This window comes from Sebastes fasciatus, chromosome 2 (assembly GCF_043250625.1).
Source record: "Sebastes fasciatus isolate fSebFas1 chromosome 2, fSebFas1.pri, whole genome shotgun sequence".
Taxonomy (NCBI): Eukaryota; Metazoa; Chordata; class Actinopteri; order Perciformes; family Sebastidae; genus Sebastes; species Sebastes fasciatus.
In genome coordinates, this window is record NC_133796.1 from 17,409,069 (window position 1) to 17,553,247 (window position 144,179).

The 144,179-nt window shown below is 38.9% G+C and overlaps 9 protein-coding genes across 17 annotated transcripts in view; 3 read left to right on the forward strand and 6 right to left on the reverse strand.

Annotated features, from left to right (window-relative positions):
* The window catches only part of LOC141753518 (uncharacterized), a 6,833-nt gene extending 5,164 nt beyond the window's left edge, over positions 1 to 1,669 (reverse strand). Inside the window, exons 1-3 of one of the 2 annotated variants that reach the window (XM_074612269.1) lie at positions 1,509 to 1,669; positions 1,352 to 1,422; positions 1,162 to 1,270 (exon numbers count right to left, since the gene is read on the reverse strand). In XM_074612269.1, coding sequence (XP_074468370.1) covers positions 1,162 to 1,270; positions 1,352 to 1,422; positions 1,509 to 1,522 — 194 coding nt within the window. In that variant the 5' untranslated portion in view covers positions 1,523 to 1,669. Of the gene's footprint in view, positions 1 to 1,161; positions 1,271 to 1,351; positions 1,423 to 1,507 lie in introns of both variants that reach the window. The other variant, XM_074612276.1, reaches the window with a different exon arrangement.
* A 5,202-nt stretch (positions 1,670 to 6,871) lies between these two features.
* On the reverse strand, positions 6,872 to 13,786 carry LOC141753502 (uncharacterized). The gene is made up of 10 exons (XM_074612254.1): positions 13,658 to 13,786; positions 13,507 to 13,571; positions 13,317 to 13,425; positions 11,242 to 11,396; positions 10,926 to 11,071; positions 10,595 to 10,757; positions 8,971 to 9,064; positions 8,787 to 8,865; positions 8,039 to 8,112; positions 6,872 to 7,957 (listed from the first exon to the last, which is right to left on the reverse strand). The coding sequence occupies exons 1-10, from the start codon at positions 13,669 to 13,671 to the stop codon at positions 6,958 to 6,960; spliced, it is 1,899 nt and encodes a 632-aa protein (XP_074468355.1). The 5' UTR covers positions 13,672 to 13,786; the 3' UTR covers positions 6,872 to 6,957.
* Positions 13,787 to 19,839: 6,053 nt separating this feature from the next.
* LOC141753510 (uncharacterized) lies at positions 19,840 to 27,530 on the reverse strand. Its single transcript, XM_074612261.1, has 10 exons — positions 27,280 to 27,530; positions 27,128 to 27,192; positions 26,938 to 27,046; positions 26,338 to 26,492; positions 26,022 to 26,167; positions 25,690 to 25,852; positions 23,362 to 23,455; positions 23,130 to 23,208; positions 21,920 to 21,993; positions 19,840 to 21,838 (listed from the first exon to the last, which is right to left on the reverse strand). Exons 1-10 carry the CDS (start codon positions 27,306 to 27,308, stop codon positions 20,839 to 20,841), a joined length of 1,914 nt encoding a protein of 637 aa, XP_074468362.1. The 5' UTR covers positions 27,309 to 27,530; the 3' UTR covers positions 19,840 to 20,838.
* A 2,206-nt stretch (positions 27,531 to 29,736) lies between these two features.
* Positions 29,737 to 36,691, forward strand: LOC141753535 (uncharacterized). The gene is made up of 9 exons (XM_074612279.1): positions 29,737 to 29,857; positions 33,309 to 33,376; positions 33,526 to 33,573; positions 33,714 to 33,778; positions 33,879 to 33,916; positions 35,069 to 35,148; positions 35,747 to 35,809; positions 36,013 to 36,063; positions 36,286 to 36,691. Exons 1-9 carry the CDS (start codon positions 29,737 to 29,739, stop codon positions 36,337 to 36,339), a joined length of 588 nt encoding a protein of 195 aa, XP_074468380.1. The 3' UTR covers positions 36,340 to 36,691.
* A 1,756-nt stretch (positions 36,692 to 38,447) lies between these two features.
* Positions 38,448 to 44,636, forward strand: ddias (DNA damage-induced apoptosis suppressor). Its single transcript, XM_074612281.1, has 5 exons — positions 38,448 to 38,671; positions 39,440 to 39,601; positions 41,060 to 41,159; positions 41,464 to 41,777; positions 42,358 to 44,636. Exons 1-5 carry the CDS (start codon positions 38,550 to 38,552, stop codon positions 44,144 to 44,146), a joined length of 2,487 nt encoding a protein of 828 aa, XP_074468382.1. The 5' UTR covers positions 38,448 to 38,549; the 3' UTR covers positions 44,147 to 44,636.
* Positions 44,637 to 50,669: 6,033 nt separating this feature from the next.
* Positions 50,670 to 55,789, forward strand: LOC141753551 (uncharacterized). The gene is made up of 3 exons (XM_074612280.1): positions 50,670 to 50,802; positions 52,268 to 52,389; positions 52,505 to 55,789. The coding sequence occupies exons 1-3, from the start codon at positions 50,797 to 50,799 to the stop codon at positions 55,266 to 55,268; spliced, it is 2,892 nt and encodes a 963-aa protein (XP_074468381.1). The 5' UTR covers positions 50,670 to 50,796; the 3' UTR covers positions 55,269 to 55,789.
* Positions 55,790 to 58,964: 3,175 nt separating this feature from the next.
* On the reverse strand, positions 58,965 to 64,162 carry LOC141753583 (uncharacterized). Of its 4 annotated transcripts, none has more exons than XM_074612283.1 (7): positions 64,039 to 64,162; positions 62,363 to 62,485; positions 62,060 to 62,173; positions 61,596 to 61,652; positions 61,100 to 61,258; positions 59,894 to 60,007; positions 58,965 to 59,731 (listed from the first exon to the last, which is right to left on the reverse strand). In XM_074612283.1, exons 2-7 carry the CDS (start codon positions 62,483 to 62,485, stop codon positions 59,684 to 59,686), a joined length of 615 nt encoding a protein of 204 aa, XP_074468384.1. In that variant the 5' UTR covers positions 64,039 to 64,162; the 3' UTR covers positions 58,965 to 59,683. The 4 variants fall into 4 exon arrangements, with proteins under 4 accessions (XP_074468384.1, XP_074468386.1, XP_074468387.1 ...); XM_074612285.1 differs by having other exon boundaries at positions 62,441 to 62,485; positions 64,039 to 64,152; XM_074612286.1 differs by lacking the exon at positions 64,039 to 64,162 and adding an exon at positions 63,270 to 63,988 and having other exon boundaries at positions 62,441 to 62,485.
* A 535-nt stretch (positions 64,163 to 64,697) lies between these two features.
* On the reverse strand, positions 64,698 to 91,314 carry lpin1a (lipin 1a). Of its 5 annotated transcripts, none has more exons than XM_074612288.1 (24): positions 91,159 to 91,314; positions 87,352 to 87,552; positions 86,709 to 86,804; positions 80,799 to 80,895; positions 80,473 to 80,695; positions 78,758 to 78,832; positions 78,420 to 78,509; positions 78,128 to 78,239; positions 77,153 to 77,375; positions 76,131 to 76,283; positions 75,925 to 76,018; positions 74,500 to 74,699; positions 74,246 to 74,339; positions 73,663 to 73,732; positions 72,001 to 72,087; positions 71,512 to 71,604; positions 71,361 to 71,425; positions 71,118 to 71,256; positions 70,552 to 70,700; positions 70,289 to 70,375; positions 68,876 to 69,028; positions 68,410 to 68,524; positions 68,089 to 68,192; positions 64,698 to 67,962 (listed from the first exon to the last, which is right to left on the reverse strand). In XM_074612288.1, the coding sequence occupies exons 2-24, from the start codon at positions 87,541 to 87,543 to the stop codon at positions 67,788 to 67,790; spliced, it is 2,886 nt and encodes a 961-aa protein (XP_074468389.1). In that variant the 5' UTR covers positions 87,544 to 87,552; positions 91,159 to 91,314; the 3' UTR covers positions 64,698 to 67,787. The 5 variants fall into 5 exon arrangements, with proteins under 5 accessions (XP_074468389.1, XP_074468388.1, XP_074468391.1 ...); XM_074612287.1 differs by having other exon boundaries at positions 77,144 to 77,375; XM_074612290.1 differs by lacking the exon at positions 78,420 to 78,509 and having other exon boundaries at positions 77,144 to 77,375.
* A 9,940-nt stretch (positions 91,315 to 101,254) lies between these two features.
* On the reverse strand, positions 101,255 to 128,346 carry greb1 (growth regulating estrogen receptor binding 1). Its single transcript, XM_074612293.1, has 34 exons — positions 128,211 to 128,346; positions 121,112 to 121,272; positions 120,845 to 120,952; positions 120,104 to 120,280; positions 119,546 to 119,728; positions 117,340 to 117,456; positions 117,092 to 117,229; positions 114,576 to 114,737; positions 114,327 to 114,452; positions 113,090 to 113,275; positions 112,713 to 112,849; positions 111,946 to 112,222; positions 111,697 to 111,825; positions 111,375 to 111,587; positions 110,897 to 111,094; positions 110,555 to 110,738; positions 110,226 to 110,409; positions 109,984 to 110,120; positions 109,521 to 109,872; positions 109,284 to 109,399; positions 108,833 to 109,038; positions 108,098 to 108,713; positions 107,563 to 107,719; positions 107,371 to 107,473; positions 106,947 to 107,102; positions 106,640 to 106,776; positions 106,368 to 106,529; positions 105,132 to 105,336; positions 104,854 to 105,016; positions 104,607 to 104,725; positions 103,822 to 104,054; positions 103,356 to 103,556; positions 103,077 to 103,215; positions 101,255 to 102,915 (listed from the first exon to the last, which is right to left on the reverse strand). The coding sequence occupies exons 2-34, from the start codon at positions 121,263 to 121,265 to the stop codon at positions 102,752 to 102,754; spliced, it is 6,039 nt and encodes a 2,012-aa protein (XP_074468394.1). The 5' UTR covers positions 121,266 to 121,272; positions 128,211 to 128,346; the 3' UTR covers positions 101,255 to 102,751.
* Positions 128,347 to 144,179: the final 15,833 nt, after the last annotated feature.

The following is a 144,179-nucleotide window of genomic DNA, read 5'->3' on the forward strand; positions in this document are numbered from 1 at the left end:
GATGCAGCCATCCCCAATTATTGAATATAATTTGTCCTTCGCTTTAATTATCTTAAATAATGCACTAGAAGACTACAACCCTATAAATAACCATTGTTTTTGCACAATCTATGCTGTCCCAAATCAAGCAAATCATCCTGTCCCACTTTTCAAAGCCATATTTCAGAGTGTGTGGGACAATGAAAAATGTAATTGAAATAATGAATATAGAGTGTACTTATACCATATTATAATCTTTTTTGATGAACAAACATATCATGAACATATCCTGATAAAAAAACGAGCAGGATTGTTTTATTTATGAGAAATTTATACTCTTAACATTAAGTTTGTCTAAACACTGTAACTGACCTTTGGGTGGTCTTCACACAGGATGCTTCCTGTTTGAAGATTGCTGCACCCTAATCTATGATTGACAAGTTATGTGATTTTGATCACATGACACTGAAGCTTGTGTTAACCAATAGTTTTATAGACTTTTATTTGTTTGAGGAAGACTACAACGGAGTATTAGTGCCACATTGAGGAAAAAATAAATGCATCTGAGATTTCGAGAATAAAGTCATAATATTATAAAGTAGTAATTTTACGTGTTATTTTAGAGGGGAAATAGAGCAGCGTGCCGCTTCACAAATAACGAAATACTTCATCTTTTGGCACATCAGCACTACATTATCATAAGTATCAGGACCTTGAAAAGATTGTGCAAGAAACTGCGTTTATCCGAAGAAAGAACCACACGGACCTGGGGGAAATAGTCTCTTTTGTGGAGGAGAAAATTACTTTTTTTCTGGTAAAGTTATGAGTTTATTTTCAGGATATTACGACTTTTTTCTCGTATAAAGTTATGACTTTATTTTCGGGATATTACGACTTTTTTCTGCAAAATAGTATGACTTTATTCTCATTAAATTATAACTTACACCCACTAGAGCTTAGGTGTCCCACATTACAGCAACTCACCCTAACATACATCATGTTCTGAATATACTAAATATTTATATTATTCACTTGATTATTAATATTACATAGCCAATGAAAAAAAACAACCTGAAATAAAACAACCTGAATCGACACTTAAATCAAACAAAACTAACTGAATAAAAGTACAATTTTAACAGTGCAGTGAAACACATGAGGTAAATAAAGACAACACCTCACCTATGCCCTTCGTTGCTCCGGAGAGTCAAATTGTATTCAGAGCAGTTTTGCGCTTCAAAGTGGCAAAACATCGAATCTTCATAGTCGTTGGTACAGTCAAGATTTAAGCCTGAAACAGACGTCACACGAAGAGATTAATTATGAGAATGAGTTACTGCATAAAAGTTGTCTACATGTCCACTATACATACCAGAGAGAGCTGTTATAGTAGGAATAGTCCACAAAATAAGCAGGACAAAAGACATCCTGTCACGAACTCTCCTGAAAACAAAAACAATATTCTTTACTTTAATGCAACACATTTGAGGATTTAAATCACACAGACATCTTCAAAGACTCCAGATTACCTCTTTAACTCCATGCTGAAGCGATTTATTCCACTTCTCCTTTGAAAACAACAATCCAATCAACTCAGTTACGACCCATTTCGTGGGAAAGTGAGCGCAGTTGGCTGCGTGCTTACTGCGTAATGCCAGAGGCTCACAGTCTTCCTGCATTATAAAGCTGTTGCTGGAAATGTTGCGCCACTAATTCAGAGGAAGTGCAACCAAAAGCAACTCCCATTTCCTCAAAGAGTAGAAAGAGGGCAGCACACTCCCTTCAGCAGACGGGCACATTTTACTAGAATAATGTAAATGGAGCAAACAAAACACCTAGGCTAAATAAAATAAGAACTAGTGAATCAGTGGATAAACCAGATATACGTGTAGGGGCCAAATGGATTAAAAGTGGTGAAAGAATCCACATTTATATGTGCATTTGCTTAACTGGAAGTTATTATTTGGCACTGTTAGCATCTAACACACTTCAATTCAATTTAAAGTGTTTTAAATTGTTTAAAGTTTCAAAAAACACACACTGGCTTTCCTCTGCAGCTTTACAATACATATGATTTTAAAAGTCCTTTACCGAATGTACTGTCGTGTCTGACTGCTATCTATCTATCTATCTATCTATCTATCTATCTATCTATCTATCCATCCATCCATCTCTCTATCCATCCATCCATCCATCCATCCATCCATCCATCCATCCATCTCTCTATCTATCTATCTATCTATCTATCTATCCATCTATCCATCTATCTATCTATCCATCCGTCCGTCCATCCATCCATCCATCCATCCATCCATCCATCCATCCATCTATCTATCTATCCAGGTCTGGCTAGTCCTTTTGGTGCCCTATAGATTGGATCAGCTTGCACATCAGACATCACAATGGTTTTAAGACAAAAATTAAGATTTTTATTCCTAAATAACTGTATTTATTATAATATAAATAATATAAATAAGCAATTTGTCCCTGATAATGTTGTATTAAAAGTGTTTCAGTCAGTTTCACTACAATTTACACTTTTATTAACAAATAAGTGCGGCCGAGTGGATGAAAAAGTGTGAGAAAGAGAGTTACAGGGGTGAAAAGTGTATTTCTTTCTTCCTTTCTTTCTTCATTTGTTAATTCAATGTATAAAATGAGGAAGGGCGCCCACCGCCATTTTCCTTTTGATCATTTATTAATTTTTTTAGAGGGAAATCTATATGTAGCCTACAATTACAATATATACTGGGGAAAAACAGTTTGGAAACTTGTGTTTGGTCAGTTATTTCTCTGTTGTAACAATGCTAATTGGCATTGTATTTTACATCGTTGGAAAGCCTGTTTATTTACCTTCACAATGATGTCCAACTTGTAAGGGTCATGCATTTGTGGGATGAGCAGCACAGCTGATTATGTGGGTAGCGCCCAAGAAAAATTTGCCAAAATGCTTTGCCAATGCAAAAACACAAAAAAAACTAGCCTGCTATCACAGAAGATAATAATAATGTAACGTTACTAACGTGAAAATCTCCCATTTGCCTCTTTTTTTAATGTGAATTACTGTTCCACGTAACAAAAAGTGTGAAATTAGTTTTTGTCCAATAATAGCCTAATAGAAATTACTCCCCGTTTGAGAATCGAACCAGGTATCCACACAAAATGCCCAACTTTGCAGCAGTGTGGTACAAAAACACGGTTTTGTTCTCAAAGTCTAATTTCCCATAAAGCTGCAGTGGGTAGAATTGGAGCAAATATGATTAAAAAAAGTTATTTTTATAAAACAGCCACTATATCCTGACAGTTGTGCATGTGACAGGTAATCTGAAAAAAATCAGGTATCCTCTGTGCTCCTAATGGCATCTGCAAGATTTCACAGACCGGAGGAAAACAACCAATCAGAGCCGAGCTGGAGCCTGCCGTCTCTGAGCAGCTGTCAATCACTCGTGAACTTCGATCCAACGGTCAAACTAGGCTGCTCTGATCAAATATGAAACCATATTCTGTTACTGTAATGCCTATTTCTCACCTCAAATGCTTTTAGAAACATCTTGTATAGCAGTAAGGAAGAACATTGTGGTAGTCTTTCACAAGTTCCTTCCAATAAAGCTGGGCTATGGTTGTATTTGTACAGCATACTCACGTTATTCATAGGCTACATTAAGTTCTTTTTACTTCTGTAAATGGTCAGGTGTAGTGAAGCTTATATCCATTAATGGTCAAAGAGGAGAGCAACAGCTGTATTTGACTGTTGAGTGTTTATCGGCTTGGCTGCAGCAACACACATCTCAGATTTAGTCATTCAAAGAGGGAATGAAAAGCCTTTTTAATCTGAATATGGGATTACTGTCAAACCGAATGATTACAGCCAATGACTCCAAGTTTGGAGCGTTATTTAACCTCCTTTCTGAAAAGCTGGTGTTGGTATCAGTGGATTCCTTAGGTTTTCTCTAGTTTCATAGGATATCAGTATCTTCACTCTAGCTTTAAAACTGAGCCCGCTACACCCTAAAAATCACAAGTTGCATTAAAGAAATGAATTGCGTTAAAATTAATTTACGATAACTTTGACAGTCCTAGTTTTTACCTTTTTTAAATTCTTAAAACTACATCTACTCCTTCTTCCTAATTAAAAAATCCAGAATTTATGAAGATGAAAATATTTTTATTTCAAAAGTTTAAAGGGACTATTTGTAACTTTCAGAAATTCTTCTTAACAGCGACACCTGTGGCCGTGAAATCAACGAAAGTCAGCGTCGGGCTCGCGCTTGCTCGCTCTAAATATACCTGAACGAGCATCGCTCAAATCAGTGAGGCGACACACGTCAGCTAAAAGCACAATATCACTCTATATTTCAGCTGCTTGGCAGTAATGTTAGCTGACCAGACGAAGGTCTCTCCATGAATATGATTGAGATCTGATCCTAGTGTTAGCTTTTCCTGCCTAAGTGCAGGCTGAAGCAGCGGGGCTCTGCAGCGTGTGTGTCTCCCTGCTCTCTCCGCCCGCAGCCGGAGAGAGCAGAGGAGACACCGGCACCCGGTCGGTAACGAGAGGGTAACGTAACTCTCTGTAGAGCTCCGTCACTTCACAAGACACGGGAAAGCTCTGTTGGTCTGGAGGAACTGCAGCATTTATTTCTGCACAAACGTCCCCTGTGCATTCATTAGATATTCTCAGAGCTAAACTAACTATTCTGCAGTGTGGAGTGAGCGCGCGTTCACGTTTAGAGGTGGAGCGAGACAGCGAGGACGCGCGCGCATTCTGAGTGAAGGAGAGCAGGCAGCGGAGACGAGGCTCCTGCCACACGCGAGCGCGCATATGCGAACGCGCATGTGTGGCGACCCGCTACATTTCATTGGCATTGAAACAGTATTCTGTACTAAATCATTCTCAAGGTAAACTACACTTGTACATGAGAATCTATAATAAAATTACATATCTCTTACAATTCTATATTAATATGAAATTAATAGATCAATTAATGATGTTATGTTATTCAAAGATTTTATAGATATTATATTAAATATATACATTTGATTATATAGTATGTGATATAATATACTCTTTATATATTTTATAGATTATAATATTATACAGTTTAATAATTATTAGGGCTGTCAAAGTTAGCGCGATAATAACGCGTCAACGCAAATTCGTTATAAAACCACTAATTTCTTTAACACATTCACACAATCAATCTTTCAAATTGATTCAGTTTTAAAGCTGGAGTTAGATAGCTTGTCGCAACGGAGATTAAATAACGCTCCAAACTTGCGCTAAATTTTAGCGAGGAAAAACTGCCATGGCCAATTTCAAAGGGATCCCTTGACATCTGACCTCAAGATATGTGAATGAAAATGGGTTCGATGGGTACCCACGAGTCTCCCCTTTACAGACATGCCCACTTTATGATAATCACATGCAGTTTGGGGCAAGTCATAGTCAAGTCAGCACACTGACACACTGACAGCTGTTGCTGCCTGTTGGGCTTGAGTTTGCCATGTTATGATTTGAGCACATTTGTTATGCTAAATGCAGTACCTGTGAGGGTTTCTGGACAATATTTGTCATTGTTTTGTGTTGTTAATTGATTTGTAATAATAAATGTATACATACATTTGCATAAAGGAAGCATATCTGCCCACTCCCATGTTGATAAGAGTATTAAATACTTGACAAATCTCCCTTTAAGGGTCATTTTGAACAGATAAAAAATGTGATTAATCACGATTAAATATTTTAATCGTTTGACAGCTATTACTCATGTTTATATTATTGGTCATGTCAATTTATCTGTACTTCCAACCGACAACTCACATACCTACCTCTAAAAAGTCCCACCTCTCTGCCCGCCTCATTAAACTTTTATTTACCATTGTTTACACTTTTGAAATATTCCTCCTCAAATTGTGTCATACCCTGATACCTAGTTTAAACAGAAAATACGTCAAATTAAGGAAGAACATTTGTGGTAGTCTTTCACAAGTTCCTTCCAATGAAGCCGGTCTATGGTTGTATCAGAATATGACTTGACATTTTTGTGTTCAAGATTGGACACAATAATGAAAAGTTAAGCTCCTACTTGGGGTGAATTTCTCCAAATCACAAAAAAAACATTTTTTATTTGAACAATTAAGAAATGTGCCTTAATAGTAACATTTGTTTAACTTATTCCCAGAATGCCAACATTTCTTTTTCATATAGTGAATTTATAGTGAAAAGAGTCATTGCTGTGACGAGTGCACCCTGAGGTGACGTGTGTTTCTGTGGAAGTGGCTCAGCAGTTCCAGAGAAGAGCTATGAGGAAGTAGTTTCACAAACCTGATTAGCAGCTCAACCAGAGAGCAGACTTGTTTCAGACGCAGAGTACAGTCAGTTCCAATGTAATTTTCCTTAAAAGGCTCACGGTTGATGTCCCAACTGGGTACATGGTGCTATTTTGAAATGACTCTTCTATTAACTCATATTTTACTGAAGTCTTACTAATACAATAGAGTGGATGGTTATACATGATTTTCAGTGTATTCTTCTGAGCTTTATACAACATTTAGGGAATACATTTCCCTTGAGCTACGTGACAAACAAATGACCTTTCATGACATGCGAGATATGGATATGTGAGCAGGTGACTGCAGCTGTTTTGTTCAAGCACACATTTAAAACTTAAAACAAGTGGATTCTGTTCATGAAAGACATTTTACATCAATGTTTTTATGTGCAAAAGTTATGTATTTTATATAAACAAAGGCAGTCACACACAGTTGCAACGTATTCACATAGTAAACAAATCAACTGTTTTTATAAGGTGCAAAGATATGTTGTCTTTGAATCGCTGCCGCAAACAAAAAATACCCATGACAGACTGAAACAGTCATGTCAAGCCCCCCCACCTGCAACCCTGGTTAGAGATAATGGATGGATGGATCGCAGTCTGTTACATCCTCCTCTCCCTCTCTCTCTTCTTCTAAATGTCTGCGCTACACACACTGATAGCCGCTGTCTGTGAATAATGGCTTTGACTGGTCAGCAGGGATCAAGGGGAGAAAAGGTCTTTGGAGCTCAGAGAGACACTGGTCACCCTGGACATTGTTAATGAAATCTGGGCTTAAGAAGCTCTGAGGCATCTCAGTGAACGATTCCCCTGGATATTTGTTCAAATGTTCCTCTTTCTCATCACTTCTCTCCTCTGAAAACAAAACATCAGGCTGCTCCACCAGGTTGTGAAATGGCTGGTAGTCGTCATCCACTGGAGGAAGGCTGCTTGAGCCTGCGGGCACAGAGTTGTAGCAGGGGTTTTCATCAGCCCCTTCAGTCTTCCCATGTGGCTTTGTCGCGCCTTGCACCGCCTCATCAGAGCTCTCACGCCCGGCCTGATCTCTGGTCACAGGATCGCATGACGCAACTGTGTTGGTGCCACTAGAGACGGAGGACAAACTGGAGTCTTCTGCATTTGGAAATCCCCCAGAATCGGCATTGCTCTGCTTATATGACATGTCTGTTGGCATAACAGATAAAACCACTGGTGGAAAATCAACAAGCGGACAAGCTGGTGCCTGTTGGTCAACAGAGGGCTCAACGTCACCCGCAATAGGATGGTATGAAGAGTCACAAAGCATTTCAGCCTGCGTCTGGACCTCAGAGCTGTCCGTCACAATCTGATGTGGGCAGCTGGGAATGAGGATGGAGTAGGTTTTATTGATGAAGCCAAATGATCCAGAACTCCATTCATCAGCTCTGACACCACAGGGGTTGTAGGGAGAGGAGAGCAAACCGCCGCCTTTGTTTAATTCTGCAAGTGGATTGGTGGTCAAAGGTGATAACGGATTGATATTGGCGTAGGCTTTACCAAGGGCATCCTGAACACCGGCTATAATGTCAGCAGGTTCTGTATTAGCATAACTGAGACAGGAAGAGCCGGTACTGAATCCACTGCTTTGCTGAAGGCACCCACTGCTAGTGCTCAGTGACCCCTTCGACCTGAGTACAGAGAAATGGGTTACTTAATAAACCGCCAATATAATCACATAGAAGGAAATGCACTAGTGCAGCCACACTGACCATGGTTTGGTGTCATCTGGAACAAGGGGCTCAACACAGACAGAGGAGATGGTGGGTTGCACAGTCTTCAAGAGCTGCATGGGAGGATAAAAACACTTAAAACTACAGATCTGAAACATGTCGGCTGAAGGGGTCAATTTAGAAATGTTCTTTTCCAAATATTATAATAATAATGATAATATAAACAGTGCAGAAATAGTATTTTCAAATTGACTTCTTCATGTTTCTGAAAGTATCTGAAGAAGTTTAAAGCTACAGTGTGTAGGATTTGGCGACATCTCATTAATTTTGCAGATTGCAACCAACTGAGTAACTCTCCGCTTACTCCTCCCTTCCCAAGACTGTCATTTGAGCCATCCACGGCTAACCCTAACCCACCCATGTGTCAAGCAAGTGCAGTTTGATGCAGTTTAAACACCTGTTGAGCAGCTACTTTTTCAGAAATACAACACAAGAACTGTGTTGTATTTGTTTACAGTGCAGCCAAACAAACTCATGTTGTTTTAATAGAAGAGTAAATCGCAACCGCAATCTGATTTAACGGCACGAGTAGCTTTCCAAAATAAAACGTTGGTACATGCTGGATTTCTTTCTGTGAATCCCTCATGCGTGTGAAGGCAATCTGAATCTACTATAAAGAAAACAGAATGATTTCGTTATATTCTTAAGGATTATAACTACACTGTTTATGTGTAATTATGTAAAATAAACAGATGCAACAATTGAAGCTGCTGTTTTTTAGACTCACCTCTTCTTTGCTTGGATGCATAATCAGAAGTTTGGGATTTGGACATTTGGCAACTATGTTCAACCACTTTGTTTTGAGCCTAAAATCAAATGGACAAATAAATCAACAAAAATCCCACATGACACATAAACACAACACAGGAGTTACAGTATTTAAGGGCAGAGCCTTTATCTGCATGACTTACTTTACATAACAGACGTATATAGCACCGGTGTAGATGACTGCAGCAACACTGAGGCTGATGATGATAGCCACGGTCAGGACAACAGGGTTTACAGCTGTGAAGAAACATGTATGAAGTAAGTTCAGGAATCACACAGGAATCGTTTGGGGCTGAAGGATTTTGAAAAAATATCTAATTGCGAATATTTTGACTGATATTGCGGTATTATAGGGAATGATCATTTTTACATCATAATTCTGATTTTCATTGAAAAACATATTAAAATGATTATGTTGTGATTTTTCCAGAGGATCTGTAACAAACAAAGATGTTTTCTTAAGTCTGTAGAATATGATGTGTAGACCAGGACCACAATATTTCATTTAAAATGGTACTTTGACACACATTTCGCCTTTAACAAATATTGCAAGTATTTTCAAATCATGTGATTTTAAAATCGCTGTATGCCATATCGCGATTCGATAAAATTTCCATTAATTGCGCATCCCTGCTTGTGTTATGTGTAATAGTATCCACTAAACAACTCAACACCTGTAAATGCTATATATAATTAATGCATCAGCAGCTGCTGGCATTATCACTTCTTTAAAGTGCCTTTGATTTGAGTGACCGTATCTTATTACAGAAGATCATTTGTTCCTAACATGTACCATTTATGTTTACGGTTTAAAGACAAATAAGATGCAAATATGGATCAGCTCTCTACACCCTGTGTTCTGCAGAAATATGTAAAATTGCAGGTGTTCTGTTCACGTGGTAGAAGAGTCAGACTTTAGAGTGACTTGCGGTGAGTAAGCTGACAAATCAAGCAGAAAGGAAAATGGTAGGGTAGAGCATCTGGCTGTAGAGAATGCGGATGTGGATAAAAGTCCCTAGGGTGCAGGAATGCGTGTGCCCATAATAGTGGAGCAACAAAGAGAGAAATATACACTATAGTAAGAACTGGTAGCATCTAGCGGTGAATTTGCAGATTGCAACCAACTGAATCTTCTCCCGTGTGCCAGACATACCTGCCAACCTTGAGACCTCAAAAAAAAGGAGGAGCTCAATTTGAGTTTCAGAGACTTTATTTCCTGCATTCTGGTGACTTTTAACGAATGAAAATATCAAAAATAATAAATACACTGCAACAGCATTTTTATGGTAAATAGGCCTACTTTTAATTTTACTTTTAATTCTCAGGAAAGAAAACTGCGCAGCTCAAACCGTGTTGTGTCAGTCGCGAGCGTATAAACCATATATCTATGGTCGCGAGCAGTTCTCTTGTTCCGGGAAACGACACTTGGTGTAGCTCTATTGCCGTCCGGGTGGAAACAACAGGGCTTATACACGCTCTACAACACCAGAAACAGGTTGAGATAAGGAAAAGGAAAAAAAGTGTGAAATTCGGGAGAAATAAGGGAGAATTGTGACCCCGGGAGAAATAAGGGAGAGGGCACATGGCGGCCGCATCTGTAAAGAGAGGTTCCACATGATATGTATATAAATGGCTCATTCTATGGTAACAAAAACACGATCATTTTCAGGTGATTATACAGTAAAGAAAACATAGATCCCCCTAAATGCTACACACTGTCCCTTTAAACATAAAAAGTGACAAAAAGACAGAAAAGATGACACTTACGGGTTGTGAATTCCTTCTCTTCACTACTGTCACTGAACTTGTCACTAATGTTTATGTAGCTTTTGACGCTGACCACATATGTTGTACTTGATTTCAAGTCTCGACCAGATATTTCATAGTTTTTCAGTCTGTCATGTGTAGTTGGCTTGATAAATTTAGATTCCTGGTATGGAGAAACAAGAATTATAACAAAGATGGTTCAGAAACTTATCGACAACATCACATAATCAAATGCCCATGACTAAGTCTACATCTCCAGTGCAAAGGATCTCAGTGTTATACAGACATATGATATGATATGATACTACAGTGCATATGAATTTGCTCCTACCTCTTGTATGCCTCCTTTTATATGGTAAGTCACTTTAGCCATCAAACTATCACTGAAAAACGTTTTTTCGTAGTTTGTCCTCCACTTGACTTCATAATTCCCATTGGATTCTTCCACTGAGATGATTGTTGGGGTTTTGGGTTTTACTGTACAAGAAGAGAGATAAGAAAAGTAAGGGGAATGTTTCATAACCTCAATGCAGTTTCACATCCATTCACTGTTATTCTGAATCTGGATCAGTGTATTTCTGGCAGCTGCAGATTAAATTTATGAGCTTTCATTTTAAAAAAATATATATAAAATAAAGTCAACCTACTGGTGGCTGCGATGTCGATGTGTTTGGACTCCATGCTATCGCCTCCTTTCCAAACTATTGCTGTATGACTCTCCCCAAGAACAATTATCATTTCATTGAAAGAGCAGCAACACTGTCCAACACTGTCACACTGTTTGATAATGCAACGCAGCTCCCTGTGGAATACAAGATAAAGTGAATTAGCCTAATGTGGTGCATTTTTGCATTTCAGAATATATTGCAATATGAAGCCAATACATTAAATCCAAACCCAGTACCACTCTGAAATTTCCAGGATGTGTGCTATTCAAACCGAAAAAGAAAATGCAGGTATCCCACTCATAAACAAAATGGTAGACATATCAGTACTCTAACGCCAAGTTGTCTCGGACAAATTTGTATTTCCTAATGTGGGACAGTCATGTCCGAAGTGTTGGACACTGAAAAGTCTGTTAAAAGGCTTAAATCACCTTAATTAATGTAGGAAACACTCAAGGCTACATGTGCAATCCCATGTTCAGTAATTTTACATCTTACAATGTTATTGCTGTTACAAAACCTAGGCTTATAGGTGTGGATATTACATGGAGAATCGAACAACATCAAACAAACAATAGTCTATAATAGTTTTAGCATTTAGGCATATTAGAAAGACATTAAATAGCCTATATTATCATATAATTAAATGCACATCTTTAAAAAAAAAATCATGAATCTGCTGTGAATTGCAAAGTTAAAGTGTTGATTGTTTTTCATTTCACTACACAGGGAACACACACAACCGTAACAGGCATAGGGCCTATTTGAAGCCAACACATAAAACCTGAACCTGCGTAAAACCATTGCTTACCACACACTGCATGATGGATAATGATTGAATAACCTGTAAGGCATAAAAACAACAACCTGCAGAAATGAGAAAAAAACCCTCCAAAAAACACCATTTTAACAGAGATGCAGCCACCCCCAATTATTGAATATAATTTGTCCTTCGCTTTAATTATCCTATATAATGCATTAGAAGACTACAACCCTATAAATAACCATTGTTTTTGCACAATCTATGCTGTCCCAAATTAAGCAAATCATCCTGTCCCACTTTTCAAAGCCATATTTCCTAGTGTGTGGGACAATGAAAAATGTAATTGAAATAATGAATATAGAGTGTACTTATACCATATTATAATCTTTTTTGATGAACAAACATATCATGAACATATCCTGATAAAAAACTAGCAGGTTTGTTTTATTTATAAGAATTTATACCCTTAACATTAAGTTTGTCTAAACACTGTAACTGACCTTTGGGTGGTCTTCACACAGGGTGCTTCCTATTTGAAGATTGCGGCACCCTAATCTATGATTTAGGAGTTATGTGATTTTGATCACATGACACTGAAGCTTGTGTTAACCAATAGTTTTATAGACTTTTATTTGTTTGAGGAAGACTACAACGGAGTATTAGTGCCACATTGAGGAAAAAATAAATGCATCTGAGATTTCGAGAATAAAGTCATAATATTATAAAGTAGTAATTTTACGTGTTATTTTAGAGGGGAAATAGAGCAGCGTGCCGCTTCACAAATAACGAAATACTTCATCTTTTGGCACATCAGCACTACATTATCATAAGTATCAGGACCTTGAAAAGATTGTGCAAGAAACTGCGTTTATCCGAAGAAAGAAGCACACGGACCTGGGGGAAATAGTCTCTTTTGTGGAGGAGAAAATTACTTTTTTTCTCGTAAAGTTATGAGTTTATTTTCAGGATATTACGATTTTTTTCTCGTATAAAGTTATGACTTTATTTTCGGAATATTACAACTTTTTTCCGCAAAATAGTATGACTTTATTCTCATTAAATTATGACTTACACCCACTAGAGCTTAGGTGTCCCACATTACAGCAACTCACCCTAACATACATCATGTTTTGAATATACTAAATATTTATATTATTCCATTGATTTTTAATATTACCTAGCCAATGAAAAAACAAACCTGAATCGACACTTAAATCAAACAAAACTAACCGAATAAAAGTACAATTTTAACAGTGCAGTGAAACACATGAGGTAAATAAAGACAACACCTCACCCATAACCTTCGTTGCTCCGGAGAGTCAAATTGTATTCAGAGCAGTTTTGCGCTTCAAAGTGGCAAAACATCGATTCATCATAGTCGTTGGTACAGTCAAGATTTAGAACTGAAACAGACGTCACACGAAGAGATTAATTATGAGAATGAGTTACTGCATAAAAGTTGTCTACATGTCCACTATACGTACCAGAGAGAGCTGTTATAGTAGGAATAGTCCACAAAATAAGCAGGACAAAAGACATCCTGTCACGCCTGAAAGCAAAAACAATATTCTTGACTTTTATGCGACACATTTTAGGATTTAAATCACACAGACATCTTCAAAGACTCCAGATTACCTCTTTAACTCCATGCTGAAGCGATTTATTCCACTTCTCCTTTGAAAACAACAATCCAATCAACTCAGTTACGACCCATTTCGTGGGAAAGTGAGCGCAGTTGGCTGCGTGCTTACTGCGTAATGCCAGAGGCTCACAGTCTTCCTGCATTATAAAGCTGTTGCTGGAAATGTTGCGCCACTAATTCAGAAGAAGTGCAACCCAAGCACTCCCATTTCATCAAAGAGTAGAAAGAGGGCAGCACACTCCCTTCAGCAGACAGCAGAATAATAGTAGAATTAGTAGAATAATGTAAATGGAGCAAACAAAACACCTAGGCTAAATAAAATAAGAACTAGTGAATCAGTGGATAAACCAGATATAGGTGTAGGGGCCAAATGGATTAAAAGTGGTGAAAGAATCCACATTTATATTTGCATTTGCTTAACTGGAAGTTATTATTTGGCACTGTTAGCATCTAACACACTTCAATTCAATTTAAAGTGTTTTAAATTGTTTAAAGTTTAAAAAAACACACACTGGCTTTCCTCTGCAGCTTTACAACACATATGATTTTAAAAGTCCTTTACCTGATGTACTGTCCTGTCTGTCTACTATCTATCTATCTATCTATCTATCTATCTATCTATCTATCTATCTATCTATCTATCTATCTATCCGTCCATCCATCCATCCATCCATCCATCCATCCATCCATCCATCCATCCATCCATCCATTCATCCATCCATCCATCCATCTATCTATCTATCTATCTATCTATCTATCTATCTATCTATCTATCTATCTATCTATCTATCTATCTATCTATCTATCTATCCGTCCATCCATCCATCCATCCATCCATCCATCCATCCATCCATCCATCTATCTATCTATCTATCTATCTATCTATCTATCTATCTATCCATCTATCCGTCCATCCATCCATCCATCCATCCATCCATCTATCTATCTATCTATCTATCTATCCATCTATCTATCTATCCGTCCATCCATCCATCTATCTATCTATCCAGGGCTGGCTAGTCCTTTTGGTGCCCTATAGGCAAAATTTGGATCAGCTTGCACATCAGACATCGCAATGGTTTTAAGACAAAAATTAAGATTTAAGATTTTTATTCATAAATAACTGTATTTATTATAATATAAATAATATAAATAAGCAATTTGTCTCTGATATTGTTGTCTTAAAAGTGTTTTAGTCAGTTTCACTACAATTTACACTTTTATCAACAAATAAGTGCGGCCGAGTGGATGAAAAAGTGTGAGAAAGAGAGTTACAGAGGTGAAAAGTGTATTTCTTTCTTCCTTTCTTTCTTCATTTGTTAATTCAATGTATAAAATGAGGAAGGGCGCCCACCGCCATTTTCCTTTTGATCATTTATTAATTTTTTTAGAGGGAAATCTATATGTAGCCTACAATTAAAATACATATTTGACATGACATCATGTTATCATCTACTGTCCCAAAGTTTAAGATGACCTCGAGCTATGAGAGGAAATATGTTGTATGTGACTGCGACAAATATAGGACTAGAATAAGTCTACAGTTATCAGCTAATCATTTGGCTATGACATTATAATTATAAAGATGAATTTACACAATATATTAATGCCATTTTTGTAAAGTGTAATAACAGTAAGTGTATGTTTCATATTGTTTGTATAACAGGAGCACTGACTATATGAAGTTACTGTAGCAGCAGATGGAAGCAGAGTTACGATGATATGTGACAGATGAGTTGCTTCACATGCTTCAAGGTTGCTTTTATTTCTGAAGTTTACATGAGGTAATTATTGGTTAACTTAATTATGCAACAGCATCTCCTGTTAACAGTGTTCACAGTAACACTTCAAAAGCAGAAGAGATGGATTTCACAGTTGGTCTCTATGTTGCAAAGGCTGTTCTAGTAACATGCAGTGAGTTATGTACAGTACAAATACTGTACACAATGATTTCCAATGCTCCGTTCTGTCCAATAACTCAACTACACTATATACAATACTAAATTTAACTGCATGCTCCTCAAAGGAAAAAGGATAGTAGCCTAGTGTAGAACATTTGTTATACACATTTTAGGAGAATGGTTGTTGTTTATTTCATATGTCAATAAACGTCTTTGTTACACTTGATTTCAGCTGCGCATATTTTCAATGATACTATGAGATTTGTCAAATGGACAGATTGTTCCACACAAACAAAAACACTTAGCCTACTACTAGTTTTTGTTGCACCTTGATGAAGATGACATTAGATGCCCAAGGGTTGTGATAAAATAACATGAAGCGTCATGGAAAACCCAAATGTGGCCAAATATATTACAACCATAACCACACAGAGAACATGTGTCTCTTTTTATGAATGTGGGCCTTCTGTTCCCCATGTGACTAAAAGTGTGAAATGTGTTTTGTTTATAATATAACAATAATTACTCCTCGTCAGGGAATCAAACCCTGACAGAGATACTGTTCACTACTAACAAGGAGAGGTCTGGAAAACTGTGTGAGCACATGGTGCCATCTACTGGGCTGTTAGTTGCAACAATAATAAACTCAATGGATTTTGTAGGCTACCTAAATATGATATGTTATCTCAGGAACGCCTAAAGGGAATTTCTTCAAATTTGGCATAAAGATCCACTTGGACTTAAGGATGAATTGATTAGAATATGGTGGTCAACGGTCAAAGGTCACTGTGACCTCACAGAACACGTTTTTGGCCATTACTCAATAATTCATATGCTAATTATGACAATTATGCACAAACTGGATACAATGATGAAGTGATGACTGGACAGACATGGATGTAAACTGCAACTCAACTGCAATTCTAGTTTCCTTGAAGCAAGATTTCAGATTTCCCTTTGGATTATTCATTAACACTTTTTATATGTCAAAGAGGATACCTTTAGGGTATGATACAAGTTAAATACTTTTTTTTGCAATTTATGGGAGGTCAAGTTACATTATTGCTGGACTAATTAGATGTATCAAAAAGTGTGATGCTGAAAACCCAAATGTGGCCAAAACTACATTACAACCACAAAATAAAATTGGCCTGCTATCACAGAAGATAATAATAATGTAACGTTACTAACGTGAAAATCTCCCATATGCCTCTTTTTTTTAATGTGAATTACTGTTCCACGTAACAAAAAGTGTGAAATTAGTTTGTGTCCAATAATAGCCGAATAGAAATTACTCCTTGTTGGAGAATCGAACCAGGTATCCACACAAAATGCCCAACTTTGCAGCAGTGTGGTACAAAAACATGGTTTTGTTCTCTATATCTAATTTCCCATAAAGCTGCAGTGGGTAGAAATGGAGCAAATATGATTAAAAAAAAGTTATCTTTATAAAAAAGTCACTATATCCTGACAGTTGTGCATGCGACAGGTAATCTGAAAAAAATCATGTGCCTCTGTGTCCTCCGGTGCTCCTAATGGCATCTGCAAGATTTCACAGACCGAAGGAAAACAACCAATCAGAGCCGAGCTGGAGCCTTCCGTCTCTGAGCAGCTGTCAATCACTCGTGAACTTCGATCCAACGGTCAAACTAGGCAGCGCTGATCAAATATTGATCTATATTCTGTTACTGTAATGCCTATTTCTCACCTCAAATGCTTTCAGAAACATCTTGTATAGCAGTAAGGAAGAACATTGTGGTAGTCTTTCACAAGTTCCTTCCAGTGAAGCTGGGCTATGTTGTATTTGAATATGACTTGACATTTTTGTGTTCAAGAATGTACAGCATACGCACGTTATTCATAGGCTACATTAAGTTATTTTTACTTCTGTAAATGGTTAGGTGTAGTGAAGCTTATTGTCCATTAATGGTCATAGAGGAGAGCAACAGCTCTATTTGACTGTTGAGTGTTTATCAGCTTGGCTGCAGCAACACACATCTCAGATTTAGTCATTCAAAGAGGGAATGAAAAGCCTTTTTAATCTGAATATGGGATTACTGTCAAACTGAATGATTACAGTCAATGCCTCCAAGTTTGGAGCGTTTAACCTACTTCCTGACAAGCTAGTGTTGATACTAATGGATTCCTTAGGTTTTCTAGTTTCATAGGATACCAGCATCTTCACTCTAGCTTTAAAACTGAGCCCGCTACACCCTAAAAATCACAAGTTGCGTTAAAGAAATTAGTGGCGTTAAAATGAATTAACGTTAACACTTAATTATCGCATTAACTTTGACAGTCCTAGTTTTTACCTTTTTAAAATTCTTAAAACTACATCTACTCCTTCTTCCTCATTAAAAAATCCAGAATTTATGAAGATGAAAATATTTTTTATTTCAAAAGTTTAAATACTGGACACAAAATGTCTCCTACTTCACGGTAAAGTTCATTCTTTGTATATGTGCAGTGGAGGTTTTAAGTTTCCACATCACACTTGTTTTTATAAGGTGCAAAGATATGTTTTCTTTGAATCGCTGCTGCAAACAAAAAATACCCATGACGGCCTGAAACAGCAACATAACTCACTATGTCTGTCAACACTACAGCCATTGTAAGACACTGTCTTCATTTTAGTGGCATTGAAACAGTATTCTGTACTAAATCATTCTCAAGGTAAACTACATTTATAACACCACTAATTTCTTTAACGCATTTACACAATTGATCTTTCGAATTGATTCAGTTTTAAAGCTAGAGTTAGCTAACTTGTCGCAACGGAGGTTAAATAACGCTCCCAACTTGCGCTAAATTGCGAGGAAAAACTGCTATGGCCATTTTTAAAGGGATCCTTTGACCTCTGACCTCAAGATATGTCAATGAAAATGGGTTCTATGGGTACCCACGAGTCTCCCCTTGACAGACATGCCCACTTTATGATAATCACAGGCAGTTTGGGGCAAGTCATAGTCAGGTCAGCACACTGACACACTGACAGCTGTTGTTGCCTGTTGGGCTTGAGTTTGCTATGTTATGATTTGAGCATATTTTTTTTATGCTAAATGCAGTACCTGTTGCATAAAGCAAGCATATTTGCCCACTCCCATGTTGATAAGAGTATTAAATACTTTAAGGTACATTTTGAACAGATAAAAAATGTGCAACTGACCTCGATTAATCATGGACAGTCATGCGATTAATCACGATTAAATATTTTAATTTCATGTCAATTTATCTGTACTTCCAACCGACAACTCACATACCTACCTCTAAAAAGTCCCACCTCTCTACCCGCCTCATTAAATGAAAGTTTTATTGACCATTGTTTACACTTTTGAAATATTCCACCTCAAATTGTGTCATACCCTGATACCTAGTTTAAACAGAAAATACGTCAAATTAAGGAAGAACATTTGTGGTAGTCTTTCACAAGTTCCTTCCAATGAAGCCGGTCTATGGTTGTATCAGAATATGACTTGACATTTTTGTGTTCAAGATTGGACACAATAATGAAAAGTTAAGCTCCTACTTGGGGTCAATTTCTCCAAATCACAAAAAAAACATCATCTCACTGTATCTAGCCATGCAGTTAGTTTTAGTGTTATTTGCAGATACATATCTTCTGTCACAACAATATAATTGAAGAAATTGCTTGTTTTACATTAAAACAACATTAAAACTCAGCAGCAATGTTTTATTTGAGCAATTAAGAAATGTGCCTTAATAGTAACATTTGCTTAACTTATTCCCAGAATGCCAACATTTTCTTTTTACACATATTGAATTTATAGTGAAAAGAGTCATTGCTGTGACGAGTGCACCCTGAGGTGACGTGTGTTTCTGTGGAAGTGGCTCAGCAGTTCCAGAGAAGAGCTATGAGGAAGTAGTTTCACAAACCTGAATAGCAGCTCACCAGACAGCAGACTTGTTTCAGACGCAGAGTACAGTCAGTAATGTAATGAAATGCAATGTAATTTTCCTTAAAAGGCTCACGGTTGATGTCCCAACTGGGTACATGGTGCTATTTTGAAATGACTCTTCTATTAACTCATATTTTACTGAAGTCTTACTAATACAATAGAGTGGATGGTTAGACATGATTTTCAGTGTATTCTTCTGAGCTTTATACAACATTTAGGGAATACATTTCCCTTGAGCTACGTGACAAACAAATGACCTTTCATGACATGCGAGATATGGATATGTGAGCAGGTGACTGCAGCTGTTTTGTTCAAGCACACATTTAAAACTTAAAACAAGTGGATTCTGTTCATGAAAGACATTTTACATCAATGTTTTTATGTGCAAAAGTTATGGATTTTATATAAACAAAGGCAGTCACACACAGTTGCAACGTATTCACATAGTAAACAAATCAACTGTTTTTATAAGGTGCAAAGATATGTTGTCTTTGAATCGCTGCCGCAAACAAAAAATACCCATGACAGACTGAAACAGTCATGTCACAGTTGAGAAAATAATATACACTTAAAGTCTATTCAACTGTTCTGGAACTTTAGTTGATATCACATGATCTTAATCAGCAATTATTTATGACAACAGGGCAAACTCCATCGGCTGCTGAAGATCATGTGGTATGAAAAGACGTTATCATCTCAACTCGTCACATACCGACACTTTGTCAGTGCCCTCGGCGTCACTTTTCGTTCGCAGTAAACACACGCTTCATGTTGTGAATTAAACAAAAACACTTGCTTAGGATTAGGCAACAAAACCACATGGTAAGGTTTAGAAAAAACAACATGGTTAGGCTTAAAATTACTACGTTTTTACAGTGCAAATTCAATTCAATTCAATTCAATATATTTTTACATAGCGTCAAATCATAACAGAAGTTATGTGTTCAAAATGTGACTTGACGTTTTGAACACAGCACAAACTAAATGGATCTTGAGAGGTGAGATTGTTTTGCTGCCGTTTCCAAGTTCAATTAACTTTTGAACTTGAGTCATGTTACAGATTTGAACATCTACATTAGCTTGGGTTTTCTCCGGGTTCTCCGGTTTCCTCCCATGGTCCAAAGACATGCAGGTTAATTGTTGACTCTAAATTGCCCATAGGTATGAATGTGAGCATGAATGGTTGTCTGTCTCTATGTGTCAGCCCTGTGACAGTCTGGCGACCTGTCCAGGGTGTACCCCTCCTTCACCAGACACAGTCTGTTACATCCTCCTCTCCCTCTTCTTCTAAATTTCTCAACAATGTTTCACAATAATTTAAAGAAGCACAAAAAATGAATGCATAAAAATTCAGCACTACACACACTGATAGCCGCTGTCTGTGAATAATGGCTTTGACTGGTCAGCAGGGATCAAGGGGAGAAAAGGTCTTTGGAGCTCAGAGAGATACCGGTCACCCTGGACATTGTTAATGAAATCTGGGCTTAAGAAGCTCTGATGCATCTCGGTGAACGATTCCCCTGGATATTTGTTCAAATGTTCCTCTTCCTCATCACTTCTCTCCTCTGAAAACAAAACATCAGGCTGCTCCACCAGGTTGTGAAATGGCTGGTAGTCGTCATCCACTGGAGGAAGGCTGCGTGAGCCTGCGGGCACAGAGCCGTAGCAGGGGTTTTCATCAGCCTCTTCAGTCTTCCCATGTGGCTTTGTCGCACCTCGCACCGCCTCATCAGAGCTCTCACGCCCGGCCTGATCTCTGGTCACAGGATCGCATGGCGCAACTGTGTTGGTGCCACTAGAGACGGAGGACAAACTGGAGTCTTCTGCATATGGAAATCCCCCAGAATCTGCATTGCTCTGCTGATATGACATATCTGTTGGCATAACAGATAAAACCACTGGTGGAAAATCAACAAGCGGACAAGCTGGTGCCTGTTGGTCAACAGAGGGCTCAACGTCGCCCGCAATAGGATGGTATGCAGAGTCACAACGCATTTCAGCCTGCGTCTGGACCTCAGAGCTGTCCGTCACAACCTGATGTGGGCAGCTGGGAATGAGGATGGAGTAGGATTTATTGTCGAAGCCAGATGATCCAGAACTCATTTCATCAGCTCTGACACCACAGGGGTTGTAGGGAGAGGAGAGCAAACCGCCGCCTTTGTTTAATTCTGCAAGTGGATTAGTGGTCAAAGGTGATACCGGGCTGATATTGGCGAAGGCTTTACCAAGGGCATCCTGAACACCGGCTATAATGTCAGCAGGTTCTGTATTAGCATAACTGAGACAAGAAGAGCCGGTACTGAATCCACTGCTTTGCTCAAGGCACCCACTGCTATTGCTCAGTGACCCCTTCGACCTGAGTACAGAGAAATGGGTTACTTAATAAACCGCCAATATAATCACATAGAAGGAAATGCACTAGTGCAGCCACACTGACCATGGTTTGCTGTCATCTGGAACAAAGGGCTCAACACAGACAGAGGAGATGGTGGGTTGCACAGTCTTCAAGAGCTGCATGGGAGGATAAAAACACTTAAAACTACAGATCTGAAACATGTCGGCTAAAGGGGTCAATTTAGAAATGTTCTTTTCCATATATAATAATAATAATAATAATACAAACAGTGTAATATTTTCAAATTGACTTCTTCATGTTTCCGAAAGTATCTGAAGAAGTTTAAAGCTACAGTGTGTAGGATTTGGCGACATCTAGCGACATCTCATTAATGTTGCAGATTGCAACCAACTGAGTAACCCTCCGCTTATTCCTCCCTTTCCAAGACTGCGGCAATGTGAGCCGCCGTGCGCACAACTGTGGTAACACCGTTCGCCTCTCTCAGAGGCCATCCTTACCATAATAACACTACTTAAGGAGCAACGGAAGTCAGATGGCTGCTGACGGTACCACGTTTTTGCAGTCTGCGGCTCGCATGTTGGAGAACTACGGTGGCCTTCAGGTAACGAAAAAACGCTCAAGGCTCTCTCTAGAGTCAGTGTTTGGTTTGTCTGTTCTGGGTTACTGTAGAAACATGGCAGAGCAACATGGCGGATTCCTTGAAGAGGACCCGCTCCCCATGTAGATATGAAGGGCTCATTCTAAGCTAACAAAAACACAACGATTCTTAGCTTCAGGTGAATATACACTAATGAAAACATAGTTATGAATATTATATTCTATTTCTGCAAATAGATCCCCCTAAATGTTACACACTGGTCCTTTAAAGTTATAATCATTAAGATGTCAGTCCTGGTTAGTTTGGTGACACCCATGTGTCAAGCAAGTGCAGTTTAATGCAGTTTAAACACCTGTTGAGCAGCTACTTTGTCACACATACAACACAAGAACTGTGTTGTGTTTGTTTACAGTGCAGCCAAACAAACTCATGTTGTTTTAATAGAAGAGTAAATCGCAACCGCAATCTGATTTAACGGCATGAGTAGCTTTCCAAAATAAAATGTTGGTAATGCTGGATTACATGCTGGATTTTTTCCTGTGAATCCCTCATGCGTGTGAAGGCAATCTGAATCTACTATAAGGAAAACAGAATGATTTTGTTATATTCTTAAGGATTATAACTACACTGTTTATGTGTAATTATGTAAAATAAACAGATGCAACAATTGAAGCTGCTGTTTTTTAGACTCACCTCTTGTTTGCTTAGATGCATAATCAGAAGTTTGGGATTTGGACATTTGGCAACTGTGTCCCACCACTTTGTTTTGAGCCTAAAATCAAATGGACAAATAAATCAACAAAAATCCCACATGACACATAAACACAACACAGGAGTTACAGTATTTAAGGGCAGAGCCTTTCATACTGTATAATTCACTGACAGAGAAACAACACAAAGACAATCTTTTATCTGCATGACTTACTTTACATAACAGACGTATATAGCAGCGGTGATGATGACTGCAGCAACACTGAGGCTGAAGATGATAACCAAGGGCAGGACAACAGGGTTTACAGCTGTGAAGTAACATGTATGAAGTAAGTTCAGGAATCACTCCATTTTTGTTCAGATTACATGCAGTAGAGAGATAAACTAGAGAGAAGTGCATGGCTGTAGACCTGCACCAGGCTTGTGTTTCGGGCTGAACGATTTTGAAAAAAATATATGTAATTGCGATTATTTTGACAGATATAGTGATATTATAGGGAATGATAATTTTTACATCAGAATTCTCATTTTCATTAAAAAAAACATATTAAAATGATTTTGTTGTGATTTTTGCGAGGATCTGTACCAAACAAAGATGTTTTCTTAAGTCTATAGAATACGATGTGTAGACCAGAACCACAATATTTAATTTAAAATGGTACTTTGACACACATTTCGCCTTTAACAAATATTGCAAGTATTTCAAATCATGTGATTTGTAAAATCGCTGTATGCCATATCGCGATTTCGATAAAATTTCAATTAATTGCGCAGCCCTTCTTGTGTTATGTGTAATAGTATCCACTAAACATCTCAACACCTGTAAATACTGTATAATTAATGCATAAATAATGTTTACAGTTTAAAGACAAATTAGATGCAAATATGGATCAGCTCTCTACACCCTGTGTTCTGCAGAAATATGTAAAATTTCAGGTCTTCTGTTCATGTGATAGAAGAGTTAGATGTGGAAAGAGGTCCCTAGGGTGCAGGAATGTGTGTGCCCGTAATAGTGGAGCAACACAGAGAGAAAGACGAGAGAGAGGAGAGTCCAATTTGGCTAATAGATCAAGAGTTATCAGACACCAAAACACTGCACACAGTTTAAAATACTATGACTGATCCGCACTGTTTGTTATGATCCTTATCTGCAATGACTTTGTACCCTTTGTCTTAACAATATGGATGACACACTTCCTCATTCATTTCAATGAGACCACTGAGTTTACGCAGCAAGGGTCCTGAAGTGAAGGCCTCCGGTGAAAGAGTTGACCCTGGTTCAATTTTTGCAGCCATACAATGTCATCTGGCAGCACAATGCCAAGTATGTACATGTAAGAGCACATTCCTGGTAGATTACGAATAGCAGGCAGATCCTGGGTCAGATCCAAGACGGGGAGGGCAAACAAGTATAGTAAACCAAAACCTGTGATATGCCTTGCTCCCTTCTAAAAAGAAATGTTTACTGATTTTGTGTTTTTCACATCAGTGTCATGCAAGAAACAAGGATTGCCCCGCAAAAACGAAATGTAACACTAATGAGCTCCGACATCAGAATACGTCACAGTCTGTGAACTCTGTGAAAGCAATGTAGCAGAAATATTTTCTTTTTGACACTGTGAGCTAATGTTAATGACGCAGATAACAGATGTAGCTGCGGTGTGGTTGCGTAGCAGTTTGGTAGGACTTCCCTTGCTGGAGTAAAGCTGTCACAGTCGTGGTGGATGCACTATAAATTATACTCTTTCAAATACTGGCTCAGACACACTATGTAGGCTAGCCTATTTCATTAAATATGTTTAAGGAATCTCATCATGTCTAAGAAATATACACTATACTTAAAAGGTGCAGTGTGTAAGGTCTGGCGGCATCTAGCGGTGAATTTGCAGATTGCAACCAACTGAAGCTTCTCCCGCGTGCCAAACATACTTGCCAACCTTGAGACCTCAAAAAAAGGAGGATTTCAATTTGAGTTTCAGAGACCTTATTTCCTGCATTCTGGTGACTTTTAACGAATGAAAATATCAAAAATAATAAGTACACTGCAACAGCTTCTTTATGGTAAATAGGCCTACTTTTAATTTTACTTTTAATTCTCAGGAAAGAAAACTGTGCAGCTCAAACCGTGTTGTGTCGGTCGCGAGAGTATATACCATATATCTATGGTCGTGAGCAGCTCTATGGTTCCGGGTAACGATACTTGGTGTAGCTCTATTGCCGTCCGGGTGGAAACAACAGGGCTTATACACGCTGTACAGCGCCAGAAACAGGTTGAGATAAGGAAAAGGAAAAAAAGTGTGAAATTCGGGAGAAATAAGGGAGAATTGTGACCCCGGGAGAAATAAGGGAGAGGGCACATGGCGGCCGCATCTGTAAAGAGAGGATCCACATGCTATGTATATAAATGGCTCATTCTATGGTAACAAAAACACGATCATTTTCAGGTGATTATACACTAACGAAAACATAGATCCCCCTAAATGTTACACACTGTCCCTTTAAACATAAAAAGTGACAAAAAGACAGAAAAGATGACACTTACGGGTTGTGAATTCCTTCTCTTCACTACGGTCACTGAACTTGTTACTAATGTTTATGTAGCTTTTGACGCTGACCACATATGTTGTACTTGACTTCAAGACTCGACCAGGTATTTCATAGTTTTTCAGTCCGTCATTTGTAGTTGGCTTGATAAATTTAGATTCCTGGTATGGAGAAACAAGAATTATAAAAAAAGATGGTTCAGAAACTTATCGACAACATCACATAATCAAATGCCCATGACTAAGTCTACATCTCCAGTGCAAAGGATCTCAGTGTTATACAGACATATGATATGATATGATACTACAGTGCATATGAATTTGCTCCTACCTCTTGAGTGTCTCCTTTTATATGGTAAGTCACATTAGCCATCAAACTATCACTGAAAAACGTTTTTTTGTGGTTTGACCTCCACTTGACTTCAAAATTCCCATTGGATTCTTCCACTGAGATGATTGTTGGGGTTTTGGGTTTTACTGTACAAGAAGAGAGATAAGAAAAGTAAGGGGAATGTTTCATAACCTCAATGCAGTTTCACATCCATTCACTGTTATTCTGAATCTGGATCAGTGTGTTTCTGGCAGCTGCAGATTAAATTTATGGGCTTTCATTTTAAAAAAAAATATATAAAATAAAGTCAACCTACTGGTGGCTGTGATGTCGATGTGTTTGGACTCCATCCTATCGCCTCCTTTCCAAACTGTTGCATTATGACTCTCCCCAAGAACAATTATCATTCCATTGAAAGAGCAGCAACACTGTCCAACACTGTCACACTGTTTGATAATGCAACGCGGCTCCCTGTGGAATACAAGATAAAGTGAATTAGCCTAATGTGGGGCATTTTTGCATTTCAGAATATATTGCAATATGAAGCCAATACATTAAATCCAAACCCAGTACCACTCTGAAATCTCCAGGATGTGTGCTAATCAAACCAAAAAGGAAAATGCAGGTATCCCACTCATAAACAAAATGGTAGACATATCAGTACTCTAACGCCAAGTTGTCTCAGACAAATTTGTATTTCCTAATGTGGGACAGTCATGTCCGAAGAGTTGGACACTGAAAAGTCTGTTATGCTTAAATCACCTTAATTAATGTAGGAAACACTGACTACATGTGCAATCCCATGTTCAGTAACTTTACATCTTACAATGTTATTGCTGTTACAAAACCTATAAAAACCTAATAAAATTTGAACAGTGGAGTGAAACACATGAGGTAAATAAAGACAACACCTCACCCATAACCTTCGTTGCTCCGGAGAGTCAAACTGTATTCAGAGCAGTTTTGAGCTTCAAAGTGGCAAAACATCGAATCTTCATAGTCGTTGGTACAGTCAAGATTTAGGCCTGAAACAGACATCACACGAAGAGATTAATTATGAGAATGAGTTACTGCATAAAAGTTGTCTACATGTCCACTATACGTACCAGAGAGAGCTGTTATAGTAGGAATAGTCCACAAAATAAGCAGGACAAAAGACATCCTGTCACGCCTGAAAGCAAAAACAATATTCTTGACTTTTATACAACACATTTGAGGATTTAAGTCACACAGACAACTTCAAAAGACTCCAGATTACCTCTTTAACTCCATGCTGAAGCGATTCATTCCACTTCTCCTTCGAAAAAACAACAATCCAACTCAGTTAGGACCCATTTGCTTACTGCGTAATGCCAGAGGCTCACAGTCTTCCTGCTGTGGAAAGCTTTTACTGGAAATGTTGCGCCACTAATTTAGAGGAAGTGCAATCTAAAGCAACTCCCATTTCCTCAAAGAGTAGAAAGAGGGCAGCACACTCCCTTCAGCAGACAGCAGGTTTCACTAGAATAATGTAAATGGAGCAAACAAAACACCCAGGCCAAATAAAATGAGTGAATCAATAGATAGACTCAAATGGATTAAAAGTGGTGAAAGAATCCACATTTATATTAGATTAGATTAGATTAGATTAGATTTCCTTTATTGTCCACATTTATATGTGCATTTGCTTACCTGGAAGTTATTATTTGGCACTGTTAGCATCTAAAAGTGGCTTTATTGGCATGAAAGTTTAAAAAAAAAAAACACACACTGGCTTTCCTCTACAGCTTTACAACACATATTATTTTGAAAGTCCTTTTACCGGATGTACTGTCGTGTCTGACCGCTATCTATTTTTATTTTTTTTATTTATTTTGCACAATTTGAGACTATACAACATAACATAAAAAAAATAAATTAAAAAAAAGAATAATGAACAGTGCAAGAAGAGGCAAAAAACCCACTGGGCTTATCTGCAGCCTCCACCCAGAGACAAGATTAATATAAAGAAATAATATGACTACATAATAGTGATAACAAACAATTAGGATAAGATATATATAATAACAACAATAACAATACAGTAAATAAAATCTATCTATCTATCTATCTATCTATCTATCTATCTATCTATCTATCTATCTATCTATCTATCCTCCTTTTGGTGCCCTATAGGGAAAATTTGGATTCACATGCACATCAGACATCACAATGGTTTTAAGACAAAAAGTCAGATTTTTATTCCTAAATAACTGTATTTATTATAATATAAATAAACAATTTGTCAAACAATATTGTTGTCTTAAAAGTATTTCAGTCAGGTTCACTACAATTTACACTTTTATTAACAAATAAGTGCGGCCGGGTGGATGAAAAGTGTGAGAAAGAGAGTTACAGGGGTGAAAAGAGTATTTATGTATTTATTTATTTTTTAATTTGTTAATTCAATGCATAAAATGAGGAAGGGTGCCCACTGCCATTTTCTTTTAATCTTTTTTTTTTTTTTAGGGGGAAATTTATATGTAGCCTACAATTAAAATATATATTTGACATGACATCATGTTATCATCTACTGTCCCAAAGTTCCCAAAGACTTTTTACTCAACGTCATAGAGAAATTAGTTACAAATCAGCAAAATCATTTGGTTATGATATTATACAATATATTCATGCCATTTATGTTGTATGTATGTAATTACAAGAAGTGTATGTTTCATATTGTGTGTATAACAGGAGCACTGACTATATAAAGTTACTGTAGCAGCAGATGGAAGCGGAGTTACGATGATATGTGACAGATAAGTTGCTTCACATGCTGCAAGGTTGCTTTTATTTCTGAAGTTCACATGGGGTAATTATTGATTAACTTAATTATGCAACAGCATCTCCTGATAACAGTGTTCACAAAAGCAGAAGAGGTGGATTTCACAGTTGGTTTCTATGTTGCAAAGGCTGTTTGTTATGTGGGCCAGACAGGCCTGCAGAGCATTTCTCCCTCCCCCTTGTCTTGCAGGTGCTGCCAGGTCTGAGTGATAATGGAGGTGATTGGAGTCCACCTGTGTAGAGTTGTTCTGCAACTGATTGGCTCACTCTCCTACCATCTAGCCAGTCAGCAGCTGAACAACTCTACACAGGTGGACTCCAAACCGAGAGGTCCCGGGTTCAGATCCCGGACGAGCCCCCACTTGTTACGTCCACCAGGTGGAACATTAACTAAACAAACAATCAATGATTAGACAAAGTCAAAGTGAAGAGCAAAATTAAAGGTGTTTATTAAAGATGACTAAAGGTTGACAAAAATGTGGTGGAGGTAGGGACAAAATGGTTGTGCCAAATAAACAAAATGAATAAATCAAAACATGGCCTAACTAAGTCTCTGCCTTCTTTAGAAACAACGCAAACAAAAGGCTGACAAAATTATCTAAAAAGCAGAGGTGTACAAAACATACAAGAGTTGGCAACCTCGATGAGGAGGTGCAGAAGTTTAGTTATCTCACATAACACTTGAATTGCAATATGCTGAAAGGTTATTATGGTTATTTTTGACCAATGATGCCAAAAACATTCTGCCTACTGCAGGTTTAATTTACCCTGTGCATTGCATTGTGGGTCAATATAACAGCACTTTTGCAAATCAAGTGTTTTTTAATATGCATAGTATACTTACTGTTAGCCTACTGAGAGTCAACATATTGGAGTAGATTTATAAACACTTATTTTGAAAGTCCCTGACCGGATGTCGCAGGTAGGCTTCTCTCTGCTGTCTCGTGCTGCAGGTCGGATCATTAAAATGTCTAACAACAAATCATCTCATGCATCAAAGGCCTGGATCGCTCTAAGACGACTTGACAAAAACGGTTAGTAGGTTTCTGTAAGTTTGTTGACTTTATGATCAGTGATTCATTATTTTATTTCTCTGCACTGGGTCTGTGCATCTGTGTCCATGGCAACCAGCCTCTTTAACCCTTTGAAGACTAATTATACTCATGTTTTTGACATGGACATGGTATAAATCCAGCATACTCACGTTATTCATAGGCTACATTAAGTTATTTTTTCTTTTTACTTCTGTAAATGATCAGGTGTAGTGAAGCTTATATCCATTTATGGTCAAAGAGGAGAGCATCAGCTGTATTTGACTGTTGAGTGTTTATCAGCTTGGCTGCAGCAACCCACATCTCAGATTTAGTCATTCAAAGAGGGAATGAAAAGCCTTTTTTAATCTGAATATGGGATTACTGTCAAACTGATTGATTACAGACAATAAAATTGTCTGTGGTTGTGTTTGACATTTTATTGTCTAATATGTTTTACTAGGGTTGTCAATCGATTAAAATATTTAATTGCGATTAATCGCATGATTGTCCATAGTTAATCACGATTAATTGCAAATGAACCGCAGATTTTTATACGTTCAAAATGTACCTTAAAAAGGGAGGTGCACTCTTTTCACTATAAATTCACTGTATACAAAAAGTTAAACAAATGTAACTATTAAGGAACATCTCTTAATTGTTCAAATAGATGATATATTATTTTCAGTTGTGTTCGCTTCAAAGGGACATTGCTGCTGAGTTTTAATGTTGTTTTAGTGTAAAACAAGCAATTTCTTCAATTGTATTGTTGTGACAGAAGATATGTATCTGCAAATAACACTAAAACTAACTGCATGGCTAGATACAGTGAGATGATGTTTTTTTTGTGATTTGGAGAAATTGACCCCAAGTAGGAGCTTAACTTTTCATTATTGTGTCCAATCTTGAACACAAAAATGTCAAGTCATATTCTAATACAACCATAGACCGGCTTCATTGGAAGGAACTTGTGAAAGACTACCACAAATGTTCTTCCTTATTTTGACATATTTTCTGTTTAAACAAGGTCTCAGGGTATGACACAATTTGAGGAGGAATATTTCAAAAGTGTAAACAATGGTAAATAAAAGTTTAATTTAATGAGGCGGGCAGAGAAGTGGGACTTTTTAGAGTATGTGAGTTGTCGGTTGGAAGTACAGATAAATTGACATGACCAATATTATAAATATGAGCAATAGCTGTTAAACATTTTAAATATTTAATCGTGATTAATCGCATGACTGGCCATGATTAACCGAGGTCAGTTTTTATCTGTTCAAAATGTACCTTAAAGTATTTAATACTCTTATCAACATGGGAGTGGGCAAATATGCTTGCTTTATGCAAATGTATGTATATATTTATTATTAGAAATCAATTAACAACACAAAACAATGACAAATATTGTCCAGAAACCCTCACAGGTACTGCATTTAGAATAAAAAAAATATGCTCAATCATAACATAACAAACTGCAGCCCAACAGGCAACAACAGCTGTCAGTGTGTCAGTGTGCTGACTTGACTATGACTTGCTGCAAACTGCATGTGATTATCATAAAGTGGGCATGTCTGTCAAGGGGAGACTCGTGGGTATCCATAGAACCCATTTACATTCACATATCTTGAGGTCAGAGGTAAAGGGACCCCTTTGAAAATGGCCACGACAGTTTTTCCTCACCAAAATTTTGCTTAAGTTGAGCGTTATTTAACGTCCTTCCTGACAAGCTAGTGTTGGTACCAATGGATTCCTTAGGTTTTCTAGCTTTAAAACCGAGCCCGCTACACCCTAAAAATCACAAGTTGCGTTAACGCGTTAAAGAAATTAAAGGCGTTAAAATTAATTTACGTTAACACTTTATCATCGCGTTAACTTTGACAGTCCTAGTCTTTACCTTTTTAAAATTCTTAAAACTACATCTACTCCTTCTTCCTCATTGAAAAATCCAGAATTTATGAAGATGAAAATATGTTTTATTTCAAAAGTTGAAATACTGGACACACCGTAAAGTTCATTCTTTGTATATGTGCAGTGAAATGGTAAAATGGACTTGCATTTATATAGCGGTGGATATACCAGTGGAGGTTTTATGTTTCCACATCACACTTGTGTAAGTTACATATTGGAACATGATTGTCTTCCAGTAGTTGTGATGTCGCAAAATCATGTCTGTTCGTTCACATCTGAAACAGAAAGATTCAAGGTGAGCACAGAGAAACTTTCCTCATCCAGCATGATGAACGGGAAATCAGCCTTCTAGTATCACATTATTTGGCACAGTGAAGGTCAAACATCCACCGTAAGGCACCATAAGTAAAACACATTTTGAGCGGAAGGGGACTTTAATAAATTGGTTGTTGTCCAGATGCCCTGCAGCCCTTTTTCAAGAGGTCAGGGGTCAAATTGTCTATTGGACATCATTCTATGGTAACCAAAACACGATCATTTTCAGGTGATTATACACTAACGAACACATAGATCCCCCTAAATGCTACACACTGTTCCTTTAAACATAAAAAGTGACAAAAAGACAGAAAAGATGACACTTACAGGTTGTGAATTCCTTCTCTTCACTACGGTCACTGAACTTGTTACTAATGTTTATGTAGCTTTTGACGCTGACCACATATGTTGTACTTGGCTTCAAGACCCGACCAGGTATTTTATAGTTATTCAGTCCGTCATGTGTAGTTAGATTGATCAATTTGGATTCCTGGTATGGAGAAACAAAAATTATAAAAAAGATGGTTCAGAAACTTATCGGCAACATCACATAATCAAATGTCCATGACTAAGTCTACATCTCCAGTGCAAAGGATCTCAGTGTTATACAGACATATGATATGATATGATATGATACTACAGTGCATATGAATTTGCTCCTACCTCTTGAGTGTCTCCTTTTATATGGTAAGTCACTTTAGCCATCAAACTATCACTGAAAAACGTTTTTTTGTGGTTTGACCTCCACTTGACTTCAAAATTCCCATTGGATTCTTCCACTGAGATGATTGTTGGGGTTTTGGGCTTCACTGTACAAGAAGAGAGATACGAAAAGTAAGGGGAATGTTTCATAACCTTAATGTAGTTTCACATCCATTCACTGTTATTCTGAATCTGGATCAGTGTATTTCTGGCAGCTGCAGATTAAATTTATGGGCTTTCATTTGCTTTAATTTTCATTTGCATCCAAAGGCACTCCCATTTTCCCCAAAGAGTAGAAAGAGGGCAGCACACTCCCTTCAGCAGACAGCACATTTTAGTAGAATAATGTAAATGGAGCAAACAAAACACCTAGGCTAAATAAAATAAGAACTAGTGAATCAGTGGATATATATCCACTGATTCACTAGTTCAGGGGTCAAATTGTCTATTGGAGTGGTCTAAAGGTTGCTCTATAAAGACTTTTTAAACGGTGACGTATTTGAAAGTAACATCTGTCTATCTGTTGCAGACGACAGAGTGGTGGCTCTTAGAGAAGTGTCCATTCCTCCAGCAGCTGAGGTCACCGTGATCATACAGGTGTGCAAGTGGTCCACCTGTTGCTATTATTATTGTACCTGCACAGATTATATAACATATAAAGATTTAGATTAAAATATAAACAAATATAATTTATAAAAAGATAAATAAAATAACTGAACTGCTTTCTGGTTGTTATATCTTTTCAGATTATCACCACTACCTTTGGGCTGAACTCTTCCGATGTCATATTCAAGGTACAATGACTCTTTTGCCCTCATGTTAGAGATGCATGACATGCGCATGTCTGCAGAATATTGTTGAAAAGAAAGAAAAATCAGTTTTTGGTTGTAGCTAAAATTGTCAAATGATCACTTGTGCTTTGGTCTGTTTGTAGATAAGGAACCAGCGTGGCTGTCTGATCCCTCTGAACAGCTCGATCCCTCCTAACAGCAAGCACATGTAAGGAGTCTTTGACTGTAGACAGTTAGTGTTTACATCTATTCAGTGCATACTCCATTTATTAAGCACTTATTGATGTCAACTGTGTTTTTCACCACAGGCCTTATGTGCTTGAGGTAGCCAAGATCTTTCAGCATGGTAAGAGCGGACTCACCTTTCTTTCTCTTTGACAGTATCTTCTACATTACGCAACACTGTTCCTAGAATAACAAGTAACAAGCACCTCTAAAGCTTGCTAATAATATGTTGTTTGTTTTATCCATTAATCATTTTTCAATTTACATTTTTGTTCTGAATAAACAAACAATATATAAAAATAGTATTTAATGAGCTTTAGAGGTGCTGGTGGGCGGATTTCATTATCTTTGAACAGAGCTAAGCTCGCTATTTCCCCCTGTATCTAGTCCTCGTGCTAAGCTAAGCTAACTGGCTGTGGGCACCCGTGTAAACAGAAATAGTAATAATAATAAATGTCAATATAATAAAACACAGTTGTAGTAATTTAAAATACATCCTCATAGGAGAAGTTATAATTGTTGCCAAATACTGTACATTAAAACATAAAAAATATCCATATTGCTGCATACAACATTATAGTGTGTTATAAATCATTTACTAATGTTGGTATACTGCTTAGAAACGCTAGCCTACTATTTCATTTAATAAAGTAGATGACATGTTTTTCTGTGCAAATAAATCACATAAATTCAGATTTCATTAAATGCAGTACCGATGTCCCGCCCACATAGCCACCTGAGCCAATTACGAGCCAAGCACAGCCGCAGCTTGCTAGTGATTAGAGAATCACGGCTGCACCCCCTTTTTATATCATCAAATAACTAATTAAAACCAAACTTATCAGAAAAATGAACACTTGAACATAAATCAGTGTGATAAGAACTACCTCAAATGACAGAAGCCATCTTTGGGAGAAATTTATTTGACGTGTACTTTGTGTTAACATGGAGGGGGAGGGATTTAGGATCTTTACTGCAGCCAGCCACTAGGGGGCGATCGAGATGTTTTAGCTTCACTTTTGGGGAGCTGTCATGTTGTCCATGTTTATATACAGTCTATGGATGATACTGTATAGCCTACTGTATTCTCCTTTGTATTCAAAACTGCTCAAGAATACATGGTAGTTGCTGCAGAAATGTAATAGTAGTTACTTACTTATGCCTGAATCAGTTATTAGCCATATCCATTTCTTACACAAGTGAAACATAAAGTCAGCCTGAAGAAAAGGCAATGTTTGGATGTCTGTAATGGTTGTGATGTTTCTGTTCTCAGTGCGTCCCAAGCCCAGAACCATTCCCATGACTGTGATCAACAAGAGCATGAAGACCAGGCTGCAGACTATTGACAGGAGGGTAAGACACAGTAACCACATAGGCCTAGCACTAATACAATAACTAGTGGTTTGGTAATGGTACAGTGTGAACTGTTCATTTGCATGTATTCAGCAGTGCTGCTCCAATACATCTTTGGAGGAGAACTTGTTCAACCACAGGTCCTTTCAAATAGCCATTCAGTATGTTTTAAAGTGCCAATGAGGAGATGATCTATAATGACACCGCTGAGAACAATACATCTTCTCTGGTAATTTGCAAGTCCCTTTCCGTCAGACAAGTGAGAAATTAACATAGTAATCACGTTAATCATTTTGTGGTAAAGCTTTTAAGATACAGCATTTCAAATTTGGAGTAGATGCAAAAACGAATACGCACTAAATACAACATCTAAAGTCTGCCCAGACTAAGAAGAGTTTTTCTTAGACATAAATATAGACGCTTCTTTCATCAAAAGATTGTTGTGACTAGCACAGGCTCATGTTTGCTTGTTTTACTGTAAATATATTCATTTCTAATTAAACAATTTACCATTTATTCATGCTATTTTAATTTTGTCCGGATTATAAAGCCTGATCACCGGCCAGAAGATGAATTTAGATTGCATGTTTTATTGCAGATTCAGAGACTGGAGGAGCTTCTGCCTCAGATCAAACTCAGGCGCAATGAAAAACTAAGCCAGGTATTTGAACTTTCCTCTAGGCCAACAGTGAACACAACGTTAACCACAGCACAACCATGCATATGGGAAATGTTATTTTATTTTATTTGTGAAAATGTGACAATATCAGTGGGATAGTGTGTGTTATGATTAAACTACTAAGAGGTGTTTTACATTCATATGCATCTCTACATCCACGTGACCATGTAACACTTTTGTCTCAGGATATTGAATGTCTCAACCAGAAGTTGAGGTTTCTTCATAAGAGAATGCAGGTGAGTTATTCTGATCAAACATAATAAAAACATAATCTGATTACCAAACCTTGCACATTGCAATTTCCCAGAACGTATAGTTGAGTATTTAGCTGAAACAGTCTCAGAAGCACTTCCAATTTTTTTAAATTTACGCTCCGGTCTCTACTGTACGGTGTTTCTGCAGTCTTTGTGTTTCTTACTGTGTATTATGTTTGCACACACCGCCCTGCTCTGTTGCAGGTGGCAGATTCTTGCAGCTGGAAGGGGGTGCTGACCAGAGCCCCTCTGTGGTAAACAAACACCCACATTTCCAGCTGTTTTAGAAGACACAAACCATCAGTGGGATTTTACACTCATCATTCACTGCAGATTTTATCATGACACTATGTGAGGATGGATGATGATCTGGATTTTTACAATTTATATAGCCTCAGAGATATCCTTTCTTACTAAGTATATTCAGTAGATTAGCTGCTATTTATGGTAATGTAAAACATATATATATATTTTCTGCCTGGAAATGTAGTGATACATTTAGTGTGTCACTTTGGTATAATTGAGGAACAACATATTTGTAACACTTTTGTGAAGGGCCATACTAGAATTAACTTTTGAAACCATAAAACCATAAAATCAATGAAATAAATGAGAAAAAGTAAGATTGCCTCGTCTTTGAATGATTGCAATATTCAGAAGTGAACCACACAGCCTCAAATATAATTGTTTTATTGTATAAAGTTCATGTTTCATCAGTTACGACTTTATTATCTTGGATCTCTACAGGATCTGACGGACCAGACACTGAATGTTTGCACAATTCTTTGCCAGACTTCACAAGAAAAAATAAAATAACTTTTGAAATGACTTTGGTTACCCAAGACACGTCAGGTCAGGGTTTTTTTGTTTTTTTAGGGAAGTGTAACGTTAAACCTGCAGTAGGCAGACAGCCAGCCTCGCCTGCTCATGGTAATCTGCTAAAACATATGAACTCAGTAACCCTTAGAACAAAAATTTAGGACCAAAAAAAAGTTTCAGACACGTTCACTAGGGCTTAAGATCTGACTGTGCATTTATAGCAACAATTCAGTGTACTTTTAGTGCTGCATATCAACTCACTTAGGAAAAGAACATTTGGAAATAGTTTGTGATAAAGCAAGAATCACAGACTATATATCTATTTGCCAGATTATGATATTTCACTTAAACAGATTTTCAACTGAGACTGTGAGCACTGTGTATAAAACATATAGTCAGATCCTTTTAACACTGAGACAATCATTGAAATGTCAAACAGGCATTAAACCTGCAGTTGGCAGAATGTTTTTAGCATCATTGGGCAAAAATTCCATAATAACATTTCATAATATTGTAATTCAAGTGATAACTAAACTTCTGCAACTCCTAATGGCTCTGTTTTCAGGCTTTATAAAATCTAGCCCATAACGGGAGACTTTGGCCAATCACAGGTAATTTCAGAGAGAGAGCGTTCCTATTGGCTGTTCATTCAGTGGAGGCAGCTGTAAATCGCTCACAAACTCCGATCAAACGGTCAAACTAGGCAGCACTGATCAAATATGAATTAGCATTCTGTTACTGTAATGTTTATTTCTCACTTCAAATTACTTTCAGAAACATCTTGTAGTGTAACTGTTTAGCTGTACAATGATAAAGTTTGCTCCGGCTGGTGGGCGGTGCTTGGCATTTCTTCAACTGATCTCCCATACAAACTTCACAAACTTTCTCATTTTACAGCTAAACAGCACACTACAAGAAGTTTCTGAAAACATTTGAGGCAAGAAATAGGCATTACAATAACAGAATATTGATTCATATTTGATCAGCGCTGCCTAGTTTGACTGATCAGAGTTTGCGAGTGATTGACAGCTGCTCAGAGACGGCAAAGCTCCAGATCAGCTCTAATTGGTGGTTTTCCTCCGGTCTGTGAAATCTTGCAGATGCCATTAGGAGCACCGGAGGACACAGAGTGGATTACCTTTCAGATTACCTGTCTCATGCACTACTGGAGGAGATCAGAGAAGATAAACAGATACCTGTCAGGATATAGTGTTTTATAAAAAAAAGGTATATATAAAAATATCCTTCTGTTACATTGGTATTTCACTGAAGCGTAATGTACATTTCAGACACAAAAAACAGTAAAATAAATAGAAATAGATCCACAAAGACATTGCCAGGTTCTTATCTTGTTTCCACATTTGTCTGTTCTTTATAAGTAAGAGGAATACTCATCAATATAAAAGTCTTTTTTTTATTTTTATTAAATTTATTTCTGTGTTAAAATTCCTCCAGATTTAGCAGAGAATTAATTGTTTTCACTGCCCATGTTGTGTTTCACATCCAGTCCAGTAGGTGGCGATAATGCACCTCCATGCTGGCTCTCCAACAGACAGTAAACCAAAACAAGAAGAAGAAGAAGAAGTTCGCTTGTTGCTAGCTGTAGCTGAGAGCCTCAGAGTAACTTACTCTCCTAACAGACTCTCTTAATGTCTGTAAGAAGAGCTCTGGTGGATTGTGTTGTGTTGTCTGTGCAAGATGCCTGTGTGTTTTATCCGTGCTGTAAAGGCTGCTTCTCAAGGATCCATGTTGAACAGCAGGACACGACGAGGTAAAAACACACAAACGACCCATGATTAGACTGATTTATTAGAGTTGTGAAGGAGAAACAGTGTTTTCAAAACTTTACTGTGACTAATTAGTCTTTAAAAGTTGTCAGAGTTAACTAAAAATAAATACTGGTACACTATTGTGTCTCACACAAGTTCATTTAGAGGTAGCTACCCTACGAAAGGCTGCATCTGAATGAGCTTAATGAGCTTAATGAGCTTAATAAATCAATATAATAAAACACAGCTGTAGTAAAACACATCCTCAAAGGAGAAGTTATAATTGTTGCAACATTATAGTGTGTTATAAACCATTTACTAATGTTTTTATACTGCTTAGAAACACTAAATAAGGGGTAAAGTAAAGTGTGATCAATTTAAATAGCCTAATATTTCATTTAATAAAGTAGATAAAATGTTTTTCTGTGCAAATAAATCACATAAATCCTGGTTTCATAAAATGCAGGTTCAACTAAAATTAATTGAAATGCATTTTGAGTCTCAAAGGATTAAAAAAAGGCAACACAAATCATAGCTCCTGGCTACTTACACATCTGTCATTAGCTAAAAATGTTTATGAACATCTGGAATTGGTGATACTATTGACTGTACAAAAGTGAAGCCAAAATATCCCGGCTACGGGAGCTTCCCTGTTGACATTTTGGAGCCAGAAAAAACATAAAATGAATTGATTGATACAATGCAAATGAACTATAAGTCACTCAAACATGGACACAGTTTCACCTGTCTTTTCTGTCCATCCACCACAGATGCAGATGCTCAAAGTGTGGTTACAGCTGTCTGAGGGACCAGGTTGAGTACAGATATCGTCTGTCACTGAGGGTGGCCCGGGACAGATGCATATTTGGAGTAACAGTATTTGGAGCCTGCTTGAACCCATTCTTTGGCATTCATGCAAATGGTTTACAGAGGTGAGCACGGCAAATTATCTTTCAAGCTACTGAAAATGTCTGCAATTATTGCTCTGTCCATCAGTATGCAACATCCACATAAAGTATGAACATCTTGTTTTGGGTAGGATTGAATTTGACTCCAAGTTGTAGCATATCAACACACATCACACACAACCAAAATGCTTTCATACTTTGCAAGCCATTTAAAGGGACCTTAAACTTACTTTGTATAGCTTCACATAATACTCTGTGTTGAACACTTAGACTGCATATTAAATATCATATATATATATATATATATATATATATATTTAAGTCTCCTCAGTTACTATCTGACATTGTTTTTTGTACAAGTCTCTGTGTGGATTTCTCACCTGACACTTCCTGGTCCACATGCAGCATTACTCCTTGGTGGTAGTATACTGTTTGTTGCAATGGTTCCACTGGAAAAGGTTAAAGGGTAACTTCGGTATTTTTCAACCTGGACCCTATTTTCCGATTCTTGTTTTTTGTTTAATTGACAAATAGGTACAACAATTTCTGAAATGCTGTAGACGGCGGCTGCTCACGGGCTGCAATAGGGTGCTATTGGTGCAAGCTGGCACCGTAATTACATTGCCGCTTTTCACTTGCCCTCGAAGCTCGTTTCGCAGCTGCCGGTTACAGCGTTATCCCTCAATACTGGACCAATTTCAAAAATTGTTGTCCCCATTTGTCACTGAAACACAAAAACAAGATTGGGAAAATAGCGGCCAGGTTGAAAAATACCAAAGTTACCCTTACAGCGGGGAAGGGCTGTCCTTGACCAAAAAATTCTTAGTTGACTTACATTCATACGATTTTGTTGACTAATCGATTTGTTGATTTAATCAACAGATCTGTAAAACTGAGTTTTTCCACAAAGAATCACACAAAAGCACCATTTTAAGTCTTGTGTTTACCAGAAATGTGCTCATAAGTGTTTTACAAATAAGTCATTCAGCATGAAAAAAGCATAAACTAATTGACTAAAGAAGTCTTAGTTGATTAAGACCAAAATGACCGATTTGTCGACTAAGAGGGGACAGCCCTAAAGCGAGGGAGGTAAGCCACTCTTGGCACATCTTGTGTCGTAGTTTGTAGACGGTGGCCTAAACGACACTATTATTAGTATTAAATATCTGGCATTTACAGTGTGAAACAGAACCTCCGTCTTTTTTACCTGAAGGTTAATGTTTTAATTTAGAAAAGGGTATTGACCTACTATGATGTTAGTGGACGTTTTTGTGTCAGGTAAGGTGACGTAACTGTGCTATAAAACACTGTGGTAAACCCTGTGTTGGTCAGAGGGAATACACAAGTTAGTTTTATTTTATCACTGTTTAGTGTGGCACATTGAAAAAGCTCATCTTGTTATGAGTGTCCTCTCTCTTTGCCAGTTAAGTGATGAGTGTGTATTTTACAGTGTGTATCTCTGTTGTGTCTGTAATATTGTAGGTTGGTGGAGAACTTGGATGGAGCATCAAACAGATCCACATTGTTGGGGAAGGCTGTCGAGGACTGTTTCATTGGCAGACATTTCATCTTTGGTATAAAGGTACAGTTGCGATTGGTATTGCTCTACTTGGCTGATATTAGTTATTAGTTACAAATCTAATAACTAATATCAGCCAAGTAGAGAAATACACACCAACATCGCCATCCCTACAGCCGTGCTGCTAGTATGGCTAAAAACAAATCTAAGGGTCTAAAATGTTGATATCAGTGGCCTCAAAAACCAAGTTTTGGTTTGGCTATAATCATACATATTTGAACAACATGTCCAAATTGTGTACTTAATTGAATTTCATTTGTCTTCAGGCTGCTTGCTCTCAACGCTGGTCTTTTCTGTGTCCTTTTAGGTAACCGAAACAGAAAGTGGGCCTTGGTTAGGAGGGTCTGGCGCGAATGGCTCCAGCAGTAAAGAAGCAGTCCACTTTATTGCCAGTCAGATGATTCTCCCCAAAGCTACAGGCCTGGGAGGCTGCACAGTGGTCAGTTATTATCGGATCCTTCTTCAGAAAGCTGCAGAATATGAGCTGGGATCCACTGATTGCAGCAAAACCTTCAGACCGCCAGCAACAACCCTGCTGCTGATTCCTCGCCACTTTCCAGCCAGCAGCTTCAATAATGCCACACTTTCTGTCTCAGGTCTTCTTTCCCAGTCACTGCAAAGGTAATGACATTAAGAAGCTACTGATAGCAGAATCTGAATCTCTGAGTTACTATTGTTGTTTACAAACTAGAGAACTGAGGGATCATTTTTGTTGAGTTTTTACTTAATATTTGAAGCAAACTGTCAACATTTATGCTGACATATAAAACTATAACACAAACAGGTTTTTGTTTGTTTTAAATGTAAGAAAAAATCAAGGCACTGAAATTGCAGAGAATAAACTTGAGGGTCTTTATTTTCTGAGTTATATTAAATATTGTCTGTACTGACACCATGTTTATATTCTGTACCACTCTTTTGAAACGTTTTTAAGTCTGCTTTTGATCTTCTGTGTGTACTGTAAAAACAAGGCTAGTTTTACATGCTTTTATCTTTATACTTCACATGTGCCTTTCATTTTTTTCTTGCATTTCAGCTAACACGTTACGGCATTTCATTTGTTTTACGGCAATTTCACTACATCATTTATTAATGCACAAGCAGAGATTTTCAGTGTAAATCTCCTGTGTCAGGTGGTGTGACCGGATGAATTGTTCACTTTTGTGACATTTCTTGACAGTTGCTTTTGTTTTCATCCTAGTTCACAAGACAGCGCCATTACTCCCACCCCACCATGGCAACAGTCACTCGGACTAATTACATCTTCAGCAGAACAGGAGGAAGGCCGAAGTATCCAGGATAGTGGAGATGAGAACAGCAGACAGACAGACGACAACAAAACACCACCACATGCACAGAGAGGCTACCTGGAGAAGCATAAAGTCACAGAGGAGAGAGCGCTGTCACCTCTTCTTTCCTTAGAGTGCAGTACTTCCAGTAGTCCATCATTTGCCAAATACCCACGCTCATCTATTGGGAAAGCTCTTGGAAACATGCCCACCATAAACACTTGGTTCAGTCCCCCCCCAGCTGGCCACAACAGCTCCAAGGCGAAGGGGTTTTCTAACACAACATTTTTGTCCAGCTCCTTGGCTTGGGAAGATTTGCCTTTCTCTGAGAGTCTTACAGAGTTTTTGTGTGAGGAAAACAACGATTTTGATATTGTTGGTGAAACAGAGCCACTACTAAATGTGCAAAATCAGAAAGAAACAGCAAGAAACAACCTGGAAATCAGTTCACAAGACAAGAACGTATCACATAAATCAACTTCTGTTTGTCAAAGTAACAGGCAGATAACAGACAGCCACTCACAGATATTACTGGATATCGCCAATACACCTGGACCGAATGGAGGTGACAGCCAGGTATATAAGAACCCTGTTGGATGTGCAAACAAGAGTCAAGCCAGAAACATTTGTTCCCATGAGTGTAATCAGGAGGACGAAAAAGCCAGTTCTCTGTCTTTTGAAAATGAAGAAGAAGAGCAGCTTGAAGGGGATACCTACAATTGTTCAGCAGACCTATTCAGTAGCTCACTCGTAATCGATATGAGCGCAAACAAGCTCAACACACATGCAGAAACTGTCAAACTGACGACCATGGGAGCTCATTCACTGCTTTCCAAACCAGACAAACCGCACCGGAGGAGTGAAATGAATACACAATCAACGCCACACAAACAGAAACTGAAAAGTAAAAGATGCGTCAACAGAGACAGTTTAATTCTAACAGGCACACAAGATATTGACTTCATCCCTCCCTCTCAGTCCACCCCCATTGTTAAAGTAGCTGTTGTGAAAGGCTCGCCTGCCTCCTCATACAGAAACTTGACATCAGCTGAATTCAGTTCACAACCTGACGGTCAAGATTCTTGTGCTTTTTACAGAAATCTGCCTGAATTGGACAGTAATAAAACAGCCAATAGTACCACCTCTTCTCTTTGTAAATTAAACCGTGTCAGTGCTAACCAGCTGTCCCAGTGTGGCAGAGAGTCTGCAAAAGAAAACTTGGGGTGGAGTACGACATCCAGGAGACACAGCCACAGATTTACCCCAGAAAGGAGGTTCTGGAAACCAGATAAGCATAAAAAGTTGAGTGTCCAGAGAGGGGCTCTAAACACAGGATCGACCGGAAGAGTCAGTGATTGTGATGTGACTGTCTGTGATTATGAGGACAATGAAGTAATGGTTCCTCCGACTCCTGCTGCTGAAACACGACTGAGAGTGAAGCTCAGAAGAAGAATGCTGACCGGAAACAGCAGCAGTACTTTGGGATATTCACGGGAAGGGCGTCAGGCAGATGGAGTTAATTGTAAAAGGCCTCTGTTGGATCAAACTCTCACATCATCACAGAGAGGTCCGGCACAAACAGGAAATTGTGACAGTGAGACGGTTGATGAGGGGAGTCTGGATGTATCCCATTGTAACCTCGTTGATGACGAGAACGAGGCATGTGATTGGTCTAGAGATCTATTCTCTGACTCGATCTGAGAGGCTCTGTTGCAGATGGCCTTTACAAATTGATCCAAGAATTAAAGTTTTCTTGTATGTATTTCAGCTGGTACTCCATTCTGTGCTGAAGGAGCTAAGAATAGAGCACATATATTAAATACTAAAAATAGGAGAGAGGCTGTTGACAGGCACTACAGGAGAAGCCTCTCTTGCCCTGCCTTTAGCTATATGCACTTTATCTTTAAAATGTAATAGTTTGTGGGTTCAGGCACACCCATTGCTAAAAAAGTGCATCAAATCAAGCATTCAGCCATGCAATTTCCATTGACAAACATTTGCTGTAGAATGGGTGATACTAAAGATCTCCGCACCCAACTTCATTGCCTGACCTTAAATGATCTTGTAGCTCAGTGGTTCCCAACCTTGTGGTCTCGACCCCCACTAGGGGTCGCCAAAGCTTCACAGGGGGTTGCGAAGCCTTCTTAATTTCAAAGGGTGTAAGACAACTATTAAATTGTTATCTTTAAAGTTTGGATTATTATTTAAGGTATAAACAGGGCCTACCCGTCTGTTAAGATGAGGACACACTAACCCGACATCAGAGAACTAGCAGCGACGAAGGCTGCCTGTTGCGTCGCCTCACTTCGCTTTTGTTTTGGCTGACAAGTTGCACCCAAACACACGTCAAAGACAACATCCGACGGCCCCTTAGCACAGACGTTCTGCGCCTGCGTGAGATGACATAACTCTCCACACCAGCAGGTACGGTAGTCTGCATTCGTCATTCAAAAAGAGAAACCGGAAGACTGAGGACTGCGGATATACAAGCCGTTGTTATGAAACGTACATGAACTAAAGCCTTCTGTGTTTTTCCTCTTGACTTTACTCGTTGGCTTGCTTTCCCCACATCCGTTTCTCTTCTTGTGTACTGATTCGATTAAGCTGAACAGCCAATCAGAGTGATTTCTCTCACCGACGGGCACCGCCGGCGATTCAACATGCTGAATCAGCCGAAAAAAACTCCAATACGAGGAGACTAGAGCCGACGATGCAGGACGTACAGAAAAAACTAGGCCGACGGACGCTCACCGGCGACCCCAAATTGTCCCGACGGCCGACTGTTGGCTTGGTGTGTCAGGGCCTTTAAACTTGTATCATTTCTAACAGCCAGCAGGGGGCGACTACTCTTGTTGCAAAAAGTAGTCTGATTCTATAGAAGTCTTTGAGAAAATGACCCTACTTTCTCACTTAATTTATTGCCTCTGTAAACATTGTAAACATGAGTCTTCTTCAATCCTGCATAATGTTAATGTAGTAAATTATGGTCCCATTAGAAAAGTACGCAGTTAAAAAAACAAGCGTCAGGGAGAAATAAGCACTGAATTTGTCAAAAAAGAAGCCTATTAAGTATGTATATTGTTAAAAATTCAAAAAATACATATATAATACAGACAAAGAATTGTATTAAAAGTTCCTAAAAATAACAAAAAAACTCATCTGTGATGCAATATTTAAAGGAAAATATTTGCTTTAATACACATACTTTTAGGGATTTATTTTGAAAGGAAGAATTTCCTGCACATGGATCACTTTTAAATAATTAAGGGTTTTATTTGAAACATCTCGGTAACATAAAGCTTCAGATCAGATGAACTTTCAGATGATTTTTCTTTACCTTGTCGGAGGTATTTGGACCACACCGTGTTCGATGTGCCCATGACGCATTGGTTTTTTTTCCACAATATTTTTATTATGCTTTTAAACACAAACACCGACAAAACCAACAATAAATCAGCACACATTGGTCACAATAACTAAACACCAGATTTAGATCCCTAACACACAGTATACATAGCACCTAATATACTCAAAGAGATGATTTTACACAATCACATATGTATTTGAAAAATCAAAGCATCTATGTATGTATATAAATAGGGATAAGGAGGCGCTCAGTCCGTTACAATTTATCGCAATCGACACTGATGCAACAAAACATTTTAAGAAAAATAAGAAAACAAAACAAAATAAATAAGTCAACAAATAAATATCTCGCCCTACGACCCAAAAATGGCCCTTTGGCAAATTTTCAATATTGCAATCTATCAGACCCTTTAGTTCAAGTTTTTCACCAACATATTTAAAAAAGGATATCCAAGTCTTAAAGAAATCACCCATTTTACATTTAAATCTGTATGTTAGATATTCCACATGACGCATTGTTAACTCTGTTCTAAAGACTTTCTGCTGCTGCATCCTCTGTGTCATTGCTGCATTTTACTCATTACCCTGTCTGTTCTTTGTTGGTTCTACAACCTTGAATGCTATTAAAGCAAAGTGACCGTAAAAGGATATTTGTTTGATTTGAACCATTGAATTTAAAATATTAAAATACTTGCCAGACATTTTTTTCTTGTGTTTCAGTATTTATCAATAGAAAGTAGAGACAGACAAGAGATACTGGTAGTGGAACATATGTCCCCAGCTGGAGTTGAACTCGAGATGTTCCACTTTCAATATACGGTATGCACTCCAAGGCCAACAAGATGCTCTGTCACTTTTGAATGCTGTCCTGCTGCTACTGTGTCTGTGTTTCTGCAGGGGTGTTAATGTAGGGATGAGTGTGCACAGTGTCATGCCAAAGAGCTCAGAATAGCAGACACCAAATATCATGACTACAATGTTCTGGATGTGTGAGTAAAAGACAGCGTGAGATGAAGATGATGTTACATGTAAAAATGGAACAAGAACTTAACAGCTGGAGCTTTATATTGTATGAGTTGCAGAAGCAGGGTTTGTATGTAGTCAGCTAGGTACGGGGTGTCTATGTGGATGTGTGCAGCATCCTATTTGGTTGATCTTTTTTATTTGAAGTGCCATGTGCACATTTTTAGCATTTGAACTCTTGAGCTTGGAGAACTCCTGAGGTACACATGAATCTTGTCATGAACATTTAACTGTGGGCTTGGAGCCTGAAAGCCAGTCGAATTCAGTCAAGTAAAGGCTTTTAGGACTTGTGCTTTAGCCATTAAAAACACTGTAGAATGCATTTCCATGAAATTTTGGTGAACGATGAAGCTTAATGATTTTGAGAATCCCCCTGACTTTTCCTCTTGTGCTACCAGCAGGTTGACATTTGTAGTTCAGAGTGAAATATCCCTTCAACGTTTGCTTGCAAAGCCATGTAATTTGGTGTAGACATTCATGGTCTTTGTGAACTTCGTTGAGCCCTGACGATTCACATAACGCCATCAGTAGGTCAAAATTTCAATTTGTCCAGTACTTTGATCTAAGAGTTTGATTTTCTTTACAATGAGCACCCAGTGGGCAACTCCAGGGCCTGAAAAGTGAAGCCAAAACTGAAGTTCATTAAACTTGAATTATTTCTAATAGCCAGCAGGGGGCGACTCCTCTGGTTGCAACAAGAAGTCTGATTGTATAGAAGTCTATGAGAAAATGACCCTACTTCTCACTTAATTTATTACCTCAGTAATCATTGTAAACATGAGTTAATGGTCTCAATCGCTAGTTTCAAGTCTTCTTCAACACAGCATGATGTTCATTTAGTAAATTATGGTCGCATTTAGAGTCAAATAAACCATAAAGCAGGGTATGCTTTCGGTGTGTTTAGTGTGTTTTCATTTCATGAACGTTGATTATAACATTTTTGGTCGCCTAAAATGTCTAATTCAGCGTTTGGTTGTACTCGGCTCCACCCTCTCGTTTCACTTTTGGTTGCAAATAACCAAGATGGCGACGGCCAAAATGCTGATCTCGAGGCTTCAAAACGGCAGTCCACAAACCAATGGGTGACGTCACGGTTTCTACGTCCACTTCTTATACTGCATACAGTCTGTGTCCAGTCTGTAGGCCAGTCCTGTTTCTCTTCACTTTGCCAAAAAACTACAAAGTTGGGCGCTTAAACAAAAATATTTCAGTATATTTGCAAGCCATTAAGTTACACCTGTCAAGAGCACCAGTTCCTAAATATGATGCAATTGTACAAAATAAGACGCTTGTCTATGTGGTGTGCTCTTGCAGTGCTTCTGCTGGCAGGGACATGTTGAATCCACCTTACACTGTATGTGTGTTAGGACAACCCTGTGCTGTATCTTGTGCAGGAAGATAGTACAGAACGATAGCTACAGAAGTACTCAACAACTTCAGGCACAGAAGTGTGTGCGCCAGAGAATTTTGGCTTCAGTTGCTTCAGTTGCTTCAGTAATAAAAATAGTAAAGATAGCCTTGAGCGGTAGTAAATATAACCCCAAATGTCAGTTTGTGTGTTTTGAAATACAAAGTGCTGCTTGTACAAAGTGCCTATTGGGATTTTATTAGATATGAATGCAATCTGGCCTAATGGTAGTGCCAAAGGGAAATTACAGACGCATCTGAAGATGTACTTTCTTGTTTGACCTATATCTCTTGGTTGTAACAAGATGAGTGGTTGCACTGTATGCTCAACCGTAGATCAACAATGTGCTGGGTGCTCTTGGAAAGCAGATAGGATAAACAGGAGGGCAATCCAGTCACTCCAAAATAAAAGAACGAGTAACAAGGAGGAAGGAAATATTAAAAACCCTATATTGTAGTGGCAAAATCATAAAAAAGACAACATGTTTCGACCACTGTAGGTCTTCGTCAGGGCTAATAACAAACAGACAACACGGGTGTAGTAGATAATAAAAGGACGACAGGTAAAACAGGAAAAATAACTTTTTATTTATACATTATACATGGAAGATAGGTATCCATATATTGGCTTTAATATAGGTTGTGAAAAAAACAGGGAACTTGTTCTTATAACTTGGGTATTTTTGCATCTATTTGAACTACCTTTGTATCTTATCACTAATTCGGGAACCTTGTCGGAACTAAATCATCACTTACTGTACTCTTACTAAGAATATAGTAATCTAAAATGGGATTGACACACAAAGTTCAAATTGTCTTTTAGCCTTTACATGATTTATAGATACAGTCCCAGAACGTGATGTGTTTCCAGAAGTTGCAGCTGTGTGTGTGCGTGCCCTAGTTAGACCCTCTGTCCTTAGCGCGCAGCGAGCACAGTACGTGAGCTATGTCACCCAGCACCCAGTGAATGGAATCACTCAAAGCCATTTGGCGAACACACATGGTACTAGTTTGTGTGTGTCATTGTTGCTTAAGTTATAGCATCATTTCTTTCATTATGTATTATTGTATTGAGTTTTGTTTTTTACTCAAGATTATTTATTTTTTTTGTATGTTTTGCCTTTATTTGACAGTCACAAAGAAGACAGAGACACAGTGGAGAGAGAGATGGGAGCAACATGCATTAAAGGTCCACCAGCTGGAATCGAACCATGGACGCTGTAATTACGTGATTTTAAACACCTTAACCACCCAGGTACACACTACACATTCAAATACTGAAAGCACTATACTGTAGTAGATACTAGTACAATGATAACACTGTAACGTGGCATCTATAGCTATGGTCAGTATAAAACAAAATACTGGTATTCAATTGTATTTCTGTATTAAACAATTGAATTTCTCTCATAAATTAATTAATTTTACAGTAAACCTATAACTCTTTCCATCTGTTGTGTCAGTGATTTTGAAAGGATAGCACACCTAAAAAAATACCGTCTTTAAGGTATCTGCTATATATTTTTATGTATACATTTCGCTAAAATTATATACATATTTGTGATATACATATTTTATACATATATTTATTTGGCACTGATATTAGTTGTGTAATATTATTAACTTGTAGTTAGTGCTCATTTCAAATGATGATCAATATGTGATAGTCTGTGCTGCAGTAGTATTTCCATTGCATAGTTGCCAGGGAAAATGTCCTACTGACCAATGGACAGCTAGACGTGTGGGGGTAACATTAGAGTGCTGCAGAGATTAAGAGCCGTGACAAGCACATGGTGTGGAAGGGTGGAGAAATGGCTCAGTATGGAGTTGTCAACATTGCGTCAGCCGGGGGGCGGCTCATAGTCCTTGCCCCTCGAGAAGCTTCACTTTGTAGAATTAAAGCACATAGATATGTTACAGATTTGTTCTTCAGTGCATCAGCGATGGCTTTTGTGTAACTCGCAGTGGCAAACTCTGGTGGAGACTCAAAGTTGACAAATTAAGCCAAATTAAAACTTTGATAACAGTTCTGACTCACTGCATACTATAGACCATTTTGTAGCTGACCTCTGACCTCCCTGAGGAGAAAGACAAAAAAGGGAGCTCCCTAAGAGAATGAATTCATTATTCTTTATAAGTATAAATGCCAGGCACTGTCCTGTACTCATTTCTTTCATAATGACAACTTTGAATTTACTGCATATTTGTGTATTTTTAAAAAAAATCTTCCCTGATACCATCTTCTTGTGATGTGAACAGAAATATTGTTTCTGTTTGCTACAGTTCTGTGGTGTTGGGTTGGTTCTCTGTGGGCTGGTCTCAGTCCCACTCCATAACAGGCCATGGAGATTGTGACGCTAGACGCCGGCACTCCTTATAAGCACCTGTTCCTCCACGTCACGCCGAGCTCCACATATGAAAAGCGTGTGATTGTTTTCCGAATGGGACAGTGTGCGTAGATAGTAGACTGGGACTATATAGCCTCCTTAGAGGTTCATTTCTCCATTCAACTGAAAGCAAGACCTGGTAGGACACTGCACACCACAGGACATAACATGGAGGTAAGAGAATATTCATTTATAGATAATGTGCATGTTCAAACAGTCTGTATTACTGTAATGACTCTGACTTTCACTGTTAGAAAATTAAAATAATCAAGTTTGCTCATCATTGGTGTCGTAGCTTTATGTTGTAATACGTTATGTAAGCTGATTGTAAACATTGCATATTGAAAGTATACATTTATTGTCTCGTTGATGTGCTTATTAAACTACATAGTAGTTATAGAAAACTAGTAAACCTTGAAAATGAATGTCTCTCAATGATTTGAACAGTTTGTAGCATAAAAGAGAGGACTTTTTGTGCTTGTACACTCCTAGATAACGGAAAGAAGATGTGGGCCAGTTATGCTCATTTGGCAGAAAGATGGACATAAGGTTTTAATCAATTGTAGCATACATTAGGGGCTTGCAAAGTCTAAACCCTTGCTTAAACTTTGAATGGCAAGCAGTGGTTAAGACAGAGACTGTAAAGCAATCAGAGAAAGCACTAATATCTGTTCTGAGCTTTTTCAGTGCCATCCTTCTGTTTAATCTTTTCATCTAAGCAGCAATCTCTTACAAAAAAGTAGTATACTTCAAGTTTATTTTATGAAGTGTACTTATGTACTAGTAGTATACTTGTAAGTGTACTAATTCAATACTTCTTGGGACTAAATTGGCCCACTTTTTAGTTTATAAAAGTATACTTTTAAGTGTACTTTAAGTATAACAGTAAACTTTGAGTACACAACTAGTTTACATCTAAGTTGTATTTTGTACTGCAACTATACTATGAACTATACTACAAGTGAAAAGGTTTAATAGTTATATACTGTACTTGTAGCCCACTTTTTAGTTTATGAAAGTACACTTTAAAGAACTCTGTTTTAATAGTTTTTATACTGCAATTATACTTATATATATTTGTAGCACATTTTTTAGTTTATGAAAGTACTCTTTGTATACTTAAACTTATACTTAGCCAATGATTTATGTATTACACAAAGAGACTTGCTTTTGCTATTTGACTTGATGTTTTGTGATGATAAAAAAATAAATAAATTTTTCTCACATGCCTCCACGGTGAACGGATAATCCGAAAACGGTGAAAATTGTTGACAAATTGAAGTAAATTCATATTTAAAAAAAAACATTTGTTTACAACTCTCACACACTTTAATAGGCTACTCTATCAAAAAGTAAGCACAAGCCAAATATACCTTTCTGTAGGCCTATAAGTCAAGAATACTTAATTATAGTTTTCTTAAGTATATCTCAATCAAAAGATTAAGTGCAAGTATAAATCAAGTATACTTAGACTTTTCTGTATGCATATAAGTATACTTAAGTATATCTCTGCTAAATACATAAATAATAAACTTAAAGTATACTCTCTTATAAGTATACTAATAGCACACTTGAATAAACTTCTGTTTGGTAAAGGATAACCACTATTGACTGAACTCTGTACTCTCTCTGTGCCCAGGAAGCTAGTAGCCATGCAGCATCACTGTTGGAAAGTCTGAACCTCCAGAGAGAGCGAGCTCAGTTCTGTGACTGTGTGGTCAGACAGAGACAGAATCCGGGTCAACTCCACCCTGCACACAAGTGAGCAGCATAAACACACCAACAAGTACATATTGGCATAATTGCATTGCATGTCTTACACGATATTCTTGGTTTCATGCAGCATTACATATCAGGTTGCTCTTTGCTCCCCCAGGTGTGTCCTGGCAGCTTCTAGTCCAGTGTTGGCGTCTATCTTGTCCTCTACTGGTGCCCTGGTGGAACTGCAGGCTCAATGCCTATCTGACGCTGTACTGGCACTTCTTTTGGATTACATTTACACAGGGGCTTTGCCATGCACTCGCAGCCAGCACCAATATTACAATCTACTCACTGCCGCCAGCTACCTGCAGATGGATGAACTGCAGGAGGCTCTGAGGGCTTGGCAACAGACTGAGGCAAAAGCTGCAGATAATACGAAGGCTTCCGTTGGAGCTGAGAATCAGCCATATGAAGACGTTAACAATACGTATAGTACAACTGTGAACAATTTTAGTAAGTATCTGCCATTATCACTGGAGAGAGAGGATCGTCAATATTCAGCCAATGTGGACCCACGTGATGACATAGATCCATGTGGAACTAACAGTAAAAATGGTACAAACCGCTGTAGCAGAAAAGGTGGGAGCACTTTAAGCAATCTGACGCCTCAGGATTTGATTCAAAATATCCCTTGCACCAGTGAAGTGCACAGGGTATCTGGAGTGGATAAAGAGGAGCAAAAGGATCAGTTTCATTCAGCTCATTCAGCTGGCACAGAGGAGGAGCCTGAGAAGACAGTTGAGGACATGAGGAGCTCATTTTTAATTTGCACTGCTGTGATGCAAGAAGAAGAGACGAGCAGCGCAAAGAAGAAGCTGTGTTTAACCGTGAAAAGTAAAGCAGAGGAGAAGCAATCTAACAGGAAAGAGAAGGACATGACTCAGATCCGTTGCTCTCCCCTTCTTCGCCTCTCGACCTCCCAGCTTAAGGACAATGTTTCGCCCTCACAGGGCTCCTCCTCATCATCTTCCTCAACACCACATCCGTGCTGTGGGGCAGTGCCTGTCATCCGCCACAGCAGTGGAGCAGCTATGCTCCAGCTGGCAGACGTGCCGCCAATGCCTCCTCCTTACCAACCAGTATCCCAGGCCTCAGTCAGCTCCAGCAGGGCCCCTGTCTCACGATCAGGAAGCACAGACAGTGACAGCATTGTTGAAAGTATTACCACTAGACACAAAAAGCATAATGGGGAACAGAATCAGGATTACGGAAACAATAAAGATCATAATGGGACACAGAGTTGGGATTCAGATCAATCCGACATCGTAAAACAGGATTACAACAGCAGCAATAAAGATCATTTGATAGGACAGAATGATGAACATATTAGCAATGGTTTATCCCACATTACAGATCATAATGATCGCCATGCTCATTGTGATTCATTTCAGAATATGAATCACACAAAACATCCTAAGGATGATTCAGTGCCAAAGAATAAGGATTGCCGCCATTTCGCCAAAGGATTGCAGAATAAAACTGATCAGAGTTTTGATGATTTCCCCTCCAAACATCAGCGACTGGACTGTTCTGATTGCCACAATGTCTGGACGGCAACTGCAGCAGAAGAGCAGTCCCTTTGCTCACAAGATCTGAGAGCTGTAGTACCACTTCCTGTACAGGACTCAGACGCAGGAAGTGACTCGCACTGTGAAGATCTGTGTTCTGAGGGAGAAGCAAAAGAGGAACACATTCACTCAAGGTGTCCAGCTGAAACCGACAGACAGGACAGTACCTATGAACCCAAGATTGATTGGTACCCAAACTTGCATAGAGCTGAGACAGGCACAAAAGATGCTGCCTCCAGCCAGCATGAACATAACTCAGACAACAGAGACACAGCTATGACAGACAAAAGACACAGTGTTGATCTTTGTCGACCTGTCTCCACCACACCAGAATCACGTTTGGATGGAGACACTGCTGATCTCTTTGGCTTTGAACGCCGCACATCTGTGGAACATGAAAAGATGTCAGAGCCACACTTAACTTTTACAATGCCTGCGGATCACAATATGTCTGACCCTACGTATAGTGTTGTGGGGCCGTCATACCGTGGACATCTTCAATATCACTGCCTACCACGGGAAGAAACACACTTATCACACGGATACTCTCGTTGCAAACACTCCCATCCTAGCCACCCAGAACATTCAGACCAGTCCAGTGATGATGAAGAGATTGGTACCTTTGCCAATTCAGGTTACAGTCCTCTGAGACAGCACTTTACAGGGACTACAGACCAGGTTGTACTGCTGGACATTAGTGCCAAACCTGCTGAGTTGCTAGTTGCTAATGCATTCGGCCAGAAGGAAACCTTTCCAAATGGGTTTGGGAATAGAGAGCAATGGAATGAAGCAACATGTGTAGCAGGGGTTGACACTAAATATTGGGTTGGAGAAACAAATGTTAAAGAAAGAAGATCTGTTGGTAAAGACCAAAGCAGGCCAGGAGCTGAGGTTATACATAAAGCCGGGGTTGTGGAGGGGGTTTCCAACCCTAAAGACGGTGAGAACCAGACCACTACCTTGACAATCTGTTCACCCCGCAGTGTGCCAGATTCTGTACAAGCCTCCTTGTCATCTACCTTGTCCGTCTGCATACCTTCTACCCTGTCAGCCAGTATGCCAACAAATATATCAGCTCACCTGTTAAACCCTGTTCACCACCCTTTCCAGTGCTCTCTGTGCGACCGCTCCTTCAGCCAGCGAGGCTCTCTGAATAGACATGTGCGGAGCCACCTTGGCGTACGGCCCTTCCCCTGCCCCCGCTGTCCTATGACCTTTTCACGTCAGTACCGTGTCACAGAGCACATGCGTGTTCACCAGCGCTGTGTCCTCGGGAGTGACTTTCCAAGGTACCCTGCTTCTTCAATTTGAGACGAGGAGAGGCCTCAAAAGTTGAAATTGCTTGTCCTGTCATTGAATGATGGTATTATTCAAATGTTTTGTTTGGTTTTCATTAGTTCAGAATTATGAGAATTTTCTTTCATATTTTGCAAATACATGGAACACAATTAGATAGACAAATGAGATGAAGTTCTGAGATTAATTTCAGACTTCATGGATATCTTTGCCCTCCAGAGGCTAAAGCTGGGGACACACCAAGCCGACATCAAAGAACTAGCGAGGCCTCACGTCGCCTTTGTCTTGGCCAAAAAGTTGCACTCGAACACACCACAAAGACTACAGCCGACGGCCAGTTACCAAGTACGTTCTACGCCTGCGTGAGAATAAAATAACTCTCCCTACCAGCAGGTCACGATAGTCTGTATTCATCATTCAAAAAGGGAAACCGGAAGACCAAGGACAGCGGATATACAAGCCGTTGTTATGATATATACATAAAAATAAAACAGTGTATGCCGACCTTTTTCACACCGCTCGCACTCACCACTTAGCTTTATTTCAGATGGCCTTGTCATTGTGAAAATATCTGTGTATTGGAATGATCAGATGAGATGAAGATGAAAAATGAGAAGAGCCTTCTGTGTTTTTCCTCTTGATTTTTCTCGTTGGCTTGATTTCCTAACGTCCGTTTCTCTTCTCGTGCACTGATTCGATTAAGCTGAACAGCCAATCAGAGTGATTTCTGTTACTGACGGGCACCGCCGCCGATTCAACATGATGAATCAGCCGAAAAACCTCAGACAAGGGCCATCACAGGCCGACTAGAGCTGACGGTGCGAGACAGACTGAAAAAAAATAGGCCAACGGACGCTCACCGACGGCCCCAAACTGTCCAACGGCCGACCGTCAGTTTGGTGTGTCGGGGCCTTAACAATGGGATTTAACACTATCAGTGTTAAATCCCATTGTGCTATGAAAATTGGCCACTACAAATAATGACTAAAAGGGGAAAGAGACAAAAATAAATAAATGATTTAAAGCACTTATAATCAGTATTTTGCCGTTAACCACATGAAATCACAGATGATTATCACCCGATGCTTCTCTCAGATCTAAAGAGATTTGAATTGTCTTTTCAGCTCTAAAAGTATGCTACCTGCCCAGCACTAATCAACAGACAAAGTTAGCTGCTAGCTTATGACCATAGTGGATCATTTAGCAGCTACAGAGTCATTTCCCTCTGAGAATGAATGAATGGCTTGAGTTTAAATTTTTACAATAACAATGTATCAAATGACAATGTGAAAACAATGGGACAATGTGAAAGGGGTCTCTCGTAGTGATGAACCTACAGAAAAATATCACTTGAATCTGCAGCTGCCCTTGACTTTACGGAGCCTTATAGTGAGTTTCACCTTATTTTTTAGCTGTCCGGCAACTTTACTGTTTTGGTTCACTATTCCCGCTCTCATACTGTTGCTTTTGGTTACAGCTGGCAGCTGTTTTGAATGAAAAAGCTCCATAACCCCACTGCACATCACCAGCCCCAAACAGCAGACAAAGTTAGAAAATAGTTGGTGAACATAGTGGAGCATTTAGCAGCTGAAGAGCCAGATATTTCCCATGAGTTGGTACAGACCAAAAACAGAGCTCAAAGAGCGTGAATATTGGACTCACAATTGCCTGCTGATGACACGTCAATTTTGTGTTCCGTTGGTTTAAGTTGCTCCTTATCTGCTGGATGTGTAAATAGGCAAATGTTTGCTAACAAGTTCAATTAAATTTGTTTTTATATAGCATCACATTATAACAGAAGTTATCTCAAGACGCTTTTTATATAGAGCAGGTCTAGATTGTACTCTCTGTACTATACTGTAAGTTAGCCATACAGTATAGAAAAATAAAAGGTGATGATATATGAACGTTGTATTCGTATACGTTGTATATGCTTTTTTTTTTTGCGGCCCTCGAGTGACCAAAAAAACTGTTAAAAATGATGCATTTCTGATTGTTGATTATCCTCTCCTCTTTTACTATAGACTGCAGCAGAAGAGGTAATAATGCTGTTTTTTTTCTACCTTTGCATGTTTTCTCAATGCTATCTTTTTTTAAATCTCCATTCCATTCAGATCTGAAGAGTGTGTGTATTCAATCGGCACCACATTGTAATTAATCATGAGGTTTTCTTTGGCAGACAGTCTATAGACGATTCATTATTACTTACTCCTGTATTGCATGTAAAACAATTGTCTCATGTGTCATTAATGTGACTCAAGTTCAAACTCTCTCTTAATTTTCATTACTTTATTTATGCATGTCATTTTTTCCTTTGTTCATGGGATGCTATTTAGTGTGTAATCTATCAGATATTCAAATTAAAGATTAATTACAATTGCTCATCATATTGTCTGATTTGTGTATATGATTTGAATATGTTTGGTTTTGCAAAAAAGAAGCTACGAACCCGATTTGAATCCACTGCAACACAATGAACTTTATATGTGTTTGCATGTATGTTTGATATGTTATTCATCTTCTTACTCAAAGTGTAAATGTTAAATATTGAACTTTCTGATGTTATGACTGTTAAATAACTGTTCCTATACTCCCAACCCTTGTGTGCACACTTTTAAGACAGACCTATTCTAAGCTGAAGCTAACCTAAATGCTTTTTGCAAATGTATGGTGACAGTTACACAGAAAGGGTACAGACATGTCATGATTTGAGTAATATCACCTGTTCATATCACAAAATGCATTAGTGATATGTCTCACATGCTGTCCTCAGTAAGTGAGTACAGTACGTTGGGTGTCATAGTGTTTGTACTTAATGGTGCTGCTGCTGAAACATGAGCTGACATGGTAAAAAAAAAAGTGTCAAGGGCAGCCAGACTTATTTTGTAAGCGACAGGAAGGTGGAAAAGGATCACATCGTTCTATGTTCAACACTTCAGATAGTAAAAACATAGAGAACAGTTTACAAGAGGTGACATGTTTATGGTTTGAGTTGTTGGCATTACATGTTCATGTTCAGATGTTCACATTCAGATTTTTGAAAAATAAACACTCTCTCTTGAATTAACATGTCTTCGGTTTCTATTTGGTAATAATGCAGTTCTATCGATGCCAACCATTAAAGGTATAATATGCAGGATAAACAAACAAAAAAACAATGTATAGATTGATACAAAAATAATCCCTCTCAATTATCACTTATGACCCAATACACACACCCTGCCCTCTGCCTGTATTTTCTCTTTTCTCCTTATTTTGCTGTGTTTCGGGACGTGTCTGGGCGTTTGCCATAACGTTTTATTTCTCTGATTCAGTGATTTGTTCTCAACGCCGCTCCCTCTCTTCATTCAATCTATAGCTCGCTCCTGAGGAGGAGGGGGGCAGCTTTGAATGCTGTGTGTTTACAATCAGCAACCGACAATGGTTATAATTCAGCATTATACCTTTAATAAATACTCACTCACTATAATAAGTAGTCGTGTCTGCGGTTTTAAAAATGAATAAGCATTAATAAAGAATAAAGGTTTCTCACTCATGTAAGCATGAGTTTGTGACTCGTCTGGAGTTGATAATAGGTAATCAATGGTTAATAATTAAGATTAAGATTTTTATAACAAACAATACGTCTGCAGTCATGTTGATTTCTGGTCCAGATGTTTTGCAACACTTTTCCAAAAGGTTAGTAGTCAGATCAATAAGACTGAGTTGCCATTTGTTTTTGTTTTTTTACATACTATTAGAATTGCTGAAAAATATTGGATGTGTGGGAAGTGATTCGGAGGTCTGGAACCAAGCTGGTCAAGCTGGTTTTACTAGTGAATTAAAGCTAAAAGCAGAAAGTGTTATGCTGGCGGAGGATAACAGCCTCTCAACCCAAAAGCTTTTCTTATTAATGGCATATAACTGATCTATCGAGCATTAGTACATGGTATATAAACCATTCACAAAACTGTTTGTTACAATTTATATTCCCTTTTGACATGGTGCCTTATCAAACATTACTTTTGATTAATTACAATGATTTTGAGAAATTAAAACAGCCCACACAAGTTTTCTTTAACTATCTCATAGGGACATTGGTCTCCCCCCGACCTTGGTCCTGTGGTGTAGTAATGCAAACATAATGTGCTGACAGGTGCTAGACTGCAGAGTAAGTAGCAGTTAATTGCCTACATAGTGGGGAAAGTTCAACGCCATCATCCTGTTGAGTCTGGTGGGAAATGTTCAAATGAGGGAAATATAGTGCTCATATGCTGGTGGAAGTATCACAGAAACACCATGGCAATGTATATACTTACATACATATGATCTGTTTTGCATTGTATACAACAGCCCAAATATGCTAGTGAGAAGTCAGTAAGTAATAAGTCTTTTTATGCTTCATATTTCTTCTTTCCACTCAATTCACTCAGACCTTCCTCTTGTGCTCGTCATTCAACTGGTGTTTCAGCCGGCGTAGTAGTCATCACTACAATGGCCTAAAGAGAAGAGAAAGAGAACTTTAATGCTTGACTTAACTGGTCCTTACTCATGCTGCAATTTTGTTTAAGCTTAGCAAATATTGTGAGACATTCTCTTAGCGAGTGAGACATGCACAGCTCTCAGCACAGTCATTTAATGTGTGTGGAAGTCATTTTTACCTGGCTCTTTGTGGAACGCAGGGCAGCCACTGCCAGACATGACATTACAATGAAAATAATTGCACCCACAACACTATAGATGAAGAAGAGCAGCTCCACAGCGAATATCATAGCCTGGACAAACACGTACACACATGACAAACACATAAAAAACACACATGATATCCATGCTGTGGACCAAATTGAAATGTATTACACCTTAAGATGGTTATAAGTTTTTGGCCATAGGTATGGAGACCCATGCAGAGTGCTCATTATTAAGCTCAATATGATATATATTTTTTTATTTCTGCTTCTTTATTTCAGTTCCTTTCTTAATTTAATTTTAGCAATTCTTATTTATAACATTTTTGTTTTTATTTAATAACGCCACTTTTAATCACAATCAAAGTCTTTGTCTGTCAAGACAAACAGGGCAGAGCCAGTTATATAACTGCTTCCGCCTAAGACTGTGAAGATATTTTGTATCTGAAAAAGAGCATTAACTTGAATTGCCACTTACTTGTAAATGTCCTAATAAATTACACCTGAGGGAGCTACAGTGTGCAGACCTTTATTTATGTTTTCATTGCTGTTTTCTATCGGTCCACCTGCCCTCAATGGTTTTGGTTGTGTGCGACCACTTTACATTGCTTGAAAATTGGTATCTTGAAATAAAACAATCATTTGAAAATTCATATTATTTTTAATTTCTTTTATGTTTTATTTATTTAAATAATATTGGACACTTTGGATCTCCGTTAATACTGATGCAATTGAATAAATAATTGAGATACAGATGTGATGCCAAATCTGGATATAATTAGGGTATGTTTTTACAAAGTGAAGAAAATAATTGAAGCAAATAGTAAATATGTGTAATGGGGGTAACAACAAGTTGAACTGCTGTAGACGTGTGCTTTTTAAATATATCTCTTTGATATACTAAGTGCTATGACACAAAAATAAATCTAATATTTAAAATGTATTGTGTTATGTTTGTCAGTCTTCAAGAGTCCTAAATGCTGAAAAGCTTACCATTTGAGGGTGAAGTTTTAATTTGATATCAAGATACACGAACAGTGTGTTGTTTGTAAGATGGTTCAATATCATATAATAAAGCCTTTATTCAACAAAGAAATGTAAAAGCTAAAACTTGCTTTAGATTTGTGATCAATATAATAATGAAATAAATAACAAATAAAAAAATAAAAATATAATATTCACCTCAGATGACCATTTCAGTTCAGGGATCTCTGTCGTATTTTCTTCAATAAATTCATAGTCTCTGTAGGAGCTGCGGTGAGCCAAGTTGGGCACCATGTGCAAAATTGTCCAACATGACCCCAGAATGGTCACAATACTCAGAGCCAATGATATGGTTACCTACATGTAGACACCAACAGAGAAAGATGAAGGAGAAAGAGACAGAAACTTAAAATGATTGCTAATAGTTCATACAGCATGAGGACAACATGGAGAGCCCTGCAAATGGTCATACATCAATGAATTCAATTATGTTTAATCGGTCAATAACAAGAAAGAACACCATATCAGACACAAATTATTGTTCCATGCATTATTGTATTATATGTTATCTCAAAACATGACTGGAGGGGATCTTTCATATATTTTTTTATGTGCAGGCCTCTCTTGGTCCTCTAAATTGATAGATCTTGGAAAACTTGCTAGTATTGCTTCAAATTAAGACAATGGAGCTTACTGTTTTCTTGGTGGTGTTGTACTCTGTCAGAATATACAGAATCCCACATACGATGAACTACAGAGAGGAGGAAACAAGCTGTTTTATTACATATCGGATACCACACTGCTGCATTGGATTGTAATTAGTTAACAAGATAACAAAAACACAGCCTATTGTTGGGGTCGTGTTTTGATGGTAACCCACAATTTGCGAAAACTGCCCGCCGACCTATCCTGACCTTAACCATTCGAGGTCACCTTAACCATCTCGCGAGTGTTTTGCAAATTGTGAGGTACTATCTAGACACAATTTATTGTTGGGGCTTAACTACTGAAGTGAGTTCAAATTACTATGAGCCCATGATCAAATCCTGTACAAATTTTGAATATTGGTGGTTTCTTGGGTTTGTAATATGGCTGTTTTGTAAATAAATTAATCCATTAGCAGTTATGATTCACTGAAGAATCTCTCTCTCTACCAACCATGATTCCCAAAATGAAGCCAGGTGGGATGACACTCCATGAGCTTCCAAAATTGTACTCTGGCAGGATCGCGGTAATGAGGAAGAAAGACGAGCCTAAGATCAGCACGATGATCTAAGAGAAAATCAAAAACAACTTTAGGTAAGACCACTTAACCTCTGTTTTATTTTAATCTTTATTTTCTGTAAAAATAGAAGCATAAGTTGTGACTCTCAAATATGTGACCTTGGAAAATACTGTGGTACATCATAATCAATGAGTATTTGATGAACAGTCATTTGAGAATTGGTGTGTGTGTCTCACGCCAATGATCTTGGGTTGCCACTTAATGAAGCGGTGTAAAGGTTTGCTGCCCCCCACTGTGGTGTATTGAAGACTTGCATTATTTCCACCTGGTTCATTCGCAGAGTAGAGCTCAGCAGACATCTTATGGACAAACAAGTCACAGGACACAAATAGATTCAACATATGAATTTGTTACACTAACCAGGGGACGGCAATCTTTTTGATATGAAGTGCCATTTTAAAATGTTCTTGTTAATCAGTGTGTCATAGCAACATTAAGGTTAACATTAACTTTAACTATGACACCACATGAATATTTTAATCACTAACAGATCTGTAATTTTAATTGGCATTAAAAAACATAATGAAAAAAGGTCATAGTATAATAGGCTATAAAGGATGGCAGAAAAAATTTCAGAAATAAAATCATAATATAGGATGCCATTAAAAAAAATGTCATTGTAGAGTGTGCCATAAAATGTCATAAAAATGTCAAAAATAAGGTCATAATATAGGATGCCTTGAAAACATGACATAAAATCTGCATAGTATTGCATGCCATGAAAAATTTGACAAAAATCTAAATCATTAAAAATGTATGTCATGAAAAAGTCAAAAATACTGTGACTTTTTTATGACATACTATACATACGTCATAAAAAAGGCACAGTATAGTATGTCTCAAAAAATGTCATTAAAAAGTCATATTATAGTATGGCATAAAAGATATCATAGTATAGTATGTCATAAAAATGTAATAGTATAGTATGCTATTAAAAAAAATCATCAAAAAAAGTCATAGTATGTCATAAAAATGTCATTATAAATTGATAGTACAGTATGTCATAAAAAAATCATAAAAATGTCACATACTATTTTATGTCACAAAAATTGACATCTTGATTCTACCATTTGATTCTGGTACCTATTCATGCTTTCAGAAAATGCTTTTCATGCAGATGACTGATACTTCCTTCCGTTTGTGCAGTGATTGCATTCAGTTGTATCACAGATGTATTTTGTAAAGCTACCCTTTCTGTGTGGGCGTTACAACATGAAACCTAAAATGTAGATGAAAGTGCAATAAATCCAAGAATTAACTGATGAAAAGTACTTTTCACAAATCGATAAGCAGAACTTAATGTTTCAGCTTTGACAGCAGGCCAATGGCTGTGTCTCATGGGATATGTAAATATGTGTCACGTTTAACTTTAAAATAACTAAATAAATAACAAGGGGTTAAAATGTAACTCCCCAGTAAAGCTGTAGATACCCATTTATCTTGGAACAAGTACAAAATACCTCCAGAAATATAGTTTAAGCTTGTCAAAAACACCAACGGATGAGAGTTACAGATGTAGACAGTGCAAAACAAGCTGTCTTAACAGGAAAATGGTTGGGATTTAAGCAGTTTGCCTATGTGGGCTATACCTCCAACATGTCGTACTAATCCTGATGTTGACATCAAGCAAAGCTGGTAATCATGTACCGAGTAAACACCGCACATTTGTCTCGAAGGATATACGTTTTTCCTTCACTCCACTGACGTTACAGAGATTAAAAAGTTTGTGCATTTGAACTGACTTATTACATAATAAGGTAACGAGGACAAGAGTTTTATTTAACTGTTAAGCGTCAAATCTCAAACAAACTTGTTACAAACAAAATAATTGAGAACAAAAGGAGAGCCAGACCTTGTATAGTCCTGTGGTCCGTGCTGTACTTCAGTGTTGGCTCTTGTAAAGACTCACATCACGTGCACATCTGGAGCAGCGTAAAGGGGGATTGGTGAACGGTCGAGGCAAAGGGGAGGAGAATGAGCTCAGTGTGTGAGTGTGTGTGTTGTGGGGGTAGATCCGTTCACAGGGGGCTATGAGGGGTCACAGCTGAAATGGAGAAGTAGAAGGAATGTGTTGAAATAGTTTAAGAGAGATAAAAAGGGAAGAGAGACAAGGTTTCCTGTTTTTTCCAAATCTGACACAGCTGTGTGCTATTATGTTGCTCCATCTATGAAACAGAATTGAGGTAAAAAGGGCAGAGAGGAAATAAAAGGGATAAGATAAAATAAGATAAAAAATATTCAGTCTCCTTCCCTCCCTCATGTCATTTACATCCTCATCTCCCCCTTTTCTTCCAGTGGGGGAACAAGGATTCAGATCCTTTACTTAAGTTCTTAAGTAGTTATACCACAGTGTAAACATATTCTATTACAAGTAAAGGTTCTGCATTCAAAATTGTACATAAATAACAGTAAAAAAGCATTAGCAACAAAGTTTCAAAGGTATAAAATGTAAAAAAAAAAAAGAAGCTCTTTAGGTAGAATGAAAGTGGAAACAAGAAGTGTAACACAAAGTAGCAATCACCTTTGAGTTTATTGAAAAATGTGTCCATTTTACAGATTTATTCAAACTACATTGTTAACAACAGCTTGCGCTGCACACTGCTCGGTAGGCTGCTTCAGTGCCCTTAACATTATCTTTACACGGGACAGCAAACTGGATCAACATCCATGTCAACACAGAGACAGACTGCAAGGTCAAGAGTTTCTTTCACAGAAAGAATCAGGTGATAATCATCAAACAGATGATTTACTTTAAAAATCTGGGAAGAGCATTGTGTTCTTTAAGAAGAGAAATCATCTCTGACTTTTAACTTCCATGTTTCATCATACAATTAGGAGATCTGTATAATTACAAGACTGGATCTATCGAATATCAAATTAAGTGTCCTCACACAGATCAAAGTGTGTTTTTGGCTTAAATAATTACAAGTTAACATGTCTGTGCATGTTTGACATAAACAATACTAAAGCAACGTGAAAGTACTTCCCCACAAAGATCAGGTGACAAGACATTGATCATTACATCCACGTAAATATGCATCTTAGCATTACAACAGCATGCACCCTCTGCGTCTTCTCCTCTTACACAAATTACACTGGACTCCCCAAGGCGTGTGAAGATCAACAGTTTTAGATTCAAGGTTAATTCCTCATTATTTTTCTTTTAGGTAAAGTCAGTCACAATACAGCATCAGACATATCTATCCTATGCACAAAGAGTATATAGCAGTATAACAGACTCAGTCACGATCAGTCAGAGGGCTTGTTAACAGTATTCTGGCATTTTGATTTAACTTTTTTTCAATATAGGACACATTAATATCAGACTACAAATATCCATGTTAAATTCTAACTAAAATCTGCTGAATTACTTTGAGAATTAATTTTTTTTTTCAGATGATTTAAAACCCGTGGGGAAGTAGCGACATCATTTTTTTTTTTCTTGAAGCTGTTATTCATTCAAAATTGCTCTAACTAGCCAATTCCTCTTTTTTTAAACATGAACAGAGGAGGTTTTATGGGGGTTGATGGTACTCTTTTGTACGTTGCAAAAAGTCTGCACGTCATGTAAAATAGCCATCTTGATGCCCATGAGGCAACAAATGAAACAAAATGGCATATGATTAACAGCTGACATTACATCAGGAAAGAGACAAGTTATCCATCTATTGGCTTTCCAAAAATACTGCTTTAGTGGTCACATGCTGAAACTGCCACCTCTTAGTGCAACGGGAGGCGGCTGGTTTAAAAAGAGATTCATAGCAAAGCATTAAATGGCTGCAAGTGCATTTGAATGAGCACCAGTAACAAAGCACTTCAGACAATATATCATCTCTCAAAAGATTAGCAGAGCTTTTTTTTTAAGTTCACTTCATATGGTCACAAAAATTTATGTTATTTTTGTATTTACAGTAGTTTCCCCCTATTTTAAGTTAGACATGTGGCAAAAATAAACATCCATCTCGCATAAATGCAGTACAGTAGATAATATTTGATCAATGGATGAAAACATAAACACTTGACAACAAAAGAAAAAAGAAATATGTACAAATGACAAAAAATAGATTTGATTGTGAAGAGAAAACCTTACAGTATTTGAATATACTGCATTTAATTCTCTATTACCGGACAGATTAGCGCTGTACATAAAAGTATACTGATCTGTGCAGTAACGCTTTTAAAAAACTGAAAATATATGACCATAGTCCTGTATGGGCTTCTACAGTAATTGCATTGATGAGCATTAGTCATTATAATAACATACTATGAGTGATTTATATACTACATTTTAGGATATAACTGGTGTTAACTTATTTGCACGTATAAAAACAGACAGAAAGAACACAAACTGAAGTTATTTGCATTGTATTGCATCTATCTTGTGTATTGTTACTGAACACAAGTTAGAAAATGTGCCAGAGCCACATCTTTCACAGTAGCACGGTCAGAAGACCACACACATTTAACTAGACCTGCAAAAGAGTTTGGCACAGAAAGATGTCTGGATGCACTATCTATGATATTTTTGCATGTTCTGTGTGTTTTTACTGTACTGTAATGTAATGTAATGTAATGTAATGTGGTGTTTCTGGATGTGTAGTGCTGTATCTATTGCACCTGAGGTCAGAAAAGATTACTATAGCCACATACTTAGACCAGGTAAAACTTCAACTAAGATTCTGAGCCTCTTCTTACTATTTGGTGAATATATTACATGTGATGGGTAAAAAAGCCAGTATTCTTACCTAAACAAGATAAAATATTAGTGATGCACCACAGGTTTGAGATTTGAAAAGCTTCACCCAGTGCTTAGGTCTACGTAGGAGTTGATTATTTTAAGATAGGCATTTCTTTTTGCATAGAATTCTGAAAAATAATGTCTATCAGGTGGTAAAAGTAAGGATGACCCAATATTAATACCAGACTATATAAACCATATTGGTGCAAAATAATAATCATTTTCACCTTGTTAACAGTAGGCCTATTTGTTTGGTGTGGCAGCTTTTCTATCCAGCAGTGCAAATGAAGAGTAGTGTGGGATGAAGGAGAGAATGGTAACTAGTTAAAGGAAGCTCTTAGGGAGCTGAAAAACATGCAGCAAGGGATAATTGACTTATTCTGTAATGTTTTACTTTGTCTATGGAATGCCTTAACAAGTTCAACTTACAGTATACTGTATGTATGTGTTTGTGCGTGTCAGTGCACTTACAAATGTGTGATATGAGTCTTTGACTCTGTGTTGAGCGCTCTGCAGGTAGATCCATCAGTTAGCCTCATTCCCAAGCAGCTGTTGAAACTCATCATGGATTTTTTGTTTCTCCTTTTTCCAGTCTTATTTGTAAGTCTGCTTGTGTTCTCACTGTTGATTGATGGCAAGATGGATTGTTTATGTGGGATATTGAAAACACATTCATATACTTGCAATCAGTAGTCACAGTTACTTTTCTTAAGTAAAGTCTTTTATCCTTGAAGGAGCCACAGAGCTTCCTTCATTCATCCAGTACAGTTCTTGGATGAGGTTTTTGATTCTAAAATAATCAACACCTTCGCTCCGAATCTGGGCTGCCGGCTTCCTCAATGCCAAATTTGATGGGGTTTTCCTCAGCTTGTCTCAAGTGGCTGTGGCTCTTCTTCTTCTTCCTGGTTGGTGCCATCAGGAAGTTGTTTGCTCCAGTAGTCGCACTGGTCATAAGTGTCAGAGCAAGGGAAGTCTGCTCCCTCATCTCGAGCTAGCACAGGGAAGACATGGTCGACCATATCGCACAGACGGCCAAAGCTGAGAGGGAGACACACAGATGTTTTTGGACTTTAACCAGAATTCAGATAATCAAACATCTGTATACATGTGTCCAGAGTCAGAGTACATTGATGAAAATCAAGTGAAACAGAGATAATTGCTTACGAGGAGATATTGGTTTTGGCGTGCTCCTGTATCAGCTCCCCCTTGGGATTGACAGTGAAAATCCTATTCAGAGGAACACCCACCTCTTTATAGGAATACACATCCTGAAATCACACATACACAAACAATCAGCATTACTACCAAAAGCAAGAACTACCAACACTATACAATTGTGACAAGGCTGGAATATGAACAAAAGATAATGCACATAAATAATTACTATTATAGCAAAAAAAATACTACATTTTCCCTATGAAATAAATAATATAACAGAAAATAGTACAACATAGTCCTCTTGTTACAGAGAAATGACATGCTCACCGTCGCTCTGTTGCCAAAAGCAGCGTAGAAAGGTTCAGTGTTGGGGTAGAACAGTTGCTTTATGTCTGTGAGACACTCGATCTTAAACTTCTCTGGTTTCTTCTCAATCACCTCCCTATACAACATGGCATGACATCAAACACATTTTACATGTTCACTGAGAAAGACGTCAAAGTTTCCCATGCAATTGGGTTTTGAAAAAGATTCATTAGCTAAAAGATGATGAGTTATATAAAAACATGAAAATCCCTAAAATGTTATTGTATATGGCATCATCATGGATTGGTGGTTTGTTGTAGCTGTGCTCCTGATAAAAATGATCATTTATAAATACCAAATTAAAGTCTATTAAATTACTATTATTCAATACTGTTAAATATTTTCAGCTTTGTTTTTATGGCTTCAAGGCAATATGAATTCTAATTACGCCAACCTAGCATTTTTGTACATGTGGTGTATGTCTGACCTGTGCAAGGCAGAAAAAAGACTACTGGGGCTGAGCAACACCGGACCCATTGGCAGCATGGTTCCTCTCTCATTGACCCAGTGCAGGTAGCCTCGCGTCATATCAGCCATGCCGATGGCCCTCGCCGAGCAGTACATGAATTTATATCCATTCCTGTGACAGAGAGAAAGACAGAGACTACTATGACTTCTTTCGACATACTACACTATGACTTTTTTTCATGAAATTTTTCGACATACTATGACTTTTTTTTCCAAAAGTTTTTTCCGATCACATTTTTTGACATACTATACTATGACTTTTTTCATGTAATTTTTCGACATACTATACTATTACTTTTTTTTACCAAAAAATGTCGACATACTATATTATGACTTTTTTTCATGACATTTTTCGACATTCTATACTATGACTTTTTATTCATCAAATTTTTTGACATTCTATACTTTGACTTTTTTCCATGAAATTTTTCGACATACCATACTATGACTTTTTTTTCCAAATTTTCTTTTCCGATCACATTTTTTGACATACTATACTATGACTTTTTTCATGAAATTTTTTGACATACTATACTATGACTTTTTTTTCCAAAAGTTTTTTTCGACATACTATACTATGACTTTTTTTCATGACGTTTTTCAACATTCTATACTATGACTTTTTCGAATTTTTTTTTACGTACTATGTTATGACTTTTTATCACATACTATACTATGACTTTTTCATGTAATTTTTCGACATACTATACTATTCATTTTTTCTTGACATTTTTCAACATACTATAATATGACTTTTTTATGACATAACATACTATGACTTTTTTCGTGATATTTTTCGACATACTATACTATGACAACATTTTTATGGCATACTATAATATTAATTATTCATGACATTTTTTATGCCAAATATATGAGGATTTTTTATGTAATTTTTCGTGGCACACTATACTATGACTTTTGTACTATACTATGACATTTTTATGGCATACTATAGGCTATTATGATATTTTTTAAACATGTTTTATAGGATACTATACTATGACTTTTTTATGGCATTTCTTTTGGCCTTTTTTGTAACATACTATACTATTCAAATTTTTTGACTTTATTTTTTACATTTTTGCATAATTTCTTCATGGCATACTATACCATGACTTTTTAAATGCCAATTAATTACAGATCTGTTGGAGATTCATGTGTATGCGGTGTCGTAATTGAAGTTCATTTTGATATGGCACACTGATTAAGAAGAACATTTTAAAATAGCATTTCATATAAAACATGTTGCTGACCTCTGAACCAAACAAATAAGTGTGATATTTGTATTATAAATGCTGACTTAGCCAGATTCCCTTAGCTATACAACTGCGCTGTGTACACTGTGAGCAAATTGTAAGGTAGCACTCACTGGCTGACTTTGTGGTAGAGCCGTGCGATACCCTGGTGAGTCCAGTCTTTACCCAGTGTGGGGAGGATATGACCCAGAGTGTCTGACCTACAGTGTGACAAGAGAGAGGCAACATCACACAATCAATAAAGATAGACTTATATAAACAAACCACCAACACCAAATCTGTGTAAAGCCTGACATCTACTGGTGAAAAGTTGAAACTGAACTGCCTTCCCATTGGCTAATAACAGTGACAGCGTGACTATCTTGCTTTCCCTTACCTGGTGATTGTTCCATCTATATCGGAAATGATTATCTTGTCATCCCAGCTCCAAAGATAGATTGTGCCATGGCAGCGACAGGTGCCCTGATACTGAGTGGTCACACTGAACACCACCTCATTAGGACCCTCCTTCAGCTGCAGGCTAGCCTGTAAACACACACACACAGTGCATGAAGAGGCAAGCACAGACACACACAGATTGAAAGAAGGATGGTTAAAAAGCGGTTTATTCAGTGTTAGGCTTGTTATACACTCCAGGTGAGGAACACCTGCAAAAACACAAAAATGTATGGGGCATTCCTGTAAACAAAATGTGAGAAAAACACCCTTCATTTAAAATGCACTAAATGTTGCCAACTATATTTCATTCCAGTGTTTGCAGTGATGTGCAGAGTGTAATCCATAAAGCCACATGTTTCCATTCTTGGTTACCATTTTGAGATTGAGTTGAGAAAAACTGGTCCAAGGGAAGACAATGTATCCATGGTTGTTATGTAAGTAAAGTATGTATTTTTATATTTTAGCGCCATTAAGGTCAATAAAACCAACAGTAGTAATACATACCAGTTGCTCTGAGGTGAGCCGAAGAGTCTTCTTATAACAGACGTTGCCAGAACTCACAAGGAGCTCTGACTGGCAGGATCCTGACGCCTGATTGGACGATCTGTGGTCCTCATCACTGGAGGATGACTCATCCTTCATCCTAAAAAATCAAAGATCACAAATTTGGTGAAACTACGAAAGCTATTGAAAATGGGAGTGTTGAGAGAGAAATATGGTGTTTTAAAGAGTTAAAAAAAGCATCACCTGTTCACCGACTGCATGGTGAGTGAGCTCTCTCCACTGTCTCCTCCTGCATCTGTCACTGATTCCTGAAGTGCACAAAGGTCAAAGGTCAAAACAAAGGTCACAACTGGCTTAATTATCTCACCAATAATGTGTGTATCTCTGTACTTACTGATTTGGAGTCGCTATTCCGGCTCCTCCATGAGAACCACCAGCGTCCGCCTTTCTTTGGCATCTTCTCCTTCATGATGTTCTCCACTGAGGCCTGGAGACAAGCATGCACACAACTCAAAACTGACTGAAAATGTAAATCAAAACTGACAGAAAAAACGAGGTGAAGCAGGTAACACAGGTAAACCTATAAACAAAATGAACATGAAGCACAACAAATACAAAAGTAAAAATAACCAAGAGCACATTTCAAACTACACTGAACTCCAACTAAATCGCCAAAAATAAAGGCAGTTACAGGTGGAAATTCAATGGCACACAAACAAAGAGACTTCTGAAGATTTTGACTGGATAGCAGTGGGGAAAAATGCAACAAGACACACCACAAGGAGGAAGAGGTTGACGGTGGTGAGAAATGATGGCAAAAAACAGGCAGACAGACAAAGACATGCCCTGACCAACACCCAAGCAAAGCAAGAAAACATCATACAGGTTGGGAAGGGCTGGAGCCAAACAGACCAGGGAGGCAGTATGAGAAGAGGCCAAATGCAGAAAACACGTAACTCATACACCAACACTTAGTACACACAAACATCGGATGGATGGTGGGAGAAAGGAAATATGTAAATAAAAGGGAAAAAATAAGGACGGGGATAAAGACATGACATTATTAAAGTGTTAGGAAAACAGTTTGATTTGATGCCATAAGTCACTGTGGTATAAGACTAACAGCTTTGATGTGAGCTTCCCCATGTTGGTATCAGACTGAGTATCCACGGCAGTGCTGTCAGCTTTGTCCATCGTAGTTAGTGCAAATAATCAAATACCAATGTACTGTATTATTGAAATGGTTGAATATTGATTATTATTAGAGCCAGAAAACAAATGTGAATACACATTATCTGGTAGCTTTTTCATGAAATAATGAGAGGACGCTGGTAAATGACAACACTGAAGTGACACATCAGATTAGGGAGAATTAATACAAATGAATAATTGCAAAATGCTGGGAGCGCACAGGAGAAAGGGATGCAGGAGGGTTGCAGAACACTAAAAGACACCAAACACCACCTAACAGATATAATGATAATATAATTAAATTCAAATAAATTCTAAATTTTTTAATAATCATTCTATGTTGTATAACTTTTACCCTGAAGGACATGTATGTTGTAGCCCCAAGTATATAATAATTATATAATAATATGTAATAATAATAAAAAAGAGGAGATCACAGAATGGAAAAAAATAGGGCAAGAGACCTTGTGCCGGACCAAAAACAACATAAAACAACAAAACCCTCTTCATTTACTGTGATGAAAAGAGCTCTACATGACACAAGCTGTGACACAAGGCAGGTTTGAGCATTATTGACAAACGGTCATGGCATAGCAACGACAAATAACTATCCAACTTGGGGGATGGAGCGCTCTTTTCTGCTTCAACCCCAAGATTTTAGGAGGAGTGCAATGCAACGTAGTTTGCCTTGTGCAGCATTAACATAGTTCTGGACAATCATTTTTAGTTCCTTCTTGTAATTCAGCCTATAGGGACTGGGACTGGGCCACAACACTTTTACATGATGAATATCAAAAATGCAATTTAAAAAAAAGCAGCTTATATTAGCGTATAACAACAATGATGATAACAACTAGTTGAAAGTAATTGCGTAAATCTACTCAAGTAAAATCGGGGGCATTTGTACTTTACTTGAGTATTTCTATTTCATGCTAAAGTACTTTATACTTTTACTAAATTACATTTCAGAAAGAAATGTATCTGACAGCTGTAGTTTCTACTTACTTTGCACATTTAGATTTTAAATACAAAACAGTTACAAATAAGATCCATTTTATAGATTAAATTACCCAACAGCATGTAAAGTACTACAACATAAAAAATGCTGCTGACACAGTAATGCATCAGTAATAATAATAATAATACAGTAATATAATATATAATAATATAGAACTGAGAGGGTCCATTCTGTTGCATAATGAGTACTTTTACTTTTGGTGAATATTGGCTACTTTAACTTAAATAAATCTGAATACTTCTTCCACCACTGATGCCATAAATGCATAGCGTAAAACACACAGTCCACTGGAAACGCATGTGAGTATATATCTGTGTATCACTGTGGTGGTCTTACCTGCGGCAGTGGTTTCTGATAGACCTGCATGGCCAACATGACAGGAGCGGCTGTGTTCCAGTTGTAGTACCTACAACAGATGACAGGGGGCGCTATAAAGCGTTTCTTAGCACCTCAGACTTCTATCTGACAAAGAGAGCTGACATATTTGATTATGAATGTGAATTGTGACTCCTGTGACAGTTATTCGCTTTCTTGCTGAGAGTTAGATGAGAATATCAATATCACTCTTACACACGTGAAAACAACAACTTTTTACGCTTTGTTTGTTGGACAGATTATACAAATGAGACATCAACATTAATCCGACAGTTTAAGAGGTGCTGGTAAAGAGATTTTGCTAACTTAGTTTGGATATAAACAGGCTTGCTGTTTCTCCATTTTTACAGACTTTGTGCTAAACTATGCTACCAGCTGCTGGCGCTATCAATCGTCTCATCTAACTACAACGCAAGCAAGCAAATAGGCATTTTTCTCAAAATGTCGAACTATTCCTTTAAAAGCTAAATTTTTATTGCAACATGGTGCCATGGTGTCTAAATGTGTATCACACTTTGGTATTGAATAATAAAGCAGTACATACTTGTTTCCTATCCTGACCACCAGGTTAGGGTCATCAATAATAGAAGGGCTTTCAGAGAACTGCTGGTAGGAAATTGCCCTCTCCTGGAACTGCTCTGTGGTATGAAACACACACACACAAACACACGGTACATACAGACGCAAGAACACACACAGATTGACAGACGTGTTTTAAAACAAAGAAGAGGAAAGAAGTTATAATTGAAAAGCACTGTAACCTTAATTTTTGTCCTTCTGTCCCATTCCTCATCCTACCTCTTGTGATCTCCGTGTTGTCAGTGAGTCCTCCGCACAAAGAGATGGCAACATGAGGCAGGTCCCCCACGTGGTCAGACAAACTGTCTACGCCGCTGTCCATCCCGCTGCTGCCTACTGACTGTGGGGACTGATTGGCGCTCCGCACTCCCATCATCATCATCTCGGAGTCCCCTCTCATTGAGCTACTGCCTCCGTCACTGAGGAGGGAGAGAAACACAAACATCTCTGAAAAATATTGTTATGATGGTGAAGGTCAAATAAACAGTAGCCTAAAGTGCCTTAGTAGTACCTAAAGAGTTTTGAAAAGCAGAAATGTTAATGTTCACATCAGCCAACTACGGCCACCACAATTATGTAACTGTGATAATCAATTACTGTAAGCATTTACAATAATTTGCAGACTGAAAATTAATCTGTTCTCTAAATGTAGCACTTGAATGAAGTTGCATGATTCTTGCACTTTTTTTCTTGCACCCACATTGATTGATTGAATGCACTTATTGCAAGTCACTTTGGATGAAAGCATCAGCTGAATAAATGTAATGTAATGCAGTGGTGGTTAGCTATACACTGTAAAAAAAAAAAGAATTTTTACATTTTTTGTCTGTATTTCAAAATGACGGGAAATTTTTTTTAAAAATTACATGTTTGTTGTGATTTATATGTAAATGTTCTTAGATTTACAGTATTTTTGTAATCACAATCATAATTATCTGTATTTAACCTTTTGTTTATCATTTTTAAATATAAAAAAAATAAATAATAAATAATAAATAATAATTATTCTGTTTTTTAGAGGTTTATGATTAACAATTAATTTATGTTAGAAGAAAAGGATTTCATGGAATTCTAAAAATATTTCTTGAAAAAATACAGATTTGTTTTGCAAAACTTCTGAGAGTTAATGTAAATTTGGACTTTTGCAACGTAAAATTACATGTTTAATTTGTGATTTATATGTAAATGGTCTTAGATTTACGGTGTATGACTATTCTAACAATAAATATATGTTAAAAGTAAAATATTTCTTGTGAAATTACAGTAATAAAGGCTAACTATATAAAGATAATTAATGTTTTTTTACAGTTTATTTATGTTAATTAAAGGACAGTATTTTTCCATTTTTTAACAGACATGTTGTGGCGCCCCTGCTGCCGGAATATTTTACACCTTTTTTTTTTACAGTGAAGCCATAAATCACAAAAATAGTCAAAAAGTAATTGATTACTTCTGAAATAATAAAAGTATTTTCAACTCTTTTGAATCTTGCTGAGGACCTCCATGGTGGCTGCCAGAGGGTGAATTACACCACATGAAAGCCCTCTATACATTAGGTGTGTGTGTTTGGGGTGGAGTATACTTTTTACTCATATGAAAGCATGCACAAACATGTTCGAAACATGTATATGTTGGTTACTGAACCTTTTAGGGAAGTAGAGAGCAGCTACTTCAGGCTCCAGCTCTGTAATGTCATCCAGGTATACGCCATCAGCACCAAGGTGTTGGCTTCTCTTTTCTAATCAGAGACAATATTACACATCATCAGTAGCAGTAGCATGATAAGGAAGCATATGGACACTTTGAGTTCAAGAAAATCCTTTGTACTGTTTGAGATAGAGCACTGATACCTTTCCTCTTGGATGGTGAATCAGTTCTTCTGATGGGACTTCCTCTATTTCCGCCTTCTTCAAGTTGATCAAGGAGAATCCTGGGAGATACTGAGCAGGCTGTTAAACCCTCCATCTCTGCACATGATTGCCCAACGCTTTCCACCTCTCTCCCTACAGAAATAAAAAAACACATTAAAGAGTCAACTGATGCATAAAAACAAGGTTGTGGGTCACCAGGATATACTGATAGATGAGCTTATCTTTTCCACTAGGACTCTGCAATTCTACAATCACTTAATTTACCACTTGAATCAGGCTGTCCTCTTGATTAATTATTCATCCATGGAAAAGTTATCAAGTTACATCTGATTCATTCAAAAGTCACATTTGCAAAACGTAAATAAAAAAAGCACCACTGGAGGTCACAAGTGCTGCAAGTCTGACAGAGAGGTGAGCAATCAGTGGGTTACCTCTGGGTTTGAAAAGTGAAGCCAATGTCTTCTTCAATACAGCATGATGTTCATTTAGTTAATTATGGTCCCACTTAGAGCCAAAGCACTATGTTTTAGGGCGTCTACCTTGTGATTGACAGGTCGCTACCACGGCGTTGTCTGGTCTAGGATTTGTCTGTGTTTTTGTCGTAGAACTTTAACCCTGTCACAGTGTGTTTTCAGTTCATGAAAGTTAATTTCAACATTTTTGGTGGCCTAAAAATGTCTTATTCAGCGTTCAGTTGTCCTAAGCTCCACCCTCTCATGTCACTTCTGGTTGCAAAAAAATAAGATGGCAACGGCCAAAATGCCGAAATGGAGGCTTCAAAATGGCAGTCCACAAACACAATGGGTGAGGTCACAGTGAATACGTCCACTTCTTATATACAGTCTATGTTAGCAATACGTGAATACATTACCTTGATAAATGAGTAATAATACAATTTATATAATTGTTGATATTAATGTATTAATGTCATTCTAGTCACTTGTACAGAATACTTTGCACATTAAAATTAATTCTGTCTTCTATATAACTACCATGCTCACCTCCAGCCCTGTCCCCAGTGGTTAGTCCGACCCCGGCTCCATTTTTGCTTTCTTCAGTGTCCTTGTCCCCACCATGAGCATCGGTCTCCCCTGGCTGGGGAGCATAGAGAGTGAGGGAGGGGGGTCCAGTGTCAATGATGGCTCTGAAGTGAGTGCTGGCAGACACCGGGATGGAGACGGCTGTGACATGGTCCTGCTTCTGCAGGGAAGTCAGGAAGGCCGGCTATGAAAGAGAGAGAGAGGTATCAAAGTTGTTACACAATATATTTTGTGTGTGCTCAAGTATGATTCTACCCTTACTTTCCTTATCTCCATTTATTTCTCTATTTTGGGAAATACACTTTTTGCTTTCTTTAGATGAGAAGATTGATACCACGCATGGTAAATATGTTAGTTTAGCATGAAGAAATAGGAAATAGAGGAAAACAGCTAGCCTGTTTCTGTCCAACAGTAACAAAATCCACCTAGCAAAAACTCTAAAGCTCACTAATAATCCAACTGATTAGAGAGGCGTTATCGGTCGATATAAGCCTCATAAATGTGGGTCAGTAGGGCCCTGCTACACCCAATATTAGGTTTTATAATCTATTCACATGGTAGATCACCAAAAGAAGGTATAAAAGAAGACGACAGTGACCTCTAGTGTCCATAGTAATTATGACAGGAGCAGAAGCGGAAGTCAGGTGCTGTAGTATAGACAGTGTGAAACTCCATAAGGTGTGGAGGTTGAGGATGATGGATGGGGCACAAAACACAGGGCTTTCACCCAGGAGACTGATATTTGCATCCCATGTGAAACCAACAACGTGTAGTTTTTTTTGTGTTCACAATCAATGTTTTTCTCTAAACTTAACGATTCCTTTAATGGTAGTGAAATGTTTACAATACTAATGTGTAGAACCAATACAACATGTATATGGTTTTGAAATCTGTATAAACTATGTACTTTCTGCAGGGGTGTGTGTGTGTAGATACCTGGGCAGCCTGTGGCAGCTCCCCCCAGGTCCACAACATCTCAGGGTTGTCTTTGTTCTGATTGGATAGCTCCGAGTCGCTCTTCGGCGTTGATGACCTAGAATCATCGTGGCTGCAGGGAAAGTGAAAGACACTTGAGTTAAATCAGTTTGTACTCAATATTTCATATAAAGTACCTTTAATATAATTACCTTCAAAACACTAGAATAAAATAAAGCAGAATATTTCAATAATTTCCAAATATTGTATCTGTTTCCTGTAAACTGTGAGTTTTCCTTCATTAGTGCGTTACCTAACAGAGGAGAGGTGAGAAGCCTGCTGAGGACAAGAGATGGACAGACCACAGGGATAAGGGATGGAGAGAATCTCCTTGATCATATGACTACGGAAAGATAAAAAGACACAGAAAGATACACAAAAACAGAAAAAGAAGACAAAGAGAGGGAAAGAGAGAGTGACAGAAAGTGTATGATTATCAACTACTCAGAAAACGTATTAAAAAATACTTTGTACAATATGAACAGAGTAAAAAAGAACTGAATAAAGGTCAGGAAGAGTTTACTAGACAGTTAAACAAGACGAGAATACGTTTAAGTGTGTATCTGTCTGTGTTTTGTGTCAAAGTAATACCTCTGTGGACGGATCCAGTCAGTGCTGGGGTGTGTGTGCGTGTTGGCTGTAGACCCCTGATCACCGTACACAGGTCTGAACACAAACACACACATGCAGGGAGATGTCAGTCATATGCACACACACATTATTTCACAGCCTGTGAACAAACCATACTATATAAATAGTGTCTCTGCAAATCCAAATAAAGTAAAACAAGTGATTTATTTATGCTAATAAAATGTTCCAACACCAATAACAGTCTGTTTATCTCGTCCTTACTTTGAAAAACGACCTTAGCAGCCTGTTTGAGTAACCACAGTATTAAGCATGACATGAGGAAGACACACATTCTTTCATGTCTTTAAGGGTTTCTGGAATTTTCCGGCACTAACATGTGGTTAACGTCCTAAAAAAAGAGCCATTATTTCAAAGAGACAGAGAAAACTGTGGGAACAAATCCCTGGAGCGCGTCCCACAAACAGAGCTGGTTTTCAAAGCTTCACACACCTACGTAAACACAAACATGCACACACATGCAGACAGATTTTATCTCCCTAATTTGTTTCTAAGAATTTAATTTGAATCACTAAACGATTCTATTGAATTGAGACAGAAGAATATAAAGAAATTAGGGCTGTCGGTAGATTATTTAATTGCGAGTAATCGCAAATTAATAAAAAAAATGTATCTGTTCAAAATGTACCTTAAAGGGAGATTTGTCAAGTATTTAATACTCTTATCAACATGGGAGTTATTTAGCCTCCTTTGTGACAAGCTAGTATGACATGGATTCCTTAGGTTTTCTAGTTTCATATTCACTCACTATCTTCACTTTAGCTTTAAAACTGAGCCCGCTACAACCTAAATTTTCGCAAGTTGCATTAATGTGTTAAAGAAATTAGTGGCGTTAAAACTAATTTGCATTAACGCATTATTATCGCGTTAACTTTGTCAGCCCTAAAAAAAATAGGTGGAATATCATTAACTTTGTAGGTACCAAAATTTTGTTATAAACACAAGTATTGGACCTGATGATGGCGCTAAATGATTAGTGAGGGTATCACCAAAGTCATTACAACTCATCCTAAGGGGGACATGGTTGTTTGTTCAAAATTTCACGGATTCAATCCAATAGCTGTTGAGATATTTCAGTCTGGACCAAAGTGGTCGACATTCCCACCCAAAGAGCCACACTGCTATAAATGGACAAATTCCAATTTGAGCATTAACCGAATGTCCTTTTTTTTATATTCCTGTCATTCTGAATCATGTTGCCCTTTTTTAGATAGTGAGAACAACCACTTACACACTCATTCATGCCTGAAAAACATAAACACACAAACACACACAGTCTCTCTGCTTAACACAATTAGAGGGGTTATTGGCATCTGCTGGTTCATCTGCTTCACAAACAGCATTGTGACTGCTGACGAAGGTTGTTTACCACAGCAATGGAAGAGACTTACTGGCATTTAATAAGCCCACTCTCTCTCACACACACACATACACACAAATATCAACATAATGACATAGAGGGAAGGCCCTTTCAAACTCCTCTAACAGTCTCCAACAATTTAAACATGACAGAAACAAAAACCCATAAGCTGCTGGCTCAGATATACCAGGTATACTACGGTATTTCTGGTTTTTGGTCAATCCCGAAAGTCTAAAATGTTTAAATTGAAACACACAATCAAACAGTCAATTGTGTGTACACACACACACATACACACCTGCTGTCAGACTCTCTCTCCTCATCCGAGCTCAGGTCAATAGTAAACATGTCCTGGTCGTCCGAGAACTCTTCCCCGCTCTCCTCTCTCCTCCCTCCTCCTCCTACGCTGCCCGCCTCTGGCCGTGCCTTCCTCCTCCTCTTCCTTCTCTTCTTCATCATCCCGCCATCACCTTGCTGCACTCCCAGGCTCTGGACGGGAAGTGAGCCGCAGGGGATGGTGTCTATGTGATGTGGGAGAGTAGCATGAAAACTGTTAAAAAAAAGCACACACACACACATCTTCAAAAATTCCCAAATGTCTTTTTTCAACAGGGCCTACTGTACCATGGTGACGAGAACCGCCCCGGCCCAGCGCAGACTCCATCAACTCTGCCCCCGTTGACATGATGGGTGACGTTGCTAGGTAGGACGGAACAATTTCCTGTTAACACAGAAACATGACATGGTCATTTGAGGTCATTAAATATCATTATTAACTTCTTATTCAAACTGAAATTAACAGTGTTTGATGAAGATAAAGTGGGGAACAAGTTAAAGAGTCTACAGCTGCTGTAGCTCGGCACAGGGCTTTGAGCTACATGCTAACACTGGGATGGCAACATGCTCACAATGACAATGCTAACATGTCTTGCAGGCGTAATGTTTAACATTTAGATTGTTAGCATTTGCTAAAAAGTACACATTCAATTGAAACTTTACTGCTGAAGTGAACATTTTGAATAAAAATGGTGATGGTTGAAAAGTCAGGGGGTCACCGAAATCATTAGGCCTATTCACTTAGGAACATGAATGTCCCAAATGTTATACCAATTCTTCAAGTAGCTTTTGAGAATGGCTATAATCGCTAGAATGGCTAAACAAAGGTCTTTAGCCATGCTAGTGGTTCTGTGAAGCTGTATTTAGGCACAGCGTTGCTTTGAGCTTAATGGCTGATGATGGTGCTAAATGAAAAATCACACGATCACCAAGGTGAACAAGTTATTTTATCCTGAGGGGGACATGAAAGTGCGTTCCATATTTCATGGCAATCTATTGAACGGTTGTTGAGAAATTTAACTTCAAACAACAAATGTCAACATGCTGGTGTTGCTGGGTACAAAGTCTGAGAACGATGAATGGCTGTACAAAATCTCAATGCAATCCATGTAATAGTTGTTGAGATATTTCAGCCTGGACCAAAGTGGTGGACCGACCGACAGATACCGACATCCTGGAGCCACGCAGCTAGCTTGACTAAAACATATGATATGCATATGTGTTATACCACAAAAACACAGCATTGTGGAGTAGAAACTGAGTGTTGCTTATTGATGAGACAGATTTTATTTTACATGCAAGTCTACATAATCTGGTGGGAATTTGGGTTTGAGCTCAGATTAGTAAAATCACACAGATTCACAGTCTCACTGTAATGACTATAGGCTATGCCAGAAAGATAAATAGAGAGACACAGAGACAGAGAGGGGAAGATAAAGAGATGATCCAAAGAGTGCAGACTGACACATGCCTTGCAGTGCACGTGTCATGACGCAGTCCATCGTAGCCCAATTCATTTTGATGGGAGAGTAAAGGGGACAGTGCTAAGGATGTGTACTATACCAGGTCACAGCTCATCTGCTCAGAGCTCTAACCTTGCTGGAAAGATCCACACTCAAAGCACTTTTAGTTCATTTAAATGTTTTTGGATGCTTCATTCTCAATATATTAACTAATCTACTAACATAACTCTTTCTCTCAAAACTAGACGTGTTATTTCTGTGAATACGATTTTCTGCACAAAACTGAATCTACCTGCATCAAGGAAATGTGTGACGTAAGAATTCTGTTCTATCATTTGAGAAAAACCCACTTCACCCATGAAGCAGACCAGCAATACAGTGTTTGTTTATACACTACAATAACTAGATGACATGTTGTAATAACTGAGATCATTAGAGCGAGACATTTCAAAGTAACCACATGAAGATAAATTACAGCATGTGGGTTTTATTACCACAGGTGTTCAGAGATTCCTCATGTTCTAGCCTGAAGATTAATTTGGTTAATGTTTCCCATGCGGAATCTATTTGCCAATATACAAGCCCTGACAAATCCTCAAATTTTAACTATTACCCCCTGAGGAACAGAGAGGGAGTCGAGGGAGGTTGGGTAGAAAACGCACAGAAGATCTGGCTTGATGCCAAATAGTTCCCTAAAGATGTTGTTGATCTTTTTCCATTCAAAGTGGTGAGACAATAACTTTACAGACAGATGGAACAAAACATTGAAGGAAGATAAATCATTTGAAACTGAAACAGACCATACTATGGCAATCATCCGTGCATGTTTTATCTGTGCTTTAGTGCCGTACAGTACGGTATATGTTGTATGTACTGTCCGCCTATCTGCGCCTCTGCATGTCTTGTTTGTCTTGCACATCTTTCACAATCTGTTTGTCTGTCTCGTCTGTCTGGACAGCACACAGATCAGTGACAGACAGTTTCTGAGTGCAGTCTGTGTGTAACCGACTGTGGGGAAGGTGAATTTGGCAGAGCTATAAATAGCTCTCTGGTGGTTTTCCACTCTGGGGAGGAAAAGTTATGTCAAGGAGAGACCCAAACAGTGGGACGGACATGGCCAAAGAGAATTTGCAAATAATTCCCAGCGTTTGTTTGAATTTGAAAAAGCGTCTGAGGCATTAAAACATACTTTATTTCCCATCCATTTAAGACTGAGGCATTACAATATTCTTGCAGGACCCACTCTAAAGAGCAACAATGGCACCTATTGATTGATTGACTGATTGACAGACAGTGAGTATTGAAAGCAGATTTAGACCATTCTCTCAGATTAGGAATTAGATCTTCTCAGATTATGACATATTCCTCTGAATTCCTAATAGGGAAACGTAGCCAACTCTCATCATGCTCACCACTCATCCTTGTTTCGCTCAGTCGAGCGCTCCCCCTCATGGCCCTGACCCTCCGATTTACCATGAATCCTCGTCTATCACTTTACAGACTCAGTTGTCAACACAAAAGGAAATGTTCCCAGGTCAGATTGTTTTCTGCTCTATTTGCATTTGTGCTGCACATACGTCCATGTAACATGACTTATTATGGATGAAGCTATTTAGTGAGTACTTTTGTATAGTTTTGAACAGTTACCCAAATTCTGTACAACTCTAGTTTGACAGATAACGTCTCAGAAGATTGGATGTTTGTCAAGTATTTTATTACTATTCACATTGTCAGTGGCATTGTCAGATTGTCACAGGACTCCACATGATGAATGGGTGATGTGTTTCCTGGGTGCATACCTCATAGCACACAAAGTGACGCACATGGAGGATGCTTTATTTAAAGTGCCTTTTAAGTGCATCCATTTTTAGTTTCTGCATCCCTATTGAGAACTGAACCCTGAACTCTGGCACTGATGCCAGCAATGCAGGTCACATGCACATGAATAAAACAGGAGATGAGAAGAGGTGGTTTGCATTAGAAGACAATAACCACGCTGGCTACTGAGTTACTATTGGCAATGCATGCATAGGAAAACAGCATATAACTAGATGTCGCTCAGTTGTTGTGTGACAGAGAAAAAAAGAAAATAAGATTTCCACAATCATGTTAAAATGTTACAAACTGTCCACTGCTTCTTTGTGTGTGTGTGTGTGTGTGTGTGTGTGTGTGTGTGTGTGTGTGCGTGTGTGCGTGTGCGTGTGCGCGTGCACGTGTGTGTGTGTGTGTGTGTGTGCGCGCGTGCACGTGTGTGTGTGTGTGTGTGTGTGTGTGTGTGTTTATGCTTTCTGTCTGTCCTGATGGTTAATTTCCAGGAAACTAAAGTCATGCTGGCCAACAGGATGCCACACAGAGACATAGGCTCTTGTTCCCTCTTGTTCTTCATCTTATATTTCAGCTGATTTGCTGACGTCTTTATTTGCTTTTGTACAAATAGAATCTTATATTATCAGATTGTTTTCCAAAATTTCAAAAATAGATGTCATTATCCATGTGTCCTTTGTCTGGTAAGGTCATTCATCTCTCTGCCAGGATCTGTTTCCCCATATAATCACATCATTTTATCTGCGTTTACGTATTCAGATTTTTGTATTTCTTGGTTTGTTTCTTCCTTGTGTGCTTTATTTCTTCTCTTGCTGTCTCTTCCATCATCCATACACTTCCTCCCTGGTACACTTTGTACTTTGTTATTGTTTGCTTGTCTCACTGTACGGCATTGCTTGGAGTAGAACAGATTTGATTTGATGCTCTAAACCTGCACTTGCACTGCAGGGTTTTAATGGATCAGGTTTATTTGTCAGAAGAATACATTGAGGCGTGTACCTTGTGGCATCTTGATGAAGTAAAATATTAGTGCTGCCATGACTAACTTTCCAGGGTTGTAAAATCCAGCCTCTAAGCAGTATAAACAGCTGTAGCTTTAGTGCTTGATAAGCTTTCAAACTGGACCTGCCGGTTCATATACTTCATTTTCTACCATTACAATGTATAAACACACTCACATCACATGAGTTGTACAGACAGGCTGCTGTTGAAAAAGCCTAAGATTATAATTTATAATTTCCAGACACATTTATACGGCATGCATTCACTTGAGAAAAAAATTCTGCTCTGTTTTTTTGAATAAACGAGACGACACCTCAACATCCCAAGAGAAGCTTTCATTTACTTGAGAGCTCGCTTGCATGGATGCAAACATGTCCCGTCTGTTTAGTTTCAAATATTTTGGTTTGGGTTTGAGACATTGGAAGATACTAATGTCTTTAAGTAATAGCCTACAGATGTTATCAGTTTGTTGACTTTGCGCCGGCACCTCAGAACCATACAGTTGTTTAGACGTAAAGCACATTCTGATCTGCTGGAGATTGTGGTGTTTCTCCAGGATCAGTTGAACCGATATGGCGTGCTTCACGGATATAAGATGATGCATCTGAAATGCATTCATGCTGGTTACGTGGTGACTCAAGACACAATCAGGCAATTGTGCCTCAGTTGCACTCACATCATTCATAGGTTTCTCAGCGCTGGATTAAACTAAACAAATGGGCTTCCATGAAGTCGAGCTCTCAAGTAAATGAGAACTTCTCTTGGGATTTTGAGGTGTTTGGTAAATTCAGAAAAACAAGAGCTGTTTTTTTTCTCAGAGTTCTGAGATAATAATCTCCTTAATTCAGAAAAAAACAGGGAAAACATTTTTTTTTCTCAAGTGAATGCATTACACTTCTGTATATTTATATATACTTTCTATAAAAGAACTATAACAAATTTCGAATGTGAAAAATTATTCCCCGGGTTACACCCACTTTACCTATGTAAGTTTATTCAACAAAAATATAATATATCTTCATTCCTAGTTCCTAAAGTCCCCCTGAAGTAACATAACTTGTATGTGTGCTGCGTCCCTCTGCCTGGAACCCTCTACAATTAGACATAGAATTGTAAAAATTGGTCCATCTGTGTGAAATCGAATCATTGTTGCAGAAACTTGGTTCATTTCTTCTGCCTGCCGATGTTTTGGGGGTATTTCAAGATCTTGATATACAGTATTAATCTTAATACAGTCTGGTGTTGATTATTTTTATGGTTTCAGACAACTCTTGGGTTGTTTTAAGGTGCCATTCATTAAGTTATTTTTACGGTGAAATCTTTTACATGATTTTATTAGAAACGTTATTCATGATCGAATTATTACATTTCTGTTTAATTCTGATCTTGTGGCATATTTTGTGTTATCAAGGACAGGACTCTCTTGATTTTGCACTTAATTGAATTCATAGAAAAAATACCTTTAGATCATTCGTTTTGATTTTTTTTGGTCAAACATTACACTGGTACTGTATGGTGATGACAGGCCGATCACTATTAAAAGACTTTGAAGCCTCCACCAGCAGCTGCCCGGCAGTCTCGTGTTGAATCTCAGACTACAGGAGAGCAGGGGCACAATTCTGCCTCCTCTGGGCTTGTCTAGAGAGTAAAACTAGAGATCTAAATCTGATAATTAAAATGACAATGACATGTATTGGAAGTTGTGAAATCAGTTAGAACTATCATAATGCAGGAGGGCAAGAATTGAATGTATTCGCTACGACTACCAGTCCAATTCAAGCACTTCTTTAGTTTATTTTAGTTCAGCCGGTACGACCTTCATGTCTTCATGTCAGCAAGTTATGTTCCGTCCTATATTTGAGTATGTGCTCACTGACTCAGAGCAACGACTCTGTCAATCATTACTCACCATTGTGTTCTCGGTCTCTTCAACGAAGAAGGCCTCTCCATTCTCTCCCAGCTTCATCTGCAAACTCACCGGCTCTCCATTAATTTCAATGTCCACCTGCAGGACACAATAATAGCCCTTTAAATTAACATGATAAATGGGATTTTGTGTTGAAATATTTAGTGACTATTACTTTTGTAAATAATTATCCATCTCATCTAACTGATAACAATTACTGTATTTTTGTGTGTAAATTATCCACAAAGATGTAGAAATTCATTCACACACAGTGTTGGGGTGATGTACTGTCATTCATTTTTAATGTACTGTAATGCAGCATTGTAATGCACTACTGTTTAATTTTCAGTGAGTACAATATGGTTTCTGGCCTGCTGAAATACATTACTGCGTTACACATAAAATGTCATCAGAATTTTGTTGCAACGTGTGAATTTGTCATGAAAAGTAACAACGATTTTGAACGCCAGGTTTTTACTTGTAAAAGGGTATTTTTTTACTCAAGTAAAAGGCCTGAATACTTCTTGCACCACTGATTAAAACGTTGCTCTTTATGCTGTTGTCAAAATACAAGTGTGAGCAACAGTCTCTGAGATGGCATTGAAAAAGAAAAGAAAGCGAGAAAGCAAGCATCCTATTATCTCACCACTTTCTCACGGGAACGCAGCACGCCCATCTTGCCGAAGCGGACGTGGAAGGGGGAGCACTGCAGGGAGCCATCGGGCTGCTGGACGACGATGACATCTATACATCCAGACAGTGTTGCAGGGTTGAGTCCCCTGTAAAGCTCCTTGACATGCACAAACACCTGGCCCGCCAACTGACCCACATAGTTCATGGTCTGTATCTGGAGACAGACAGGGAAGGAAAGAGAGAGAGTTTTTGTTGATTACTTTCCCACAAAGACGTCTCTTTTTCTCTTTTTTGTCCAATAAATGAGATTTTAATTTACATTTCCGGCCTTTATCGTATGCACGGCATCACACACTGGCAGGACAAATGACCTTTAATGGACCTATTGGCTGTCAGGGATCAAACTCTTGACAGATGAGATGTTCTGTGTAACCACAAGGCCTCCCTGCCACATTAAAATACATTATTGATCCACCGAGTGCGATTACTGCCACCACATGCCAGCTAATCTTGCAATCTCTATTGAAACCATAAACAATGACTGTGTTCTTGTGGCGTTGCTGAGCGTGGTGTTTGCAGTTGCGACTGGTGGGTGCAGGGATGTTAAAACATTCAGCTCTTCCTAAAAAAAGACGTTTTGTATGTTTTTGTAATGCTAATACACTCCATCGGGGACGAGAGTAATCGTGTGGTGCTGTGCCAGTCTCTCTGATCCACAGCCTCTAATGCTCTCTGTCGAGAATGCCAAACACGGCCCTGGAGAGAGAGATGCAGACAGGGAAACACATTCACTGGGCTGCAAGATGGGTGGTTGTTGAGAGAGAGAATAGTGAGAAAATACATTCAGCGTTCCAGGAGAAATCAATTCTACTCTCTATACTTATTAATAGATAAATAGATATTTCAGACAAATATTTACAAATAGAAAGACCATGTGAGTATTTATAATCTACATGCTAGACTACATTATACACCAGCCAATGGGCCTGTGGGAGCAACTGCAGACATCAGTGAGAGTACAGGGTAAACATATTTTATTGAGTCCATTGCAAAATATCTAAAGTCACTTTTCATCTGTTGTGCAATGCAGCCGAATCAATGATGGGCCTGATCACGCCAAACACGTCATTAAACTACGTGCCATTAGTGTTTCTTTGGCTTCAAACCAGGGTGAAAGCATCACATCAGATTCTGCTAAATGTCTTGGATAGAAAGCCATTCAAAGGAAAAGGTAACAAAACGGAAAGAAAGAAAGAAAGAAAGAAAGAGGTATATAATAGGAGGGGAAGTGAGGAGGAATGAGGCAGAAAGAGAGGATGAGAAGGTAAAGAGGATGAGAAAAAGAGTGAAATTCTGAAGGAAAAGAAAAGAAAGAAGAATAAGAAGGAGGACTCTGGAGAAATGGATAACATCAGTTAATGTTAAGAGGAAATTGGGGGGAGATATATAGAAACAAAAAAGCTTTCTCATTGGAAAAATGACAGATGTATACACACACAGGCAGATAATATGTGACATCGCTGTCTTATCTATATTTACAAACTGTCCCTTCAAATCTCCACTTGCCACCTGCTTATGCTGACTCAGATACTGGCATTCTCTGTCTTTGTCTCCACACACACACCTATTATTACAGCATGCTTAGGGGACAGATGGCTCAATATTTTGGCAGACCATGTGAAAGCATTCATATGACGAGGATGATCTGTTAACACCCATCAATTAGTGTGAATCTCAGAATGGGACTCTAATGACTCAGCATTATTCTGTTGTACATCCGACCCAAGTGTGACATTCAGTCTCAACATAGGCTTGTTCTGGCCAGCCGGCTATACAACACACTACAACACTGTTACTAAACCAATGAATCCACTGTGTCCAGACTGAACCTCATGCTTAAATCACATCAAATGATATGTATACTGTTAGTGTGTTTACTGTTTACAAAAATGTCATTAAACCTATGAATACAGGAACTAACTTAAAAATTCTTCTCTGTCTTTTGACAGGTCACTCAATCCAAATTATAAGAAGCATATTTTCTAACTTAAAGCTGCAGTCGGTAGAATTGGAGCAAATATGATTAAAAAAATATTTGTATAAAATGGTGACAGTAGTGCATGAGACAGGTAATCTGAAAAAAAAAATCATGTGCCTCTGTGTGATTTCACAGACCGGAGGAAAACAACCAATCAGAGCCGAGCTGGAGTCTGCCGTCTCTGAGCAGCTGTCAATCACTCGTGAACTCCGATCAAACGGTCAAACTAGGCAGCGCTGATCAAATATGAATCAATATTCTGTTACTATAATGCCTATTTGTTTTCAGAAACATCTTGTAGTGTACTGTTTAGCCGCAAAATGAGAAAGTTTGTGACCGGCAGCCATGTTGAGATCAGGTGAGGAAATACCAAGCACCGCCCACGAGCCGGAGCACAGCCAATAGGAACACTCTCTCTCTGAAATGACCTGTGATTGGCCAAAGTCTCCCATCACGGTCTAGATTTTTTTAAAGCCTGAAAACAGAAGTCCAGTTCTCTCTCAGAACAGTTGAATTACAATATGTTGAAAGGTTATTGTGGAATTTTTGCTCAATGATGCCAAAAATATTTTGCCTACTGCAGGTTTAGGTGATATCTATCCATGCAGACAGTTTTGGTTTTCCTATATTCATTTTCTACTACAGTGGAAATTAGTTCCGATTAAACTATTCACAGAAGGTTATCCACAGTAACCACAACAGTTTCTGGAAAATAAAATGCTTTTCAATGCTATGAACTCAAAAGCAAAAGTACCTGCATGGCTAGATACCACAGCAGTGAAAATATGTCTGTTTGCTTTTTTTTTTGTCATTTGGGTGACCCTTTAATCTCTGTGACTTATTGCTCAATAACTGGGAGTGGGACTGTTTGACAATGATTACATAATTATTTGACCCCTGGCTCTTTATTGTCTCTGTCTCATAAACACACACATGCACATGCACTGATTCATGGACATGCCACAGACCTGATATCACTGTCAACATAGAGCACGTGCACACAGTTAGGACCATTCACACACACACACACACACACACACACACACACAACCAAAGCCTTGCCCACTCTTCCATGAAATCTCTGTTTAACAGCCAATCACAATGCTTCTCCATTATGTAACAGCCAATCACGAGACAACTTAAAGGGGCATTGAAATGCAATGAGATTTCTGTATAGTCCTACTAAAGAAACAACAATAAAGGAACCTATTAATTATTATGAATTGTTAAAAGTTATTAATATAAAACTCCAATGTCACTCTCACTACAGCACAGACATAAACAGAGAGGCAGACAGAGGGATTCACAGACAGAGGATGTGAACAATTATCCAATTACATCATATTAATGTGACTGGAGCAGCAGTCTGACACTCTGGGATTACTGAGGACAAAAACATCAATGCATTTATATATATATTTTTAATGCTATATATATATATATATATATATATATTTCTAATCATGCCTGACATCATCCTCTATAAATAGGCAACATAAATAGAAGGAAATGTCGTTTTTGTTGACATGAAAACGCCCATGTTGAAGCTGAATACCAAAGGAGAAAAACATGAGGTTCATATACTGTGATTGTAGTATCATGTGTGGCCTGTAAGGCGACATGTAAACATCTGCACATCTGGGGTGAGGCTCTGCAGTCTGCACCGGGGAGCTTCATTCAAACACATTACAGCCTGATAAAACACTGAATAAATAGGCTATTTTGGGTTGTTTGATATTGCCCTATAACAGCAGGTTACAGTGCAGCAGCAGTCAGACTCACATTATTTATTGATGTCGCTCTTCGCTCTGAAATCCTTCCGCCATGCAAAATGTTTCCACCGAGACGTGCTCTCTGCAGCGTTTATAGTCCGTCACCGGTCAGTCTGCACATCACACATTGTCTCTGTAACGCTTCTCTGACAGCTGATCTTGACTTGTCTGCTCGAGGCTGCTTCGCTATTTAAACCGCAGTTAAAATATTCCTCCCACTGAACACCCAGACTGCTAACACGGAGCCATCCGATTGGCTGAGCCGGCGCTGACGTCACACTTTGTTGACTGAAAATGTCCCTCTTAAAATCAATTATATTTATTATATTATGACTGTATGTGATTTTATACTATTTCTGTATTTACTATTATTATTTGGTTTCTTTTATTTTTTTAAACTTATTTATTTATTTATTTATTAGTTTATTTGACAGGGACAATACATACACTGTTAAGAATGTCCCAGTAAAATAACAGTAAAGAACTGGCAGCAGGGTTGCCTTTATGTTACTGTAAAATTAACATTATTATACTGTCGCTGAAATTTGCAGCTTTGTACTGTTAATGAAAAATACAGTTTGAACTGTTTGTTTTTTTATTAATTTCACAGTATTTTACAGTTAGTTTACTGTTTAAAGATACATTATATAGCTGTTTTTCACCTTTCTTCTACATTATCTTACTGATTTGTTTTAATGCACTATTTAGGTTATATTTTTTACATACATTTTAATAATCATTATTTTTGCCTATGAATAGACTTAGCAGGTTACAGACAGGAATAGTCACACTAAATACAATTAAAGGCCCTTGTTAGGAAAAAGGCTATACTAGACTTGTTGACATGTTTCCCAAAATGCCTGTCTATAGCTGGCTACAAGCACAGAATGCAAACCATAACAACATGTGAGTGAAGAACAGAGCTAATTCACTGATTTTACAATCATGTACAATGTACAAGCCTCACATGTGCAGATCAGGTCCCAGAATTAAAAAAAATACTGCATGAAACTGCTACTGATGATACTTTAGACAGTTGATCAGCAGTAAAGTGAAGTTTTTAAGGATGCATTATAGTTCAGTTAATAAACGGCCTATGAGCATAATTTAACAGGTTTTCTTTTGTATTAACAGTAAAGCACTGTTTTTAGTAATAACAGGTTAATACTGTTGAAATCCTGCTGTAAATTAACAGCCATTGTTTACAGTGTAGGCATTGTTACACTTAATTAAAGTGCAACCGATGCAAGGTATATAGGACTTCTAGCCATAGCTAATTTGCAGACCTTGTCCCTGGTTAGGCTTTTAAAAGAAGAAAATAAATTTTAAAAAAAATACAGAATAGCACATCTTACATAAAATCACATAATACAACATCGTACATTACAATCAATTTACATATGTACTGTATGTTCCCAATCAATAATCAGTGATCACAGGTTTGGTGTGTTTCAGCCAGTGTTTCACATTTTCATTAAACATTTTCAGGTCAGGTTGTATTTTTATTTCTTAAAGCAGCAGTGGGTAGAAATGGAGCAAATATGATTAAAAAAAAGTTATTTTTATAAAACGGTCACTATATCCTGACAGTAGAGCATGAGACAGGTAATCTGAAAAAAATCATTAGCCTCTGCGTCCTCCAGTGCTCCTAATGGCATCTGCAAGATTTCACAGACCGGAGGAAAACAACCAATCAGAGCTGAGTTGGTGCCTGCCGTCTCTGAGCAGCTGTCCATCACTCGCAAACTCCGATCAAATGGTCAAACTAGGCAGCTCTGATCAAATATGAATCAATATTCTGTTACTGTAATGCCTATTTCTCGCCTCAAATGTTTTCAGAAACATCTTGTAGTGTACTGTTTTAGCTGTAAAATGAGAACGTTTGTGACCCAGCAGCCATGTTGAGATCAGTTGAGGAAATACCAAGCACCGCCCACCAGCCGGAGCACAGCCAATAGGATCACTCTCTCTCTGAAATGACCTGTGATTGGCCAAAGTCTCCTGTCACAGGTTAGATTTTTTTAAAGCCTGGAAACAGAGTCATGAGGAGGTGCAGAAGTCTAGTTTTCTCTCAGAACACTTGAATTACAATATGCTGAAAGGTTATTATGGAATTTTTTCCCAATGATGCCAAAAACAGTCTGCCTACTGCAGGTTAAGTCAGGCTATTACTGTCTAATAAGGTTTAAGAAATTATTTATAGGTTGTAATTAATGGCTATATTTATGGTTAATAAATGTGTCTGTCACTTGATTAAAATATTTAATCACGATTAATCGCAAATTAATCACACATTTTTTATCTGTTAAAAATGTACCTTAAAGGGAGATTTGTCAAGTATTCAATAATCTTATCAACATGGGAGTGGGCAAATGTGCTTGCTTTATGCAAATGTATGTGTATATTTATTATTGGAAATCAATGACAAATATTGTCCAGAAACCCTCACAGGTACTGCATTTAGCATAAAAATACGCTCAAATCATAAAATCGCAAACTGCAGCCCAACAGGCAACAACAGCTGTCAGTGTCTCAGTGTGCCGACTTGACTATAACTTGCCCCAAAACTGCATGTGATTATCATAAAGTTGGCATGTCTGTAAAGGGGAGACTCGTGGGTACCCATAGAACCCATTTTCATTCACATATCTTGAGGTCAGAGGTCAAGAGACCCCTTTGAAAATGGCTATGACAGCAAATGTCAGTTTTTCCTCACCAAAATTTAGCTTTAGTTCGGAGCGTTATTTAACCTCCTTCGTGACAAGCTGGTATGACATGGTTGGTACCAATGGATTCCTTAAGTTTTTCTAGTTTCATGTGACCCCGCTACAACATCCGAAAGATCGATTGCGTTAAAGAAATTAGTGGCGTTAAAGCACTTTTGAGTTAACACATTATTATTGCCTTAACTTTGTCAGCCCTAATAATAAATCATACTGATACCTTTTAGATCACTTATAAGCCCTTTTAAAGAACTACTGTTGGGTTGCCATGTTGTGGCTGTGTCTATCTTAACTAAGACTAGCTAGAGCTAAAACTTTAGACAATGTTGACTATATTCAAATCCAAGCTAAAGACCCACCTGTTTACCATTGCTTTTAATTCATTTTCTTGTAAATCAACTTTATTTGTTAGTTTGTTTTATTGTTCTTATTCTGTGTGCTTTTGCTTGCTTGCTTTTTTGGTTTTTTTTTATGATTTGTTTATTGTGTAATCTGTAATGCACTTTTGGTTGCCTTTGAGTATGAAATGCGCTACTGTATATAAATAAATTTGCATTTCCTTGTCTGCCTTGCTTCACCCAGTGTGACACTTGATTTGTTTTTTAAGCTTTAACTAATCAGGAAAACCCCTCTAATTGACTATTTGACCTCTGACCTTCTGGAAAAGAGCTGCAGGGCATTTGGCCCAAAATGCACTTATCAACAACGTATTAACATTTACACCTGCAGACTTGGACCATTAAAGGTAGGGTTGGTAGTGCTGTTAAAATACATGTTTTGTTATATTTGATAAAAAAGATATCATTATATCATTCCAATTTTTCAGCTTGTTTTTTCTGGAAGTTCTGCATAGTTGTCATACAGTACAATATATTAAAGGGATGAGGTTAAATGAGGTCAGTAAAATCTTCCATATGGATGACAAGTTTACTGCTGTGATGCCTAAGTGTGATTACAGCATTACATTCCTCTTAATGTTAATCCTATAAATAAATACATTCTCTATCATTTCCATTATTTAACTATGAGCAGAATAGTACACCACCTGTGAAAGCCCAGTTACCAAAACTACTAGTCTATAAAACAATTATAACAATCTTAGATTCCACAGAGTTGGCTAAATCTTAAAAAGCACATGCAGAACAGTATATGTCTGGGCATCTTCCTATCATCATATGTATAATTGAGAGAAGAGCAACAGTAAACAGTGTCCTTATCCTTATTCTAAAGAAATACAAGTGTAGTGTGTTGAGCAGAGGAGACAAGAATAGCATTGACATTCAGAAGACTTTAAGGCATCTGTAGTTGAGCAACGTACTGACGTGTCTCAGTTTCCAAAATGTAAATCTACCCACGTGCCCTGAGTGACTCATCGAGGCCAGACCAGGTTACTGTTCATTATTCTTAGTATGTTTTGATTCTCAAATAGCAGACGTCACTTTAGCAAATTAAGAATGTAAAGCTCACGCTGTTTTTTAAACTAAATATAGCATATGCAAGTTATACTTATTGAACTGTTCTGATGTAGAAACCCTAATTACCACAACTATACAACTGCAACACTTTACTCTATCTTTGTGGCTTAATGTGTTCTTTCAGGAGGTTCCAGTTTGGCACATTTTGGGAAATACACTCATTTGCTTTCTTGCTGATGCCATTAGATGAGAAGACTGATATCACACTCCTAGTGGTATCGATCTTCTCATCTAACTCTCGGCAAGAAAGCTCAACCTATTTCTAAGAGGGGAAAATATCAGTGTTTTTTTAACACATATTGACATCTAACAAGTAATAAGAAGTGTAATGTATGTACAGTATATAGCCTGTAATGTAGTTGCTTTATTATGCTGACAGATTAGAATAATATGGGTTAGATTTTGACTGCTAAAGTGGACAGTGCAAGGAACACCCACAATGCTAAATTAGTTGAAATAATCCTAGAAATAGCAAGAAAGACTCAAATTCTGGTTCTCTGATGACATCCCTGCGCTGGATGATCGGTATAAGGAGGTATTCAGAATACTTCCTCTGGAAAAGCTGACCTGCACCCTTCATGACAATGTTGAGGGATTTGTTAAGATATGGCAATCAGTCTTGGACACGGTGGACTCACCTGGACTAGACTTTGTTCTACCTGATTAACACCATTGGAACGGACTACAGCATACCCTATTCATTTTAATGTAATGCTGTCAGCCTGGTGGTGTTTCTGTGTGAGTGTGTGTGTGTGTTTTATTCTATTTTTTTTTTTGTGTATCATGTTTGTAAAGTAGTAAGTTTTTGTGTTGTGTATTGTTAAGGTTTTGAAAAAAATATTCTGATTTGGACATATAATTTATGTAATTGTTGCTAGAACCTCAATAAATAAATAAAACAAAAATATGGGTTAGAGACAGAGAGAAGCCTGAGAAGAATTTATATAGTATTTGCTAGAGTGCTCCTGACATATGTGCATATACATAATTAAATATGCCCTTTACAGAAATAGAAGGAGGCTGCAGACTGGCAGAGATACAGGCACTGTAACGGTAAACTAAAAGACGTCATGAAAACATATGTCTGTGTTAATCAACTTCTCTCTCTGCGTCTGTCTCTTTCCTTTACAGAGTGCAACCGAGTATGATGATGACAGGATATCAATCAGATAAACCAGAGCAAAATAACTGGCATCAGTTCTATGCACTTCCAGACATGCTTAGATCTGCTCAAATAAACATGCAAATGTTCACTCACATCTATGATGCTGCAAAAACAGATTAAGCTCCTGAGCATAGTGTGCAGGACATCCTGTCATCAGCGTATTTATAGGTTTAATGCATGGCTGAAAACCAAAATTCCTTCAGGATAACAACAAAGTTAAAGATAGAAAGATTGCTGCTGCACAAACAAACACAACCGAGTTCCACTAGAGATTGGCAGAAAATTACATCAAATTATACAATTTCTAGTGTGCTTTATGACTTAATGTTATAATACGTTCCTGATTTCTGTAATCAGATTATAAGAAGATTATGTAAAGTGTTATTCTCTGACCTCCGAGTCGAATCTGGACACAGAGTTCCAACTTTAGAGAAACAAACAAAAGTCTGCCTCCCCTGGCTGGCTTGTTGTTGCTCAAGGATTCTGAGAACCAGCCCCACCAGTTACAGTACACTCACAACATGATAACGTAATACGACACATTTACACACACACACACACACGCGCACACACTCACACACACAGCCACACACAGCGCAGAATAACTTTCTCAACATGTGAGCACTACAGGAGAAGTAGGCGGAACGTCTTTCGAGGAATTTGAGAGAATGGGTCATAACATGTGATACAGTTCATTCATTGAACATGTGACCAGACTATTCACTTTGTCAGAGTCGCTGATGGACACACACACACACACACACGCACACACACACACACACACACACACACACACACACACACACACACACACACACACGCACACGCACACGCACACACACACACACACACACACACACACAATCAGCACCAGGCAGCCGGAGAGGGAACAAGGAAACACGTGTTGGGTTTTCTAAGAACTGAGTCATTCATCAGGGAGCAACAAGTAGCCAGGGGGACTAGAGGGGGAGAGGGAGACACACACAGAGAGAATATGGAGATAGGAGAGTAGGCGAGAGAGAGAGAATTTGCAGAATGTTAATGTTTGCGTGGATGTGTGACAGAGAGACAACATTGTAGAGGTGTGACAGAGGAGAATAACTGGTTTATTTATTCCATTGAAAGTGATCTCAATCTTCTCATGTAATTCTTGGAAAGAAAGCGTCAATGCAGTATTTCCCAATGTCAATTACTCCATTATGCAGCATGTGGATTTACTAAAGCTTTGGTGCAGAAATTATATTTTTCAGTGATATCTATATTCCAAGTCCTACAAGTCTATCATGGATAACGCAATAAATGAATTTATAAATGGATTAGCAAAATAATATTTTATATCAAATTGTATTTATCTGCTTTTCTTTTGTGCTATATTTTATCCATCCAAAAATCTCATTGTGTCTAGAAGGTAACTTGCCAAAATTTGCAAAAACTCTTGCGAGACTCACTGCCCACCACCTATCCTGACCTTAACTATTCAAGGTCAATGCCTAACTTTAACCATCTCGCGAGAGTTTTGCAATTTGCGTGTCACCTTACTTCTAGACATGACCCTAAAATCTGTTCAGCATTTTGAAAAATAGATTAAGAGTTAGCTAAGGAGATGGATACTGCTAGCTATATTGTTGGTATATGGTAAATACAGTTAGCTTAGCTTAACGTAAACACTGGAGACAGAGGGAGAAAGCTTGCCCTGGCTCAGTCCAATAGTAACAAAATCCATCTACCAACACCGTTAAAGCTCACTTATTTACATGTTACAGCTACATAGTGCACATGCAGAAAGTGATCTCAATCTTCTCATGTAATTCTTGGAAAGAAAGCGACAATGCAGTATTTCCCAATGTCAATTATTCCTTTTAAAGGGACAGTGTGTAGGATTTGGCGACATCTAGTGGTGTGGTTGAAGTTTGCAACCAACTGAGTACCCCTCCGCTCACTCTTCCCTTTCCAAAACTGCGGTGACGTGAGCCGCCGAGTGCAATATTACATTACATTTCATTTCAGCTAATAAATCCCCCCGAGATCCTTTAAAAGAAGTATATGCAGTGTGCTGCACTAAACATTTTTGACGGCTGGTTAATGAGATATTTAGTTCCTATCTTGGTTTAACCTCGTTTTACGTGCATCACATTGGCTGCATGTCTTTTTAATTCAGCAGAGGTATAATTAAATCAAACAGAAGCATATTTAAATATGAAGGAGATGAGATTGTAAACACTGACATACACTTGACTTTTGTGTCATTTCAGGAATTTCATTCATTACAGCTCATGTGTGGCCATGTGCTTTGTTTGCTGCCTGCATGCATGAACTGTAGTGTCTGTGTGTGCATGCGTACACATGTGTTTCTGTCTGTTAAGATATGTGTGTGTGTTTGTGTTCTCTATCGCTCCAGCCACCGCCATGTAGTGTCACCTCCTGTCAGACACGTGAGAAGGAGAGAGAGGAAGGAAGGAGGTGGTTTGCTGTGACAGAGATAGCCTGATCTCTCCCAGGAACTCTCTCTGAGGTCAAGAATGCCTTCTTTTCATCACCACGGAGACGGGTGTTTTTCAGGGGGATGGGCTGCATGAGCCAATCAGAGGGCTGCCTGAGCCACACATCACAACTAAACTATTGAACCCGCCCCCAACGTGGAGTCCTAACAGGCATTCCTCAGGTCTTAAGTAACATCTAATTAGCTTGGTTTCCAAGAACAGACATGGCTGCGTAAAGCTTTCTTACCACTGCCACCAATCAATACTGGAACAACCATCTGCCTTATGATTTATTAGTAAAAGAGAAACATGACTGTCTCAATCAGTGCTATAAATTGACCCCATAGGAGGACATTTCTTCCCAACTCTTCACCTATAAACGGAAAAGCACATGCTGTCTGTGTGGCCACCGGCTGACGAACTGGAGTAACAAATCCTCTTATATAATGTGGAGTGGTTGTCAGATTCCAAGGGTTATTAGCATCATAAAAATCATGTTGTCTATACAGCGCATATAGACATTGTGTTATCTTGACTTTAGCAATATACAACAGGTGGTGGTGAAGTTTCATTGAAGCCTTGCATTCAATCAGAGGCTGTGAACAATATAGCTTTCTAAATTATATGTGTACTGTACGTGCATCATTCTAATTAGAGCATGAAGCACATTGATGCACTGCCTGACACCACGAAGGGATGGTTAGCATTGATCATAAAAATGTAGAAAAATGGACATGAGGAATCTAAAGCAAACGTGACACACAATACAGTCTCTCCGCCTCAAAAAATGGATATAAATGAATATTTTATATATCTTGACAGAGGCCGACGGTAACCGGAGGGACAAAATAATGGCAACAGCTAACTTCAGTTAAAGGTGAACTTCAGACAGATATCATCTAAAGGAGGTGGAGGGAATGTGGAGGTGCTGCCTGAGCCCACAGAGCCACTCACAGGCCTCTACATGGTGGGACTGTTATATAAGAGCTTGGCTGGCTGTGTTGTAATGTGCCTTTAAAAGTACTCATGTGGGCTTGAGGTCATGCAGGGAGATATGAGCTGTTGATCGAGCACATGGTTATGCTGCACATACAAAAGCTCACCTACTCTATGAACCAGCACACACACACACTGAAAACTATAAGTACAGCAGAAGGACGCAAACAAAGACGTACACTTTCTCCCACAAATACAAACACACACACGCACAGAATGAGTGTTTTAATTGATCAGTGTTGTTAAGGACATGGCCTAGTTTTCTAAGAACGCAACTGAGAACCCTCTGACCCGTCATGTGGTCCCTCCTCACTTCCATCTCTCCCTCTTTACTCAGGCCTTCAAGTATCACTATTACAGATTATTCTCAGTAAGAAGTTGGTGTTTCAGTGTAATTTTTGGATCTATTCTCCTCTCCATATGAAGGTAATTCAATTATTTCCCTTAGAAATGCTTCCACCTTTCTATATAGCTGTTATTTAGCTCAGTATTTTCCACCATACACTGCTGCCTTATGAGCAATCCAGGCCTATACTTCCCTGTAGCTGGTTGTTTGCAGTCTTAGTTGTTGCTGTTTCTACACTTAGTAGAAATACAGGTAGAGCAATGGCATTCAGAGACCTTTTATGAGTGTATAAGTAATAGGATAGTAATGTCTATAGCAAAATATGGATTGGTAAGGGCAATAACAATTTAAAAAAGACAACATAATTGCTTTGAAATCGAAGCCTACCATTGATGCACTCTTACAAATGTATTCTTAACTTAACACATTTTAACATTTCATTGTAGTTATTGATTAAAACAATTAATCCTTACTGATTTAAATATACAAAACTGTATATTATAGTTTTAGTATTGTTACCATGGACCAGCTGTCGTTGGGGCTATTGTCCTTGCTGCTGAAGTATCGCTCTTCCACATGGGTCATGGCTCCATGTCTTGATAGATGCTACTGTTTGAAGATCCTACTCTCCCAATTCTGATTTAAACTCTCCAAGATGGTGCAAAAGCTCTTCAGGGTGGTTCTGGATGAGTCCCTTGACTCCTAAATCTGAGAGGGTGATGCTTTTGCAACATGAAGCGAGCGTTTTTAGACTAAATTTATCAGCAAGTGTTGTTCTGGGAATGGGGAGTACTTAAGAGGAAATCTGAGAGGGCAGCCTCTACTGCTGCTTTAGGTGGCCGTCTCACGTCACCGTCTCCGCACACACTTTGATAGATACAAGGGACATACAAACACACACACACAAATGTAAAATGTCTGTACATTTATACAATCAAAGCAAACATAACTGTACATTGTAAAATGCTTCCAACACAGCGGATTTGTGTTTCGTCAGTTACAAATAAAATCCTCAGTCTATGTAGCATAAAGCATAACAAATGTTCTACATCCAAACACAAAACCATATCTTGTACACAGTGAATAAGTACTTTTTTTTACAAAATGCAAAATCTGACAAAATATATTCAAAATATTTCATATGTAAAAACAGACATGCAAAACAAAACTCAACAAAAATCGCCCAATAAAAAAGTTTGTTGCCAAAAATCGGCTACCATTGCACACAAATGATTGTCTACTTTTTTTTTAAAAGCTTCTCATATTGTGTGCACCTGCAAAGAAGTGTGCAGAACACTGTGATATTGCAATACAAACTTGAACACAGCTAAACCTGCAAACACATAATGAAGAAATACAAAAGCCGTGCCTGTAATTACTGAGTCTAATGAGTGTCATCCTCCTCTTTCAAAAATACAATCAAGACACAGTGTGAACCTATCAAGAGGCGTTTTTACAAGATTAATCATTTTTATCACCATGGTACTGTACAATGTTTGTTTTTTAGATAATGTGTATTTTTTATTATAGGAAAACGAATTCTCGTGGATCAAAAAGATTACTGTGAAAGAGATTTATGGAGTGGTGCTTAAACAACACTACAACACTACAAACACACACCATTTCATTACCAGAAAAACCTTCCTGAAAAATCCTTAAAGGAACAGTGTGTAACATTTCGGGGGATATAAATAATAGAATTGGATATTCATAGCTATGTTCTCTTTGGTGTATAATCACCTGAAACTAAGAATCGCTGTGTTTTCGTTAGTTTAGAATGAGCCTTTCATACCTACATAGGGAGCAGGTCCTCTTCACGGAGTCCACCGATTGTTGTACAGTAGCCCAGAACGGACAAACCAAACACTGGCTCTAGAGAGAGACTTTAAAGTTTTTATGTTACCTGAAGGCCACCGTAGTTCTCCGACACTTTTGCTAAACTGCTGTAACGTGAGCCGCAAAGTGCAAAATTGTGGTACCGTCAGCCGCAATCTGACTTTCGTTGCTCCTAAAGTAGTGTTATTATGGTATGGATGACCACGGTTTTGCACTCTGCTGCTCACGTTACCGCAGTTATGGAAAAGGAGAAGTGAGAGGGTTATTCAGTTGCAATCTGCAACCACACCACTAGATGCCGCCAAATCCTACACACTGTACCTTTAATGGTTCCTGAACAATCTTTTAATAACTCACAGGATCACCATGATTCAATAAAGGCCACATATACAAAAGATATATTTTTCAAAAGGATTTCCTCTTGTTTCCTTGACCATAACACATGTTATTGTCCATTCAGAAACTATGTTGCATACTATCATGCTATAAAAAGCATTCTAGTACATTTCTTCTTTTTGGCAATTAACGGGATTTCAATCCCGACAGTGACTCTTTGTAGCCTACTGTATACATGTGTTTCAGTCATATATGTTTTCCAGTCAGGAAGAAGAGCGGTCGGTCCTCCTTGGCGTTGGCAGTCTGGAATTCATCGCTGAGCCTGAACCTCCACTCCTCCTCCAGCTCCAGCCTGCCCACCGTCTGCCTCAAAGAGCTACGGTCTGCGCTGATGACACACAGAGTCGCACCTAAAGGGAAATCATAAAATGTTCTGACTTTATTTAATAGACAATAGGGGGAGAGGGTTATGACATGCAACAAAGGTCCTTGGCTCTGTACGTTACTCAAAAATACATCATTGCAAATGCGCCATCTGTAACACACATACCGGTATATTTTTTCATTGTACCTTTGAGGAAGGTGAACTTCTTGAGGAAGCCAGGAGTCACGAAGGAGTCGGCGAAACAGAGGAGAAGGCCACTGAACAGCAGCCCTGTGGTGCTGATGTTGACAGAGTGAGATCTGGAGCTCACGAAACACACCGTCACCTGCAGGAAGCAAGAAGAGGGTGACTTTTATACTCTGTGTGTTGGAATTTATGGGTATATGAAGCCATACTGTTGGTTCAAAGGTTAATAATTTACCACAAACAAAGTGTGTGTGTGTGTGTGTGTGTGTGTGTGTATACCTCAGGTCCCAAGTTGAGATAACAGTCCACAGACAGCACGGGGTGTGTGTAGTTCTTGGTGCTGAGTGGAAACAGCTTCTGGCTGGTGTGTTGAAGGTATTTCTCCAGGAGGAGCTGAGCTGGTGTAGCCAAGAAAAGGTGCTTGCTGTCGGGGGCACAGATGTACTGCGACGGCCCCACTGAGGTGGGAACATCTGTCGTCTGGAGAAATTTAAAAACTTTTATTGAATTACCTTTGTTGCCTTACCTTCTAAAGCTTTATAACTAAACTATCTTTAATTAACTGGCCTACACTCTTCTATGTCAGCATTGCCAGGTCATTTTGCTGGGACTGAAGCCCCAAATGTTTTGAGTGTAGCCCCAAATATAATTTTAAATGTTGGCAGCGCGAACAGGTCCAGGTGGAAAAAAATAAATCAATCTTTTTTTTTTTGTCATATGTGATTGTGTTGTCTTCAGCATCTACCTTGGTCTTGATAATAAACGTCCTGTATCCTCCGATGGCGATCTGCTTCTTCATGACGCTGAAGCTGTTAAACCGGCAGATGAGCAGTCCGGCGCTGTGGAGCCTCAGGGTGAAGTCCACATCGTGACAGGTGAAGCGGTTCTGGTCGTACTGGACATTCTGGCTCCGGTCGACATTGAGGAGAAGGAAGTCATGAAGGTGACCTCTGGAGAAAGGCTCCCTCTGTTTATTACCTGGATATAACAAAATAAAAGCAACTCGTTCGTTTCGATTTAAAAAGACAACACTGTCAGCCTAAGCTTTTATCTTGAGTCTCTGTGTGGCTGGTTATCTGAAGCTTCCGGCTAATGGAGGGTTGTTGAGTGATCTGAGATATAGCTTTGAGCCAGACATACAGTATAGTAAACATGCTTTACAATAATATGTGTAAAACCTTTCAGCTAAACAAGTACACCCTGAAGAGATGAAGACATAACAATCTGTATCTGCAGTTGAGATCTGAGGCATCTACAGCCAGTAGAACCTGCCCTGAATGTTTCATGGGAACTTTATGAACACACGTAGCAGTGGCTTATTATTTGATTGTATTTTGTGTGTTTGTGTGATTACACTCTATGGTCATTTTGGAGGTTTTAGTTCGTTATATTATAATATATGTAATTGATATTATTGATATTTTGTCCCTGAGAGGAAAATATATTTTAAAGTTAATTTGTAAAGTATTTACAAAGACTGAAAAGCTATCAAAATGACTTTTCAAGGTTTCTGACATCATGACCCCTGACCTGTGAGTCCACGGCTGCTCCACTTTCTGATCCCACATAGTCCGTAGTGGGCCAGGTCTGGACAGGCCTCCATGTGCTGTAACATCTGCTTCAGTGACACAGCGTGCTCCACCGGACCACTAAAGACAGCAGAAAGCAAATGTTAAAACCGACTCATGATATGAATAACCATATTCCTTCTTCAAATATAAGCAACAGCTATTTTGTCCAACACACTTATTCATGTAAATAATGTGCTTGTATGTACTTGCGTGCGTCGAGGTCCACTGTGTTCCACATAACACAGGAGTCGTCAGCCAGGATGATGAAGGGCCAGACGTCAACTGCTGGGCCGCCTCCCTCCAAACGCCGACTGCGCTCCAGCTCCAAGTTGTGATACGAAAGCTCTTTAATCAGGAAGTGAGCAGCACCTGTAGGTAACAGTTATGAAGGGGGTGACTGTTCAGTACTGCTAACAATGCCTGTATTAAAAATCTATGAAATGAAGGACTCCCTCCATATCTAACAGTAGTAGCAGTAACATACCTATTCCAGCTCCATTGAAGACAGTGGGCAGTACCAGCATGATGTGGTTGGGCCAGTACTTCTTATACACAGCCATCTCGTACTCTTTGACCACCAGGATGTTTAGATGTGAGGCTCCATCCATAGCATGGTACAGGTTAAACAGACCATGCTCATGACGACCGGTGGTTGGGGTGAAGATTGGACTCTTGATGCAGTCTGGGCTCTGGGGAAGAAAAAAACAAAATTGAAAAATCAAAATAACATCATATCAACGATGATATGATGTGATCAGATGTTTTCTAGCTGGTGTGCTGGTCAGAGGCTTTTTTTTTAAGTGTGTTTGCTTTGCTAAATTTTCAAAATATCCTCTCAAACGGAAATCTGCTGTGCACACATCTTTATGAATATAAAGATGAACCACTGAGCTACAATAATCCATTTTCCCACAAGGGACAATTTTAGTCATAGTCTAGCCTGCAGCACCACCTAGTGGAGCTCCAGGATGTTGCACTGTGCTCATAATGCAATCACTACTTTTTCACTACTTACAGTAAATGCAATAGTAATGTGCTTTGGTACGTGTGTACACAGAATCTGATAAGGTTTCTAAACAGGAAGTGAATATTTCATAATATCAGTGTTCTTTTGCAATGTTAAGAAGGCTCAATGGGTGATTCTATCTATTTTTAATTTTTGCTTTTATTTATTTTTTATCATTTCTGTTCTCTATATTGTGAGATTAGCAGTCAGAGTGACTTGGATCCTCATAAACTACTGATACCCAAGATATAGACTCAATCAGAAGTGTCTAGACCGATGTGCTAGTGCTGTGTCCGATATTCACACCAACGTCACGCAGCAATTGGCCATCTGTGTAGACTTGAGAAAGTAAGCTGAGTTTGAAGTTCTCCCTCTGGTTCTCCTTTTTCATTCATTACAACTGTTTGTGTCACTTGCATGTAAACAAGTGCAACATCACGACTGCCTTCCAGAGGACACTGTCTAAAAATGTGCTCCATTAACCCCGTATTTAAACGGTAATCTCACCTCTCTCTATAACAACCAGCTTTTCAACCTGCCTTTGAGTGTGGCTATTTGGAACAGCTACTGTACCTGTGAGCTAATTCTTTTCTAGCATAACCTGGGCCATACACTGCTGCTTTATCATTTTTCACCCTGTACATTGGCATCCAGCAAAAGGAAATGCTAGTATTTGAGATTCAGTCGTTCAGGTTTCACTAAGGAAGGACTCACCCAATCGGAGGTGAGAGGCAGTCGCATGCTCTCCAGCTGGCCTCCTGGTTGGCTGAAGCTGAAGTAATGCTCTTTAGACTTTGGGATGATGAAGTAGAGCTGGATCTCTTCCCCGAGCAGCAGATGGGTGAATGTGAAGGCATGCAGAGTTGACTCATACATCTGAATATAAGATTAGAGAGGACAAACATTATCAGCTGTGACATTTACATTTCAAAAAGCAGTGTGTGCCTGTCAGTTATCAGGTTGTGTGTTTGTTGTGTTCTGCTGACCTGGTATCTGGGGTTGAAGCCCAAGTACTGATGACATTGTTCACAGTGGTGGTATGTGTTGTATGCCGCGTATTTAGACAGCTTGATCCTAGATGTCCGCCTGTGTAGGTACACATCCTCCTGGCGTACAGGGTTTCCTTGGAAAGACAACAGGGGCAAAGACAGATCAGGACAATAGCTGATAACTTCTTAGGATTTGTTTTTATAAGCAACAAACACTAAAGAAGATGAATGTTCTGAGAATATAGTTTTGGTTGCGTGTTGATGTACTGAATAGTTTGTGTGTGTGTTTCCTAACTGTGATTACCCTCAGCGCTGGGTTTATATCCAGGGCTATAGACAGAGCTGATGTCATCATATTTGGGGTCATGGATGGTGTAGTCAAAGGGCATCGTCTTCACAATGTCTGGGTTGGGCCAGGAAGCATTGTGTGGGTGGTACAGCACCCCCTCCGCCTGTGCACCTAAATAAACACATTTACAAGTATACAGTATGCATTACACAGGAGTTTACAGCACGATGAATATTGAAGATTATAATCTATTCTGGACTCATTCTGACAAAATCCTAGATCCCATCATATGATCTTAGCAGTAATAATAGCAGAACACTGAAATTCTTTGGGGGAAACAGTAGAAAATATAGAAAATAAAAGTTTTTTAGAAAGCCTAGCGTCCATAATTTACATAATGTAGGTGAGAAATGGAGGCTACTGCTGCAAATATACTGACTGTAGTTGATGTCTTCCTCATCGTAGATATCCACCTCCATCAGCCTGATAAGCATCCGAGACAGAATACCCAGGAAGTGCAGGTACGCTCCTGTCTTACCCACCTGACCATGGAAAGAACAAAGGGAAATTGATGTAAATATATAGCATAGCATGAGCTTGAATAAAAGAAAGAAATGAAGACAGAAAGTACCTGTGGAGGTCCACTGAGCAACAGCCTGCGAGGGTGGAAGTTGTCACTTCGTCCTTCAGTGCGATTGCTGCAGTCCATGTGGTACGAGCGGGGGACTGTCCACTGGCGATAGTACAGTGACTGCTCTGTACACGTCATCATCTTACTCAGCAAGGGCCTGCACACAAAAGATACAGATATAGATTGAGTATTGAGTGAAAGATCTGGAAGCACAAAACTGTGTTTTGTTCACATTTGTGTAATATCTTCAAAACTACACACCATTCTGTTTATTCTGGCTATAGTGGAATAAAACAGGATTAACTAATTCAGCAAAGTCACCTCAAGCCTACTGTTCAGACTTTGATTCCTATTCCTATGATACTTAATGAACCCTAATAACTTTTCAGTTGAGCCGATGAGACAATCCACTACATCTTAAACAGTAAGATTAACCCTTTGGTGGTCCGCCTAAAGTCAGCCTAGTAGTGGCTGATGAATGGTTAGTCAGCTTTTATATGTCTAATATCATACTATATGTAGTGGTGTGTTTTACCTGAAGCTGCTTGCCCATGCGACAGACATGTGTGGCAGGAATGAAGTACATCGTGGAAGCCCGCTGCTGTCACTGGCTGTGATAATATGGTAGAGGGCACGAGGGAGGAGCACCGAAGGCGGGCGACTCACTCCCCGCGCCCAGGAGCAGCTCAGGTGAGGAGAGGAAGCTCGCGGAGACAAGGAGCCAGAGGAGGTGGATTTGGAGTGTTGGCGACGAGACTGGGAAGAAGGAGGCGGTTGAGGTTGAGGTTGAGGGTGGGGTATTTGCATCTGGGAGATGGACTGGTGCTGAGGAGGCGTTTGAGTGTAAGGTTGGGAATTTGTTTGAGATAATGGCTGATGAATTTGGGGTTGTGGCTGCAGCTGGGAGATCGGTTGGGCCTGGGAATAACTCTGCACTTGAGGTTGGTGTAATGCAGGTTGAGGATACGGAAACGACTGAGACGGGGGCTGGGGTTGAAGCTGAGTCTGTAGTTGTGAGGGAGGTTGTATGGTGTCCACAGTCCCTTTCTGGGGGACATTTGGAGAGGTGGTGTTTTGGGCAGGGAAGGGATCTATAGCCCCGCTGTCTGGGCATGACTGGAGCTGCTGGCTGCTTGACAGAGGGGAGTCCCCTGAAAATAAATGGAAGACAGAAAAAGAAAAATTAGTTGAGATATCCCTTCAAAACAGCAAATGAACATTTCACATATTTTAAAATCTCAAAGAACAGTTCATATGCATCTCATCTCACCGTTCTCCTGTCCTTCCTCCTCCTCATTGTCAGTACTGCTGAGTTTCTCTGCGTCGCTCTCCAGCAGATCACTTCCTGGTCCGGGGTTGTGTGGCGGTCGTGACTCTGCTCTCACCAAATAAGCAGCCAGTCCTAGCTCTTGTTCGAGCGTGGTTCGCTGAAGGTAGGAGCAGCTTATCACTCTAAGATCACAATACTTCAGTGACCTGTGGGCAGAATGAATTCACTGTTTAAAATCCAGATTATAGCTTTTGTAGCATTTCCTGAAAGAAACGATGGTATAACACGTTTTTATTAGGTAGTGGAGGCTTGATTATTGTAACGTTACTACACATAAAACCAATTTTCGCTCATATGAAGTTAACACTTGGTGATTGAACTACAGTACATGGAGAGTTAGGAACAAAGGTTCAAGATTTTAAGTTAGAAGTCTGGGAGTTATGATCAAAACCTGGGCAGTGATTCTCCAAGTGGCTCAGCTCCTGACAGGATCAGGATGCAGGGAAGAGCCTCCAGCTCCAGGTAGGTCTGAGGAACCCACTCAGCATCCTGAATCTTCAGCCATGTCTGCAGGACACAAGCACAAACACAAGTACAATCAGTTTATTTTTATTTCACTACTTGTAAGATCATCTATCCATAAAATCATATATCCTGTATTTCATGATATTTAGACCGACTATCCCACCTTGATCTGATCAGTGAAGCTCTGTCCAACATTCAGAGCTTGGTTTGGATTCCCCAGTATGATTTCAAAAGTCTCCTCCAGACCCAGCTGCCTCCTAACTCTGGACAGCCGTCGGTGGGCCCATGCTGCCAGAGCCAAAGAGGGGATCCGCAGCAGGACCATGTGACCATGGTGGGCGGGACATTGCTGGGCAGCAGTGAGCAGTGATTGTACAATCTCTAGGGTCTCCACAGAGGTGTGTTTGTGGAGATTGTGGGAGCTGCCGATTCTGCCGGATGCAGCCATCAGAGCTACGCAGTAGTGTTGGATCAAAACTGTAGTCCGGATCACAGCACTGTGCAGTTTAGGGAACCTGGGAGAGAGACAGATTGTAAGGGCTTCTTGCTCTATTTTTTTGTGCAGGCCTGCAAATAATTCAAATTTGCTTGTGAAGTATTTGTGTGGATTAAGCATGTGTGTGTACCTTTCTTCCAGGGCAGATACCATGCTTTCAAAAGAGGAATCATAACGCATCAGAGGCAGGCTGCTCCCTGAACGGGTCGACTCTAAAAGCTCTGACACACCAAAGTAGCGCATCTTCTCGTGATACAGGTCCACATCCTACACACACAAACACACAATGTTACGGGTGTAAACTCCGACTCAACCTCACGATATGTGCCCACTAGTGTATGTTAAATACAGAGTGTGTGTCGCACATCTTACATTACTGAATGCAGAGGGCCAGTGGATCTCATTGTAGGGACTGATGCGGGTATACTGTGTCTGCAGAGCGAAGGGGAAGGAGGTGACGTGAAGAATTAGGATGTTTGGAGCATCTCTGACCTGACGGGAGTTTAACAGCTGGTCCACCAGACCCAAACCACTGTCTGAGCTACTGAGGGATGCACTGAATGAGAGAAAAAGGAAGAGAAAACACATTTGATTGATTTGTTGAAGCTCTTGTTGTACCAGGTTGTACCATCATTCTGCACCACTTCTGATCCCTTTCTCATTTCTCTCACACACACACACACACACACACACACACACACCTGTTAATGTCCCAGTGGGCGTGGTCATGGACCAGGATGTAGAGCGTGTAGGAGTTGCTTTGTGCTTCCTGGATGAGGCTGTCTATTCGTGCCTGAGCGCTCTGATCCATCTTGAACACATAACGCTCAGCCTCCCGTTGAGATCCACACTCCTGGTCTAAACCTCCAAACTCCTGAAGTACACCTGAGATACACAGCCAAAGAGACAAGAGGGTCAACATAAAAACACATCATGTCATAGGCACACACACAGAAATTAAAATTCTTCTTCTTGTCTCTCCTTTTTAAAGACGAGAATGAATAAAAACAACTGTTGAGGAAAAAAAGAGCTATGTAACTAACCAGAGCTCCAGAGGTGGAGAACGGTCTGCTGAAATGTGACCTCGGAGGGCGGGACCAGGATGAGGAAGCTGACCCTGTCGAAGGAGCCAAGATCCAGGTTCTGTGTGCTGGAGTCTGCTATGGCACAGACATGGGACAGCAGCTTTCTGGCCACCGCCAGCTGAATGGGACGAACCTCACGCCACTCTACAGAGTATTCTACACACATACAAACAGAAATTCAAATCATCATACTCAAGGAGTATTAAGGTATTAAGGGCGCTTTCACAAGCCCTAGTCCGTTTGGTGAGTCCGATCAGAGAGAAATGTATACTTTTGGTTTGTTTTCTATTTAGTCTGGTTCTGTGGGAAAACTTGGCATAACCTGTACATGACATCTGTCTGAAGAGAACAGTTAATCATGTCATTCAAGCGCTATTTCAAAGAGCATTTTCACACTGTGGTGAGGCAAGGAAATGCATTTCTGTCAGTGTCTCACCTGAACAGGTGACTTTTGGACTTGAAGCTCTCTGTTTAGGGCTGGGTGAGTCTTTTGAACACTGTGTGTGTGAATCCTTCGGACTGCTTGTGTCTTTTGGACTGTTTGTGGTTTTAAGACTCCTCTCTTCAGCTGATTCCTGACTGCTGGATAAGGGAGATGGTTCGCTGCTGTCCACAGTGGCACTATCCAGCAGGGAATCCAAATCACCATCTGAGAAATAGAAAGGCACTCCTCATGTTGGTGAATTATGACTGAAACACACATTAATATATGCCTGCACTGCAAACACAAATGTGCATGTAAAAAAAGGCAGACAAACCTTGTCCGAGGGAGTTGCAGTAGTGGATGAGTTCCTGGGCAACACCGGTGGAGAGCTGGTGGTTGATTTCTTTCAGACCCTCAGTGGGGGAGTACATGTTCTCTGCTAAGGCACGACACTGGTGTTTACCTGCAACACACACACACAAAAATACACTGAATTAAAATCTGCTTTATTCTTTCGGTTTAATTCTCAGGACAACTTAACAATATTCACACATACACATGCATATAAAAACACAACTCCCACCTGTGACCACCACACAGGACTGCGTTTCCTGTCCGGGAGCAGTGACAATAATGACCACGTAGTTGGTGTTTTCCAGCTGTCCGTCCATTAACCTGCTGAATGTTTGCTGGAGGCCTTGAGCCAAAGATCCAATCTTCTCCCCTAACACCACCACGCCCTCTCCACAGGAGGACGCAGCCAGCTGGGCAAGCCAAGGAAGCTGGCTGGGGGTCAGGGGTTGTTGGCTCTGGGGAGGTAAGGAGAGATGCTGGGGGAGCCCAGGCAGGATGGATGAGGTCTGGAGACAGAGTAGAAAAGGATGAGCAATTTGTTTACTTAGTCAGACTTACTCGTTTTTGTCATCAGTATTTCTTTTTGTAATATGCCGCATGAAGAGGGCAGCTTGTTAAGCCTGACGTGAAGGGAGACAGAGTAACGCTTTCTGTGGTGTTAAAAGGCGGGAATTGACAATTCCTAAGTCCCGCCCCTTTTTGCTCTGTACTCCAGTAACAGTTGAGGACTTCGCGGGTGAAGGAGTTTCTGGTGATTACTTCTGATTTTGTTATATTAGTTTGTTATAAATGTTTTTTGTCAAGCTTGTCTGACCTAGCAACAGTAACTAAGGGGGGTAGGACTTGGGATCGGTCAATTGGGAATGTGTACAGTTTTAAATGAGTAAGGTCTCCTAAAAACCTGGAGCCTTATTTTAATTTGAAATGCGTTTGCTTATTTGAATTCTTCATGTTCTGTCTTTAGTTGTCAAACTCAACATTTCTCAGATGTCTCACCTCGATGCCATAGTGCCTCCCTTGGCTGGCTGGTGTTTGAGGCTGCTGGTACTGTCTGATCTCGCTGAGATGAGACTCCCTCCATGACCTCATGAATATCTGCTCCAAGTCCTCTATTAGGGGCACCTGGTCAGGGCCTTGGATGAATATAGGTGAGAGACAAAGAGAAAGGTAAGTGTGGTGAAAAGAATTCAAAATATCTTAATTTTATGGAATATGTCTTTAGTCTGGAGACTGACAAAAGCCAGAAGACTTAAGCTTGATTCATTCATGCCTCCTAGTGGCCATTATGAGACACAGCAATGAGCACCTTGCTGCCGTCCGACTGAACTGTGTATGATTACAGCCTCTACTCAGGAAGAAGGGTTGACACTGACCTATCTGAACAAGGTAGTAGACTGTGAGTAGGATCTGCATCTCAGTTGACAACGGCTGAATGGGTGACGGTCCGTAGTGCTGGTAGACTCTGGGGAGTGTCTGGGAGCTCAGGTAACAACTCTGGAGCAGAGAACTGACGAGCACTTCACTGACATTTCCAGTCAGCTGAGGGAGAGGGCCATGACCTGTATCAATGAGAGGTAGACAGATGAACACAGTGAGCAGGATGAGGATAACTTGGACTTGGGCCTGTGGCTCAGGTGGTGGATTTGGCCATTAACCGATCCCCTCCTCCTCCTTTCCACATGTTGAAGTGTCCATGGGCAGTATACAAAACCCCAAATTGCTCCTGATGTGCATGGATGGGAAAGTTCCTTTGCACAAAAGAATCTACCAAATTAATGTAATGTAATACATGGGAGGAAAAGCACAGGGCTTTCACTAACGGTTGGTTGGAAAAATGGTTGAACACTTCATGAAATGATTTAATGTGACAGTTACAATGGATAGACATGTCAGTGCAAAAAATCACAATGCAGAAAATTTGTATCTAAGTCATAAAAACCGTCACCTGTTGTTATGATTAGAAAAGCGTACACAATTTATTATATCCTACGTTTGATTTTATTTTGCTGTTTGTGTATCTTTCAGATACTATATGAAAGTCTTACACTACAACAAACCCAAATAGAGACCAGTTGTTGTTCACCATCGAGTGGTTGGAAAATGCAGTTCTATCTACTCCCAAGGGAGAGACAGATAATAGGAATATATGATGGAAGCAGCTAAAGTGGAGAAAGACAGGAACTGACAAGATGAGTGGTTGGTGAGGTGGAGGGCAGAGAGGTGATGTAGTGAAAACAGAAAGAAAATGAAAGGATGAAAGTACATGCACCGGATATAGGAAGTGGTTGAGGTGGATGAGTAGACAGGTGATACAAAGAGGTGAAAAGGTGGGAGGGGGAGGGCAAATAGGCTGAGAAACAGCCTCGGGAGTTGTCTGACCTCTAACCTATGAGGAGTGGCGAGCTAACCTGGCCATCTGTTGGGTGGTTACTGAAAACCTCACCTGTTCACCTGCTTGAGAAAGTCCAGTACTGACAGCTGGGTGTAAAATGATCACCAAACACCAGCTTGTCAACAACGACTTCGACTCTGTCACAGGTACAAATAATCTGGTACAGAGAAAGTGCATTCTTTATCATCATAAATCACGGATGTAATTGGTCACCTAACCTTTAAAGATGACAGGTTGCAGTCTGCAGGTGTGTAGCAGCTGATCAGGGATCGTTACAGACAGCCCTGGTGGAGAGAGTGGGGTTAAGGAGGATGCCTGCGATGTACTCAGCGGGGCTGCAGTCTCTGGAGAAGGCATAGAAATACATTTAAATTTACACAGTCACACACACAAAAACTGTCTTTCTCCAACCACATCATTATCCTATATGTTTATCTGTCTATGTATGTCTCTTCTCCAAATTTTACCTGATCTGGCCCCGTTTGTGATGACAGAGGATACCGATAATGTTGATAAGGCTGATGAAGATGGTGGCGTCTTCACAGCGCTCTCTGGCAGACTGTTGGCAGCTGACTCAGGCGACCAGCCCTTGTGCCTCTTTTTTGGAGGTCCAGAATTTGCATGGGACCCTGCGGGATAAAGAATAAGATCACATAGCGTATTAGTCTAAAAGTTTGTAGTTTATACTTTTTTTTAATTGGAAGCCAGAGGATTTACAGAAGACAATAACAAGTATTTTACCTCATGCCTGTTTTGACAATTTTACATCTCAACAAAAGCAAGTGCTTATAGGAAAGACACAAGCAAGCAATAAAAAAGACGGACAAAGACAACAATAAAATAAAAATAAATTTCCATTAGATTAATCATCAAGACAGACATCTCTATCATTCAAGGGGCTATTTTACACTTTGATCAATTGGTTCACAAATAAAAATAATAAAATAAAAAATACAAATAAATAAATTAAATAATTAAATAATAACAATAAAAGTACGAAACATTACTTTTTCACTTGTTATTACTTGTTTTACCTGACCTTTCCCTCCTTTAAAGTGTCTGTAAAACAGACATAAAAAGATATAAAAAAAAAAAAAACATAATAAAATTTCCAGATGAAAATATATTGGGCTCCTTGCCCATAGCCATATTTTGCAGGCATCGATTGCTGGTACCAAACAGAACTAGGTACTGTATGTACAAAACAAGATAACTGGGAGGTATGGTAATATTCATGTTATGCACATGTGTCTCGTGTAAAGTCTTGTCTTTGGGGGCTGTAGTTTATACTTTTAATGTTTACACTGATTATCATTTTTAAAATTTACAATCTAAATTTAGAAGAATTTAAATATATTTACAAAATATTATCATCAGTAAATAAATACTGTGTTTTTTTTCCTTCTTAACAATTTTTCTGCTTTCTGCCCAGTTAAGGGATCTTGTTTCTGCTCGTGCTTTAATATTTGTCACTGCAATTTCATTTGTTGAGTAGATTTTTTCCCGCTTTTTTTAAGTGTCACATTTTTCTACAATCCAGTTTGCTTCAGGAATGATTTCCTGACAGAGGAGTCACTTTTCTAATAACCCACAAATAAACACGACTTGTGTTTTAGGATGGACTTCTGTTGATACAGTAATGGAAAACAGTTGTATTTTAGTCATACATTAACCTGTCTCTTCCTCTTCCTCTCAACCTCTGTTGAAATGCAGTAACAGGGAGACACATAAAAGGTCCACTTGTTAAAAGGGCCATGAAAAAAACAACATCGACAGGAAGGAAGCTTTTCATTCAGCGAGAAAGCAGCAAAAAAAAGAGGAGACAGAGAGGGAATTTTACAACCCTGGTTAATAGAGGTGACAGACAGAGGGAGAGGGAGGGAGAGAGACAGAAAGACAAAGGACAACCCCCAACACACAACACAGCTGCCTCCTGGCTCCTGTATAGCAGGGGTGTTATACCACACTCACACACACACGCACGCACACACACACACACACACACACACACACACAGTTAGGGCTGGTGGAGGTAGGGGCGCTCCCTTTCAGAGGTGTGAAGGAACCCAGGGGAAGGGTTTAATGACACCAGACACAAACTGACCACGTTTACATGCACACAAGAAGCCAGATAATGGTGACAAAATAGAAAAATATGATATACATGAGATGAGCTACAATATTCTGATAGTTGGTGATGGATGAATTAGTTAGTGAGTTATCAGATTTCTTCAAAAACCATGTTAGTTTTGGCATATTTCACAAGTATTGTAAGAGTATAGGCAAGTAAGTATAGGTAAGTATTGAATCTTCTCATTCACCTTATTTATGTTTATCAAATAGACATTATGTCCTTGTGTGTAAAGAGTGATAACGACAGATTTCTAACAGTGCTTTTCTTGAGAAAGCTGAGAATCACCGGCGTAATATTGCTGGCATATTTTTATGGCAAAACGACACAGGGTCCTTTTAAAAAACTTCAATATGTAATATTGCCAGGACAATTGTGGAGTGAAGTGCATGTCTTTTTTCGGCAATCACGATGCTCCACAAAAGCCAGGAATAATCTGACTGCAGATGCATAGAAATGCAGTAAATGATTCCTCCTCTCAAGCTCCGTGGGGATGGAAAAATGAAAGTGCACTAGATCGTTTCTATTTGGTTCAAAGGTTTTTATGATTTGGGTGTAGTTTTGTAAGATAGTGAAAGATACGTGAGGGCTCGCAAAACTTTACTTTTTTAAATATATAACCTAAAACTCCAAACAAACATTAAGTATAAAACTGAAAGTATTACAGTAACAATTCTGATAAATAAGTAAGTGGTCAATAAACCCCTCTGATGATGTTGTCAAGGACGTTGTGATTGGAATTAAGCAGAACTTGAATAATATAACTAAAAACTCAACAGACATGTTATATATACACACATCTTTCTGGATATTAACTGGATTATAGAGCTGACCAGTGTGCACAATCAGTACCTGTAGCTGAGGGTCTCCCAGGACCTGACTGATTTAAAGGTGGCTGGGTGATGGAGGGAACAGCGTGGTTGCCATTTGTCAGCGAGTGGGGGACGTCAGCTGTTTGTGGCAGACCAGTCGCATCCACATTTGATCCTGCTGTTTATACAAAGACAAAAATGAATCAATAACATGAATTAATAACTTGTCATTAAAAACATTTCTGTGATTATTACATATTGCCATCTGTCTCTGTTTGTGTGTGTTACCTGTGTAGCTGCCAGGTGTGTGTGATGATGGGTGTGTCGGTGCCATGTTTGGTGGCTGTTCGTCTGATGGTACATGGCTTTCTGAGAGGCTGGACCCCATCTGTCTCATCCTGCCATCTGAAACACACACAGACATACAAACTAAAGTCCCTTTTTCCACCTGCAGTCTATCCCTGAAATGTTCAGGAACATTTCCTGCATGGGCTCATGTGTGAATGGGATCAGGGATCAATATTCAGGGAAATCTGTACCACCAATTTCCCACCTCAAGACCTTGTACCATTTCAGGGAAAATGCAGGTACAGCTGTGTTGTGAATGAAAGCAGTTAGATTGCAGGGACGAGCACATAAAGGGTTACGTCCATCTGACAAAAACAGCTCCTCGCCCACCATGTTCCTGAAAATAACATGAGACATCTTTTGCCGCGTGCACATACATCCTGCCTAGCCCTATCTTCTTCTACTTCTTTTGAGTTTTATGGCAGTTGGCATCCATAAGAGTTGCATTACCGCCATCTGCTGGACTGTCCCTTGTCCCATCTATTCCTGCATTGCCATGGCGTGTGATGGAAATGTTCCTGAATGTAGTGCATGTGTGATAGGGCTGTGAATTGGCAAGAATCTGGTGATACGATATGTATCATGATACAGGGGTTACGATTCAATATATCATATATAATGCAATATTGTAAGAAAGCCGATAAATTGATTTTTTAAAATCTAATTTCAGGAAATCTGTCATAGTATAAAGAACACACAACCATATGCAAAAAATCTGAGAATTTTCTTTTTTTTTATGCAATTAGAACAGTGGGATCTGCATTTGCATTCATCACAGTCATCTCTAACATTTAACATCATAGCACTACTTTTTGTGCAATCTGAGCCACTGCCCGCCACAAATCCTAATGTGTGAATAGTGAAAATCACTAGCGTTGCCTGAAAGGTTATCCCAGTAATTTACTGGCAACTATGTGTGAGGGAGACAGAAACATTTCAGTACCTAGGTAATTGCAATAACTTATTCATTGAGCGTGTGTGTGTGTGTGTGTGTGTGTGTGTGTGTGTGTGTGGTTGCACACTTTGGAGTAATAACCGAGGCCTTCCAAGAAGTAAGTTCCAAGAACTCAGATTTAGAACCATGATCTAATGTAAAAAGACAAAGTTCCCCAGAAACTCAGTAAACCTGTATCCTTGAAATAGGCCGGACTTGTTAGAAGTAAATCAGATGGCACTGCAGCAGAGGAGGAGAAACTGAATGATTGGTATGGTATGGAGGTATTTTAAGAATGACTGCATGTCATAGATGGACACTGTTTCTGCTTCAATCTGCAGGACCCACAGTTTTTGCTTCCCACTTTCTCTTATTTCATACCCCTCTCATACCAAAGCAATGGTCCAGGAGAAGAGAATTTAAGTTATCCATCCTAAGCCAGTGACGGTGATCCTGCACTGGGTTTACCTCAGGTCTGACGCTGCTCGGCTTTGGTATTAAAAACAGTTCTCCATTGCTGCGTAGCAACAGACTTTTTCCAGGAAAGGGGCTTAATCAGTGAGCATGTGTTGCATAATCCACACTTCTCAATATCAGAACCTTTGCACGCATTGAAAAAGATGATCTAAAGAGATTAGCAGTAGCATCATTTCCACCACAGAAATACCCCAAGCTTTCTAAGACAAAGAAGTCTAAACTCTTAAACTTCACTCTTTCCTTCCCAAAAAGGAGTGAAGAATTAAGAACCAAGTATAAACAACAGGATACGGTTAGAAACATTGAGCAAACACAGTATCCACAGGGTTAGGCTCCTTTCGCACAGGTCTTTTCACACACCATTATAATTTGATGAGTTACCTCCAGGCTGTGGCCACTGTGTACACTCTGTAGCCTCACCTTTCACCTGTCCTTAAGGCTTTACTGACTGTCCATCTGGTCAGACCCGTACACTTAAAGGCCTCTAACCTAATGCATGAATTGTGCTTGTGCTTACACCTTCCACCTAAACGATTTTATTAATGTTTTGCTTCAATTGTTTCCCTTCTACAATGAACCCCTCCACTGCTGAGCCACCAGTGCATCAAGGAAGGGACAGCACTGTTTTTAATTTGAACATTCAAGGAAAAATCCTAAATCCCCAAAAATTGTTCCACATTTTGAAACAGAAAATGACTCCAGTTTCCAAATCCAACACATGTATCCATCTCTTACCGTGTCCCCTCCAGCAGATGGGAGCTCCTTTGACCAGCACGCCCTGGTTGTTTCGGTACAGATGGTGCTTCAAGTGCTTCTGTTTCTTGGGCTGGGTGCTGAGCTTCAGGTTAATGTGGTGGGAGAACTCTGTGAAATAGCGAAAGCCTTTCTCTCCACAGCCCATACAGTTCCCTAAGAAGCCTGAAAGGAGCACACATACAGAAAATATATACAATTACAGCCGGCTGCATTTACAGTCCTCCTACAGTCACACACGTGACCATCTCTATCATGTCATAAATGCATCAACTTAAAAGGAATAGCTCAACATTAGTATTAGGAGTGATCATACTTTAGAGACTAGGTTACTGTTTCCCTTTGTCTCCAGTGTTGATGCTAAGCTAGGCTTAACACGTCCTATCTCCTCTGTTTATAAACCGCAGACACAAGATGTATTTTCTTGGAAAAAAAGCAAATAAAAGTATTTCTCAAAATGGTGAACTATTCCTTTAAAGTCCTGAAAGTTTTTCAGCAAACAGTGATGACATTTTCCTGTTCCTCTGTCTCCTGCCTCACCCAGCAGTGCGTTGTGACCCCGTTCGTCTGGCAGGAAGCGGCGGTCCACGGCACACACCAGCAGGGTCTCGGAGAGGGAGGGGGACTTCACCCCAACCAGCATGAACCCAGGGGGCACATCCAAAGGATCTGATGCCAGCGAGGACAGACGCAAGTCCCTGCCTGCCTGACAGAAGCCTGTGGGGAGGAAAAGACAGGATAGGACAGTTATTTATTTTCACTAAATGATCTGGCAGATTTTCTTTGACTTTTAGATTATTTTGTCTTATTGTAGCATAAATAAGAGGAGCAATGATAAACACTACGCACACAGCCGGCCTGGATACTTTTCTGCTGCTCATTCACCTTTTATCTGTTGCCAGTTGAGACATCTAGCAGGCAAATTACAGTTTCTCTTCCCAACTACACCACGGCCAACCACACTCATGAAAGTGACTCTTGGAAATTGTGTGACTATAAATCCAGCAGAATACACGACCAGCTACACTCAACATATCTCCCTTTCATCATTTCCATGACCCCCCCTTAAACCTACAGCATAAATGAGGTGATTAAATGCAAGATGTGTCATATAATGTATACTGTATTACAGGGAAACTGCAATTCCAGGTCAGTGAGTGTGCTTGTTTGAAAAATTCACATCTCCTGGTGCCAATTTTGACTGTAATGCGGTGCAAATTGTTTGTAAATGTGGCACTGGGCGTGATGTTTTTTGTTTTTTCTATGTGTATGTGTACCAACCATCTGTTGTGCAGCATCCTTCAGGTGGGGGCTTCATCTGATAGGGTATTGGAGGGCTGTTAGACTCTGAGCCATCTTCATCGTCTTCATCATCATTCTCTGTACGCCCTGTTGGCCACATACACAAAAAAAACACCATATCATTTTAGTGGGGGTGAACAAGAATGAGAAGCAGATACAGATGCAATAAAGAATTCAAATCAGAGGAAATAAACTCTTTTGTTGAACTCGTTATCACAACTTCTCCTTTGCATCCATGCAACCCACCATCATGTGCCAGTGGCTGCTCTGTCTCGAGGTAAAGCTGTGAGAAGACGGGTCGAGGCACGACGGTGTTCGACCTCAGCGATGCCTCGATGGAGTTATGGAGGACCTCCTCAAAGCGCGTGGTCCGCAGCTGGCCTGCATATGAGTTCCCCATTGGTGTCCTGCAAAAACATAGTATCCTTGTGTTGGAAACTCAAAAGATATGTGTAAGCTGACAGTTAGGGCTGGGCAATATATCGATATAATATTGATATTGTGATATGAGATTAGATATAGTCTTAGACTTTGGATATCGTAATATGGCAATATACATTGCAGTAAAGTGACGTCATTTTTGGAACTTATCAGACTGTTCTTACTGTTCTATTATTTTCCTTTATCCATTTAGTAGTTATATTATTACTATTGTACATTACATACAAAAATCTCATTGTATAAATATGTTGTGAAAGCACGAATGGCCAACCCTACAATATCGTTGCAATACTGATATCGAGGTATTTGGTCAAAAATATTGTGATATTTGATTTTCCCAATATCACCCAGTCTTACTGACAGTAATATGTTATTGTTTGAATAAACTATTTACTAAAACCTCAATGTGTTTTGTGTCCAGTTCAACTTTTACTGCCCTGAAAGTCATGCTTTGCGACTTTAAGGTCCTGTAAGTGCATTATACTAAGTATTAAAGAAGTGTCAGTTTCAGCTTTAGAAAGAAACAAGAAAAACACAATTTATCTATGTGATATTTAACCAAAAAGGTCCTTTGGAGAAAGACAGAGATATAAAACAAATAACTATAACAATAAAAAGGACTATATGTCATAAAAGACAGAATACATTGAAAGTTAAACCCCTCTGACAATGAGAATAAATGTGCTGCTTAAGTCTAAGCCACACACACGCACGCACACACACACACACACACACACACACACACACACACACACACACACACACACACACACACACACACACACACACACACATATTATGCACCGATGAACAGACACAAACACTGAGAGCACAGCTACTCACACAGAAACACACACAGGCCCACACACACATAAACGCTGGATGGCTTCTGTCCAGACAGCATGCCATAAAATCAGCTGCACTGACAGAGTCAGGACACCCTGACCTAGACGCTGTTTTCTACTTTCTCTCTCTCTCTCTCTCTCTCTCTCTCTCTCTCTCTGTTTTTTTCTCTCGCCTCTCTCATCTGCTCTCCAACACATGAAAAACACTCCAAAACAAGCAGCTCTTTGCCTTGCCTGTACTTTTTCAAAATGTGAATACTGTTGTTGTAGTTGTTAAAGTTTAACATATCACCATAAATACATGTGCTTTAAATGACTTGATCCTATTTATTGTTATTAATCATTACTGTTATGTAACATAACTGTTTATGTATATTCCTGAGTCAACGCTTTCAAGTTATTTTATCAGTTTTTACTTAATTTTGCTTTCTTATTGATCTTAAAAGTATGATAAAAACAATAGAAAATGTGAGAAAAACTGAACCATTGTTAAACATTTTTAATCAATGCACTTAAAAGGAGTGCTATATCATGTGTTTATCATTGTATCATGCAGGAAACCTCACACACTAATAATGTGTGGAGTAATGTAAGTCACTAATGCCATCCTTTTTTTTCAAAATGAGAATAATTGCTTGTATGTAAACAGGATGCTGAATGAACGTGTAATAAATACTGACTAACCCAAAGATGTGTTGAATGGTAAACAAGCCGTGTCAGTGAGGAGGGAAATAAATAACTAGGCTGTGTTGTAAACACCAACTTAATCTCCCTTCACTAAACCTCTGACTGCCCATATGCTGGCGGCTACACACACACACACACACACACACACACACACACACACACACACACACACACAGTGACTGATGAACCTGGTAGCATGAGACTCACTGACGAGTCAGCAACCTGCAGGTCATCTCACTAATGAAAAGACCAGCCTGTCAGATTACAGACTTAAAGCTGTTAGTGTCTTACACTACAGGTTAACAGGACTACAGCATCCAGCCAGAGTCAGAGGGAAGATTGTGTCTGTTTCAAAACCACGAGTCTTGTAAACAACATCACTAAAGACAATATTAGTCAAACAACAGCACTTTGAACAGCAAAAACATTTATATTTGCTGTTTCATTTTAAAGTAAAAGTAAAACTTTCACAAAAGAACAAAGGTCCAAGGCACTCTTCTAGCAAAAAGTTAAAAAGCCTTTAATCAGATGGCTATTTCATTGTGAAACACTAAAAACATAGACAATGCTGGCACATATTAAGATGGGTTGCAACCCACGCGTAGCGGCACAAACAGCCTTGTTCAGGGTGTGAGTAAAAAATGTTTGCAGCCTGGGCCACCATCCTTTAGCAAGAAACATCTAAGCAGAAGCCAACGAAATCTTTAACTCTTTCAACACCAAAAAAAGTGTATCATCATTTGAGGCCTTCTATATCGCCCCACAATTGTATGACATCACCGAGAGTAGTGTTTGCAGGTATTCCTTTCAGGTCAACCTTCACCAATAAGAAGGGTCGTGTCTAGAAGGTAACCAGAAAATTGCCAAAACTTGCAAAGACTCGTGCAAGACTTGCTGCCCAGTGAGGTCCCCTTAATTGTTCTAGGTCAATACCATCTTGCAAGAGTTTCCCAAATTGTGGGTTACCTTCTAGACACGCCCAATAAGATGGCAAAACAAGCCTTGTTAAACATTGCTCTGAGCACACAGTAACAACTGAAGCTAACTCAGATGAATATCAGAACATCTCTCATTTGGATTTTGGCCGCTGGACAGCCAGAGAACAGTGTTCAGAGAGCTTTTAGTTTGAAAATCAACCTGAAACTATAGAAGTAATAAAGATAAGATAATAATATTTAACATAAGACCAATATTGTAAAAAATATATATATTTAGGCTAATTAAAGACATGAAGTTTGAATTTGATTTTCAATTATAATGACACCAACCTGCTCATAAAAATGCCCGATATCCGATCTGGTATCGGTGCATCCGTACTTGCTCAGATGAGCAAAAATGGTTGTGGAATGTATTTACTTCACTGACCTTCAGGGAATTTACTTTAGCATTGATCTCAGCCAAAAAAATCTAAGAGCAGCATCAGCTACAGATGCTAACCAGCTACACTGCTTGAGATTTTCTCATTATCAAATAAAGTTCCACATGACGATGTAAACAGGTCAAGTCCTGTGAATGTGCTCTCTACTTTACAGTCTCCTCTTGAGATTCATGTTGGAGATGGACACACAAACACATTCTCTCTCTCTCTCTCTCTCTCTCTCTCTCTCTCTCTCTCTCTCTCTCTCTCTCACACACACACACCTTACCAGCCACCTTCTGCTTCCACACTTTCATATGTAAAGAAGCAGCGCAGACTTTTAAAGCCTTGCACCACTTTGTAGAGAGACAGAGGACGGAAGACAAAAAGCCCTGTCATAACACAGCCGGCACTGAGGAGAGGAAGTAATCACACCTTCTACCAAAGAGCACACTGATCTTTTTACAACCAGAGGAAGAGAAGAGGAGACAGGGAGGAGAGATGAAAGCAGAGAGGTGTATTCTACCTTTTATTGAATCTCGACCAAAAAAACTAAACTTCTGACTAACAAGTGATCAAATAACCAAAGACTGTAAGTCTAAATCTGAAGTCATTTCATGTTTTTATTACACTGGTTACTATAGCTGTCTTACGTGGTCATGTAGGTACTACATATTAATTTTCTGCAGGTATTGACAGAGGATACACACTATAATACCTCTATAATATTAAACAATGTGCTTTACAATCTAAGGCCTGTGAGGAAGCACACAAAGAATCCTAGTGCTGTGCATTTGAATTCTTAAGTCAAAATGTCCATTTTAATGTCTGGCTGCTCATGTACTCTTCCAGTCTGTGCCTAACAATCTCCCAATGACCTGTTTCACGTAAAAGGAGACATGTAGCAGAGATGACATATGAGTGTAAAACTTTTAATGAAGCTACTAGCTTTGTTGATCTTTTCTCCTCCCATCTCCCCCTCCTTCCTCTCTCCCTGACGTGGAAGTGGGAGATCCTTTCATCTCCCCCCTCCTCCCCTTCTTCTCTGCCTGCCTGTCTTTCTTTCACCCTGGGGAGAGAGACACTATTGTGGCGTTTTATGACCCCTCGGACCCCCTTCCCACCAACCTCAAACACACAACCTCACACATACAAACCTGTAGTTAGGACCCCTTTAAACTCTTGAGCCCCATGCAATGAAATAATACCACCACACCATAGCTTTTCCAAGTATTTCGGCACTTTTAATGAGTTCTTAAGAAAATATTTTTGCAGGATATTACTGCTTTGCTGGTCTACAAAAACTAACTAAGAAGAAAGACATCTATGAATCAGTGTTATTCTGGACATAATGAAGTAAAATGATTAGTTAGCGTCTTATTGTATGCTACCAATGATATTCTATATGAAGAAAATGTTAGGAAGTGATTTGATGTACTGTACTGGTTAATGCAACTACAAACCATCTATCAGCACCATACATTATGTCCTTGCTAATACATGCAAACCCACATATATACGCTCTCTGCTTTGAGGGCACGCATGTCTTAGTTTGAGGGATGTCTCATGAACGCAAGGTCAAAGGTGAGTCCAAATAACAATGTTTAAGTAAGACTTTGATGTGGCCTATACTTCTAATACACACACACACACACACATATATGACGGTGCACACACACACATACGCTCCCACACACACGCTCTCCCATGAGCTCAGGCTCAGTGGACACAAAGGGCTTGTCTTGAGGGGTTAAAGGTCATCCTGGGAGAGGTCAGATAAGAACCCCAGGCTCTTTCTCTGTTGACCAGGCCCACATACCAGCCGTACACACACACACACACATGCAGCAGCATCCCTGCTATTCTTTCTTTCTGCTCAGTCTGACAAGCAGGGTTGCGGTCACCTCCACCCTTGCACCTTCAGTAGCTGATCATACCACACAGTCACACACACAGACACACACATGCAGACATGCACAATTAAGTGAATGCATGCATACAAATATGCATAATAATGTGTGTATAAACACATTATGAGTGAGTGGTAATGTTTGTGTGTGTGTGAGAGAGAGAGAGAGAGAGAGAGAGAGAGAGAGAGAGAGAGAGAGAGAAGGCATAGGGATGTTGAGCAGTGTCAGCTGGTCAGTGCAGCATCTCTTTCAGCTCTGAACAGTAGAATTAAAAGAGAAAAACTTCCAGCTTTGCAGATGCTCTGTGATCATTGACCCACAGCCACAACACATATGCAAAGAGATGTCAGTTGCGCACACACACACACACACACATGCACCCTCAGATGGGCTCATCACTGACCAGTGACCCACGTCAAATGCTCTCATTCACAGTTTGCTCAACAGACACTGGATCGATGGCCAGCTAGCCAACTGGCCAACTGTTCAACCTGCCATTCAACTCCACACAGTGAACTGGTCAGCCACTCAGCTAACCTGTCAGCTCTGCCAAAACACTGCATTTCCGATCATCACTGCCCTGCAGGCACCTTCCTAAGAATATTTTAGAAACAATATTTTTTTTTTCCTACACAATAAAAAACGTGCCATCTTTACAATGTCAATTTATCCAGCATGCTGTAACAACACATAGAAAACACGATGTGCAGATATGCTGTGTGTCGGTGACAGTGTGTGTCTACTTTCTGCTAGAGTTAGTGTAAAGAAATAGCTGGAAGGCACCACAAAGCTCAAACTTCCTGAATAACCAATGCCTGCTCTGCCTGTTGCTTTGCTATCTTGCTCCACGTCCTTGAGCAGTTTTTTTTTTTCCTCTTCTGCTCTTTCTATCTTGCATAACTCCAGAGGAACTTGTGTTGTCTACACAGACATGCAAATCTGGCTGGAAGTGTACCGTAGTATGGTTTTTAAACATTTCACAAACTTGCACTGGATGGAGACGTGAAATGTTCACATGCCCAACTCAGCATCAAATGTTATGATGAGTGAGGAGAAACTCTTTTCTCTGTGTATGTTTTTCTTCAGGTTTTCTTCACACAACACTCGCTTTTTTAACAGCCATAAATACCAGAAGCAATACGTGTTAACAAAACATTATCAAAGGATCTATTAGATAAATGTATTTACAAATATCCCATTATAAACACATTTCCAAGATGCCAATTTATGACACGAAGAAAGGTTGTTTGTGCACATGTTTGTCTATGCTTTTAGAATTTCACCATGAAATAAACATGTGATTAAAGGCTTTTTAACTTTGTGCCTTGGATCTTTCTTTTTATTTTTTTTGGACACCAGTTTATTTGTTGAAACAACTCTTTAGAAAAAAAAACCTATAGAGGTATAAATGTATCTATAAGCACTCCCCTATTCTGGTACATATTGTAGTATTACATAAGAACATATAATTTTCAGTTACACGTTTTGGTGGCAGCCAAAATTGGTTGACCAAAATACATTTTTGGAAAACATAAAAATGTATTCAAGAGCTTAATTTTGATTATGAGTTAAGGCTTTGTGTAAAATATTTATATTATGCCTACAACATAACAGAAAGAAGAGAGCAAGTAGGCCTGCAATATGACATGGAGGTTTTCTATTGTTACTGGAGAAGTCACACATTGTGTGGAGCCTATTTACTCCTTTATAACAAGTTAAAAGAAGTTTGAGAAGATGTACTGTAGTTTTCAGGACATGGGTTATTTAAAAGGGGGCATTTTCTGGTCGAAATGGGATTTTAGTTAACTCCATATTAAGAGAGAAAGGTCGTTTAAACATGAACAAAGTGTGAAAAAACGTTGTTTCTGCACAACAGACACATTTTACAACTAAAACACGCAGCTCCACAGTTTAAACTCCTTCTGCAACACTGTTAGCAGTGATTATTTCCTTTTTCCTAACAGCATCAGCGACAACAACTGAGCAGCAGACAGTGGAGGTCTGCTTTTCATCATCATGAAGAGAAGACTATAACATGCTCTACCTGCAGAAAATACATACCACAGTAAAAAACACAAATATGACACAGTGCAGAAAGTTCTTACCTCTCTACAACCCAGCGGGGAAAGAAGCACAGTAACTATTCTTCATGAAAAGCCTGAAAGTTGATCCGGACGTGCTGCCTGTCACCATGTCTCCATGTCTCCGGCGCGAGACCTACGGCGGGACTGGGTGTCGCGCGTGTCATCACCTCTGATCCTCACGAGGAAAGGTACCTCCCCCCCCCTCCCTCCACACAGATGGTACGGTCCGACTCTTCTTTAACACCTACCAAGTGTTTACTCATTCATCTTTTCAAAGTGGTAATAACTGGCATATCGTACGTTATGTCATATCTTAATATTATGTTAATAGCAATTATTGTTGTTAATATGTTTAATAACAATTAACATAATATATTGTTAATTGTATGACAATACAAAGGTGGAAACAAACAACTTGAAAAGTTACAGGATAGCCTACCAGGTATACACTTAATTTATACTAAATCAGATAGGCTGGGAAAATATATGTATTTTATTATTATTATTATTATTATTATTATTATTATTATTATTATTATCATTATTATTATTATTATTTATAAAATTAAAAATAATCAAATTTTGTCAGTGGGGAGGTGTTAATGATGAGCATACAAAATCTCTGGTCTGGACAGACATGTCATGATCTGCATGGTTAGTAGTTAATTAAAGGCATAAAATGGACCAAACTATAAATAAGAAAGAAAAGTCCTACTCCCATGTTTCTTACTTGTTGATTTGTCAGGCCAATAGACCAACAATTGTCAGTTTTACACCGTTAAGTAAAATGTATTTGACATGGGCCATTTGTTGCAAGAATCAGACCTGAAGTATAGCACCAGTATAGGCCTACATGATATTTGGGTTTCATCTAAAAAAAAAAAAAAAAAAAGATCATGGGAACATGCACGTCCACCTGGGCATGAATTTAAATCCCTCCCATTTACTGTAGATATGAGTCAGATTTATTTAGAACAGATTCAAAAATGGGCTTTCACCCAATTTTTTTTTTTTGAAGTGATAACATCAGAACAAATAATATTATTATATAAGCCATTTTTTTCATGTAGCTCCTAATGTTGGGACATTATCTAACATGTTTTGATTTCTTAATTCCATTTTTATTTATATGATTTTTTTTTATCATATGGGCGTTATACAGTAAATCAAGTCAATTATATTTATAGCCGAAGTATAGACATTTGTCTCAAATGAGTTCTCTGTACAACATAGGCCACCCTTGGTTCAGATCAGGAATAACTCCAATAAAAACTTTTAAAGGGTAGTAGTTGTAGTAGCAAACCATCTTCTCTCAGGAAACAACAGAAGTAACAAAAAGTTCAAATGAAAACCAGTTAGGGTGAGTTTCAAGTAAATTAGAATCGTTTGAGGTAATTTATAGACTTCTGTCGCCCTCTACTGGACAAAAAGTGGACTTACAGTGTACAAGCAGGAGAGGAGAAGAGAGGAGAGGGGAGAAGAGGAGAGGAGAGGAGATGAGATGAGATGAGAGGAGAGGGGAGGAGAGGGATAATTGTAACTTTTTCAACATTGATTAGCAACACTTCACTGCCACCACATCCCAACTCAGCTGATGAAAAACTTGCATTGACTTTGGTGATGACTTTTACTTTTTCATTATTGGACTATTTTGATTTCTTAAGTGGCAAGCACAAATACAGCCGCTGAACTGAAACATGATTCTACTGAGAGTAAAAGTCCACCATACGACCCCTCGCTTTGTTTCAAACAACATGGGCAGAATTATGAATATGTGACAAGCCTACGTCACAGCCTCAGTGGAGAGATCCCACCTATGCAGTGGCACAAATGTTAATTTCTCATTCAGCACCTCCCCTCTGTCCCAGGCAATCTGTCATGCTGATGGGATATGAGAGAGAACCCCCAGCCCCCCTGTGCTTTATGTCTCTGTGGCCACAACAGACCAACAGACAGACAGGTGAGTACTTAAGGGATATTATAGCACCAATACCCAAGTTATGTTGGCAGAAATGGTTTTATCTTTCCGTATCACTGTAGACTACAGTGCATTTAGAACAAAGTGTTGTGTGAGAGATGGCTAATGCATTAAATTGCATTTTTACAAATATTTTTCAAATTGTGTGCCTAAAGATACACATCCTTTTATTCCACTACTGTAATCCCATCTGCCACATGAAGTCTTGGTGCTATAAGAATCAAATTCTAATGAGAAAATATCAATCACAGGTCACCGATCAGTGCTGTGAGGAAATTGTGACTCTGGTTTATTTTTCTGTAGATTCATCCTGTGAGATTAACTTAGTTTTTAGTTCACAATCCCACAAAACACATAGTAAGGGTGCACTGGCAACAAACCTAATTATGATTGGGCTTTACTGTAGATTAATTTAATCCTTGAAACTCTGTCTTTTCTCTCTTTGGGGCTGCAGTCTTTAGGAGTTTTACAACTCAAACTACAGCACATTAGATTAACTTGCAAGATACTTTAATTATCTTTGCATAAGGGTCTCATTGTCTTAATTTTGTCCATCTTTTCTGTCATACAGTTATCAAGTAAATTGTAAACAAATTATCTGTTTATCGTATAATATACATCATTAATTAATAACATGTTCTGTACACCACTTATTTAAAAGAAAAGAAGCTGAAATGTATTATTATCATCGTCAATTGCATTCAAAACTTGTGTACACAGTACAAAAACTATGAAATACTAAAGTTGAAGATAAACTATGAATTATTTACTGTTAAATTATGAAATTGTACATCATGAATATATACATAAATAACAAAATAAGTTCAATAAGCAAAGACATAAATTAAAACGACTATAGAAGCTTTATTTGATAAAGACTTTGGCGTTAACCCGTCAACCAATCGGAGATCCCCCTAGTGAGTCATAGACAGTGCATGAAACACTTAAATTAGGGCTGGGCGATATGGCCAAAATCTTCTATCATGATATAGCATGTTTTCTGGTAATTCAATAAAATAAATAGTCTATATAAAATAACCACATGTTAAACCCTATTTTTGTCTACTCCTGTGTGCAAATGAAAAGTATAGTATTTTCTCATTTTAAGAACTTCAGTGCAAAATTAACATAACAGTTTTAAATGAAATTATAGAGAAAAATAAATAAATAAGGGCCTAGGCTTTATTGGCATAGAAACGAAACAGAAAATATATACGATAGACATTTCAATATAGTTTTGATGATATATATTGTTATATTACCCTAACTTAAACTTTGCCATGAAAATAATCACTCAAGGCCGCTCCTTTATCTCATGTTTATTAGTCCAGATCTGAGGTTTGGTTGTTTCCTCTGGATAACTGGAATGGCATCTCTTTCTTTTATAATGAAGTTTGTTAAAGCGCTTATAGCGTGGAATTTGTTACCGATGCAACACCGTCTATCGGTTTGGGGGGTTACTACCAAGGTCAGTGCTTGCTTTATTCATGTAACTGATTTATTTACAGTAATTAAGATCACACTCAGTATCAGAAATTCTTCCTCTAATGTGAATACTGTACAAATCAAATCCAACAGCAGCTGAAACGGTTCATCCACCTGCTAAAATCATAATGTCATTTAATTCATGATGAATTCATTAATGTATTGGTTGTTAAGACCTCTTACGGCTTTTATTCCAAAGTGAAACCTAAATCATAAAACGCAGAGGATATTTATAAAAGGCATAACCGTTTTTCCACTGTGGTCCTCCCTCCTAATTACAGCTTACATTTTGTCACTGGGAATCTCATACTTCATCCTTTCCGCTGCCCCAACTGGGCAGTGCCAATCTGTACAGTGGCATAGCCATGCCACGCCAACACAACATCCCCTGATGGGAGAACAGGTGTTGGACAGGGTCCAGTGGAGCAGAGCGGAGCGGGCTGCCATGATATATCAGATGAACTGGCCAGCACCGTCTCCTCTGGCCCGAGGGAGGGGGACCCAGCCATTTATTAAGTGTGTGTGTGTGTGTGTGTGTGTGTGTGTGTGTGTGTGTGTGTGTGTGTGTGTGTGTGTGTGTGTGTGTGTGCGTGTGTGCGTGTGTGTGTGTGTGTGTGTGTGTGTGTGCAGAGGTTCTGCGAGGGCAGCAGCCATACAACAATGAGCCCCAGCAAAACTGATTGGGACCCAAAGACCCAACAGGGAGGCAGGCTAATCTGGGAAATCCCTGAACAAAAACTGTATTTTTTAGCTTGAAGCAATTTAAAATGTTACAACCACAAAGGCCATACAGTTCTGACATTATGTACCAGGATGTGAGACATATAAATGAGATGTCAAATGAAAAGACTGCAAAGTGTTTGTTAGACCTTTTTATATTTTACATTATTTAAAGGTGCTGTAATCGAAATTCCAACACGTTCTCATCCCAATTCGTTACATACCGCCGCTTTGTCACGCCCCTTGGCGGGCGTCTAAAGTGACGCCTTACCCTTGGCGTCACTTTAGAATTAGGCAACAAAACCACTATAGCTGGGGTTTAGGAAAGAAATAATGGTTGGGCTTAAAATTACTATGTTTATACTGTGAAAATGTTACTGAACGTTGTGAACATGGGACACGGATCAGCAGCTGATTGTAATGTGACACATGGGACATGAAGAGTGGTGTGTTTGTTGGACCCATCCACCTCCCCTCCCGCCTGCTCTGTGTGTCTCATTCGCTCTTTAAACTATGTCACCACACTTCCGGTGCACTTACTGTTGCTGCGGATGGGTTTACATTGTAGCTAATGGTAAGCTCAGTGTGTTTCATACCGATACTAAAGGGTGCCGTGTGCGGCGGTACCGAACGCTGACGGCTGTGACAAAGCCTCTGTATTTAACGCCCTGGGAATGAGAAGGGGCTGGAAATTCAGAGCACATCTATTGCTTCCACATGGCTCTCAACATGGCGATGGCTGAGCTGGCAGCTAACAGTGCTAACAGCGCTAACAGTGCAAACAACAATAACAGTGCTGACAGAGCTAACCGTGTTAAACTGGGGGGAACCGGAGGGGGTGTACACTTCCCTGATGATGCTGGTGGTGGTACCGGCTATTTCAATAAAGCACAGAGAAGCTCTGATTACAACACACACAGAGGGAGAGTGACTTCATTCTCTGCTCAGGTAGACATAACTCCACTATATTTTTACAAGCAAATAGCTGTTTGCTGCTATATTATTGCTCTAGATATCATATAGAGAACCTTTAAAGAATAAATCTTCTCTGTCAGCACTGCATAAACAAAACATAAGTCATAGACAACCTATCTATTAACTGTTAACTTTAGCTTCATCAAATGACACACGTTTTTTGCGGCAGATGTTATTTCTTTTTGCATTACACCGAAACACATTTTCCTAAATTTTGGGTGGCCTTAAAACAGGTGCCATGACCCACTTCTTGTTCCTGACTCAGACCTTAAGAAACTGGTTTATTGGGTTTTTGAGATCAGTTTCTTAAGTCCCTTTACTGCTAATTTTACAGCCAATATGACACCGGATATGATGATTTGCTCAGTCGCTGTGGAGCCATATTGGCCTATGCAAGGCTTGTAGTTCCTGTTAATGGGTTGAATATAATATTTTATGTCCCGTTGCTATAGCCACGGTGCTTAACTTGTGATGTAAAAATAGTCAGGCCCATTCATTTTAGTATAAATACTTCACTTCGCTTCAAGACACAGACTGAGCTGTATGTAAAACATGTCTATTTGAATGTGCCCCGGCAGAGGAAAAAGGTATTGCTACTTTACACATAATGACGGCCCAGGTCGTTTGGCTGAGAATAATGGCGGTTTCGCTGTAAAGCATATCACTCTCATTAGGTTTTTACACACTGGTCGTGCCTAACTGGAGATGCACTTGTCTGGACACACACACACACACACGCACACAAACACACACACACACACACACATATCCATCTCCAAAGTCATTAAATCCCTTTGAAAAGAGGCCTCATTTGAGAGAAGCAATAAAATTTTTAATCATTTTATTACCAAAAGAGTATTTAACAAGTGGGTAATGAAACGCCAAAGGCAGGTTAGCTGAGTTTAACCTTCATAGAGGAAGCCATGTATCACATGCTGCCCCGAGGCATGGTGGGACAGAAATGTCATCCTCCATTATCCACCATACCTGAAGTGTGGCGTTGCGCGGCTGGCAGGCAGGCGTCTCGCTCTGCAAGGCGAGGCTGACGGGAAATTAGGGGGAATTCAATTAATGGACGTTTTTTACGCACCAGGGAGAGGGCACAGCTGCACACACACACACACACACACACCTTAATGCGTGATGCACACACATCGTAACGAATGTAACACACTTGTGAGTGCACGCACGCGTACCTCAAAGCTACACATCTCACACTGTGAGGGGCTGCTGATGGGACGGGAGAGCAAGAAGAACACATGTTCTTTCCTCGGTTTACAATCGTTTTGTCTCTTTCTTTAGCTCTCTTTTTATACCTCTACTACTTAACTTTCTGTCTTTCTCACTCTGCTAGTAGTGAGTTGGTTGCTTCTCTGTCTGTGTCTCCTTGAGGTGATAGTATAGCGGGGCCGCTCCACTGCTTTCCCTCAGCAGGTCAATTAAGGAGAAAATGAGGCAGAGGGGGACACTCTCAGTCTGTCACCATAAAAGAACCATACCTACCTACCTACCTACCTGCTTTCCAATTGCTCTTATAATATACCGTTAAACTGTGTAAGTGCAAGTCTGACTGTGTGTGCGCATGTGAGAGGAGACATAGGGACCGAGAGTCAGGTAGGAAAGCAAAAAGGGAGGGGTTGAATCATATATGTACCTGTTAGAGAATGAAAAAAAAGTGGTATTTCCAGAAAAGCAATCGCCACGTCCTTAAGGGAGGGGAAATACACCGGCCACCTCTGATAGCACCAAATACAGGCCCATACATTATATCGTGCAATTTCTTTGACATGCAGGAATAATTTATGGCTGATAACAAAAATACTCTATTTTCAATAACAAGCTTCTGCGGTACTTAGAGGGACTGGCCCCCAAAGTTAATTGAAAAGTGTCCTGGCTCTCATTTGCATAAGAAACACATTTAAAGGTGAAAAATTATAAATAAATATGCGGCCACCTGTGAAATATGGCTTTTGGCCTGCTGGTCATTTATAACTTTGCCTTTAATTACGTGACAGGCTGGGCTTCTGCAGCTGTAATGAGAGGCTGGAGTGATGGAGAGGAGTGTGTGAGAGACAGAGGGCTATAGGTCATTTAGTGTATGAACAGACAAACATGCACACAGATGGACGGACGCACACGCAGGTGGAAAGATATCGTAAATGTACTGACACATACATATACGTGGATTTAAACATACACATAAGTGGACAGATATCCTCACGGTCCTACACACAAAGATGGACCAGCGAAACACTATACACTGAATCTCTTTGAACTGGATGTCCAGATGAGCAGAGTTCAAACAGACTGTTAAGGTGATGGTTGATTTTTTTTTTTCCTTCGTTCCTTAGCTCATCCAATCAAAGAAGAGATTCAAATAGTGACCTCTGTGATGCGATTGAGTGGCTAGTTGTGGATAATTTGGCCTTATAATTATCTCAATCTAAATTAGTAGACAATCTAGTGACAAAACGTAATTTTTTCGCCCCAGATATCAGACATTTGTTCCTTTTTTCTTTGCTCATAATTAAAAATAAACACATTAAAGCAAAGAAAAAAGTAAAAAAACAAACAAAGGAAAATGATCCGAATGAAAGTGATCCTTGTTGAATATTTATTATTGGGGCTGTAAATCGATTAAAATATTTAATCATGATTAATTGAATGATTGTCCATAGTTAATCGCGATTAATTGCAGATGAAACGCACATTTTTTATCTGTTCAAAATTACCTTAAAGGGAGATTTGTCAAGTATTTAATACTCTCATCAACATGTGAGTGTGCAAATATGCTTATTTTATGCAAATGTATGTATATATTTATTATTGGAAATCAATTAACAACACAAAACAATGTCACATATTGTCTAGAAACCCTCACAGGTACTGCATTTAGCATAAACAATATGCTCAAATCATAACATGGCAAACTGCAGCCCAACAGGCAACAACAGCTGTCAGTGTGTCAGTGTGCTGACTTGACTATGACTTGCCCCAAAACTGCATGTGATTATCATAAAGTGGGCACGTCTGTAAAGGGGAGACTCGTGGGTACCCATAGAACCCATTTACATTCACATATCTTGAGGTCAGAGGTCAAGGCACCCCTTTGAAAATGGCCATGACAGTTTTTCCTCGCCAAAATTTAACACAAGTTTAGAGCGTTATGTATCCTCCTATGCAACAAGCTAGTATGACATGGTTGGTACCAATGGATTCCTCAGATTTTCTAGTTTCATATGATACCAGCACTCTACTTTTAAAACTGAGCATTAAAGAAATTAGTGGCGTTAAAACGAATTTGCGCCACAGCCCTATTTATTATACAATATGTTACAATGTATAATTATATATTACAGTATATTTATCATAATTCTTTCCCAATTTTAAAACTTACTGAAAATATGGACTTCCCTGACTGGTATTTTATCTTGTAATGATTCATTAATTTACTGCATTTTGAATTAACTTTGTCCCGGCCACTAAAGAAACTGCTCTGGATATGTTAAATTTGTAGACGCTAGCAAATTTCCTTCAGACAACCAGACATGTTAAATGACAGGTTATGACAAAAGTCAGGCAGGGAGACAGACAGGTAAGCATTACAGAGCATCAGACAGATAGTTAGACAAAAGACTGGGTAGTGGATATACGGTGTGTGGCACTTCTGTCTGTGTCTCCTCCCTCCCTCCCTCCCTCCATCTCTTTTATGCATAAAGAAAACAGCTTGCATTGCCCTGCAGGTACTACCAGAGCGCTGTGCCGCCACGCACCGCTTTCACTTTCACCTTCACACCTTCTCTGCGGTCACTTCCCGGTAGAGCTTGCGTCGCAGCAGCGGCACTTCCTGGGGTGTTCTTTCCTCTCTCTCCTCATCTCCTTTTTTTTTTTTAACCCTCTTTCTCCATCTCTGAATAGCAGTACAGGGAAGGAGGGAGGGAGGGAGGCACAAGCATGCCCCGGCCCGGCTCACTAAGTCCTATTATAAGTAGAAGAAGGCGATATTTCACCATTTCACCCCCCAGAAATATTACAAGATAGACAAGCAAGCGGGGGCTAATCCCTGGGATGAAATTAGCAGCGGAGGGGTTAGCGGCAGGATGGAGGGATGATAGAGAGGGGGGTTGGGGTGGGTAGCTGAGCCCAGCTAGAGGCAACTCGTCCACAGGGATAATTACAAGATGCTCCCGGGATCTGTCTGTCTGTCTGTCGGCTATGCTGGGCTGGCCTTCATTTTTGATGGCTCTATTTTCAACAAGGGGGACTAGTTCGCTCCCTCGCTCTGAGTGTGTGTGTGTGTGTGTGTGTGTGTGTGTTGCCCTTTCTTTCTGTGTCTCCAGTGCTTCAGATACATAGTAAAAGCTATTAAAATTGAAATTGTTCTAGGGGCTGTGAGCGAACGGGGGAGAGAAGCGACACACTCAACCCCCATGACAGACTGTTTAATAATGGGTGGACTGGGTATGTATGTGTGTGTGTGTGTGTGTGTGTGTGCGTGTGTGTGTGTGTGTGTGTGTGGGAAGTGAGCCTATGACCCAACTGGTAGGCCTGGTGTGACCATCTCTTCTTATTTCAAGCTGCTCTTTTACACCCTTTATACCCTTTTACAGAAATATAAACATTTTTATATTGGCCATATGTTTCACCACATTTGTAGACTTTAACTTTATGATTTTGTGTCTTTAATCCTTTCACATAAAAAAAATGTTGCTAAACTTCAGAATCAGTTAGCGGAGGGGCCACACAGAAAAAAAAGTGTTTGTGTTATGATTAAGTATCTACCTGTCTAATGCAATGAGTACGTGTAATTTTTTTTTACCTTTGTTTCCCCCTGTAAATCAGAATCAGAATCAGATTTATTTACCAAATACATTCATACAAGGGATTTGACTCCTGTTTTATGCAACTCTCTACGTTTACTTATACATAGTATAGAAATAACAGTTATAGGATCAAGGACAAAAAAGCTTTCACAACAATGACCTGCTAATTGTACATTATCCTGCTTATTACACGGCTACTTACTTAAGAAATCAATAATTTGACACAAAAACGGTCCACCAGAGTCCGACATCAGAGCAGCGCCCATAGCAACGGTCTGCTATACATAGCAATGGTCTGCTATAAAGAAATAACAGACCGTAGAACGCCGTAATTGACCAATCAGAATTGAGTATTCAACAAAGTTGTGTAACAAATATATATAAAAAGCACCAATGACCAACAATAAAATAAGAAATAAAGTAAATTGTTTATATAAAAAATCAAGTGTTCTGTAAGTTGTAAATATTACAATTATATACAAAACAAATATAATTAAGAGTTACAGCAGAAACAGTGAAATATCGGCTGATTTTAATTTCCCTACATTACAGGTTTAAGTGAGTGAGTCCCCCCGCCCGACCCCCCCTCTGGTCAGTGGTGGGAGGTGAGCATGGCAGCAGAAAGCTTTGACCAGCACACTGACCCCTCTCTAGGGAAACAATGACTTTGAGAGCGCTGGAACACACACACACACACGCACACACACACATGCAAACACACACACACACACACACACACACACACACACACACACACAAAATGAAGAATGGAATGGGCAAACTCATTCATCACTTTAACAAATATAACAGGCTATTGTAGGGGCTTGCGAAATAGGAGACAAAAGCTAAAGCAGTTGCACTTAGGCCAATGGCTGCATTCACTCAGCCACATGTGTGTACGCTCTGCGTGCAATACACACAGACCCAAACACACACACACACACACACACACACACACACACACACACACACACATATAAGCCCAAAATCTGCATTCACATGCAGTTCAGTGTATTCCACAAATTCAAAATGATACAACTTCTCTCTGAAGCTTTTATCGAAAAGTAGTTTATAATACATATGAGCTCTTTCAAAGCAAACGTGGTAGATGCATTATTTTCAAATAGACCTTATTTCCCCTCAATTTTACCAGCCAATAGTAAAATATAAAAGAATCTGTTAAAGGCATGTAAATCAGGACGGATGCAATTCAGTGTCTTTCCCAGCTGATACAGGCCTATTCCTGTAAAGACACATACATTTAACAGCAATATACCTAAGTCAGTGACTTCAGATCAGAATTTTCTTGTAACTGTTTTATTCTTCTAGCAGCCCAACTTTCCTAGAAACCCACTCATTGCAAAACAGTTTTAAACTGAGTATACTTATTTAGAGGAGATGGCCTTATTTTGTGTGTTAAACTCTATGAGTGCATGTGTGTTAACACTAATCAAACATCACAGTCATTGCTCAGTGTACGTCCCCTTGAGCATGTTGCTGAGTCTAAAAATGTTTGTCTCTTTTGAAACCAGCAAATGGGAGTTATAGAGATTTGAGTTGCAGCTGAGCTGGTCCTCATAGGACCTGTAGATGGTGCTCTATACCAGGAAATGACACTGGACTTTGATGGAATGCGGGCTGCAGCGCAGAATAAATGTGTGTGTGTGTGTGTCTGTGTGTGTGAGAGCGAGAGGGAGAAATAGAAAAATAGAGCAAGAAAGATGGAAAGTGTGTGTGTGTTAGAGAGAGAGAGAGAGAGAGAGAGAGAGAGACAGAGAGAGAGAGAGAGAGAGAGAGAGAGAGAGAGAGAGAGAGGTGTACAGTACCTGATGGTACAGAATAGTCTAATGACCGTCCTTCTTTGTCTTTGAGCTGGCAGACAGAGTCATCCAGCACATTCAGCACCAGAATAGCTACAGAACAACCACGCATAAAGTGAAGTTATAAACAAAAAAGAGCACACTAGATCATCGGGACAGGCAGAGCCAGGATGACATTTTCCTTCTGATAACTGCAACCTCTCACATAATTCACAAATTCATCCAAATCCTTGGTCTGGAAGCTCCTGTGGGTTCAATTAGTTTTGAAAGGTATTGTTTTGCTCTGAAACTTCCTATTAAGTATGTGCAGGTAAACGGAACAAGCTGCATATGTGACAATATAGCAGGTTTACACCGTGAAACAGGCCTATGGGTAAATAAATGGTTTTTTTTACACATGCAGAATTCAGTGGTAAAATTAAAGCTCAGGGTTGAACAGCAAGACATTCAGGTAGTGTTTGATATTTTTCTAATAGTCAGAATTCTTTTGATTGAAGCCATATCATTCCCATTATGCTGATCCCTATTTCCTCCTCTCAGTAGTTATGGAATAATTAGACAGTAATTAAATATAACAAATGGTGAATTGTGAATTGTTCTATGGGAAGAACGCAGGACAGGTGGTGTATTTGTCTTATGGTGTCGCCACGTCTAACTGTGTGATTAGTAAATTCAGTCAAGGTCAGGTGAGTAATTGGCCTGGTGGTCGCAAGCAGCTGTGTCACATTTTGTTACACGTAGTTACATCGTAATTACACTCTAATTATAGGGAAAAAAGAAGCAAAATAATTGCTGTGTTACTCACACTAAAAGTAATGTGATGACTATAGTGATTTAATTCTTTGTCACATTGAGTCACATAAAAATGCATTTAATTTCATGATCATTATTAAATTTTTCAAGAGCAATTACACATCAAATGGCATATCACAAGCTATATCCTCTTTATCATAATGCACACTTTATGGATAAACATTTAAAAAAAAAATGTCATGACTGCAACTGTCTAACTATGGGAGTCACACAAATGTCATATTGTTTTTATCCAGCTTTTGAATGAATGTGTTTCAGGGTAAAATGTGTTCAGTGGCAATGACATTCATCTGACTGGGATTCCAGTCTAAAAATAGAGTTACAGATGTGACCAAATAACATGCACAGGGCTGCGATCTTGACAACGACCTGCATGTTGCAGAAGCATGCGTGCATAGCCAAAATACAGCATATAAAAAAAAATGATAAAAATGAAAAAGGAAAAGATAGAGAGACAAAAAGTGTTCAAACAGATTTGCTGCCACAGCAACATTTTTTGTTTTACTATGTGTGAATATGCATAGTTAATGAAAGTATAAAGTTAACACTTGAAATATTATTCAAGTGCATTCTAAACAAGTGCATCTGGTTTATATATTTTTATTTTTTAGCTGACATTGTCTTTAGTGAATTTAAATTTAAATCAGATGATTAAACGTCCATGCACAGATCGTGAGAAAAGACAGGCTGAATCTCAATCAAACTGGCTTTTTAAAAATTCCTCAACATTTGCTTTGAATAAAAATATACATATGCAGAAATTATAGATGTCAGATACTTTGTCTTTTAAGAATTTAGTCGCTGATTAAAAATTGCAGAACACTTTTGGACCATATGCTGCCTTATTGCCGACAGTACGGTGATAATTTAATAGTAGCTGCAGATGCATGGTCGCGTGTGTCCTACCCTGCACTGAATATAAAAAAGATGCCCTTGACAATGACTCAGCCTTTCTGTATTGATGATTTCTGTACTTATTTAATTGAAACTTTCTGAGATTTATTCTTTGTGCTGTACCAGTTTAGAAGCAGGAGAAGCAGGTGAGGTGTCAGATATACAGGATACTTGATTTCCCTTTCATCTTCTCACAAAGTGTGTGATTAAAAGTATTTAAAATACTGTGCTGACAAGGGCAATATCCCCATTCTTCCTCAAATAATTATAGGAAATCAATTCAGGCTTTGTTATTATTTTTCATTATACTTTATATGATATTATAATATCACACACTATTATCCCTGTTATGTTGTGTGTGTCCGCAACATATACTCTTAAAAAGGTATTAGGAAAAATTAGCATTTTAATCTTTCATTCTTGTAGAGTAACTCATTTCATTTGGTGCCTCCAGGGAGGTCAGAGGGAAAGGTTAACTATAAAATGGCACCCATGGGAACGTGTGAGGGTCCAGTCTCTTGCTCAAGGACACTACAGCAGGGAAATTGCTTGCTTAAAAACATGAACCCAAACAGCCCAAACTGCCGTGACATATTTGCGTAAAACCTGTAACATACACAACAAAATCTTGACAAAGTAATGCTGCATATGCACATTATTTTCCAATAATTATTTTGTGGTAAATTAAGTGTTTTCCCTAAACAGACATGCTGAATATGCGCTGAAATTGGCACATCGTAAAGGGTCACAATGGTGTTTTATGTCACTCATTTAAAAAGCGGTAGATTTCATATTTATCTCCTAATAAGTAACTTCATTTGTGCCGCATGCCACCAAAAATATGTTATAATTTTAATTTCCTTCATCTTGTTCATAGTTCAAACAGGCTTTGACTTGACCATCATCACCTTCATACCCCCTCAAGGTGTCTCTCACATAAGGACGCGCATACACACACACACACACAGTACTGGCTCTTTAGCACTCGTTCAGCATGTCCCACTCAGCAGTGTATGAAAATAAAGACAGCGCCCTTGACAAAGACGCTCCAATGTTGCGAGTCCGCTTTCTTTTTTCTTTCAAGTTTTCTGATTAGATTCTTTGCTCAACGCTGCTTTAGCAAAACTACGATGCTGTTCACATACAGCTATCCTTACGTGTAGAATTCACTCTTTGTCCTTTGGTATAAATTGAAAGAGATTTATTTATTTTCAATACTACAATGGATGTTGAATATTAACTAAATCAGTTTACTGTGATATCCATTATCATTATTATTACTTTTATTATTACTGTTATCATTAGTATTATTATTAGTAGTAGTAGTAGCCTTAATAGTAGTATTACAATTAGTAATATTAGGTATTTATCACATATTAAAAACCAGTTAGTTTGATAATTCACTAACAATTAATTGCAGTGTTAAATACCAATGATTTCAAGATTAAGACCAAAATTAAGCTATATAAATTAAGACATAATAGTACATAATAATACACAAGATATTAAACTATTTCACCAGTTAATTCATGAAATTGTGGTAGTTATTTTTATGATAATTTGCATCACATTTTCTTAATACAATAATTTGTATCAACTGTGCTGTATGGAGTTGCTTTTCATTTTCTCTAAGTGTTATTTAGAACTCATTTTGTCAGTATTATTATGATTAAAATTTTTACAAGATTTTATTTCATGTTTTTTTTTTACTGTTATTTAGAATTATCTGATAAACAGTCTTGGTATTTATGACACGTTTCAAGAATACATAAATGCAGACATGCAGCCGCAAACGCTCTTCCTCTCTTCCTCTCTGTCTCAACGCTCTGACTTTGTTGTGTGCATAATAGTTCCTAACGGTTACAACTAATGAATTGACCAGCCTCGGGGAGGTATATATAAACCTATTAGCTTTAATAAAGTCTCAAGGTATAAAATGACTCTCTGAGGTATTTCACTATACACTTAGTACTCTCCCCAACCTAATAATACCAGCTTCTTTTCCAAGTACATTGTCAGCGCACTTTGATTGCATTCTGGTGTCTGTCTGCACAATTATTTTCAATTTAACCACTTAGAGGACAGAGAGGAGAGAGAGAGAGCGAGAGAGAGAGAGAGAGGAGAAAGAAAGTGTGGTGTCTCCCTGCTTCGAGATGCACGTAACCTCCGAGTCAGTGAGGAAATGGAGAAGGATGGAGGCAGAGTGAGAGAAGGAACAAGAGAAATTAAACAAATAGAAGTAAATGGAGAATAACAGAGAGGGACTGCTGAAGAGAGAACGTGACAAAAGAGAGACAGACGGACAGAAAGCGAGAGACGAGGAGATATGAATTCCCTCCAGTTAGCTGAGTATGTGTATGTGTGCTCATTTGGCTGCCTCCTAATCCCTGATTCAATTTCCAGCCTTTAAACATGACGAATTACATTCCTGTCCTCACCTAATGCTTTTAACACATCCCTATAAGAGGCCTTAATCAGGTGA

Excerpts from the sequence above, each read along its gene's own strand:
- LOC141753502 (XM_074612254.1), bottom strand. Across the intron at positions 11,397-13,316 it reads CGGAGCAACGAAGGTTATGG|GGAGCTGCGTTGCATTATCA; the intron begins GTGAGGTGTTGT and ends TGTATTCCACAG. Across the intron at positions 7,958-8,038 it reads CCAGATGACACCAAACCATG|GTCGAAGGGGTCACTGAGCA; the intron begins GTCAGTGTGGCT and ends CTCTGTACTCAG.
- LOC141753510 (XM_074612261.1), bottom strand. The coding sequence starts at position 27,308 with ATGAATCGCTTCAGCATGGAGTTAAAGAG. Across the intron at positions 26,493-26,937 it reads CGGAGCAACGAAGGTTATGG|GGAGCCGCGTTGCATTATCA; the intron begins GTGAGGTGTTGT and ends TGTATTCCACAG. Across the intron at positions 23,209-23,361 it reads ATATACGTCTGTTATGTAAA|GCTCAAAACAAAGTGGTGGG; the intron begins GTAAGTCATGCA and ends ATTTGATTTTAG.
- LOC141753535 (XM_074612279.1), top strand. The coding sequence starts at position 29,737 with ATGTCGCAGGTAGGCTTCTCTCTGCTGTCTCGTGCTGCAGGTCGGATC. Across the intron at positions 33,377-33,525 it reads AGGTCACCGTGATCATACAG|ATTATCACCACTACCTTTGG; the intron begins GTGTGCAAGTGG and ends ATATCTTTTCAG. Across the intron at positions 33,574-33,713 it reads CTTCCGATGTCATATTCAAG|ATAAGGAACCAGCGTGGCTG; the intron begins GTACAATGACTC and ends GTCTGTTTGTAG.
- ddias (XM_074612281.1), top strand. The coding sequence starts at position 38,550 with ATGTCTGTAAGAAGAGCTCTGGTGGATTGTGTTGTGTTGTCTGTGCAA. Across the intron at positions 39,602-41,059 it reads CATGCAAATGGTTTACAGAG|GTTGGTGGAGAACTTGGATG; the intron begins GTGAGCACGGCA and ends GTAATATTGTAG. Across the intron at positions 41,778-42,357 it reads CTTTCCCAGTCACTGCAAAG|TTCACAAGACAGCGCCATTA; the intron begins GTAATGACATTA and ends TTTTCATCCTAG.
- LOC141753551 (XM_074612280.1), top strand. Across the intron at positions 52,390-52,504 it reads CAACTCCACCCTGCACACAA|GTGTGTCCTGGCAGCTTCTA; the intron begins GTGAGCAGCATA and ends TTGCTCCCCCAG.
- LOC141753583 (XM_074612283.1), bottom strand. The coding sequence starts at position 62,485 with ATGTCTGCTGAGCTCTACTCTGCGAATGAACCAGGTGGAAATAATGCA. Across the intron at positions 62,174-62,362 it reads GGCAACCCAAGATCATTGGC|ATCATCGTGCTGATCTTAGG; the intron begins GTGAGACACACA and ends ATTTTCTCTTAG. Across the intron at positions 61,653-62,059 it reads GCTTCATTTTGGGAATCATG|TTCATCGTATGTGGGATTCT; the intron begins GTTGGTAGAGAG and ends TCCTCTCTGTAG.
- lpin1a (XM_074612287.1), bottom strand. The coding sequence starts at position 87,543 with ATGAACTATGTGGGTCAGTTGGCGGGCCAGGTGTTTGTGCATGTCAAG. Across the intron at positions 78,510-78,757 it reads GACTGGATCCGTCCACAGAG|TCATATGATCAAGGAGATTC; the intron begins GTATTACTTTGA and ends ATCTTTCCGTAG. Across the intron at positions 72,088-73,662 it reads ATCAGAAACCACTGCCGCAG|TGTTGGTGTATGAGTTACGT; the intron begins GTAAGACCACCA and ends GTGTGTACTAAG.
- greb1 (XM_074612293.1), bottom strand. The coding sequence starts at position 121,265 with ATGGGGAACTCATATGCAGGCCAGCTGCGGACCACGCGCTTTGAGGAG. Across the intron at positions 117,457-119,545 it reads CATCTGCTGGAGGGGACACG|ATGGCAGGATGAGACAGATG; the intron begins GTAAGAGATGGA and ends TGTGTGTTTCAG. Across the intron at positions 110,739-110,896 it reads TCTCCACCTCTGGAGCTCTG|GTGTACTTCAGGAGTTTGGA; the intron begins GTTAGTTACATA and ends TGTGTATCTCAG.